The sequence below is a fragment of the Peromyscus leucopus genome, chromosome 7 (assembly GCF_004664715.2).
Source record: "Peromyscus leucopus breed LL Stock chromosome 7, UCI_PerLeu_2.1, whole genome shotgun sequence".
NCBI classification, from domain to species: domain Eukaryota; kingdom Metazoa; phylum Chordata; class Mammalia; order Rodentia; family Cricetidae; genus Peromyscus; species Peromyscus leucopus.
The window spans coordinates 50,552,719-50,694,558 of NC_051069.1; the positions used below are offsets into that span (position 1 = coordinate 50,552,719).

Sequence of the window (141,840 nt, forward strand, 5' to 3'; positions counted from 1 at the left end):
TATTTCTTGGTGGAATAGCATGGTAAAGGTATGATTCTTGGTTGCTCATTCTGTCTGTCAGTAGACCATTTATGCTAAATAATGTTTATTTTTTGTTGGTTTGTTTTTATGTCTTTTATTAATGTTTTAGGCCAACTTTGTGAGGTTCTTTGCTCATCCAATAATACTACAGTACAGTTTTATATGGGAAGATATAAACTGTGCAACTATTGTGTGAAATGTTTCAGTTACAATATTTTAAAGGGGTAAGATGGCATCTTTCTGTGTAGGAAAATTTTTATAAATAAAGTTGACTTTTCAACTAAAAAAAAAGAGTATAAAAGAAAACTAGTTTTGGTATTTTGAGACAGGATCTCATATAGCCCAGGCTGGCCTTGAACTTCCTAGCTACATAGCCGAGGATTGCATTGAATTTGCTTATTTATTTAGTTTACTACATTTATTTGTCTGTCTCTGTGTGTGCACATCCTTGCCACAGCACTTGTCGGGAGACGACTCTCAAAAGCCACTTTTCTCCTAAGGACTGAACTCAGGCCACCAGGCCTGGTGGCAGATACCTTTACCTGCTGCTCTGTGCTGAATGACATGACCCTCCTGTCTGGACCTGCAGAGTGCTGGGATTACAGGTGTACGTGGTCATGCCTGGCCCTAGCTGAATCTTCATACAACTGATGGATGTCCAAGAAAAGAAACCAGATGGAGGGTGGGGGCACAGAAAAGCTGATATATATATATATAATAGAATAGGGTGCAACCTGGTTTAGTTGGATGAGGGGAAGAGGAAAGGAGGCAAGATCAGCAGGGAGGGAATGCAGATAAGGGGTAGAGAGCACCGGCTTAGCATGCATGGGGCCCCAGAGAATAGAGAAAAGAAAGGCCCCAGAAAGGTCAGAACCTTGTGTCCACGTTTCCCTAACAGGAAATCATATCAGATTGCCACGTAAAGCTGGAGTGTGGCTTGGTTGGTACAGTGCCTACTTGGCGTGCACAAAGTCTGGATTCAATCCCTAGCACCACATAAGCCGTGTGTATCCGGCATTTGGGAGATGCAGGCAGGAGTTAAAGGCCGACCTGGACTACATATATAGCAAGTTTGAGGCCAGTGGAGGGGGGGCACCTCTCATAGTGACACATGCATTTGATTCCAGCACTCAGGAGGCAAAGGCAGGGGGATCTCTGTGAGTTTCAATACCAGCCTGGTCTACATAGGAAGTTTCACACTAGCCAGAATACATGGTGAGACCCTGTATCCAAAAAAAAAAAAAAAAAAAAAAGCAGGGCAGTGGTGGCGCATGCCTTTAATCCCAGCACTCCAGAGGCAAAGCCAGGCGGATCTTTGTGAGTTTGAGGCCAGCCTGGTCTACAAAGTGAGATCCAGGACAGGCTCCAAAGCTACACAGAGAAACCCTGTCTGGAAAAACAAACAAACAAACAAACAAACAAACAAAAAACCCAAAACAATCCAGGCGGTGGTGGCACACACCTATAATCCCAGCACCTGGGTGGCAGAGGCAGGAGGATCTCTGTTGCATTTGTTTAAAGATGTGTTGCTGTTTTACCTCGCCTGCCTAAGGTACCTGATTGGTCCAATAAAAAACTGAATGGCCAATAGCGAGGAAGGAAGTATAGGCAGGACTTCCAGGCAGGGAGAATAAGTAGGAGGAGGAGTTTAAGAGAGGGAGAAAAAAAAAGAGAGAAAAAAAAAATGACAGGGGCTGGACAGACAGATGTGGAGGGTGCAGAAAAGTAGGACATACAGAATGAAAGCAAAAAGCCCCAAGGAAAATGTAGATGAATAGAAACAGGTTAAATTAAGTTAAAAGAGCTGGTGGGACAAACCTAAGCTAAGGCCAAGCATTCATAGTTAATAAGTCTCTTTATTTGAGAGCTGGTTGGCAGCTCAAAGAAAATGCCAACTACAGATCTCTGTGAGTTCGAGGCCAGCCTGGTCTACAGAGTGAGTTCCAGGACAGCCAGGACTACACAGAGAAACACTGTCTCGAAAAAACAAACAAACACAAGAAAAACAAAACCCAACAATAAAAACAAAAACAATAATCAATCAAAATGGCTGCAACAGGGGGGCCTCTACATATCCGTGTGTACAGGCGCTTGCTGCTAAGACTGAGGACCTGAGTTTGACCCCCAGGCCCCACATGGTAGAAGGAGAAAACCAACTCCCAAAAGTTGTCCTCTGCCCCTCCAAACGAATGCTGTAACATGCTAGTATACATGCCCGTGCGTGCACACACACACACACACACACACACACACACACACACACAAAATCAATTAATCAATCAATAAATAAATATGTAAAAAGAGAGGACTTTGTTACATTTCTGCAGCAGGCTACATTCCCGGCCTTCTTCCTCATTTTATAATGGCATTAATTCAGCTGGGTGTGGTGGCTCAAGGCTGCCATTCTAGCATTCGGGAGGCTGACACAAGAGAGTTGCTGTGAGTTGAACACTAGCCTTGTGACTTTGAGGCTAGCCTGCGCTTCACAAGGAAACCCTGACTCAAACAACAACAGAAAGAGTTTTTGCCACTCTCCATCATTTTGAGTGGTGCACCCATGATACCCATCTGGATTTCCGATTGAAATATGTTGCAAGAGGCAGCCGGGGTTCAGCAGAAAGTGTGCCTCTCATCTCGAACTTTGACCTTTTCCTTGGCTGACAACATTTACCATGCATCTCTGTTGTAATACTGAGCAGGGGAAGCAAGCCTGGGCACTCAGCCACCCACAGCATGGTGAAGGAAAATAACCAAGATGCCACAGCACACCTGGCATGGAGGGAGTGGGATATGGCATCCAGAACTTTCGGGAGGGTCCTGGACAGTCAAGGCTGGCCTCCAACTCACTGTGTGCAGCTAAGGATGGCCTTGAACGTTTTTTTTTTTTTTTTTTTTTACAGACAAGGATTTAAAAATTATTTGTCTTTATTTATATATGTGAATGCCAGTCAGTATGTGTGTGTACCACGTGTGGTGTGTGCCTTTTGCTGGCAGAGGTCTTGGATTCCCTGGAGCAGAGTTACAGATGGTTGTGAGCCAAAATGTGGGTACTGGGAATTGAACCCAGGTGCTCTACAGGAGAAGCAGCTTCTCTTAACCACTGAGCCATCTCTCCAGCTTCAACTTTGAATTTCTGGTCCTCCTACCTCTACCTCCTGAGTGCTAGGATGACAAGTATTCACTGCCACACTTATTGTGTGGGGCTGGGAATGGAATCCAGGGCCTCACGCATGCGAGCTCTCCGCACCTCAGCCAGTCCCAGCCCTCCAACAGCTGGTGTTCCTGTTTGTTTACATTGTTTTTAAAAGACTTTTTAAAAGTTTTATGTATCTGTGTGTGTGTGAGAGAGAGAGAGAATGAGTGTGTGTGTGTGTGTGTGTGTGTGTGTGTGTGTGCAGGTGCCCATGAAAACCAGATGAGAATGTTGGATCTGCAGGAGCTGGAATTACAAGCAGTTGTGAGCACAGGGAACCAAACTCAGGGCCTCTGCAAGAGCTGAGAACCTCGCCAGCCTGCGGCAGCTCTTGAAAAGCTCCCACACCTCTGCAGCCCTTGGTTTCTGAGACAGGGTCTCACTACGTGAGCCTTTCTGGCCCGGCACAAGCTGTGTAGCCTAGACTGGCCTGGAACTCTCACAGTAATCCTCCTGCCTCAGGGTCCTGAGTGGTGAGATTACGTGATCACTACCGCACACACTTGGAGAGCATTCACCTGCCAAGGGTAACGGTTCCATCAAAAACACCAGGAAAGAAAGAAGGAAGAAAAGAAAAGAGAAAAGGAAAATTCATCAGGCAGCGTGAGGGCGCAAAATGACTGTCACCCTGGACTGGCTCTGTGAGGTAGGTCTCCCGGGATGGCTCTGTGAGGTGGGTCTCCTCCCAGGGACATTGTGGCATTGGCCCTCAAGTTGGTGAAGTCTCTCTGCCATTTCAAAACTTCTTCCATGACCTCCACCCAGTCCCCCCACCCTGGATGAGACACATCTGACCTTGAACTCCCTCCCAGTGAGCATTGTTGGCACCAATGACACATTAAAGAAGACATGACGGGCTGGAGATATGGCTCAGAAGTTATGAGCACCGACTGCTCCTCCAGAGGTCCTGAGTTCAATTCCCAGCACCCACATGGTGGCTCACAACCATCTGTAATGAGATCTGGCGCCCTCTTCTGTATACATAATAAATAAATCTAAAAAAAAAAAAAAAAAAAAAAGAAGAAGAAGACATGACTAGCGGAGGGAAGGGAGGTGTTCTCTCGGCCCGTCACTTCGTATCACCCTCCTCCTCACTCCCCCCATGTCTGGAGCCAGACTGTCATGCCTCTCATGTCTGCACAGCATGGGTGCCTGAGCTGAGTCCCTAGTTAAAAGGAGAGAGAAAGAAATAGAGAGAGAGAACCCCTTAATCGAACAACTCAGGAAGAACAAGGTCATCCTTGGTGACATGGGGAATTTGAAGCTAGCCTGGGCTACAGAGACCGCTGTCTCAAAAACAAACGAACAATTAAATTTGCTTCTGTCTAATGCGACTTCCTACCAAATGTAGAGGGTCCAGCGGACAAAGCTGCCCCCACCTTGTACCTGCACCGGCTGCAGCTCACTGCCTCATTGCCACAGAAAGACACGAGACTGGAGAAAGGGAATTCAGTGGCGCTCAGCTGGGTAAAGTGCTTGCTGCCAAGTCTGATAACCTGCGTTTGATCCACTAGACCCACATGGTGGAAGACTAGAACAGACCCCCAAATTGTTCTGTGACCTTCACACATGTTCCGTGTTACACACGCATGTACACACGCGCACGCACGCACTCACGCACGCGAACACACACACACACACACACACACACACACACACACACACACACACACACACGCTATAGGCCCCAGAAATGTATTATAAGAACTCAGCTGGGGGCTGGAGAGATGGCTCAGAGGTTAAGAGCACTGGCTGCTCTTCCAGAGGTCCTGAGTTCAATTCCCAGCAACCACAAGGTGGCTTACAACCATCTGTAATGAGATCCGGTGCCCGCTTCTGACATGTAGGCATACATGCAGATAGAACACTGTACTAAATAAATAAATCTTATAAAAAAAAAAAAAAAAAAAAAAAGACCTCAGCTGGTTATGGCAAAGCACTACCTGGAGGGATCAAGGAATTTCTCCAGAGGAAGCCAAATTCCAAGGAGCATTTGGTGTTATTTGGCTTGTTATATCAGCTGTCTTCTGCTATGAAAAATCGTGTGTGCCTTCATAGCTTTCCCAATTGACTTTTTCCTAGGAATTGCTAACAGTGTGGACTGATCACTACTTGGACATATATACGTTTGAGGTATTTGGAGACCAACCTCAGGAAAGACTTCCTTCCCCCAGGCCCATCCGTTTCTTCTCCTTTCAGCGCTGGAATCAGATATCTCCCTTAGCCACACTCAAGGACTAACAGGAATAACAGTGCAGACCACCACAAGCTAGTCTCCTGATTTAAGGTAAATTCCACGAGGACAGGTGGACCTTAAGGGGTTTTGTTTTGTTTTGTTTTTGTTTGTTTGTTTCTTTTTTGAGACAGGGTTTCTCTGTGTAGCTTTGGAGCCTGTCCTGGAACTCACTCTGTAGCCCAGGCTGGCCTCGAACTCACAGATGTGCCTGCCTCTGCCTCCCGAGTGCTGGGATTAGAGTCATGTGCCAGGTGGACCTTAAGTAATAGCTTCGCACAATTTAGCCTGCATCCTCCTTTCTTACAGCCTTACTAACTTTACAGACCCCTAACTTCTTACCTAACCACTCCTAGGAATGTAGATTGAGCACATAAATTTCTTTTTTGATATACTAACTGATGTCAACTCTCAGCTGACCTCCTCCCTTAATCACTCCATTTTCAGGTTGGAGAAGAAAGCCTGACAATCACCGCCTGAGGAAACTCTTACTTGCCTTAATGACCCTATAGGAATTCAGGCCTGGGGGACTGGCTGGAGGGGAGGACTGTGATTGTTTGGGTATATAACTGTAAAGCTAGAGACTGAAGGAGGAATTAAAGCAAGTGGACTAAAGAGTTCAGTGTACAAACTCAAGTCCAAGTGGATCAAAGACCTGAACATAAATCCAGTTACACTCAACTTAATAGAAAAGAAAGTAGGAAGCATTTTTTAATGCATTGGCACCAGAGACCATTTCCTAAATATAATACCAACAGCACAAACACTGAGCACAACAATTAATAAACAGGACCTCTTGAAACTGAGAAGCTTTTGCAGGGCAAAAGACACAATCAATAAGACAAAATGACAGCCAACAGAATGGGAAAAGACCTTCACCAACCCCACATCTGACAGAGGACTGATCTCCAAATTATATAAGGAACTCAAGAAACTAGACATCAAAATACTGAACAATCCAATTGAAAAATGGGCTAAAGAGCTAAACAGAGAATTCTCAAAAGAAGAATCGCAAATGGCCGAAAGACATTTAAAGAAATGTTCAACATCCTTAATCATCAGAGAAATGCAAATCAAAACGACTCTGAGATACCAGTTTACACCTGTCAGAGTGACTATGATCAAAAACACTAATGACAGTCTGTGTTGGAGAGGATGTGGAGCAAAGGGAACACTCCTCCGCTCTTGGTGGGAATGCAAGCTTGTACAACCACTGTGGAAATCAGTATGACAGTTTCTCAGAAAATTGGGACTCGATCTACCTCAAGACCCAGCCATATTGTGTAAAGGCCTTCAAATCTCATAATTACAAAGTCATCCCTCCACCAAACTGTGAGACATGTGGCTAAGGAGGGAGCCTGGGAAATACATAGGAAGCCTTAATTGCCAAGGCCACTAAATTGGTGATTAAAAGACCCTTTTGGTGTACTCTAAAAAAAAAAAAAAAAAAAAAAAGACCCAGTCATACCACTCTTGAGCATATGCCCAAGGAATGCTCAATCATACCACAAAGATACATGCTCAACTATGTTCATAGCAGCACTATTTGTAATAGCCAGAACCTAGAAACAACCTAGATGCCCATCAACTGAAGAATGGATAAAGAAAATGTGGTACATATACACAATGGAGTACTACTCAGCAGAGAAAAACAATGACAGCATGAAATTTGCAGGCAAATGGATGGAACTAGAAAATATCATCCTGAGTGAGGTAACCCAAACCCAGAAGGACAAACATGGTATGTACTCACTCATAAGTGGATACTAGATATAAAGTAAAGAACAGTCAGACTACAACCCACAGATCCATGGAGGCTACATAGCAGGGGGGACCCTAGGATGACTGTGGCTTATAATAAGTTTTGGTTTTACTCAATTACTGGGCAAACCTCAATGAAACATTTTACTATTAGGATAAGAATTTATACTGTATCAAGCTGATAATAGAAATATAAATTTTAGAAAAGAGCTCGATGTACTTAGATTCTTTTCCTGAAAATCATTCTCACTGTTCATAGTTTCTCTCCTGCGCCCCTAGGAAGTACATTTTTTTTTTTTTTTTTTTTTTTTTTTTTTTTTTTTTTTTTTTTTTTTCGTTTTCTCCTTTAGCGCCTCGCTAAAGATCATTATTTAAGCTGGTTCTTTTAATATTATACACGACGTAAGAGCACTCGATGTGCAAGTATGAAAACCTGAGTCCCTGCCAGTTGGTGGTGGCACACACCCTTGATCCCAGCACTCAGGAGGCAGGGGCAGGCTGATCTCTGTGAGTTCGAGGCCAGCCTGATCTATAGAGTGAGTTCCAGGACAGGCTCCAAAAGCTACACAGAGAAACCCTGTCTCTGAAAAACTAACAACAACAAAAAAAGAAAAAAGAAAGGGAGGGAGGGAGGGAGGGAGGGAGGGGAGGGAGGGAGGGAGGGAGAGAGAGAGAGAGAGAGAGAGAGAGAGAGAGAGAGAGAGAGAAAGAAAGAAAGAAAGAAAGAAAGAAAGAAAGAAAGAAAGAAAGAAAGAAAGAAAGAAAGAAAGAAAGAAAGAAAGAAAAGGAAAACCTGAGTCCCAAGCGCCCACATAAAAGTTGGGTGTGGCCAGTATGCCTGGAACCGCAGTGCTGTGGGGATCTCTGCGGCTTGCTGGCCACCAGATTCAGGAACAAGGCATTGAACAACAGCAGGATAGTTGACATCCTTCCCTAGGTCTGGGAGCATCTGAGGGTGTACACTCATACACAAAACATAGACTCAGTGTCAAGACCAACCAAGCAAAACATGTCACAACATGGACTAGGTCAAAACTGCTATTACTTCTCACGTTCTGTGAAAGTTACTTTCACCAAAGCAAAAAGATAAACCAAGAAACACGAGAACACCAGGCTAGCCAGGCACGACTTTAGTCTCAGCACTCGGGAGGCAGAGGCAGGAGCGTGTCTATGAGCTCCAGGACAGCCAGAGCTGCACAGTGAGAACTTGTCTCAAAATGAAAAACAGCTGGATGGTGGTGGCGCACACCTCTAGTCCCAGTACTCAAGAGGCAGACGCAAGCGGATCTCTTCAGCTCAGGGCCAGCCTGATCTACAGAGTAAGTTCCAGGACAGGCAGGGCTACACAGAAACCCTGTCTTGAAAATACAAAGCAAAACAAAAACCAGAAAAGAAACCGGAGCTGAGATGTACAGTTAGAAACGCAATCAAAGTCAAGTCCAGGCAGGAAGGGAAGGGAGGCCAGGTAGCTCCCGGTAGGGAAATGATACCTCATATTAATTACAATTCTCAATTGTATTCCGCAAAGCAATACGGAATTACGTTTTCATAAGAGCAATAAAAACAATATGAGCCACCAAGCCATCAAGTGTGGTCTTGTTTCAGATCAGTGACTCAGTGAAACCACGTGATGTCTGGAAGGCTCTCAAACCCCAACCAATCCCAACCTGAACTTCTGACCTTCCAGAGCCTGTGGCTTTTAAAAAGCTCAATGCTGCAGAGGCAATTTACTATCATTTGAGGACTCCTTAGGGGTCCCGAGGCACTCACACCGACCTTGAGAAGAGCCCGCCCCCAGCCTGCTCAGCCTGGCCAATCAGAGCAGCCTATTTTCCTTTAAGCCAGCTGATAGGTTGTTTACGTCAGGTGGCGTTCTGGTGTTGCTCTGGTGATAACTGGGTCTCTTTCCAATTGGTTGCTGAGTGAAGAGGACAATGATAGAATTTTTTTTTTTTAATTAATTTTTTTTGTTTTGTTTTGTTTTTCGAGACAGAGTTTCTCTGTGGAGCTTTGCGCTTTTTTCTGGAACTCACTCCGTAGCCCAGGCTGGCCTCGAACTCACAGAGATCCACCTGGCTCTGCCTCCCGAGTGCTGGGATTAAAGGCGTGCGCCACCAACGCCCGGCCAATGATAGGATTTTAAAATATATATTTATGTTATTTTATGTGTATGAACGTTTGTCTGCATGTATGTCTGCACCACCGGCATGCCTGGTGCCTTGGGGATCCCTGGAACTGGAGTTACAGATGGTTGTGAGTCATCATGTGGGTGCTGGAAAGTGAGACTGGGTCCTCTGGAAGAGCAGTCAATGTTCCTAAATGTTGAGCTATCGTTTCAGCCTATATATATATATTAATATATATTAATTAATATATATATATTAATTATATATATTATATTATTATATATATTATTATTATATATTATTAACATATATATATATTAATCTTTAAAAGCAAGCTCGATTTGGGGCCTGGAGAGATGACTCAGTGGTTAATAGCACTGGCTGCTCTTCCAGAGGACCCTGGTTCAATTCCCAGCACCCACATGGCAGCTTCAACTGTAACTCCAGTTTCAGGGGACCCAACACCCTCACACAGGCATAGATGTAGCCAAAACACCGATGCATGTAAAATAGAAATAAATAAATCATTTAAAAAAAAAAAAGCCAGGCAGTGGTAGCATGTCCCTTAATTCCAGCACTAGGCAGAGGCAGGTGGATCTCTGTGACTTTGAGGCCAGCCTGGTCTACAGAGTTCCAGGACTGTCAGGACTACACACAGAGAAACCCTGTCTCAAAGAAAAAAAAAAAAAAAAAAGAATCGAACAGGAGCAATGGCTACTGGATATTCTTCCAGAGAACTTGGGTTCAATTTCCAGTACCCACGTGGTGACTCACAACCACCTGTAATACCCAGGTGATCTAATGGGCTCTTCTGGCCCCTGTGGACACCAGGCATGCACTTGGTACACAAACATACAGGAAAAAAATCCATACACTTACAACAAAAAAAAAAAAAAACAAATTTTTTTCTCTCTTCTTTTTTTTTTTGGTTTTTTCGAGACAGGGTTTCTATGTAGCTTTGCGCCTCTCCCGGAACTCGCTTGGTAGCCCAGGCTGGCCTCGAACTCACAGAGATCCACCTGGCTCTGCCTCCCGAGTGCTGGGATTAAAGGAGTGGACCACCATCACCCCGGCAATTTTTTTTTTTTTTAAAGCAGCCACCTTAATTAACATCCCTTAATCCCAGCATTTGGAAGGCAGAAGCAGGTAGATTGTTGTGAGTTCAAGGCCAGCCTTGAACATAGCAAGTCCCAGGCCAGTCTGTGCTACAAAATGAGACCCTGTCTCAAAACCTCAGGGGGAAACTGAGGCTCACCCCCTGAACACACACACACACACACACACACACACACACACACACACACACACACACCAGAGAGCTGCAGTCAGGACTTGAACTCTGACCTACCTGTCTGACCGGGTCTCTCCTGTTTGAAGGTGAGGAGCAGGCCCCAGGTTCAGGGTGAAGCGGCAGAAGCTGCTGGTATTGGGGAACAAGGACTGGAGCCAGATGCCAACGGCCTGGAGGCTTGAACTCCAGTCAGAGGGCAGTAGGGAGCCACAGAGCGCTGTGAGCAGAGGGAGGGCAGGAAGAATGATGTCTGTGAGGTGTGATCAGTGACACCAACGGGCTCCGAGCACAGCAGTGCACACCCGTCGCACACCCCTCATCCCGGCTACTCTGAAGGCCGAGGAAGCAGGAGCCCCAGTGCGCCTGTGCAGCATGGCAGAGACCGTGATTCAGACGCAGGCATGACGGAGTGTGCCTGTCATCTCAGCAACTGTGCGGCAAAGCAGGAGGCTAGCCTCACGTTGGAGGCTAGCCTGGTCTACGCAGTTTCAGGCCAGCCTGCACAGCACAGTGAGTCCCCTTCTTCAGAGATACAAAAGCAAATAAGCAAGCAACAGAGGCTGGAGAGATGGCCCAGCCATCGTGAGTGCCGGGGGCACATCGAAAGGACCCGAGTTCTGATCCAGCACCCTCCTAGCTTCAAAGAGGGCAGAGACGGGAGGGTCACTGGGGTTAGCCTCACAGGCTCACACACATGTGCCCACACACAGGCACACACACATGTGCCCACACACAGGCACACACACATGTGCCCACACACAGGCACACACACACACACACAGGCACACACACATGTGCCCACACACAGGCACACACACATGTGCCCACACACAGGCACACACACATGTGCTCACACACAGGCACACACACAGGCACACACACATGTGCCCACACACAGGCACACACACATGTGCTCACACACAGGCACACACACAGGCTCACACACATGTGCTCACACACAGGCACACACACATGTGCCCACACACAGGCACACACACACACGTGCTTTCACACACAGGCACACACACACATGTGCTCACACACAGGCACACACACATGTACCCACACACAGGCACACACACACGTGCTTTCACACACAGGCACACACACATGTGCCCACACACAGGCACACACACATGTGCTCACACACAGGCACACACACATGTGCCCACACACAGGCACACACACACACATGCCCACACACAGGCTCACACACACATGTGCCCACACACAGGCACACACACACATGTGCCCACACACAGGCACACACACATGTGCCCACACACAGGCACACACACATGTGCCCACACACAGGCACACACACATGTGCTCACACACACAGGCACACACACATGTGCTCACACACACAGGCGCACACATGTGCTCATACACAGACACACACACATGTGCCCACACACAGGCACACACATGTGCTCATACATAGGCACACACACATGTGCTCACACATACAGGCACACACACATGTGCTCACACACAGACACACACATGTGCTCACACACAGGCACATACATGTGCTCATACACATGTGCTCACACACATGTGCTCAGATAGATACCAAACAACAGTTTTTTTTTTTCCTTTTAAGTAAATGAATAAACCTTTAAAACAAAACAAAAACAGCCTCAAAACAAAGTAGGGACCATTGACAGAGAGTGCTGCTAATACCAAATGAGGCAGGCACCAGCACGCCTTTTATCTCAGCCCTTTGGAGGCAGAGGTAGGAGGATCTCTGTGAGTCTGAGACTAGCCTGGGCTACGTCATGATACCCTGTCTCAACTACAAGAAAAAAATGAATGACAGTAGGAAGTGTTCAGAGCACAGTGAGACAGTATTCACACTCACTAGATGGCTCTGATAAAATAATAAAATTAGTGATTTAGGGGTGGAGAGAGGAGGCCCACACACTCCAGGGCAGCTCTGAGGATGGCCTTGAACTCCTGATCCTTCTGTCTCCACCTGCTGAGCGCTGGGTGTTGGGATGACAGAGGCACAGCGACACATTAGACCCAGAATTTTATAGTGTGTAAATTATATCATCTCAGAGCTGTTAAAGCCACGCTCTGCCAGGCGGTGGTGGCGCATGCCTTTAATCCTGTACTCGGGAAGCAAAGGCAGGCGGATCTCTGAGTTCCAGGCCGGTCTGGTCCATAGAGTGAGTTCCAAGACAGCCAGGGCTACACTGATATATAACATATATGTATACAATTTATGTGTAGATGCATGTATCTACACATTCATGTGTGTCATGGTACATCCTGGTGTGGAGGTCGAGGACAACTTGCAGGAATCCGTTCTCTCCTTCCCCCACGGGAGTCCTGGGAATCAAACTCAGGTCCGGCAGACTTGACTGCAAGCATTTTATCTCCTGAGCTATCTCTTCTAGTGCTTTAATTTTTTTTTCTTCTAGAGATTTTTTTTTTTTTTTTTTGAGATGGGTTTTCTCTGTTTTTCTTTGTTTAACTGCCCTGGCTATCCTGGAACTTGCTTTGTAGACCAGGCTGGCCTTGAACTCACAGAGATCTGCCTGCCTCTGCTTCCTTAGTGCTGGGATTAAAGGCATGCGCCACCATACCTGGCTAAAGATTTGCTTTTATTTATGTGTATTTGTGTATGTCTACAAGTCTGTGTCTGTACACGTGAGTACAGGACGTGCAGAGTCCAGAAGAGGACATCAGATCCCCTGGAGCTGGAGTTACACCGTCTGGAGCTAGTGGCTATAAGCCACCCCAACATTTGTTTTGGGAACTGAATGTGGGTCTTCTGCAGTAGAAACAAGTGCTCTTGCCTGCTGAACCATCTTTACAGCCCTCTTTATTATTTTTTATTTTAGACAAAACTCACTGTGTAGTCCTGGAACTTGCCATCTAGACCAGGCTGGACTTGAACTCTCAGAGATCCACCTGCCTTTGTCTCTTGAGTGCTGGGACTAAAGGCGTGTACTACCACACCAGGCCCCTTTATTGTTTTTTGAGACAGGGTCTCACATGTCCCGGCTGCTCTGGAGCTACCTTTGAGTTGAGACTGAGCTGGAGCTTCTAATTCTCCTGCCTCCATCTCGGAAGTGCTGGGATCACAGGTGTGTTCCACCGTGCCAGGTTCGTGTGGTGCTGGGGAGGAGCCCAGGGTTCCTCTTGCCGGCCAAGCACTCTTCACTGACTGCTGCCATAGCCCTGAAATTCCCATTTTAACCTTTGATCCCAGCCAGAAGGCTGAGGATGGAATTCTGTCTTTCTCTCTCTCTTTCTTCCCTTCTTTCCTTCCTTCCTTGCTTTCTTTATTGGTTTTTGAAGACAGGGTTTTTCTGTGTAGCCCTGGCTGTTCTGGAACTCACTTGTAGCTCAGGCTGGCCTCGAACTCACAGAGATCTGTCTGCTTCTGCCTCTCGAGTGCTGGGATTAAGGGCGTGCGCCACCACTGCCCGGTGGACATTCTACTTCCTAACAAGTCTTGGTACATAGCCCAAGCTGGCCCTAAACTCACCATCTTCTGGCTTCTACCTCCTCTCACGGACAGGATTGGGATTAAGGTCACTGTCACATAAAACCGCTCTCACGTCTCCATCTCACCGGCGAGCAAACAGGTCAGAGAGGTTGAGCAAGCAGTGCCCAGCCTCCCAGTGAGGAGGTAGTCACACTCCTGAGGTAGGCCTGGCATTCAAGGCCTGGCCAGACCAGATTCTTGTCCCACCTCCACCACCAACCCCCACCCCACCCCACCCCGTGTTCCATCCTCGCCCTAAGCCAATCTCACACCAGGCCAAACTGAATTCCATGTCTTTTATCACGGGTGCTTTCCAGTCTGCAGGCCTTTGCATGTGCTGGTCCAAGCCTGCTGCGTGACTCTCCTCTCCTCTCCCTGTCTCCCCTAGCCTGTGACATGAAGGTGACAGAGGGGATGAGAGGACTGACTCCAGGCTTCCAAACCTAGTGCTTGGGAGGAAGGGGGTCACCCGGAGGAAACAATCAGGGTCTCCTCCCCTCCCCCTCCCAAGTGCTTGCCTTTATTTTGAAACACACCGGAGCCGTACAGGAGGCCCCTGTGGGTAGGTGAGGTTAGATTTTCCTCTGCAGAGTTCTCCAAGCCTGAGGAGGAACAGGTGAGAGGAGAGAGGTGGAATCTTGCCTCAGACTCACGCCGCACCTTAGAGAAGGTGTGTCTCCCAGCCCCATACTACCTTTTCCTCACCCCCACATCTGGCCTTAGAGACCACAGGGATCCCTGCCAAGAACCACACCACAGCCGGGCTGGTGCTGGGCCTCAGTCATCAGAGCACTTGCCTGGCATGCACAAAGCCCTGGGTTCCAGCCCCAGAACTGGGAATGCTTGCCATCCCAGCGCTGGGGAGGTGGAGGCAACAGGATCTGGAATTTGAGGTCAGCCTAGTTCACAGGAGACCTTGTCTCCCAAAACAAAACTCATGGATCAGCAAGCTGGCTCAGTGGGCAAAGGAGTTTGCCACCAGAGCTGACAACCTGAGTTTTACCCCCAGAACCCACGTGGAGGCAGAACCACTCCAGAGAGCTGTCCTGTGACACCCCACAGCACACACGGGGCGCTGGTGCACATTCACCTTCCCCGGAAAAAACACAAACTAAACCAGAGAGAAGCACACAATAACCACTGCTGTTTGAGGGAAGGGCATTGAGCTGAGGAGCCATGCTCGTGAGGAGACTGAGTTAGCCCTCCAGCCTCCGTGAAACTCCCAAACCCGGAGCAGTTCATCTGGCCCTGTGAACTCGAGGCCACACTTCCACCTTGCTCACGTTGGAGCCTGCAGAGGGCAGTGGGAAGGAAGGGTGAGAACCAGCGGCCCCTCGCATCCCCCCGGCTCTGAGGCAGGTTGGTGGTGCTCTGAGGGGAGCACATTTCTGTCCCTTGGTGAGGCCAGCCCTGCCTCCCACGGAGTGGGCACAGCATGGGCGTGGCGCCCTTTGTGCCTGGGGATCTTGTGTAGAACAGGCTGGGCAGGCGAGTGGCCCAGACAACGCCTGGGGGCAGGCTGTGGCAGGAGCGCGGGCCAGGGCCGGACTCCAGCTGTGCTGTGGGTGGGAGTGGGAACTGGGGCAGAGTTGTGGGTGCCAGGGTGCGGATGTCACCCTTCCCAATCCTCTGCTGGGATACAGTGGTAACAAAAGTTGACAGAACTCCTGCTGTATGCAGAGTCAGTGTCCAACAGTGACCCTGAAATTTCAGCAGCCTCAAAGTGACTGACTCTGACCTCCTCCTCTGCGTTAAACTATAAGAGGCCTCTATGAGGAGGTGAGCAGCCGGGAAACAGTGCTGGCTGATTCTAAGGTCTGAAGTTTTGTTCTTCTTCTTCTTCTATGTGTTAGAATTCAGTGTGTGTGTGTGTGTGTGTGTGTGTGTGTGATGAATGTGTGATGAGTGTGTATGTGCATGTGTGTGTGATATGAGTGTGTGTATGTGCATGTGTGTGATGAATGTGTGATGAGTGTGTATGTGCATGTGTGTGTGTTTGATGAGTGTGTGTGATGTGTGTGTGTGTGATGAATGTGTGATGAGTGTGTATGTGCATGTGTGTGTGATATGAGTGTGTGTATGCGCATGTGTGTGATGAATGTGTGATGAGTGTGTATGTGCATGTGTGTGTTTGATGAGTGTGTGTGTGTGATGTGTGTGTGTATGCACATGTGTGTGTGATGAATGTGTGATGAGTGTGCATGTGTGTGTTTGATGAGTATATATGTGTGTGTATGTGTGTGTGCATGTATGATGAGTGTGTGTGTATGCACATGTGTGTGTGATGAATGTGTGATGAGTGTGTATGTGCATGTGTGTGTTTGATGAGCGTATGTGTGTGTGTGTTTGGTGAGTGTGTGTGTGTGTGTGTGTTTGATGAGCGTATGTGTGTGTGTGTTTGGTGAGTGTGTGTGTGTGTGTTTGATGAGCGTATGTGTGTGTGTGTGGTGATGTGTGTGTGTGTATGATGAGTGTGTGTGTATGCGCATGTGTATCCAGGGACTCCAGCCCCATAGTGCTCCTGTGGAGGTCAGAGGATAACTCTCTGGAGTTGGCTCTCCTTCCAAGGATCAGACTCAGGTCATCAGGCTTGGCAGCTGGCTGAGCCATCCGGCCGACCCACAAGCGCTTTTACCAGCTTAGCCATCTCACTGGCCCAGGCTCTCCGAAGAAGGAGGAGGCCAGTAGGGCTGTAACTGAGAGGCTTCCCTGTGTAGACGTCGGGAAGTGGGGCTGAGCCGGCTACTTAGCCTGAGAGACGTAGGGAGCCACGGCAGGCTTTGGAGCAGGGGAGAGAGCAATCCCAGCGTATAAGTGTTGGCTCCAGGTGTGAAGTGAGGGACAGAAGCACGGGTGGTCCATGGAACTCACGACATCAGTCCAGGTCGCAGTCTGTGGGAAAGGAAGCAAAGAGTCTGCAGGAGTGGAGGGCGCTGGGCCTGGGACCTACGGCCAGTGGTGGGCGGAAGAGTCTCACCATGCATGACAGAGCTCACAGGAGGTGATATTGTCGCCTGGGAGGTGAGAAGCAGCCGCCTCCCACACTGCTTCCCCTCTGATGAAAAAAAAAAAAAAAAAAAGCCATTTGTCTAGTGCCTACTAACCAGGGGAGGCCCGGGCCTCATTTCCCAAGCACCCAGAGAAATGCCTGGTCTTTGGAGTTGTGAGGACCCAGGCACCTAAGGTCCGGCCCCAACCCTCCTATTGGCTACGATGCCGGGGCGGGTGGTTTCGATTGGTTAAAACTGGGAGGAGCGGTTCTGCCCCCTGGGGACAGCTAGGCCCGGAGTTCACTAGGGGTTACATTGTGGGCAGGACTGGAGACCCCTTCAAGAGGGTTCTCTGGAGGCGTGACCTAGCCTGGGACATCTCGTGACTCCTCCCACCCCCAGCCTCCTTATGGATGCTGATATGTGCTCACCTCTCACCCCGTCCCTGACATCTGGCCAGCTGGGGTTGGAGTGACCCTGGGCAAAGGGTATGATCCGCAGGAAGGTCATTCAAACAGACCTAGAAACCCAGCTGTGGCCGCTGGCCCGAGGTTGGAAGAGCTGGGCCATGGCAGGAATCTCCAGGGAATTAAAGGGGGTTGTGTGTAGAGCCAGCTGAGGCTAGCCTGCTGGAGGAGTGGCCTGGGAGGAGTGTGGGAGAGTGACAGGGACAGGGAGAAAGACAGACAGACAGACAGAGACAGGGAGAAACATACCAAGAAGCTCTGAAAGGAACCAGAGAGACGGTTCAGTGTGTAAAGGTGCTTGCTGCCAAGCCTAAGGACCTGAGTTCAATCCTGGGGACCCAAAAGGCGAGGATGTATAGAAAACTAACTTTGACAAGTTGTCCTCTGATCTCCATACACATGACACCACACACACACACACACACACACACACACACACACACACACACATGAATACATAAATAAGCGTAATTTTAAGAAATTTTAAGAATAGACCCCAGGGAAGAGACACAGCAAGTAGACATTCATTTATTATCTTACTTATTCAGAAGTGCCGGAGACAACCTCAAACCTTGTCCCTTGCCGGGTGGTGGTGGTGGCGGCGGCGGCGGCGCACACCTTTAATCCCAGCACCTGGGAGGCAGAGGCAAGAGGATCTCTCTAAGTTCGAGGCCAGCCTGGTCTACAGAGTGAGTTCCAGGACAGCCAGGACCACACAGAGAGAAACCCTATTTGGAAAAACAAACAAAACAAAACAAAAAATCCCTGTCCCCCAAAACACAACAAATGCTATCTATACCCGTGGTTGAGATCTTAAAGGCTGGGAGAAGTGGGGGCGAGGACAGAGAAGCTGCGGGGGCGGGAGGGGTCAGCTGAGGGGCGGGAGGGGTCAGCTGAGGGGCGGGAGGGGTCAGATCCTACTTGTTTGGGGACCTGGAAGTTCCCATCGTCATCCTGCTTACACCCGCCCCTCCCGTGTGGCCCCTGAGAACGGTCGGAAAGTGGAGGAGGGGCCTGTGCTGCTGGAGCACCCCGTGAGGACTCAAGGCTTCAGCAGCCGCACCCACTTAAAGTATCTCGTAAATTGCGTTGTCCAGACACTGCGCCCTTTAGGTGTCTTTGGGATGCAGGCTCAGGGGTCCAGGCTTCAGTGGACAGACTGAACCCCTTAATTGGAGTAGGGGAGTTGTCCACCTGGAAAGATCCTCCCTTCCCCACGATTCGGGGCCCTCCCACCCCGAGTGTCCCTGGGAGGGGACCCGAGAGAGAAGCTAGGACTTGCTGGTACCAGTCGCCGCTGGGGCGCTCTCCGGTGCCTCGGCGGGTGGCACAGGCTGGCAACCAGGGCTGGGAGGAGGAGGGGGCAATTGCTGGCGATCGCCGGCACCCCGCCTCGCGGGCCCGCCCCCAGGCCTGCCACCTCCAACCCGGCCCGGCCCGCCGTGCAGCTGTGCAGTGTACCCAGGCGCACAGCCCTGGGCGCACGACCCGGGCGCAGAGGTAAGTGTCCAGCCCTGGGGACCTTGAAGAAAGTAGGACTAGGCTCCTTGGAGCGATTGCGGGGTTGGAAGGGCACAGCGCTCCTTGCTGGGGTTTCTAGATCCTTTATCCTAGACCTTCCTCCACCCCCACCCCCAGCAGAGAAAACTGAAAACCCCAGGAGTACTCGCAGGTCCCCTGCTGGGAGGCAGTGGAGACCCCAGGAATCCTCCAGCTCAGCCTGGCTGGGCTCCTGCAAACTTTTACTTTTCCCAGGCAGGTCAGGTGTTGGTACAAAAATCCTGACCGACTCTCTGCTGAGTGTATCAGAGCAGAGAAGGCTGGGTGACCGGTGCTTCTGTATTTGATGCCTCTCCGGCACCCAGAGTGGCCCAACCTGTACCTCCAAGTCTGTCTGCCATCCCAGCTGGTCCCCGGTGCGACTCTGAAGCTGCCTGGGACCTCCTTGTCCCTTTGCCTTCCTGGTATTGAAAAATCTGTCCCGCGGGCCCGGGTTTTCTATCTGCTAAGGGGGACTTCTGTGAATTATGTCACTGTTTTTGTGGGACTGTGTTTGTGAGAGAGGACACCTTTGGATTTACTTTTTTTAAAAGAATTATTTATTTATTTATTATCTGTACAGAAGAGGGTGCCAGATCTTGTTACAGATGGTTGTGAGCCACCATGTGGTTGCTGGGAATTGAACTCAGGACCTCTGGAAGAGCAGTCTTAACCTCTGAGCCTTCTCTCCAGCCCTGGATTTACTTTTGTTGTTGTTGTTGTTCTGTTTGTTTGTTTGTTGAGACAGGGTTTCTCTTTGTAGCCCTGGCTGTAACTCTCTTTGTAGCCCAGGCTGGCCTCAAACTCACAGAGATCCCCCTGCCTCTGCCTCCCGAGGCCTCTCTTCCGAGCCTCCTTCTGGGCATATGTACAATGGGACTAAGAGGCCCTAGGGTTTGCTTCATTTGTTGGAGGGATGCATGTCCAGATAAACTGGGGTGTCTGCATGTTCCTGTGACCTCCCAACTCAGAAGGTGGAGGCAGGAGGAGAGAAATTCAATGTAATTTTCAGCTGCTTGGTTTGAGGTACCTGAGCCCTTGCCCTCTACTTAAATGGAGTCCAAGGCTTCTATGCAAGGCTTTCTTTTTGTAAAATTTTACAGGACATGGTGGTGTGCGCCTTTAATCCCAGCACTTGGGAGGCAGAACCAGGTAGATCACTGTAAGTTCCAGGCTAGTCGGGGCTGCATAGCTCATTTACGTGTGTGTGTGTGTGTGTGTGTGTGTGTGTGTGTGTTGGTGGATGGTTGGGTGGGACTGTGAATGTATGCATGCCACAACACGCATGTAGAGGTCAGAGGACAGTTTGTGGGAGTTGGTTCTCTCTTTACATTGTGTGGGTTCCAGACATTAAGCTGAAGTCATCGGGCCTGGGTGCAAGCTCCTTTACCCACTGGGCCATCTTGCCAGCCTTGCAAGTTATTTCTTTAGGAACCCATTTTTGCTCCTCTGTAAACTGGGACTAAAGGAAGAATCCCTGAGAGGAGAAGGGTTGCTGGCAGGTTAGAAAAGCCATTGTGATTTAATGTCTCTCTACTGAGGGTTCCCTGCAGCTCTGACACTGGGCAATGAGCGGTCAGGATTAACTTTCTCACTGGGGCTTTGAGGGAATGACATTTCTTTCTTTCTTTTTTTTAAACATGCAAACGTTGATGTCAATCAAAGCATGCGCGGTAAGGGGCCCTGGGCCCCAGGCTGCCTGTGGGTGGAGGTTGTGAAATTGTGGCCTGTACAGGGTGTGAGCCATTCCCAGGGCTGAGCCCCTGTGGTGGCTTCTGTCATTGAATCTGTGTGTGAATGTTTCATGTAGAAATGTATTCTCATGTTTCCCTGCGGTTGGTTAAGAGGGAGTGTGCAGCTTTTTGGGAGGGAGGGAGGGAGGGAGTCAGTGCTGGGGCTGGAACTCAGGGCCTCCCGGGTGCAGGCACAAAGTCTTCCACAGAGCGACGGCCCCGGAGCTGGGCGGGTGCATCTGGGCCCTCATCTGTGTGGCGCTCTTGCCTTGTGTGTACCTGTCTCTGCAGCCGTGATTTTCTGAATTCTCATTGTTTATGAGTGAGTATGGATGTGTCTCCGCTTTTGTGTTATGGGAGTTTCTTTTTATTTTAATTTCAGCTTGACACAGGGTCTCAGAGCCCAAGCTGGCCTCAGACTCACTATGTGGCTGATGATAACCTTGAACTACTGACCCTGCCTCCACCTATCTATCAAGTGCTGGGGTGACCAAAAGGCCCCGCTTATTCCTCGACCAACTTTCCAAGATAGGCTGTCCTCCTGTCTGCTTCTGGACAGACTGCTGGATCACAGGGACGTGGCCGCCATGGCTAGTTTAAAAACAAATTATTAACTTTTCTTTATTTCGTGTTCATATGTGGAGGTCAGAGGACAACTTTTGGGGGGTGGGAGGGCACAGGGGTTACAGACCCTCTTCCAGGCCTCTTTCTCCGGGATTTCTAGATCCTGACTCTCCTTGCCTCCCGTAGACTTTCGCGTAGTGCTCGGGTGGACAGCAACCGGCGGGACACAGCAGCGACCTCTCCGCGGCGGCGGGCGGCCGGGCGGCCGGCGGCCCATGGATCCCGGGCTGCTGCGGCCGGCGCCGGTGAGCGAGGTCATCGCCCTTCACTACAACTACACCGGCAAGCTCCGCGGGGCGCGCTACCAGCCCGGCGCCGGTCTGCGCGCCGATGCCGTCGTGTGCCTGGCTGTGTGCGCCTTCATCGTACTGGAGAACCTGGCGGTGCTCTTGGTGCTGGGCCGCCACCCTCGCTTCCACGCGCCCATGTTCCTGCTCCTGGGCAGCCTCACCCTGTCGGACCTGCTGGCGGGGGCGGCCTACGCCACCAACATCCTGCTGTCGGGGCCGCTCACGCTGCGCCTGTCGCCCGCGCTCTGGTTCGCGCGCGAGGGGGGAGTCTTCGTGGCCCTCGCCGCGTCGGTGCTGAGCCTCCTGGCCATCGCGCTGGAGCGCCACCTCACCATGGCCCGTCGAGGACCCGCGCCCGCCGCCAGTCGCGCTCGTACTCTGGCGCTGGCGGTGGCCGCCTGGGGCGCGTCGTTGCTGCTCGGGCTGCTGCCGGCGATGGGCTGGAACTGTCTGGGACGCCTGGAGACCTGCTCCACCGTGCTGCCGCTCTATGCCAAGGCCTACGTGCTCTTCTGCGTGCTGGCCTTCCTGGGCATCCTGGCTGCCATCTGTGCGCTCTATGCAAGGATTTACTGCCAGGTGCGGGCCAACGCGCGTCGCCTGAGGGCACGGCCCGGGTCCCGCAGGGTCACCACGTCCTCGCGATCGCGGCACACGCCACGGTCGCTGGCCCTGCTCCGCACGCTCAGCGTGGTGCTCCTAGCCTTCGTGGTCTGCTGGGGACCTCTGTTTCTCTTGCTATTGCTGGATGTCGCGTGCCCAGCTCGCGCGTGTCCGGTGCTCCTGCAGGCCGACCCCTTCTTGGGTCTAGCCATGGCTAACTCACTGCTGAATCCCATCATCTACACATTCACCAACCGAGACCTGCGCCACGCGCTCCTACGGCTGCTCTGCTGTGGCCGCGGGCCCTGCAGCCAAGGCTCCTCCAACAGCTTGCAGCGATCCCCCAGTGCTGCTGGGCCTTCTGGGGGTGGCCTGAGACGCTGCCTGCCACCAAGCCTGGATCGCAGCTCCAGCCCATCAGAACACTCGTCTCCTCATCGGGACAGGGTGGACACTAGCTGCTCCACCGGCAGTCGGGGAGCAGCAACCGCCGACCGCACCCTGGTACCTGCTGCTACAGACTGATGCTCTAACCCTCTGTCGCCCTTCGCAAAAGCAGACTGATTGTCAGAACAAGCGCATCATCTGTAGGAAACAGCTGAAGACAGCAGGGACAGAAAAGAGGGAAAGGAAATGGCTTGACTGTCCCCTAACAGGAACAGACAAAAATGCATGCCCCTCGTGGGTTTGCCACGGACAGTAAGGAGAGGAGGAAAGTGATGGGAAGGTGTAGAGGTGGTGATGTAACCTGAGCTGGGAACCCCTGAAGCAGAGCCTTTCAGGGCGGCTGGAGCAGAAGTTGAGGAGACCCGAGATTAAAGGGCAGCTTGTGGGAAGTCTTGTTGGCCCTGAGGAAGGCCTGAGACCCGGCTGAGTCAGGTGGAAGCCATAGAGACTTCTAAACCAAGGTGGAACTTGCCAGGATTCAGACCTCCACAGGTACCCTGTAACTCCAGAGGAAGGATCTTGTAAATGGGGGCTCCCGGCATGCTCAGAAGCAGGTGAAGACTAGATAGGGTGGGCTAAGAGCTGGCGGGATGAGTGACTGGCTGTAGAGCGAGGCAGAGTTGTGGGGAAAGACAGCAAGGTAAAGCCTGGCTCCAAAAATGTGACCCTGGAGCCCAGCCAGACCTCAGCCGCCAGGCTTTCAGAGCGTGGAGTCAGGTCTTCATACAAAATACAGCTACAATAAAACACCTGAGCTGCTGGCCTCACTGTGCTCTTCCAGAATAAATGCATGCATCTATTTATTTATTATTTTATTTTCCCCAGATAGCCCTAATCATCATTTTTAAAAGTTATTTGCCAGGCAATGGCGGTACACGCCTTTAGTCTCAGTGCTTGGGAGGCAGAGGCAGGGGCATCTCTGTGATTTCGAGGCCAGCTTGGTCTACAGAGTGAGTTCCAGGACAGCCTGGTTTACAGAACTACAGAACTAGTTCTAGGATAGCCCAGGCTATCCCACAAAGAAATCATGCCTTGAAAAAAAAAAAGAGGTTTTATTTATTGGGGCTGGAGAGATGGTTCACCAGTTAAGAATACTTGTTGCTCTTGCAGGGAACCTGGGTTTCATTCCCAGAACCCAAGCGGCGGTTCATAAGCATTGGTAACGTCAGTTCCAGGGCATCCAGTGCCCTCATCTGAACTCCGGGCACCAGACATAAAATGGTGTACAGAAATGAATGTGGGCAAAACACTCATGCGCATAAACTAAATAAACCTTTTTTAAAAACCTTAAAATGTGTTTGTTTATTATTCATGTATTGGGAGACAGGCTCTCACTGTGCAGCCCTAGCTGGCCTGGAACTCGCTGTGTAGACCAGGCTGGCCTAGAACTCCTGAGTGCTAGAATTAAAGGTATTTTGTTTGGGCTGGAGTTGGTGGGGGATTACTTTACTCCCAGGCATATCAGTTCAGGCCAGCCTGGTCTACATAGTGAGACCCTGTCCTTCCCCTCCCCTGCCCAGTATTTTGAGACAGGGTTTGTCTATGTAACCCTGGCTGTCCTGGATCTCGCTCTGTAAACCAGGCTGGCCACAAACTCACAGAGATCCTCCTGTCTCCGCCTGGGAGAGACCTTGTCTTTAACAGTTTTACTTACTTATGTATACTGTGCCCATGTGTATGTGTGGGCACCCTCTGGCCACAGCAGGAGTATGGAGGTCAGAGGACAACTCTCCTCAGTGTTTTCCCTCCACCTCATGGATCCTAAGGTGCAGCAAACACCTGTGTACCTCCCAGCATCTCACACCCCCCCACAACCACCCCCACCTCACATCCATTTTATTTATTTATTTTGGTTTCTCACTTTTTTGGGGGGGGGGGGGCTGTTCCAAGACAAGGTTTTTTTTTTTTGTTTTTTTTTTTTTTGTTTTTCGAGACAGTTTCTTGTGTAGCTTTGCGCCTTCCTGGAACTTACTGGTAGCCAGTCTGGCCTCAAACTCACAGAGATCCACCTGCCTCTGCCTCCCGAGCGCTGGGATTAAAGTGGCCCACCACCCCAGCCCAAGCAGTTTTCTTGTGTTTCTTCTAACTAGCTGTCCATCTGTCACTCACGAGATCCACCTCCCTCCCCAGACTTTAAACCCACCACCTGCCCAGCTGTTTCTCACTATTTATAACAAATATTACCCTATTTCCTCTGGTGAAAAGTTCTTTTAGACTGTTCCATCAGCCTTAGCCAACCGAGAGAATCACTCATCTTACTTGCCCACCCCACAGATAGCATAGGTTTAAACTGGCCATTAGACCTGCCTGTGACCTTGTCAACTCTGGCCATATTCATCTGGATGGACACATGGTCTTAGGCACTGATGATGTGGTTGCTCACTGCGCATTTCTGCGCAGGTCCACGGACTCCTTGGTTCTGCGTGTTGAGGTCACTCACTCCAGCTCCCACTTTGAGACAATATTTCTTGTAGCCCAGGCTGGCTTCGAACATGCTATGAAACCAAAGACCTTATTAAACTTGTGAGTTCTGTTTCCTGGGTAAAGGTGTGCCCTACCACACATGGCTTGTGCTGTGCTGGGATAGAACCCGGACTTGATGCATGCTTGCAGGAGCCTCACAGAGTTACAGTCCCAGCCGTCACCCTCCATTTGGTAGATGAAAAAAAACTGTAAACACTGAGTTCCCGAGCGGGCATCCCAGTGTCTTAGCAAGGTGATCCTCGGGGGCCCCAATGCGGGAGAGGTCTGTCTACCTGGTATTTGCTGCTCTTCAAGGGGTCTGGGTAGACTTGACTAACACTCCCTCCAAGGTTCTGCATTCTTGCCTGGGGGCAGTACAGAGCTCTGACTTGTGTCCCCAAAACACTTGTTTCCCATGCCATCCCTAGCAAGTCCCCAGAAGCATTCAAGACCCCTGGCACTTGCCTGGCTGGTGGGCGGGTGCAGGGAGGGGTGTGTGGATAGGGGAAGGATATTTAAAGTGCAGGGTGCCACCTTGCAGCAGTCCTGGGAATTGCATCAGTCAGAGGGCTGGCCGCTTCTGGCCTCTGGATAAGGTGCAGCGTGCCTCCTTGAGACCATCATGGGAACTACAAGGAGCATGAAAGCGGGTGGTGATGGTGATGAGCACAGGCTGGGGCTGTAGGCCACGTGTGCAAAAAACAAAACAAAACAAAACCTGAGTCTCTTTCCTAGAAGGCAAGTTCCTGCGAAGCCTGGGGCACAGCAGGGATCCTCCCTACAGTTCTCTTACCTTTCCTGGTGTGTTCGTTTGGTGGTTTGACAGCAGCGAATTTAGATTCTGACACTAAATTTAAAAAACACCCAGTTCCCTACTTAAATATTAATTTTAAAAATGTGGAACTTTCTGGGAACTTCCAGAAGTATTCTGTGGGAAAATGACCTGAAATGCAAAATTTCCATTTTGTTTTTTGTTTTTGGAATAGGGTCTCACTATTGTAGCCCAGGCTGGCTTTGAACTCACTATGTAGCCAAGGATGTCCTTAAAATGTCCCACCCTATGGGGCTGGAGAGATGACTCAGCGGTTAAGAGCACTGACTGCTCTTCCAGAGGATCTGGGTTCAATTCCCAGCCCCTACATAGCAGCCGACAACTGTCTGTAACTTCTGTACTAGGGTTTCTGACACTCTCACACAGACAGACAGATATGCAGGCAAAACACCAATGCACATAAATTACAAATGAATTATTTTTAAAAAGTTCTGATCCTAGCCAGGCGGTGGTGGACCATGCCTTTAACCCCAGAACTTGGGAGAAAGAGGCAGGGGGATCTCTGTGAGTTCCAGGCCAGGCCAGCCTGGTCTATAGAGGGATTTCCAGTAGAGACAGGGCTGTACAGTGAAACCTTGCCTCAAAACAAAAACAAAAACAAAAACTCCACCCTCGTCCCTCAGCTCCCAAGGTGCTGGGATTACAAGTGTGCACCACACTCAGCTGTCCACATCATTCTTCTGTTTTGTTTAAATTATTTTGTTTTTGAGACAGGGTTTCCCTGTGAGGTATTGACTGTCCTGGAACTCACTCTGTAGACCAGGCTGGCCTGGAACTCACAGAGATCTGCCTGTCTCTGCTTCTTTTTTTTTTTAATTTTTTTTAAAGATTTATTTATTATGTATACAGAGGAGGGCGCCAGATCACATTAAAGGTGGTTTTGAGCCACCATGTGGTTGCTGGGAATTGAACTCAGGACCTCTGGAAGAGCAGTCGGTGCTCTTAACCTTTGAGCCATCTCTCCAGCCCCTGTCTCTGCTTCTTGAGTGGTAAAATTAAAGGTTTGTGACACCATGTCCGGTGTTTGTTTGTTTGTTTGTTTGTTTTCTTAGACAGAGCCTCACTATGCAGCCCGGGGCTGTTCTCAAACATTCAACCCTTCTGCTCCTTTGTGGTAAATCTTTTAAAACTGTTCCTTTTTTCATCATTTATTCATTTCTTTTCTGATACAAGGTCTTGCTAGGTAGCCCAGGCTTGCTTTGAACTGTAGGTAATCCTACTAAGTGCTGGGATTACAGATGTGTGTGGCCCCATCCAGGTTTATTTATGTTCTTTTATGTATATAGGTGTTTTGCTTGCAGGCATATCTGTGCACTACCTACCTGCATGGTGCTCACAGAGGTCAGAAGATGGCATTGGGTCCCCTAGAACTGGAGTTACAGATAGCTGTGAGCTATCATGTGGGTGCTGGGAATGGAACCCAGATTCCTTTCTCTATAAAAGCAACAAGTCCTCAAAACCATTGAGTCATCACTCCAACTCCTAAATCAACTTAACTGGGATTGACATATGTTAAGTATCATTTTGATAATTCTTCTTTTATCCTTAAAATGTTGAGTGCCAAGATACAAGCCTTAGAAAAACTTATTAAAACAGATCATAGAGATATTCAGACACAGAGGAATTTAAAGGAGAATGAACCTCATCATTACATTATAAAATTAGAGAGTAACAGCCCAAGGTTATCAAGCAACCTTAGTTTATCCAGTCACCTTGTGGGAACAACTTCCAAATGACAGGTATCCCAAGGCTATGCAAGAGCTGTCTGGATTCCTGTGGAAATGTTTGAGGAGATTTAAGGAAGCAATATTCTCATATTCACCTTTTGTGAAGCAGATGTTAAATTCATGGTCAACTAGTAGCAGAATTGTCCCATAAGACTGGAGAGACTTGGGTACAGCAGTATTGGAGTCTTGTCCTCAATTACAGTGGAGGACCTGGTGGAAAGATGAGGCTAAGACCACTGAACAAGGGAGTAGGGCTAGAGGTATTGAAATCTCCCCAAGACCAACTTCTTGGAGAGGGCAAATATGCTGATATACAAAAATAGTCTCTATATGATGACCACACCCTGGCTATATGCCACACAGCACCTTTGAATGCTTGGGACAGAGTTGAAGAAGTTGGAAAGAGAACTGAGCCATTTACTAAAGTTATACATAGCTCATAAGAAAACTTCAATCACTTTTTACAAAGATTGACTTCAGTTGTAAATAGAATGATACCAAATTCAGAAGCTAGACAAATAATAATTGAATCTGTGGCTTTTGAAAATGCTAATTTGCTGGGCAGTGGTGGCGCATGCCTTTAATCCCAGCACTTGGGAGGCAGAGCCAGGTGGATCTCTGTGAGTTCAAGGCCAGCCTGGGCTACCAAGTGAGTTCCAGGAAAGGCGCAAAGCTACACAGAGAAAACCCTTTCTTGGGGAAAAAAAAAAGCTAATTCACAATGCAAATGGGTAATTAGGCTGTTAAAGACAAGAAGAGCACCCTAGCCAGGCAGTGGTGGGGCACACCTTTAATCCCAGCACTCGGGAGGCAGAGCCAGGCAGATCTCTGTGAGTTTGAGGCCAGCCCTGTCTACAGAGCAAGATCCAGGACAGACTCCCAAACTACAAAGAGAAACCTTGTCTCAAAAAAAGGGGGGGGTTTGGGGATTTAGCAAGGCCCTGGGTTCAGTAATCAGCTCCAGATTAAAAAAAAAAAAAAGAAAAGAAAAAGAAAAAGAAAAAAGAGCCCCCTGAGAGGAATGGATCTGAGATACAGTCAATATTGAATCTCATAACCATGATAATGCTTGGATAGGAAAGATGGTTTCCAGAGGCTTGAAGAAAAAAATAAAAATGCCAGTTGTTTTAATTGTGGCAAACAAGGTCACCTAAAAAGGGACTGTAGACAGGGCATTCCTAGAAACAACATTTTTTTTGGAGGAATAATCCAAACAGAAGGCCCCAGCCTTCTAGAGTATGCATAAGGTGCAGCAAAGGCTGACACTGGACCAATGAATGCAGATCAACAAGGGACAGACAAGGTAACCCTTTGTCATTGGGAAATGCCTTAGGGGGCCTCTCACAGGCCCCCATGTCAAATTTGGCTCAGTCATTCCCTGTCACCATGGGGGAAACTCCTCCACAGAGCAATTAGAGGACCTAATATCTATTGTAAAAACATACTGCTCTGGATGATAGTACAGCTTTAAAAAATAAAACAAAAATTTCAGGAGAAACTATAAAGCAAATATTTTGGCAAACTTTTATAAATGATCAAAGACTAAAGCTAAAAATACAAATAAAGGACATTGTAATTGAAGGTCTTATAGACATAGGAGCAGAAGTAACAATAATTGCACCAGAATCTTGGCATCCAAATTGGCCTCTTTAGGAGGTAAATGTTCAGCTTTTAGGGATTGAAACTTTACCTCAGGTAAAGCAAAGTGTGAAATGGGTCAAATGTATAGGGCCAGAAGGACAGAGAGGAACATTAAAGCCATATGTGGCTAATATAGCAATAAATTTATGGGACATGATTTGTTACAGCAATGGAATACCCAGATTAACATTCCTCCAATCTCAGAAACAAACCATAAACTAATGTATGTTTCTGGGGAAAATATTAGAAGGTGTTATAAAGAACAGTCACCAACCATTCAGGTTGTACAAGAACAAGGCACAACAGCTGTTGATCTTTCAAAGGTACCAACAGCCTACCTTTAGTAAACTGACATACCTATCTGAGTAGAACAATGGCCTTTGACATCAGAGAAACTGAAGGCCTTAGAACAGCTGATACAGGAGCAGCTAAATGCTCAACACATTAAGGAATTGACCAGTCCTTAAAATTCTCCAGCATTTGTTATGAAAAAGAAATCTGAAAAAATAGAGAATGGTAACAGATGTAAGAGCTGTTAATAAGGTGTTTCAGCCAAATGGCTCTTTAAAACCTGGAATTTCCTTGCCTTCTCTATTACCTAAAGGATGTTCTATTATAGCCATTGATTTAAAAGTCTGTTTCTTCGCGTGGTGGTGGTGGTGGTGGTGCACACCTGTAATCCCAGCACTTGGAGCAGAGCAGGCAGATCTCTGTGAGTTCAAGGCCAGCCTGGTCTACAAAGCGAGTTCCAGGAGGGGCACAAAGCTACACAGAGAAACCCTGTCTCGAAAACCACAAAAAAAAAAAAAAAATCCCTAAAACAGACTGTTTCTTCACTATACCTTTACAAGAAAATATAGAGAAAAATTTGCTTTCACGATGCCTACTTATAATAATTCTCAGCCTGTTAAGAGATATCAATGGAAGGTTCTTCACAAGGAATGTTAAACAGCCCCACTCTGTGCCAATATTTTGTACGACAGCCATACATCAGTTTTCTCAATCTATAATTAACTGTTACAGGGACAATATCTTACTAGCTGATTCAAATGTAGATCCAGTTGAAGAGAGCAGGACAGGGAACAGAGTTACAGAGCTGATTCAAATGTAGATACTTTAGAGAAAATTTTTGAAGAAGTAAAGAAAAAAAGAAGTTTGTTTTTTGTTTTTGTCATTTTTCCTGACAAATAGGAGAGATTTTTTGTTTGTTTGTTTGTTTTTTTTTTTTTTTGTTTTTTGTTTTTTTGAGACAGGGTTTCTCTGTGTAGCTTTGTGCCTTTCCTGGAATTCACAGAGATCTACCTAGCCCTGGCTCTGCCTCCCAAGTGCTGGGATTAAAGGCATGTGCCACCATCGCCTGGCATCAATTGTGGACTCTTAATAACTTTCAAAAATTGCTGGGAGACATTAACTGGCTATGACACATAATTGAGTTAACAACTCAAGTACTGAGTAATTTGTTTCAGACCTTACAAGGTGACAACGACTTAAATAGTCCAAGAAATTTATCAGCTGAAGTTGAGAGAGAATTGGCTTTGGTAGAAAAGAAATTATCGTATGCACATGTGGGCTGTTTGGATCCAGAGTTTGACTGCATTCTGGTTATTTTACCTTTTATGCATTCCCCTACAGGAATTTTAATTCAGAGAGAAGATAATACCTTAGAGTGGATATTTTTACCAAACAGAGTAAAACATTAAAGACCTATGGAGAAAAGCTTTCTGAGTTGATCCTAAAATGACAATTGAGACGTTTTCAATTGGCAGAAATAGAACCACAGAAGATCCGGAGAGGTCGGAAGTCACTGGTGGCTGCTCCTCTGCTTCTCTGTGTTTTCAGGTTTTACCCTAATATCTGACTCCTGGCTTTACTGATAAGATTAATTAGACTTTTGATTCACTTGCCAGTTACATTGTCATGTGATAAATATCTGCACAGGAATGAGCTTTGGTAAATCTCCACAGCCAGCTCACAGGGCCTGTAGACTGGACTTAGAGAAAGAGACATTGTGGTCTTAGCCAGGGTGTCAGGACTACAGCACCACGGTAGAGAGTGATAAGATGCCACCTTGGTAGGAGCCTGGGACTGCAGCTTTATCTGCATTGGTTCCAAGTCCTGAAAATGAACATTGAAAAGGCTGAATTCACCTGGGGTTTCCAGGAATTTCCCACACGGACCAACATCTTTTCCTGGCATTCCTCTTTACTCAGTTGCTAAACACAAATACACTAACTTAAAAGTTCTATAGTCAATCATGGTGGCTGGCTACATTAAAAACCCCAGCACTTGGGAGGCAGGATAATCACTCTAAATTGAAGACCTGCCTGGACTACACAGTCTCAAACATAAATAAGTAAAGCTGGGAACTGGAGAGGTGGCTGGATGGTTAAGAGCATTGACTGCTCTTCTAGAGAACCCAGGTTCAATTCCCAGCACCCACCCACATGGCAGCTCACAAGTGTCTCTAACTCCAGTTCCAGGGGACCTGACATCCCATGGCAAAACATCAATATACATAAAATTTTTAAAAATTAATTAATTTGAAAAATAAGTAAAGCTAGGGGAGAGAATACAAATTTGTAATCTCAGCCCTGGGTAGATGGAGATTCAGGGTTCAAAGTCAGCTTTGGCTACATAACATCTTGTCTCAATCAATTAATCAAATAATAAATGTTGCTGGGTGGTGGTAGCGCACTCCTTCAATCCCAGCACTCAGGAGGCAGAAGCAGGTGGATCTCTGTGAGTTCAAGGCCAGCCTGGTCTACAGAGTGAGTTCCAGGACCGTCAGAGATCTTACACAAAGAAACCCTGTATCAAAAACCAAAATAATAGTAATATAGTAAATATTTTATAATTTTTGTTTTTCTTTATCTTATGTGTATTTTGTCTTCACAGTGGGGGGCAAAGGAGGGTGTTGGGTCCTCTGGAACTGGAGTTACAGATGTTTGTTCCTACCCTCCTACAGGTGCTGGGAATTGAACCTGAGTCCTGGGTGTTCTCGAAGAACAGTCAGTGTTCATAACCAGTGAGCCATCTCTCCAGCACCAAAAAGAAACAACTTTCTTTTTGTTTGTTTGTTTTTGTTTTTGAAGACAGGTTTCTCTGTGTAGCCCTGGCTATCCTGGAACTCGCTCTGTAGACCAGGCTGGCCTCGAACTCAGAGATCTGCCTGCCGCTGCCTCCTGAGTACTGGGATTAAAGGAGTTCGCCATCCCCACCCGGTACAACTCTATTGCTAAAATTAATTTATGTGGGTACATGAAGGTCAGAGACCAACTTGCAGGAGTTGGTTTTCTCCTACCATGTGGGTGCTGGGATGGAACTCAAGTTGCCAGGAGTGGCCTAAAGCACCTTTACCCACAGAGCCGTCTATAGTTCAGGAAATAACTTTCCATCGTAAATGCCACATGCAGCAAGTATCTCTTACCATAAAAAAATATGGAGTTTGTGAGGAACACAGAGGCAGATCTGGGCATTCCAGTGCCCTCAGATGAACACCACACCTCTCCTACTGAAAGATAACCCGAGGGAGAGAGATTGTAGAACTCAACAAGGGGCCTCCACAATGGCTCAGCAGGTAAAGGAGCTTGTTGCCAAGTCTGACAGCCTGAGTTCTAACCCCAGGCCCCACAGAGGGGAAGCTGGGGATCAGTTTCTGCAAGTTGTCCTCTGATCTCTGCACAAGCACACACAACACACAAAGTCAGGTAAACAAGCCCCGGGTGATGTCACAGTCTTTAACCCCAGCCTGCAGGAGGCAGAGGCAGGAGGGTCTCTGAGTTCAAGGCCAGCCAAGGATAGATAAGGAGGCCCTGTTTCAAAAAGAAGTTAAGGGCTGGAGGGATGGCTCAGTGGTTTAGAGTATTCGTGGCTCTTAGATGAGTCAGGTTTGATTCCCAGCTCCCGCATGCTCACAACCATCTGTATCTCCAGTGTCAGGGAATCTCAACCTCTGTGGGCACCAAGGATTCCCGTCCTGTACCTACATACATGTAGGCAAAACAGTCATACATAAAATTAACAAATGGAATTTTTTTTTTTTTTTTTTTAAGTTATAGGGCTGGAGAGATGGCTCATCATTTAAGGGTACTTGCAGCTCTCGAAGCGGACCAGAGTTCCGTTCCGCCGTCCACATGGTGGCCCACAACCACCTGTGACCTGAGAAGGCACAGCACGCACACGGTGCACAGACATGCATGCGGGCAAAGCACCCACCCACACCGACTAAAACACAAATTGAGATAGGAACGTTAAAAAGTTATTTTAAAAGAAGATGTATCTATCTCAACAGGTAGGTGGGTGCAGCTGGACCGTGTGGGGTGTGGGAGGGTCCGAGGGTGCAGGACAGCCTAACCCGGAGGCAGGCTGCTAGGGCCGCCCAGACCCACGCCCTGCTCCCTCCGCCCGGCACCTGCAGGAAGGGCTGGAACCGCCTCTGCGTGCCCGCCGCCGCTCGTTTCCGCCCTCCCGCTCCTCCCACGCGTGCCGCCCGCGACCCCGCAGCACCGCTGTCCCCGATCCAAGGCCCCCAGGGTCCCCCTCGGCTCCTCCCGGAAGCGAGGCGCGTGGCGGCCCGGCGGCGCGGATTGGACGCGTGGCACCCACAGAGACACCCGGGGGGTGGGACGGAGGTGAGCGAGCGCCCGCGGAGATGCGGTGGGGAGGCAGCTCCGAGGGCCGCCCGCGGTCGGTCGCGCGTGGGGCGGTGCACGCGGTGGCGGGGGAGCGCGCGTCCCCCGGGTGCGCACCCCGGCCGCCCGCGTAGGGTGGCGGCCGCGGCCGGCGAGTGGAGGGCAGGGGTCGCCCGCGGCCGGCGCCCCGGGACTCTTATTGTGACAGGGTGGCGCGCTGTGCTTAGTCACCGTGACCCGCGCGGCGGAGGAGGAGGCGGAGCGCGGCCATGGCGGGGTGAGTGCGCCGCACCGGGCCGGGGCCCGGGACCAGGCCCTGCGGGCTCTCCAGGCGTTGGGCTGCGCCTCCGAGCGGTGGGGAGGCCGGCCGAGCAGGCGCCGGGCACCGGGGCGCCGCTGCACGGCCCCCCGCGCAATGCCAGGCCTGAGCTCCGGCAGTGTGGTCACGCGTGACAGCCGCTCACTTTCGGGGGCCCCTGGAGCATTTCATCGCCCCCCGCGGAGCGCTAATAGACCTCACACGGCGGGGAGGGGGCTGCGACTCCAGGCTGAGCCCCGGAGCCTGGGGAGCCAGATGCAGATCCTCTCTCCAGACCCCCTATTCAAAACATAACTGGTCCCCGGCCCCAGGTCTCCAAGGGTCTCCCGAGTCCCTGCCCTGCTCATCGTGGGCGTTCCCGGGGCGCCACACTCTGCCCCAGAACCCCGGCCCCTTAGTGTTCCCTCTGCAGACCTCGTTGTGTTGCCAGGCCTTCTCTGTAACACCCTGGAGCCCAGAACGGTGCCTAGCTCATACTTGGCAGGCTCTGTGGATTTCGGTGAGGTGTTGAGGAAAGGAATTTGACTTGTTGGAGGAAGGGCAGGGAAGGGTGGCTGGCGCAGAGCGGGTGGAGAGGTTGGGGAAAGGGCCTATGTGGGACTTGGCAGGCCCTGGGCGCGGGTTTCCACTCCTGGGCTTGGTGAAAGGTGTGGGGCGATTCTGAGCAGAAAGGGACATGATGGGACGCGTTTCTTAGCCGGCCTTCGGGCTAGTGAGTTGGGGAGAAGTTAGTTTGAATGGAGCCGGGTGTGTCCAGTTTACTTGGCTTGGCAAACTGCTCTAGAAACCATTGCTTAGTTTTTCAAAAGGCAGCCTGGCTGGGCATGAGGCACACACTGTAATCCCAGCACACAGGAGGATCAGAGCCAGCCTTAGTTACATTAGTGAATCTGAGGCCAGCCTGGGCTACCTAAGACCTTGTGTCAAAAAAAAAAAAAAGAAGAAGAAGAAGAAGCGTGGCAGGGTCTGGCCTGACCCTCTGTTCCCAGCCTTGTACTCTTCCCTCCCTCCAGGCCTCCAACTGCTAGTGGTGGAACTGTACCTTGTCACCCGGAACCCCATGCAGCCAGAACCCAGGCCTAGCGGGGCTCCCCGCAGCAGCCAGTTCCTGCCCCTGTGGTCAAAGTGCCCCGAGGGGGCCGGGGACTCGGTGATGTACGCCTCCACGGAGTGCAAGGCCGAGGTGACGCCCTCGCAGGACGGCAACCGCACCTTCAGCTACACGCTGGAGGACCACACCAAGCAGGCTTTTGGCATCATGAACGAGCTTCGGCTGAGTCAGCAGCTCTGTGACGTGACCCTGCAGGTCAAATACGAGGACACCCCAGCTGCCCAGTTCATGGCTCACAAGGTGGTGCTGGCCTCCTCCAGCCCGGTCTTTAAGGCCATGTTCACCAACGGGCTTCGGGAGCAGGGCATGGAGGTGGTGTCTATCGAAGGCATCCACCCCAAGGTCATGGAGCGGCTTATTGAGTTCGCCTACACGGCCTCCATCTCCGTGGGCGAGAAGTGCGTGCTGCACGTGATGAATGGGGCAGTCATGTATCAGATCGACAGCGTGGTCCGAGCCTGCAGCGACTTCCTGGTGCAGCAGCTGGACCCCAGCAATGCCATTGGCATCGCCAACTTCGCCGAGCAGATCGGCTGCACCGAACTCCACCAGCGGGCCCGGGAGTACATCTACATGCACTTCGGGGAGGTAAGTGAGGTCACAAGGAGTGCGGCGGGCCATCCCAGCCATCTCCCTTGAGACTGGAACAGTTACTCAAGTCCTTTGGTGCTCTCTTCTTTCCTCCTTTTCCTCCATAGGGTCTCATGTAGCCCAGGCTGGCCCTAATCTGGTTATGTAGCTGAGGATGGCTTTAAACTCCTGATTCACCTCTCTCGGCCTCCTAAGTACTGGAATTACAGACATTCTCACAGTTGACTTAAGTGGGGCTGGGGATGGAACCCAGGGCTCTGTGCTTGCTAGGCGAACATGCTGCCCGTAGAGTCCGAGCCCCAGGACTTCATTTTTTTTTACAGTCTTTTTTAGGTGAACTGATTTTTTGGGGGGGGTTGGTTTGGTTGTTTTTTCGAAATGGGGTCTCTCTTTGGAGACAGGTAGACCTGGCTGTCCTCGAACTCACAGAGATCCGCCTGCCTCTGCCTCCCGAGTGCTGGGATTAAAGGTGTGCGCCACCACCGCCCGGCTCTGAAGCAGTTTTTTAACTCCTGTCCTTGCTGTCACATTCTGAGTGCTGTGATCACAGGCGGGGGCCACCATACCCCGATAAAGTAAAAATTAAAAATTCTTTGACATTTATTTGCATGTGTGCTCGTGCGTATGGACAGGCTGATCTTGTGCAGAGGTCAGAGGACAGCTGACAGGAACTGGGTCTCTCTCTCTACCTTACATATGTTTCTAGGCTTAAACTCTGGTCAGAGGGCTTGGCAGAAAGTGCCTTTGCCCACAACACCGTATTGCTGGCCCGAAAACTCAGGTTCTGAGCCCCTAATGTAAATATAGTGAGACCCTAGGAAGAGGGGAAGGTCAGTTCTCATAGTACCTCAGCAGCTGCTTTCTCTGGGGCTGGAAGTCAGGACAAGCCAGATGTGATGGCTAGCTAGTACTTTTAATCCCAGCACTCCGGAGACAGAGGCCACCCTGGGCTACACAGTGAGATCTTTCTTGAGAGAGAGAGAGAGAGAGAGAGAGAGAGGAGGTGGGGGGAGGGAGGAAATAAGTGTTTCCATATGAACAGCCGCTCAGCAAGCATCCCCAGCCTCATGCTGCAGCCCTGCGTGGGCTTTGTTGGCTCACTTTCATTTTCACTTCTTAGTACAGGAAGTCTTCAAGGTAAGGTGAGAGTCCTTGGCAAAAGTCACAGTCAGCAGCTCAGGGTGGCAGCGACCAGAAAGGCTGTGCCCCGGACATGACAGTGCACTCTGAACATCACCAGCCCTCAAAACCCCAAGTCTCAATGCCCATGTGTCACCCTCAGGTGGACAGTCCCACACCTGACCCCACAAGATGGGACAGGCACAGTGTGGCTCAGTTGACAGAGCCTTGTTCCGCTTGTGTGAGGTCCACCCCACCGCACATAAACCAGATGTGGTGCGCACTCCTTTAATCCTCGCACTGAGCAGGCAGAGGCAGGCAGATCTATGAGTTGGAGGCCAGCCTGCTCTACATAGTGAGTTCCAGGCCAGTTCCCCAACACACACACACACACACACCCTTCAAGCTGTGTAAGGTCAATATGGACCAGCATCAATGTATTTTGTTTATTTAGATTTTGGAGACAGCTGGTTTTCATAGCCCAGGCTTTTCTGGAAACCAAGATTCTCATGTGTCCTGTTTCCAAGTGGTGAGACTTGGGCCACCAAGGCCCACGTGAAGTTCTGTTTATGCCTCGTTTTCATCCTTGAGATCTCTCTTCATTTGTATAAAATATCCCTACATCTGAAAAAAGCCAATCTGAAACACTGCCTGTCAATCATTTTATATTTTATTTTATTTTGATTTTAGGAGACAGGATTTTTCTGTGTAACAGCCCTGGCTGGCCTGGAACTCAGAGATCTGCCTGCCTCTCCCTTCTAGGGATTAAAGGCCAGACAGGGTTCAATTAAAGTTAAAACCCAAATCAAACAATACAGATGCCTAAAGGGACCCCACTGTGTGCGGGTGCGGGGCCAGGAGGGCGCCCAGCGCGCAGCCTCTCACCTGCGCCCCCTGCAGGTGGCCAAGCAGGAGGAGTTCTTCAACCTGTCCCACTGCCAGCTGGCCACGCTCATCAGCCGCGATGATTTGAACGTGCGCTGCGAGTCAGAGGTGTTCCACGCGTGCATCGACTGGGTCAAGTACGACTGCCCGCAGCGGCGCTTCTACGTGCAGGCCCTGCTGCGGGCCGTGCGCTGCCACGCGCTCACGCCGCGCTTCCTGCAGACCCAGCTGCAGAAGTGCGAGATCCTGCAGGCCGACTCGCGCTGCAAGGACTACCTGGTGCAGATCTTTCAGGAGCTCACGCTGCACAAGCCCACGCAGGCCGTGCCCTGCCGCGCGCCCAAGGTGGGCCGCCTCATCTACACGGCGGGCGGCTACTTCCGGCAGTCGCTCAGCTACCTGGAGGCCTACAACCCGAGCGATGGCTCCTGGCTGCGCCTGGCCGACCTGCAGGTGCCGCGCAGCGGGCTGGCGGGCTGCGTGGTGGGCGGGCTGCTCTACGCTGTGGGCGGCCGCAACAACTCGCCCGACGGCAACACTGACTCCAGCGCCCTGGACTGCTACAACCCCATGACCAACCAGTGGTCGCCCTGTGCCTCCATGAGCGTGCCGCGCAACCGCATTGGCGTGGGGGTCATAGACGGCCACATCTACGCAGTCGGGGGTTCCCACGGCTGCATCCACCACAGCAGCGTGGAGAGGTGAGTACCTGGGCCGGGAGGGAGGGCACCTGCTCTTGTCCCCACCTCCAGAGGAGGCCGAGCCCATGGGGTGTTCATCCTCAGTGTCCAGGGCTGGGGAGTGCTGGAGGGGCTGGGCTGTCCCACACCTATAGGAACCATCAGCACGCTGGGGACAGTGGGAATCACCACAACACGCCAACTGTGTTATGCTAACTGTGTGGTCACACTGCGATGGATCCTCTGAACTGGGATGTCGTCCCTGGACTCTGGTCCCTGGCTTGAATCCAGTTCTAGGTTCTATCCCCAGTACCGCCAAAAGAGAGAGAGGAAGAAAGAAACGAGCTAGGGATGTGACTCGGTTGACCAGGCGCTTGCCTAGCACCACATCAGCCTGTAATGCCTGTCATCCCAGCGCTGGAGACGGGGAGGCAGGAGAATCAGGAATTCAAGGTTATCTTTGGCTGTATGGCAAGTTCAGGGCCAGCCTGGGATACAAGAGACCCTGTCTCCAACAGACAACTGTCCCCTGCAAATTTAGGGCTTGTGGTAAGGGTAGGAAAACGAGAAAATTTGACAAATGTGTATTTGTGGTGCTGGGAATAGAACCTAGGGACTTGTGCATGCTAGGCCAGCCCTCTACCCCTGAGCTACCCCCCCCCCAGCCTGAAAATGAAAGTTTAAGCAAATGCCCTAGGGGCCTCTAATGTGTGTGGTCTGTGAATAGGATGGTGGGATGATGTGTCACCCTGAGCGGGCCGCTTTCAAGAAGGACAGGGGCACTATTAATAACTCCAGGAACACAGGTATGGACTGGATGCTGCCGGGCCAACCGGACGTGTTCACCCCACCTCTGATCATGTTGCTTGGAGGAGGACCATCCGAGCGGTAGCCTAGTTGTTAGACTTCCTTGGGGTTCTGGAGTTGGACAACCGCTCCGATGTCACTTGGTGACCCTGGATGTCCTACCCCACACTTCTGATGCAAACCTTACTTGCGATGTGAGCTGGTGCGCTCTGAGGTGAAGCACACAGGTGATACAGCATGAGGTTTAGCATGCTGAGGTTTAGGGACCTGGCTGTCGCTTCCACAACTGTTGGCTGTGAGCCTCAGTTTCTTCCTCTGGAAATGGAGCTGCTGACCCCCTCCCTTGAGAAAAATAAAGAGATGAGGGCCAGGAGGTGCTGCACACCTGTCACCCCAGCACTGAGGAGGCTGAAGCAGGAGGAGCTGGAATTCTGGGCTAGCCTGGGCTACACAGCAAGCCCTTAGCTCTAAAATAGAGTGAATAAAAAAGTGCTAGCAGATGGTGAGGCTTCTGGAAAGGAAGGCAGCTGTGGCTCCCAGGGTGACCATGGTGTGATCATGTCCTTCGCAGGTATGAGCCAGATCGGATGAATGGCACTTAGTGGCGCCAATGTTGACGCGGAGGATTGGCGTGGGCGTGGCAGTGCTCAACCGCTTGCTGTATGCAGTGGGGGGCTTCGATGGGACTAACCGGCTTAACTCAGCAGAGTGCTACTATCCGGAGAGGAATGAGTGGCGGATGATCACCCCAATGAATACCATCCGGAGTGGGGCAGGTGAGTCGGGGGCGGGAAGACCACGCCAACCCAGCTCTGGAGAGACTTCCTTCAGCTGTCCTCCCCTCTTCCAGCTTGTTTCTGTTTGAGTCAGGATCATATGTAACAGACTGGCCTCAAAATTGTTATGTAGCTGACTTTGAACTCATGATCCTCCTTCTTCAGCCTCTCCAGTGCTGGGACGACAGGACAGGCCTGCTCTACCACACCAAAGTCCAGCTTGGTTTCTAAGGAGCTCCTCCTGGAGAGAGTGATGGAGGGAGGAAGGCAGCTGCCGAGGTCGCCCTTAAAGAGGCCTCCGAGTGACCCTCCACTGTGTGCTTCTGTCTAGGGGTCTGTGTGCTGCACAACTGTATCTATGCAGCAGGGGGCTACGACGGACAGGACCAGCTGAACAGCGTGGAACGCTACGACGTGGAGACGGAGGCCTGGACCTTTGTGGCCCCCATGAAGCACCGACGGAGCGCCCTGGGGATCACTGTGCACCAGGGCAGGATCTATGTCCTCGGTGAGGCCCAGGAGGCGGGTCAGGGTGAAGAAGACTTTTGTGTCCAATCTTTTCTTTAAGTTTTGGTGCTGCGGATAGAACCCAGGGAACACCTGAATACTTGGCGAGTGTTCCATGACTGAGTCACTTCCAGCCCTCACTGGGGGATTCTGGGCAGGGGCTCTACCACTGAGCCCCACCTCACCCACCCTTACACCCCCACGTCTCCACGCTGCTTCCCTGGGGAGTCTATGCAAGGGTTCCACCTCATCCCCATCCATTCCAAACAGGTGGCTTTTTTCCTCCTGTTTTCTGTTGTCTTGTCCTGGGCATTAGACTGAGTTCTCTTCACTCTCTCTGCAGGAGGCTATGACGGCCACACATTTCTAGACAGCGTGGAATGCTATGACCCAGACACTGACACCTGGAGTGAGGTGACCCGTATGACATCCGGCCGCAGTGGGGTGGGCGTTGCCGTCACCATGGAACCCTGTCGGAAACAGATCGATCAACAGAACTGTACCTGCTGAGGCACTGACAAGAAAACAGTCCATCCAGACCACTGCTTTCTTTGTACAACAAGAAAGGGAGGAAGAAAAAGAGAGGAAAAAACCAAACCCCAAACAGAAACCACAGGGACGGAAGAGGCTGCGGAAGAAAGCGTCCCTCTCCAGAAGGGCAGCCGGGATGCCTTGTGAATGACACTGTGGAAGACCAGAACTAAAACCCATGTGCCCATCTGTCACAGCCCCTGGAGCATCCAAGACAGCCTGCCTGGGATGTGGTATGGAAGGGGCATCCTCCCAAGTGAGAGGCCCCGATACCCTCTGGCTGGCGACGAAGCCACCAGCATCCAGACCCCCTTCCAGGGGGCACAGCCAAACCAGGGGTCACTCGTGTTTTCTTTGGTCCCTGCAACTTGGTGATCAATTTTAGGTGACAAGGGGAAGCGGAGGCCAGTGAGGCCACGGGGCTGAGGCTCCCTCAGGAGCTGTGATCCCCAGGGCCAAGCCTGGACAGAGACCACGGGGCCTCTAAGCTCTGGATGGTTATTTTGTTAAGTAGCCCTTTAACTTTCCCATGGAAATTAAAAACAGATTAAGCAGTGTCTTGCACACAGGTCCTCAGAGGGTGATTGGAATCCCTCAGGGAAAGACAGCTCTTCTATTGAAATACGCTCAGCTCTTGATCGGGCTGGTATTTGAAACCTGTCTGTTTTCTCTGCTTCCATTGTGCATTCTGCTCACATAGGACATCCTGCGCCCTCCGGGACACACAGTCTCCGTCAGTTTTAGGTGCAGTAGATGCCAATGACCTAACTTCTGTGCCACTTCCCTGGGGACTCCTGTGTTTCGCTTGATTCTGAGACAGGGTATCATGTGGCCCAGGATGGCCTTCAGTTCAGACCCTGAACTCCTGATCTTTCCTCTGCCTCAGATCCTGAGTGCTGAGATTACAATTGTATACACCACGCCTGGTTCCTGCTTGTCCTTTTTGTACCCAAGCAGCAAAATAAAGATTTCTGGGACCTTGAGTGTGGCTCAGTGGATAGAGAGCTAATCATGCATGAAGTCCCTGGGGGCATCCCTCGAATGCATAAACCCTGGTAGACCACATGTGTATTCACTGCAGCAGGAAACAGAAGCAGGAGATTGGTTCAGAGTCATGTGTGAGTACAAAGCCAGCTCAAGGCCAGCCTGACCTACACAGGACTTTGTCTCAAAAATAATAGTAATAATTATATTTTATACACACACACACACATATATGCACACACTTGGTTTTTCAAGACAGGGTTTCCCTGTGTAGCCCTGGCTGCCCTGGAACTAGCTACATCTCAAAGGTCTACCTGATTCTGCCTCCCAAGTGCTGGGATTAAAAGCATTTACCACCATCCCAGGCTCTTAGTAATATTTTTATTTTAATTTATTTTTGTTTTTTAAGACAAGGTTTCTGTCTAGCAGCCCTGGCTGTCCTGGAACTCATTCTGTAGACCAGGCTGGCCTCTAACTCAGAGATCCACCTGCCTCTGCCTTCTGAGTGCTGGGATTAGAGTCAAGCACCATGGCAACCAGCTGATAATATTTTTTTAAAAATAACTTTATTTTATGTTTTGGTATAAAGGTGTCAGATTGCCTGAAACTGGAGTTACAGACAGTTGTGAGCTGCCATGTGGATACTGGGAATTGAACCCAGGTCCTCTGGAAAAACAGCCAGTGCTCTTAACTGCTGATCCATCTCTCCAGCCCCAACCAGCTGGTAATTTTTTGTTGTTGTTGTTGTGTTTTTGTTTTTTGAGACAGGGTTTCTCTGTGTAGTTTCGGTGCCTGTCCTGGAACTAACTCTGTAGACCAGGCTGGCCTCAAACTCACAGAGATCCACCTGGCTCTGCCTCACAAGTGCTGGGATTAAAGGCGTGGGCCACCACCGCCCGGCTCTGGTAATATTTTTAAAAGCATAGAAGAAAGGAAGTTTAAGGTCATCCTCAGCTATATAGGAAGTTGAAGGCTAGCCTAGGCTACATGAGACAAGGTCAACAAATTTCCAGAGCTGGAGATAGCTCAGCAGGGGGGAGGGGCTGATCCTGCCTCAACTCAGTATGTCTGACTTGGTTGACCCCCAAGGGAGGCCTTACCAAGCCTGGATTTTTATTTTGGTGCCGGGGGTCAAATTCAGATTCCCTTGCTTGTGCAGCCAGCATTTTACTGATGGTTGTGACCGCAAGTGACTCACACTTGTTTTTGTTTTAGAACAGATCCTGGAACTCACAGAGAGCCACTTGCCTGTGAAGTCCAGACTGAACGCCTGGGCTGCTTGCCTCAGCCTCCCGAGTGCCCAGGTTACAAGGCTGGGGAGCTTCTCATTTTGAATGCTGGAAACTCAGCAGCCCTGGACACGCTCACCACTCACCTAAGTCAGTCAAAATCCAGGCCAGGGCTGGAGAGAGGGCGCAGCAGTTAAGAGCGCTTGTTGCTCTTGCAGAGGACTCAGTTCAGTTCCCAGAGCCTGCAAGGTGGCTGGCAACCATTCCTGTCTGCAGTTCTAGGGAACTCCAGCGCTCTCTTCTGGCCATCACGGGTATTGCATGCACGTGGTGCACCACCTACATTTTTAAAAACATCGGAGTGAGCTGGTTATGGTGGCTCACACCTGTAATCCCAGCCCTCGGGAGACTGAAGTAGAAGGATTTCCAGGAGTTCCAGGCTAACGAGCTTCAGAGTGAGAGTCTGTTTTTCATTTAATTTGACTTTTAACTTTTATTACATTTGAGAGAGAGGGAGAGAGGAAGAGAGAGAGAGAGAGAGAGGGAGCGAGGAAGAGAGAGAGAGAGGAGAGCACTGGGGTACAGGTGAGAAGACAATTGGAAGGAGTCATCTCTTTCTTTCTACCCTGTGGGTGCTGGCGATCAACTCAGGTCAGGCTCGGTGGGCACCAGGCTTAGTGGGCATCATCTTTACCTGCTGCCCATTTTGCCAGTCCAAGATCTTGTTTTCAAGCAAAACAGTAACACAAGGGCTGGGGTGATGGTTCAGAGGGTAAAGAACTCTCACTTCGGGTACCCTGCACCCAGGTGGTGGCCTGTAGTCAGCCCACAGGGCCGGAGGCAGGAATCCCAAGTGCAAACCACCAGCCCCGCTGGCTGCACCCCAGTGCTCTTGAGACCCTGCCTGGGGAAGTAAGGCAGAGACCAGTGGAGGAAGCTACCCTAGGATCTCAACTCAGGCCTTCCCAGAAAAGCATCCCCACACACAAACGTATGCGTGTATACCACACGTGCACACATGCAAAAATGAGAAACAAAAACTTTGTTGGTCCCAGTGCAAGGAAGGGGTGTAAGCAGGCTGGGCAGGGAGCGGAGCTCTCTGATATAACCTGGGCTGAGCGTGTGCAAAGCCCTCGTCTCTGATACAACCTGGGCTGAGCGTGTGCAAAGCCCTGGTCCCATCCCCCGGCACGGCCATAAATAAATAAACTCAGCAGCCAGCTTGGGAGGGGCAGGTGGATGGGGGTCAAACTTCAACCTGAACGTTCATGAGCCTGGTACCTCAGGTCAGCTCAGTCTGTCTGGAGACGGGAATGCATCAGGGAAAGCTAGGTGAAAGGTGTTGGTAACAATCCAGGGGGGAGGGAATGGCTAGTCAGGTTGGGCACGTGTGGGTAGGCACGTACTAAAGAAAATACAAGTAAGCTAATTGGAATGAGTGAAGTCAATGATAGATTATTAACAAGTTCTGACATCCTCTCTCTCTCTCTCTCTCTCTCTCTCTCTCTCTCTCTCACACACACACACACACACACACACACACACACACACACACACACGCTATGCTGGAGCTAAAACTCAAAAACTCAATGTCTTGTACATGCTGTTTAAGTACACTGTCCAGTCACACCCCCAGGCCTCACTCGAGGATTCTAGACAGGGGCTCTTACCACTGAGCCATGTCTCCAGCCCTCACTGGGGATTCTTTTTTATTTTTGTTTTTTCGAGACAGGGTTTCTCTGTGTAACCCTGGCTGTCCTGGAACTCACTCTAGACCAGGCTGGCCTCGAACTCACAGAGATCTGCCCGTCTCTGCCTCCCGAGTGCTGGGATTAAAGGTGTGCGCCACCACTGCCCGGCCACTGCTCGATTCTCACAAGGCAGGGGTTCTACCCCAGGTGGTTGAGAGCCTCCCAATGTGCCAATGTGGGTGCTCTCTCACCTCTAGGCCATCACTCCAACCCTTTTTTTTTTTTTTTTTTTTTTTTTTGAGACAGGGTCTCCGATGGTAGTTACTATGTAATTCTATAGTTCTGTTTGTCCTAGAACTTGCTACATAGAATCTCAAACTCAGAGATCCCCTAGCCTCTGGCTCCTGAGTGCTGGGGTTAAAGGCTCCACCCCTGGCTCTGATTCATGATTCTTAAGGACGGCAGTCTGGTGGGGTCAGCAGCAAATTCAGGTATTGGTGGTCTCTTGCCAATGCCACACTGTGAAGCAGGTTTACATTTACTTATGGGAAAAAAAACAAAAGAGTTGGGGAGACTCTGGGCAGTTAAGAGCACAGTGCTAGGGAAGGACCCCCAGGTTTGAGTCTCGGTCAAGGGCTCTAGCAGGCCCACGCATGGCAAACACAGGACTCAGCACCCATGTCCAGAAGCACAGGGGAAGCCAAAATAATCAAGGGAAAGGGAAAACCAAGCCTGTGTAGCGTGGAAAACAGCCTGGAAGAGCTTTCACCATGGGGGAGCACACACCTCTCCCCTCCCTCCTTAAGAGCAGGAAGTGGCCATGAAATCTGTGTGGTGAGCCACGGTAAGCCACCAGGCTCCTGGGCTGAAATCCTCTTCAACCCAGTGCAAAGAAACATGCACTGGAGCGAGGTCCACATTACAAACTGTTCAGCTGGCAAGGAGGGAGGCCTTGCTGGGCTTTGAAACTCCTAAGGAAGTCATTTGTTCTGGTTTATATTCTCTGTTGCTGTGAGGTTCCCTGAGACCTTGAAGACAACCAGCTGGGGGAGGAAAAGGTCTGTTTCAGCTCACACTTCCAGGTCCATCAATGAGAGAAGTCAGTGATGGCAAGAACTCAAAGCAGGAGCTTGAAGCAGAAACCAGCAGGTAAACTGCTTACTGGTTTAATCCCCAGCTTCTACTCAGCTGAGGACCGCCCCTCCCAAGGATCGTGCCGCCCACAGTGATCCTCTCACATCAGTTAGCAATCAAGAAAAATCTCCATGGGACATGGTGGTACACACCTTTAATCCCAGCACTCAGTATGCAGAGGCTGTCTGTGAGTTCGAGGTTAGCCAGGGCTACCTAGAGAGACTGTATCTCAAAAACAAACAGAAAATGCTCCACAGGCATGCCTGTGGCTAATCTGATCTGAGGCTGTTCCCTAATTGAGACTACCTCTGATAACTCTGGGCTGTCAAATTGACAGCTGAAGCTAACTAGGACATCATTTTTTTAAAAATGAGAAAATGCCGGGCAGTGGTGGCACACACCTTTGATCCCAGCACTCTGGAGGCAGAGGCAGACAGATCTCTGTGAGTTTGAGGCCAGCCTGGTCTACAGAGTGAGTTCCAGGGCAGCCAGGGATGTTACACAGAGAAACCTGTCTCAAAAAACAAACAAACAACAAATAAGTAAATAAATATTATAAATAAAGTTTTATATATGGGCTAGAGAGATGGCTCAGATTAAGAGTACTTGCTGCTCTTCCAGAGGACCTGGGTTCAATTCCCAGCACCCACATGGCAGCTCACAACCCTCTGTAACTCCAGTTCCTGGGGATGAATCAGATGTCTTATTCTGACCTTCAAGGACCTATTGTGTACAGACATATAGGCAGGCAAAGCACCCACACACATAAAGTAAATAAACATTTAAAAAATAAAATTGTTGTATATACACACACACATACATATAAGTGTACGCACACATACACACAAAGATGGAGAGTGAGTGGAGAGGCGAGGACATCTAGTGCTGACTTTCAGCACCACATATAAGGGCAACCCCACCCACTTCCACCTTTGAACACACACACATACACACACACACACACCCCAAACCAACCAATAAACCAACATGTGGGGCTGTATGGAACCGGCTAGATTTTCTAGCTGATTGTGCCGGTGTGTGGCCCTTTGGAGAACATCTTCGCATTAGGACAGGCCCTTTCTACCTCCCTCTGGTGTTACCAAGGGCCTTGGGACTTGGGGGAACAGACCCCATGTCTTCAGGGAGGCGTCTCCGCAAGTGTGTTTCCTGCTGACATGTCATAGTGCTTGAGGATCACCCCCAAATATACTGAGAATGCAGAGGCTGTGGGATGGTTAAGAGACTGGCTTCTCCCACAGACAGCTGAGGTTTGGTCTTCAGCACCCACATGGCAGCTCCCAAGTGTCTGTAACTCTAGGGAATCATCGCTGTCTTCTGACCTCCTTGGGTACTGCATCCTTGTGGCTCACACGTGCAGGTAAGACATCTACACATGTAAAATAAAAATGTAAAAACCTGGGGCTGGAGAGGTGGCTCAGTGGTTATGAGCACTTATTCTGGCTGAAGGACCTAGGTTTGATGCCTAGCATCCATATGAAGGCTCACCATCTCCGAGGGCACCAGACACACACAGAAGCAAAACACTCATACACACAAAATATAAAAAATAAACCTAATTTTTAAAATGAAAAACCTAAAAAAACCTTTTAAAATAGTATATATATACTGTTGACATTTAAGAAGCAGTAACCCAATTCTACAAGCAACGTCTCATGGTATGGGACATGCTAAGTTTCTTCCTGTGTCCCGTGTATCCCAAGCTGGCCTCCAACTCACTATGAATCCAAAAGAGGGTGACTTTGAAACCTGATCCTGCGTGCTGGTCTTTCCTCCAGCGTGCTGGGGGCGGATCAGTCCCCAGGCCTTTGTGCCTGACAGGCAAGCGCCCTACCAACTGAACGCTCTGCACGCAATTTTAAGAGGATGATCTGTCTTGGTTTTTTTTTTTCCCAATTTAGGGAGGGGAAAAAGAGCTTTGGGACCCCGGAAGTCTTTGCGTGGCTATTTTGAGGAGTGTGAGGAAGGTGATCTGGGGAAATCCTGAGAAAATGGGGACAAGGCAGGATCCCATATGTGGGGAGTAGAGGAACATTTTGAGGAGCCTTGAAGAGGCGTGAATGATTCTAGGGTCCTCTGAGGAATAATCAGGGCCCCTACGCCACAGAAGATGGTTTCCTGCAGAAAGAAGGGGCATTGTTGGGGACCAGCAACCATGACTGATCGTCAGGTTAAGGAATGGGAAGCACTGTGAGGTCGCTCAGGATAAAATCACAGTGTTAGGTGGTGGTGCACACGTCATCCCAGCAGTTAGGAGGTGGAGGCAGGAGGATTAGGGGTTTAAGACCAGGCTCCAGACATGAGAATTCGTGACCAGTCTGTGCTCCACGAAACCCTGTCTCAAAAACGAAGGAATAAACTAGGTGCTTCTCTAAAGTAAGACTGGCGTCAGGGTAGTCTCAGGGAGGGAGCTACCTATGACAGTGAAGAAGATCCTGTGTCGTGCTCAAGATCAAAGTGACCGCAAGGTCATTTGGGGGACTACAGGCGTCAGAGGCCAGCCAGCCTTCAGAGCCAGAAGTCGAGCGGCCGCAACCCTCATTGGCTATTTTCTCCGCAACCGACAGCGACTTCAGCCAATAATAGTTCGGAACAGTCCCTGTCCTGACTCCGCCTCTCAGAGGGTCTGCACCTGCGCCGCTTCCCGATGTTGGTGTAGTTCCACAGGTACTCACCAGGGGGCGCGCGAGGGCTTGCACTCCCGGTTCTGGCTCCTTGCTTGTTTGTCCCGGGACCCTTCATAATTCGGATTTGACTGTTGGTAATAATACAGACTGTGGGTAATAATGCAGTCAAACACTCTGTGCCCAGCATGGAGTCATTGCATTTGACAGCAAGGGAAATGAAGTGGATACATTAACTGGTTTAAGCTTTCTACAAGCCTGGTGTGGTGGGAGAAAACTGTATTTCTAGCATTTAGGAGGTGGAGGCAGGAGGCTTCTGAGTTCAAGGACCTATTCCGCTACATACAGAGATCCAGGACAGCCTGGACTACAAGAGACCCATTATATTATTATTATTATTATTATTATTATTATTATTATTAATTATTATTATTATTATTTTAGTTTTTTTGAGACCGGTCTGCATAGACAAGGCTGCCTTCAAACTCTCAGAGACCTGCCTGCTTCTTTCTAGTGCTGGGATTAAAGGCATGCGCCACCACATCTGGTGAGACCCTGTTTAATCAACCCCAATCAGGACACACAATATGGCTTAACAGGTAAAGGCCCTTGCCTGAAAGCTTAATAACAAGAATTTAATCTCTGGAACCGACATGGTGGAGAGAAGTGAATCCTACAGACTGTCTTCTGGCCTACACAAGCACACCTCTCCCTCAGTCTGTCTGTCCCCCTCCTCCCCCCCCCCCACCCCCACAGAGCCCAGAGAAATGGCCATGCTGTTAAGAGCACTGGCTGCTCTTTGAGAGGACCCAACACCCACTTGGTGACTTAAAAAAATCATTGTAACTCTCCTTCGTAATGCCCTCTTATGGCCTTCTTGGACACTGCACACACACACACACACAAATTAAAAATAGAAAATAACATTTTTATTAAAAAAGTAGAAGGGTGCCCAGGAAGCTGGCTCACTCGGTGGTTAAGAGCACTGGCTGCTCTTTCAGAGAACATGGGTTTGGTTCCCAGCACCCATGGGCAGCTCACATCCTTCCTTATCCAGTCCTGGGGATCTGACACTCCCCCGGCTTCTGCAGGCGCTGCACACACAGCTAGTGCACACATGGACTAGTGGATAAAAAGAAATCTGAAGAAAAATAAACATTTTTTAAAAGACAGGGCTCAATCTTGTAGCCCCAGATATCCTGGAACTTGCTATATAGACCAGGTTGGCCTCAAACTCAGAGATTAATCTGCCTCTGCCTCTCAAGTGTTGGGGTTAAAGATGTGCACCATTGAGCCTGGCGGTGGTGGCCCATGCCTTTAATCCCAGCACTCGGGAGGCAGAGGCAGTCGGATCTCTGTGAGTTCGAGGCCAGCCTGGTCTACAGAGCGAGTTCCAGGACAGGCTCCAAAGCTACACAGAGAAACCCTGTCTCAAACAAAACAAAAAACAAAATAAAAAAAAGTTAAAAAAAAAAAAAAAAGATGTGCACCACACGTGATAATTTCTTCCACAAAGTAAATTTTAAAAGTGGGCTGTGAGGTGGGTCGGGGTTAAAGGTCCTTGCCGCCCATCCTCATGCCCTGAGCTCAGTCCCTGGAAACCACACAGTAGCACACCAACCCCTGTGAGTTGTTCTCTGACCTGCACATGGGCAGTGTAGCACAAGGATATTCTCCCTCTGCCCTCCCTGTATATAAAAACCGTCTGGGTGTGGTGTGTGTGTGTGTGTGTGTGTGTAGTTTTTTTCGAGGCAGGGTTTCTCTGTGTAACAGTCCTGGCTATCCTGGCATCTGCTTCGTAGACCAGGCTGGCCTCGAACTCACAGAGATCAGCCTGCCTCTACCTCCCAAGTGCTGGGTTTAAAGGCGTGCGCCACCACTGCCTGGCCTTGTTTTTGAGACAGGGTTTCTCTGTGTAACAGCCCTGACTATTCTGGAACTCACTTGGTAGCCCAGGCTGGCCTGGAACTCACAGAGACCCGCCTGCCTCTGCCTCCAGAGTGCTGGGATGGCAGATGGTGCTCTCTCCCACCTTCATTTGTTCCAAAATGGTCTTGTGCTGCATCCCAGTGTGCTTGGTTCCTTTTGCTTGAGGAAAGATGGACACCCCCCCAGTTTTAAGGAGGCAGCTTGATGGTGATCCTCACTTGCATGCTCGGCTTGTGCCCCTATATTTGAATGTTAATATCCCACCAACCCTTTTACACTTGGGGAAACCGAGGCTGGGAGCAAACAAGTTCACATCTAGGTCTCCCCCTGCAACACTTCCCTTCAGCCCAGAATTACTTGTGGCTTCTTGACCTCTAGCTTAGTGACCTTTCCTCAACCCTGCCAGCCTTTGAAGATCTCCTGGGACAATGTCTGGGTCTTCTCTTTGCTTTCTGCATAAAGTTCAAGATCGTCCGGAAATTTCTATTTTTCCAGTTTTGCTTTTCTATCCGGGGTACAAGCCAGTCCCTAATCCTCTGAGATGACTGTTTCCTGGGAACTTTTCCAGGAACAATCAAACAGGTGATCTGTCCCCCCCAAACCTGCCCTGAATGGTTTGACTTTGATTTCAGCACCATCCAGTTGTCACTGGCCACGGGGCTCCTGACAGAAAGGAAATGGACAGAGTTGGGGGCAGGGCTGAATGCCTGTCATCTCTGCACTTAGGTGGAGGCAGGAGGATCCCGTCCAAGGTCAACCGCCATTACACATCAGATTTAAAGCCAGCCTGGCTACAAGTGAGCCTGAAACTATGAAGCCCACAGCCAATGGGGAAATCCCAGGCATGGCGGTGTGCGTCTTTAGTCCCAGCACTTGAGAGAGTAGATCTTTCTGACTTTGGGCCAACTGGTCTATGCTGAGTTTGACCTTAGCATATATGTGTGGGGGATGGGGGGTCAAAGGTTTTGTGGGGCTCTAGGGCACCCCTAAGTCTTGAGAGTGCCATTATGTGTATTTGGTGTGCTCCATCCCGGAAGTGCCTACGTTCCCACTCGGCTGTGTGCCCACCTTCCTGTTTCAGATGGCACAACTGAAGGTCAGAGAGACCACTGTTTTGAGACAGGGTCTCACTACGTAACTCTAGATGGCCTTGAACTCCTGAAGTCTTTATTGTGGTGCTGGGGTGGAACAGAAGAGGCGAGGAGAGGCTGTACCACCACCTTCACAGCCTCTCACAGGAGAATTCTAGGCAGGAGCCCTAGGAGCCACTCCGAGCCTGGCTGGAGGAGTCTCCTCGGCTGTCACTGAGCACAGTCTGACGCCATCTGTGTCTTCATTGCTTCTCTCCTTCCGTTTTTCTGAGACAAAGGTTCTCCATGCAACTGTTTTTGTTTTTTCGAGACAGGGTTTGTCTGTGTACCTTTGGCTGTCCTTGAACTGTCCTTGAACCCAGAGATCTCCCTGCCTCTGCCTCCCGGGAGCTGGGATTAAAGGCGTGTGTCGTCCGCCCGTTCATCCGTCTGTCCATCCATCGCCCACCCCCCACCCCCCCCCCCCAGATGCCTTCATGCTGTAACTAGGAGTCCGCTGTGGTTAAAGCACTGTTCAGTTTACAAGCGCAGCTCAGCGATTGAGCAGTTTCATGACCACTGTGTGTATGTCTGCACTGTGTGTGCAGTGCCTGAGTGGGACACAAGAGGGAGCCCAAGCCCCCGAAACTGGAGTTAGACACAGTTGTGAGCCACCATGTAGGTACCAGGAACCAGAGTTCTCTGCAAAAGCAACAAGTGTTCTTCACCACAGAGACATCTCTCCAGACTCAGACAACTTATACTATAAGCCTTTCTAATCCTATATCTGTGTTTGTTTTGTTTTAAACAGCGTTTCTCTATGTAGCCCTGGCTATCCTGGATCTTGCTCTGTAGACCAGGCTGGTCCTGAACTCACAGAGATCCCCCTGCCTCTGCCTCCCAAGTGCTGGGATTAAAGGTGTGTGCTGCCACTGTCCAGTTTTTAATATTGAATCTTAAAAAAAAATTCAAGCAAGGTGTGGTGGCACACAACTCTAACCCAGCACTGAGGAGCCAGGCAGAGCTCTCTCTGTGAGTTCGAGACCAGACAGAGCTACATAGTGAGACTTTGTTTATAAAAGCTCACTTGGTATGTTTGTCTGTGGCACATTCGTGCTGGAGAGCACACGTGGAGGTCAGAGGACAGCTTGTGGAGTCATCTCTGTGCACACAGGTCCCAGGGACGAAACAGGCAGCAAGCCCCACATCCACTTGGCCATCTCCAGGACCCTCCACAACGTCCCGCATCCTTACTCACCCTTGGAAATTTTGCTTTAGCATGTGAGAAGTGTGCCTGTGGGGGAGAGGTTCCCAGACAGCCCACAAATCCTAGTATCTAGGGGCCAGCAAAATGGCGTGGCTGGGCAAGGCCCCGGCTGCCAAGCCTGGTGACCTGGGTTCTATTCCAGGACTCACAGGGAGGAAGGAGAGAACCAACCCCTGAAAGTTGATCTCTAACCCCGACACATGTGGTGGCATGCACACACCCTCATCTACCTCAGACCCCCATATCAGATACATGTAATGTAAAAACATGTTAAAAAAGAACCCAAATTGCCGGTGGTGGCGGTAGCAGTAGCAGCGGCGGCAGCGCACACCTTTAATCCCAGCACTCGGGAGGCAGAGGCAGGTGGATTGCTGAGTTTGAGGCCAGCCTTGGCTACAGAGTGAGTTCCAGGACAGCCAGAGCTACACAGAGAACCTCTCCCCCAAAACAAAGAACCCAGAAGCTGGAAAGAGAGATGGCTCAGTGGTTAAGAGTATCAGTGTCTGCTCTACCGGAGGACCCAGGTTCAATTCCCAGCGCCCACATGGCAGCTCACAGCTGTCTGTAACTCCAAGATCTGACACCCTCTCACAGACATATATGCAGGCAAAAACATCAATGCACATAAAATCAAATTAAGTAAATTATTTAAAAAAAAAAATTTTTTTTTTTGAGTTTCTCTGCATACCTCTGGCTGTCCTGGAACTAGCTCTGTAGACTAGGTTAGTCTCGAACTCATGAGATCCACCTGCTTCGGCATTCAGAGCCCAACTGGGCTTTAAAAAAGTGTCTAGACCGGCGGTGGTCGAGGTCAGCCTGGTCTCCAAAGTGAGTTCTAGGAAAGGGTCCAAAGCTACAGAGAAACCCTGTCTTGAAAACAAAAACAAAAACAAAACAAAACAAAACAAAAAAGTGTCTACGAGGATTGCTTAGGGTCTATGGAAACAATATGCTGTTTAGGGCTGGGGATGTGTCTCTGTTGGCCTCATGCTTGCCCAGCATGCAGAAGTTCTGGAATCCACCCCAGCACAGGATAAACTGAGTGTGGAGACACAAGGCCTGCCATCCAGCACTGGGGGAGGTAGAGGCAGAAAGGGCTGGAGAGGTGGCTCAGAGGTTAAGAGCACCGACTGCTCTTCCAGAGGACCTGAGTTCAATTCCCAGCACCCACATGATGGCTTACAACCATCTGTAATGAGATCTGGCACCCTCTTCTGTATACATAATAAAAATCTTAAAAAAAAAAAAAAAAAAAAAAAAAAAAGATCCTCCCGTGTAAGACCATGTCTTAAAATGAATGACGAGGAACAGCCAAGCAGGATGTCACACATCGGCAATTCCAGAGTTCAAGGCCAGCCCCAGGTACAGAGCAAGCTTGAGGCCAGCATGGGCTACATGAGAGCCAGGGTTCAGAGCAAATGGACAGGTGAGGTGTTTCAGCAGGTAAAGGTCTTTCTGCCGGTGTTGACAGCCTGAGTTTGATTCACACGGAGAAGGAGAGAACTGAGTCTCAGAAGCTGCCCTCTCTTCTCTACATGCACTGTGGCATGTGTCCCCAACCCCTAAATAAAGAATCTTTAACATAAAGACACCCCCGGAAGCAAATTAAATGAAGCCATATCAGCCATTAGCTGGAAGCATCAGCGAGAGCCTCACTTTAATTAGGGACAAGATTGAAGGATGATTGTCAATCCACAGACCAATTATCAATTGTCAATGTGGACAACATGTAGGTAGCTCATGGGGTCCTGTACCCACCCTGGCAGGGAGGAGCCCTGGCTGAGTCCAAGGGTCTGTCCTCTTCCTACCCCTTCCCGGGCCCTTGGAGAAGGGAACACAGTACAAACACTGCCCAGCCCACCCTCGTCCCTCCTCCGTCACGATGACACGCTTTCCCATGATCTGGCAGCATGCCCACCCTGCATTCAGGGAATAGGGTACAGCTTGTATAATACAGCGGGAAGGGGTTACTTCTCCCTGGAGATCCCCTTCCTCACCTTCCCAATGGGGTCAGCCAGGGAAAGGCAAGTCCAGTCTCCCTTTCTGTCTCAGAATAATTTAGATGCCAACCTTATAGTATGTACAAAGAACCCACACACACGGAGGGGGGTTATTCTCATCACCAGCTAGGACAGAAACTACCTTTGCTTAATAAACAAACAAAAACTCTGGAAGCATTGTGGGTTGGGAGAGGGGTGAGGGGGTCAGACTGATGGACAGCTGGGGAGGAACTGGGGGGGGGAGGGCTACAGTACCGTGTACAGAGATGTAAGAGGGCAGGCAAGGAATGGTGCCCCCCACTGCCCTGCTGCAGATTGGCTGGGTGTGGCAGGGGAAAATGGGGTCATTCCTTTTAAAAGTCCCCTCACCCCATGGCTTGGAGAAAATGGCCTTGCTCTATCTGTATTGCTTAGGGACTGACTGCCTGTGGCTGGGCTGGCTGGGGGAAGGTCAGGTTCGGTAAGGTGAGAACAGGAGAAACAAAGGGCTTTGGTGCTGGGAGGGGCAGGGCTGCCCAGGACGGGAGGATGTGGTACACACCATTATTGCTTCCTCCTAGGGCAATCAGAGTTGGGGGGTGGGGGGTGGCTGAGTGACTCTGAAAAGGTAGTCGAGTGGATGCTGGGAACGGGGTGTCTATGTTGGAAAGGGGGACTGTGGGCCGGAGAGCTGCCCACCCAGGGAGGAGGAGGGAGCCACCGAGACTTGATCTATGGCCACAGGAATCTTTAAGGCAGAAACAAGAGGAAGAAGCAGCTGGAAGGAGGATGTTTGTGCGCATGGAACAGAGCCCCTTCCTCCAACGGAGACAATTCAAAGTGACCCAAGTGGACCAGGAAGGCCCCCGGGCCTGACGCCGGTAGAGGGGTGAAACCAAGGGTCTGGATCTCAAAGCAATAGCTCTTCTGGCCACCCCTCTCATCCGTACGGCCAGGCTTGTACAAAAAAGATAAGAAAAAAGAAGAAGAAGAGATGGAAGACGTTGTGGGTGGGAACAGCGAGCCAGGGAGGGCCCTGCTGCGGCCAGCCCCTCCTTGTATAGCTCCCTGCAGCTACTCCCAGTCGGGTTCTAGACTCCCTCGAACCCCAGGACAGCCCAGAGGACAGTGCCAAGCCTAGACTCGAGTCTCGAGGAACGAGTCTCAAGAGAGGCAGGAAGGTGGCGCCTTGGACTTGAGGTTGCCGTGACGTAAGGAGAAGGGAAATGCGGGGATCCAGGAATGGGGAGATGGGTGCATCTACAGTTGCTGTGTTTCATTCTTTTTTTTTTTTCTTTTTGTTCTTTTTCTAAAAACATTACAGTTAAAATTCAAAAAATAAAATCCCTTTTTTGGGGACTTCAGCCCCTGGCTCCCCACACCCCACCTCCACAAAAAAGCCCTGTGGGTAAGGGCAGCGGGGAAGGGTTAAAAAAAGAAAAGAGAAAAAAACCCCACTTTTCTGTTTTCTTTTTTCTCAGGAGGGCCAGGAGTCGTTGAGGTGGTCCGTGGTGAGCGGAGAGAGCAGGGAGGAGGGAGGACCCACGGGTGGGCGAGGGGAACAGGGCTCAGGCAGGGTCCCCACCTGACCCCGACCTGCCTGGAGCTGAGACGATGGCGGGATTGTCTCCTGAGGTCCCAGAGCAGGCACAAGCCCTCGTGGCAGCCAGATGGTCTCTTGGGGCCTCCACCTCTGCCGCCGTGGAGGGGAGGCCCAGGAGGCCCGGGGCCTCGGCTGAGGGGGGCAGAGTCCTCAAGTCAGGCAGAATGGGGGTTCCAGGGCTGAAAGCGCAGCCCACGGCCTCCATGGACTCCTTGGGAGCAACACATGCGGAGACAGCCCCCTGCCTCAAGCTCTCCTCTTCCTCTCTCCCTGCGGTGTTCTGTCCTTCGACCTTGACCTCTGACTGTTCTGTAGTCTGAGCTGAGACGTCATCTGGAGCTGCGAAGATTTCCTCAGCTGTGGGCAATCCCAGAACCTCTGAGGAATCCTCCTCCTCCTCTTCCTCCTCTAGTGTGAGCTCAAACTGGAACTTGTCAGGCGGGGTTGGATGGCCAAGCCCTCCGGGCTCCTCTTCCGGGGGTGGGGAAGGGCTCCGCCGTATGGCACTGTGATACCAATCCCTGTTGTCTTCCAACGTGTCCAGAATGTCTTGGGCATCGGGATGGACGAGATCTGCCCACGTCTCCCACAGCGGGTGGACAATGTAGTCGATGAAGCCCACCTAGGGACGAGGAACAGTGTCTAAACAAGAGGCTTGGTGCAGCTCATTACAGGGTCTACTCAAATAAAACAACAAACTTCCAGCCTGGCAGTGGTGCACACATCTTTAATCCTTTAATCCCAGAACTCAGGAGGCACAGGGAAGGAGATCTCTGAGGCCGAGGCCAGCCTGGTCTACAGAGAGAGCTCCCAGACAGCCAGGACTACACAGAGAAACCCTGTCTTGAACCCCCCCCCCCCAAAAAAAAAATTCACTTCTAAGGCCTGGGGATGTGGCTCAGTTGATTGGCTGGCAGAGCTTTTATCTATCATGTAGAAAGTCTTGAATCCCATCCCAGAGCTGTGTAGTTCAGGCATGCTGGTTACATGCCTGTAATCCAAGCACTTGGGATTTTGAGGCAGGAGGAAGAGATGTTCAAAGTTATCCTTGAGTTTGAGACCAACCTGGGCTACATGAGATCCTGCCACAAAAAAAAAAAAAAATACAATAACCCCCAAAACACCAGCCAGCCAAACGAACAAGATAGCTGTCCTGAAGATATTGAGGTTGAACTCTGGCCTTGGCCCATGTATACATACACACACACACACACACACACACACACACACACACACACACACACACCCACCTCCATTTTCTAACCCGGAAAATTTGCTTCTTTAACTTGCACAAGCAAGATGAGAAAAAACAGACATGAATTGAGATGTTAAAAATGACTGCTGGAGCAGAGAAACCCTGTCTTGAAAAAAACAAAAACAAAAACAAACACACAATGACCGCTGGCCCAGGCGGTGGTGGCGCACACCTTTGGTCCCAGTCCTCGGGAGGCAGACACCAGCCTGGTCTACAGAGTGAGTTCCAGGACAGCCAGGGCTACACAGAGAAACCCTGTCTCAGGAAAACAACAAACAACGGCTTGGTGTGGTGACACACTTTAATCCCAGCAGAGGTAGGCAGGTGTCTGTGAGTTCAAGACTAGCCTGGTCTACATGGTAAGTTCCACAATGGTAGAGCTATACAGTGACACCCTGTCTCAAAAAATCCAAACAACAACAAACGCTTGGGAAAGGATGAGTGTAATGACTCATGTCTGTAATTCAGGCACCGGAGAGGTAGTTCAAGGCTGTCCTTCACAGGGAGTTTGAGACCAGCTTGGACTAAAAAGAGGCCTTGTCTCAAAACAACAACAACAAAAAGAAAACAATGCTGGCTGGGTGGCCGTGGCATACAAATCCCAGAAGCAGAGCCAGGCAGATCTCTGAGTTGAAGGCTGGCCTGGTCTACAGAGCGAGATCCAGGACAGTCGGGACTACACAGAGAAACCCTGTCTCGAAAAACCAAAACAAACAAACAAACAAACCCAATACTGGACGGTACATGTCTATAACTGTAGCACTCAGGAGCTGAGACCGCAGGATTACTATAAATTCAAAGGCAGCCTAGGCTACACCCCGTCTCAAAATCCAAACAGCCAGCTAGTCAAAAAAACTCGAGAAGTTCCATATTGGTCTGGGAAAGAAGTTTAGCAGTAAGAGGACTAATCTTTTGTTGCTGTTGTTGTTTTTCAAGACAGGATTTCTCCGTGTAGCCCTTGTTATCCTGGAACTAGCTCTGTAGACCAGGCTGGCCTCTAACTTGCAGAGAGACTCCCCTGCCTCTGCCTCCTGAGTGCTGGGATTAAAGGTGTGCGCCAGCCTGGTCTACACAGTAAGTAGGCTCCAGGCTAGCCAGGGATACATAATGAGGCCTGGTCTAAAAATTTAAAAAAAAAAAAAATTCTATTAAACTTTAATTTATTTGGGGGGCACATATGTTCCTTCGCATGGTATGAAGCTCAGAGGACAATCTTGGAGTCATTTCTCTCCATTTAGTGGGTCAGGAACCTTTACCTGCTAAGCCATTTCTTTGACCCATAGACAGGATCTTGTTACCTTGTCCCAGCTTGCCCCGATTTCTGGCTAAAACACACCTCCTGCTTCAGTATGAGGAGCAGCTGGCACTCCAAGTCACTGGCCCAGTGTAAACATACTGAGCCTGAGGCTAAAGTTATGTTTCACATTTTATTCCTGTGCTTAGGAGATCTATAAAACACCAAAGCCTCTAACCTGTAATTCCCACTTGTCCACGAACAGATAGTTTCCTGGAGTGCAGGGTGTGTGTTATGTGCGCGTGCGCGAATGAATGAGTGAGTGCGTGCGTGTGTGCGGTTAATGTATGATAACAAGCCATGTGTTTTCACTTTTGTAAACAAGCTTGCTTGCTCAACTGCACAGGATGTACTTGATCACATGCAGGCGGGAGGGACATAGGAGGTAAGTCAGGATGCATGCTTGCCCCTGATTGGACAAAGGTGGGAAGTTCGTAGCCGTATGGGTTCTGCCTTTATAAGGCCCATCTAATGTAATTTACAGCCATACTCTGGGAATCCCGGTGTGGACCTGGCCAGTGTTTAATAAAGCTTGCTTCAAATTTCACTCAAAAACTGTGGGTAATGGTCTTATTCTCCTCGGTGAGATTAACAATACAACTTTTTTTTTTTTAATCCTATAAAGGGGAACTAGGATGGTAGTTCAGTAGGTAGAGCATGCTTGCTGGCCTAGCATGCAAGAAGCCTTGGGTTCATTCCCAGCATCACAAAAACCAGGTGTGCTGGTGAAGGCGTATGATCCCAGTACCAGAGAGTCAGGGTAGGAAGATCAGAGATTCAAACTTATCCCTGGCTATGCCGAGTTCAAGGCTTAGATGTAAGACAAAAAACAAAAACCGCCCCCCCCCCAAAGCACTGCTCTGAAAACTGCTTAGGGTTGCAGCAGACTTGGATATTGTGGTAGGTGCAAAGAAGTCGGACAGCTGTGAAAACCAGCCATGAAACACAAGTAAAATGCCTCAGAAGACAATGCCACAGAAGAGGAGACACAGCTTCCTTCCACAGAGACAGAAACTGAAAACAAATTCGCAGAGGTGGAACAAGCTACCCCTGGCTCTGGCGCCGAGGCCCTGGACCAGTACCTGAGACTTCTCCACAGAGGCTGTGTGCTTGTCACACATGGGGCTGATCTCCATCCCACGCTCCCGTTCCCGGTCACCCTGCTGGAAGAACTCCGCCATGATGCGATCCGTCCACTGTCGATACAGTTCCAGCGGCTTGGTGGGGTTGCTGAGGTCTGCACAGTGCACCATGTTCCTGAGGACCTGGGGAGCACAAGGAGGGACCGTCAGGGCCCAGGCCGAACCTCAGTCTGTGGAGCCTCTGTCTTCTCTCTGCTTTATAGGAGACAGGGTCTCCTGGAGCCCAGATCAGCCTTGAAATGACTATGTAGTAAGGATGACCTGGAACTCTGATCATGTCCCCATCTTCCAAGTTCTGGGATTACAGGAATGCAACACCACATTCAGATTTAGGTTTTAGTGGCTTTGTTTTTTAAGGGTCCCAGCTGGTTTCAGACTTGTGGTCATCCTCCTGTCTCTGCTTTTGGAATGCTGGGATTACAAGCACTCACCAGGGTTAAGGTTTTTAACTCTTACCTCGTGTGTGTGCGCGTGTGTGTGCGTGTGTGTGTGTGTGTGTGTGTGTGTTGGGCGCAGTGAAATGGAGGAAAAACTACAGGTGAGAAGCGTATGTGAGGGAAACGGGGAGATGAGAGAAATGTGGGGCAAGCTGGGGTAGGTCAGGGGAGCGGACTGGGGAGAGAGCGGTGGGAGGGTTAGCCAGGAGGAAGAGGTCCATAAAGAGGAAGGAGGGCATGGGTTGGAAAAGGAAAAGGGGAGAGGCAGACAGACATGGATCAGGGCTCCCGTGGGCACTCGGGAGGCAGGTCTGAGGGCGGGCCGGGGTCTGGGGCACCTGGATGCGGTCGGCGTAGTTGTCCAGCAGGAGAACTCCCGAGCTGGTCACTTTCTTTGTCTCCACCATAGTCTTCAGGTCAGCCAGGAGGGTCATGTGCTTGGACATGTCTGTGGCCAGCACCTGAGGGCAAGGTGCTGTCAAGTCAGGTGGCAAAGGCTTGCCCTCGGTGCCGCTGTCTCCCTGGCCCTGGAATTATTTTCCTCTCCGAAGGTCCCTCTGCACCGCCCCCTCCCGCCCTGCCCAGCAAGCCCCGCCCACCGCGCTGGCCCCGCCCACCATGTCGATGACCATCTTGCGCAGGCTCTGCCGCTGCCGCTTGCTGAGGTTCTGAAAGATGTCGCAGTTCTCTTCTTGCAGCAGCTTGAAGCCCACAGCCAGGTGGTGGTTCTCCAGCACTGACTCGTCGTTGTACATCAACGCCAGCTCCGAATCTGCGGCAAGACTGAGGTCAGGGGAGGCGACTTTGGGTACCACGTCCCGCCCAGTCTGCGCCTTGTCTCCAACTGGCTCCACCCTCAGCATGACCATCCCCAGCCGGTGCCCCACAGGTCCAGGAGCGCATCACCGTAAGCCCCGCCCTCAGGCTGGCCCCGCCCCGCCTAGGCTGTTCTGCGCCACCCCACCTGTCTGGTGGGCTCACTCTACCCAGCTGGCCCGTCCCATCCTCACAAGCCCCGCCCTCATCTGGCTGGCTCCGCCCCTAGCTCAGTTGGTTCAATTCCGTGCCCACAGACAGGTTGGTTCCCATCAGCGCATTAAGCCACCAAGGCTAGCCTTGCTGGTCCCTCCCCAGGGGGTCCAGTCTCTACAGCGCGGCTGGCTCCACCTTCATCGTGACCAGCAGCCCAGCCCCAGCTAGACTAGCGTCATTCTCAGCCCAGCCTGGTAGGCCAGCTCCATTTCCATTCAAACAGGTGTTGCTCCTGGGCCAGATGGCCACGCCCTGGGCCTGACCGTCTAAATCCTGAAAGGCCACTCACTGGTGTTGATAAGGAACTGGTTGGAGACGCCAGGGTGGTCCACGTCGTGGATGGCAGCAGCAAAGAGAGCGGCAAGAATCTCCAGGTCTGTGAACACAGCCTGGGGGCAAGGGGAGGCGCGTGAGAGGGGTAGACGTGAGAGGGGTAGACCGCGAGGAAGACGGAGTCCAGAGAGACGAGCAGAGGGCTGAACCAGTAAAGGGCTTGCTGGGCAAACCTCAGAACCTGAGTTTCAAACCTGGACCCCACAAAAAAAGCCAGCCCTGATGACCTGCTCCTGCAGTCCCAGCACACCGGGCAGGGAGACAGGTGGATCCCCGGGGAGCCCTGGCCGGCCAGTCTTCCCGACTGAGAGCCCAGGCCACTGAGAGATCCTGGTTCAAAATACAAACTGCTAATCTCAGTGCTCAGGAAGCAGAGGCAGGTGGATCTCTATGAGTTAGATACCAGCCTGGTCCACACAGTAAGTTCCAGCTACACGGTGAGACCATCTCAAAACAAAAAGGGGTTGATGGAGAGAGGGCTCTATGGCAAATACTTGTCCTTTCAGTATGAGGACATGAGTTTGAATCCCCAGGACCCATGAAAAAGCCATAGAATTCATCTGTAATCCCAATGCTCCTAAAGACAGTGCACACTGTGATCCCAATGCTCCTAAAGACACAGTGTACACTGTGATCTCAATGCTCCTAAAGACAGTGTACACTGTGATCTCAATGCTCGCACAATGAGACAGGAGTCAGAGCCAGGGGTCCAGCTCTTGGGCCAGCTAGCCTGGACTGTGCAGTAACAAATGAGATCCTGTCTTCAAACAAGGAAAAAGAGATAACTGATACCCAGGAGTGTCCTCTGACCTCCACACATGCACCGTGGCTCTTACACACACACACACACACATTCCCCTCTTCTACTAATAAAACAAAACAGACACCAGCAAGATGGCTCCTTGGGTAAAGGAACTTGCCACCAAGCCGGATAACTTGAGTTTGATTCCTGGCCCTACATGGTAAAAAGGCAGCAAAGACTTCCAAAAGTTGTCCTCCAACCTCCCCTCCCCAGCCTGCTCCACACCTGAGCACAAGATAAAAACAAAAACAACAAACTAGAGAAGATAAGATTAGAGAGAGAAACAGGATAGCAAGGACTGGCACAGAAGGACGGTGGGGAGGGGGGAGGGGCGGGCACTCACATCCAGCGCGGGCGTGGCCAGCAGCACGTGGGTGGACTGCAGGACATCGGCCGCATGCAGGCTGTTGTGGTAGGCCACGTCCGCATGGTAGTGGTCTTCCAGGGTCAGCATGTAAGTCATCATGGTGTCCACAGGGATTCGGAATTTCTTCAGCAGGTCTCGCTCCTGGGAGCCAACAGGGACAGGGCAGTGAGTCCCGCCGCCCCCCAGAACCCTGTCCCATCCCTTGTACCCCAGCCAGCTCCTCCTCCTTGTCCCCATCACCTGGAATATCGTGTACATGATACAGCTGAGTGAGCGGCCTCCAGCGTACTCCGACACACAGAAGATGTTCAGGCCCCATTTGCTCAAGTTCTCCAGTTCCTGGCAATGATGGGGGTGAGAGGTCAGGAGCCTGCAGGGCCTGGGGACCTGAAAGCCACTTCCTAGGACTCTGAGCCTCATTATTGCTAATAAAATGTGCCCAAATGCAGGGCCTTTTTCATTTTTAACTTTTTTCCTCCTAAAGGATGCTTGTCTACATAAGAGAGAGAGCAGACAGAAGAGGGCATGAGACCCCACTATAGATGGTTGTGAGCCACCATGTGGGTGCTGGGAATCGAACTCAGGACCTCTGGAAGAGCAGCCAGTGCTCTTAACCGCTGGGCCATCTCTCCAGCCTCCTCTCCCCACTTTTATTCTTGGAGACAGGGTTTCTCTGTGTAGCCCTTGCTGTCCTGGAACTCTGTCTGCTTTGGATCTCTGTGAGTTCCAGGCCAGCCTGGTCTACAGAGAGAGTTCCTGGACAGGTTCCAAAACTACAGAGAAACCCTGTTGAGGGGGGAAGGGGGGGATCTTTAAAAAGAAAACATTTAAAAAAATTTTTTTTTTTTTTTTGGTTTTTCGAGACAGGGTTTCTCTATGTAGCTTTATGCCTTTCCTGGAACTTGCTTTGTAGACCAGGCTGGCGTCGAACTCACAGAGATTCGCCTGCCTCTGCCTCCCGAGTGCTGGGATTAAAGGCGTGGGCCACCACCGCCCGGCTTAAAATATTTTTATGTGTATACCACTTGTATGTATGGTGCCCAGTGAGGCCAAAGAGGCGTTAAATCCCTTGGAGCTGGGATTACTGGCAGTTGTGAGTCCCTGCCTTCCCTGCCATGGGGTGCTGGGACCTGAACTAGAGACCTCATAACAGCAGCAAGCATTCAATGATTGAAGCATCTCTCTAGCTCCTAGGGTGTGTGTGTGTGTGTGTGCACGTGTGTGTGTGTACACGTGTGTGTGTGTGTGCGTGCACGTGTGTGTGCACACGTGTGTGTGTGCACGTGTGTGTGTACACGTGTGTGGAGGTCAGAGGACAGCTGGTAGAGGTTGCTTCTCCCTTTCGAGTATGTGGGTCCTGGGTATTGAACCCAGGTCACCAGGCCTGGTGGCAAGCGCTTGCTCCTTATTGGTTGAGACGGTTCATGCTGCGGGCTGCAGGAAGAGATAAGAACTCAGCTGGTTATGGCAAAGTCACTACCTGGAGGGATCAGGAAATTCCTCCAGAGGAAGCCAAATCCCAAGGAGTTTTTGGTGTTACTTGGCTTGTTATATATCAGCTGTCTTCTGTTATGAAAATCATGTGTGCCTTCACAGTTTTCCCAATTGACTTTTCCCTATGAAGGGCTAACAGTGTGAACTATACACATTCCAGGTATTTGGAGAACAGCCTCAGGAAAGGCTTTCTCTGGAATCAGATATCTCCCTTAGCCACTTTTAAGGACTACAGGAAAAACGGCCCAGGTGGGCGCCCAACTTCCGAGAACTAACAATGATAACAGCCCACCTGCAAGTCTCCTGACTTAAGGTAAATTCCACAAGGAGACACCGCCCAGGGGGGGTGCCCAACTTTCAAGGACTAACAATGATAGCAGCCCACAGGCAAGTCTCCTGACTTAAGGTAAATTCCACAGACACACTGCCTAGGTCAGGTGGACGTTAAGTAATAGCTTTACACAATTTGGCTCAGACCCTCCCTTTATATACTGGGACTTCCAGGGCCCAGGACGGAGAAAAGAAAAGAGAATGGAAGAACTATATGGGTAAGAACTTGAGAGGAGCAAACTGAGATGAGGAAGAACTAGATTGAAGGGCCAGAAGAGAGGACTAGAGGAACGAGATGGAAGATGAGGAAGAGCCAGATGAGGAAGAGCCAGATGGGGAAGAACAAGATGAGGAAGAACGAGATGGGAGAGGAGCTGATCTTGCAGACAGGTGGGCGCTTCCTCCAGCCTCCACTGCGTTGGATGTATTGACGAAGTCCCTGCCTAGGCTTGTAATGCTTTGGATATCCAGAATTAAACCTTGCTTTTGCATTCCGGCATGCTCGTCTTTGGTGGTCTCTCTGGGGGTCACGATCTGGGCACAACAATAGGGGAAAGAACTAGACAGATGAGAACCTAAAAGGGGCAGAACTAGATGAAAGAATTAAGGTAGAACCTAGAGGGAACAGTAGATAAATATAGAGAGAAATCAGGCAAGAAAGGAGCTAGGCATGAAAGCAGAATAGAAGCTGTGTAGAGAGAGAACTATCACAGAATAATAAAGTGTATGAACTAAGGAGTTTCGTGTGCATAGATTCATTTTTTTTCATCAAAGATTAACTATCAGCTGGTTGTAGATTCTTCCCGGACCCTGGGAGGGGACTATCCAGGGGCCGGACCCCCATAGTCCCCGACTGGTTCGGTGAACTGGGAGCTCACAGGTTTGGCTGCACTGGCTGCCCATCAAGCCCAGGGATCGTCCTGTCCTGTCTTCACTTTACCCACCACTGGGATGACAGGTCTACACAAGACACCTGGTTATGATGTGGGCCCTGGGGATCTGAACACAGATCGCCCTTGAAACACTCCAGCCATCCAGTCACACCCTTTTTTTTTTTTTTTTTTTTTTTGAGACAGGGTCTCCTGTAGTCCATGCTGGCCTTGAACTCACTCGGTAGTGGAGGATGACCCTGAACACCCGATCCTCCGCCTCTACCTCACAGTGTTAGGATCACAGGCACACACCAGCCCGCTTGGTTTATGTGGTGCTGGGAATGGACTCTGGGAAGTCAAGCATGCCGGACAAGCACTCTACAGCTGAGCCACGCCCAGCCCTTGGCCTATCAAGTGCTGGAGCTCAGCAGGTGGATGAAGGAAGCTCAGAATCGACTAATGGTTTCCTTCGGCTCATAAGCTGGGATGGGAACCAAGGTAGGCTCATCCCCAAGCTGAGCTCAAACTTCAAGCTAACCTGATCACGAGACCTCAACTGGGCTGGGGTGAGGGAAGGGATACTGGTTTCCTGGAAATACATTCCACAGTGGGTACTGGGTTATCATGGGTGAGTTGGGATGACGGCTGTCTAAATCCAGGCCCCAGCCGAATCAAGCTTGGAATCTTTTCCTGCCCATCCTTACTTCCTTCCCCAAACAGCTCAGGCTCTGCGTCCTGGGACGCTGGGTTGGTCCTTCGCTGATTCCTCCCCAGACAACGCTGTCCCTGATGAGCCCCACCTCCTACCTGTGCCAAGAGCTCCTCTTGATCTGTCTTGACTCCAAATCGTGGGATGCTGGTGTTCACGCTTCCGGTGTGCACCAGCTTTTTCAACCCTGTGATCTGAGACATGGGCTGAGACAGCCGCACCACTGGGGGCTGCTGCTGCTGGAAGGCTCTCTGCCGTGGTGTGGGTGATGGGATCTCCATTTCATTCTGCTTGTCTGTCAAAGATCAGGTAACCGCCCGTGAGACCCCCTTCCCAAGGAGGCTTCCCCACATCCCTGGCAATGTCCTCAGACGTCTCACTTGAATATGAGGCAATCCTCCTGGGGGTAATATTGGTCTCTTTTCTGAGGCTGGAAGCCAGGACACACATAAGAAAATTTCTGGGAGGTGGTGGGCTGGAGTGGGGATCTTAGAGATGATCCTGAGTACCTTCAGACTGGTGCTCAGTTTGGGCCACAACATGGTATGAGACATGAGGAGGTGGGAGGGGGGTCCCAGAGTGAGCTGATGCTGACCCTGGATAGCCAGGGGACCTTCTTGGCTAGGGAAGACATCCCTATGATGGTCCAGAGTGTTGGTAGGAAGGGGCATCGTGGGTAGATGGGAGGGAAGGGGGGTCTCTGGGTCCATGACCCCCTCTACCCTTGGCGCCAGACCCAGAGACTCTTCTTGAGCTTCAAAGGCTTCTGAGGGCCAGGCAGACCCACCCCATTATGACCTTGGAAGACCTAATTTGCATGGGCCCCTCCCACTGGTTGCATCCTCAGAATTCTGAGACATGCCATACCCTCACTATTGTGGGAAGGCTTAAATTCTGAACCCCCCAGTTCCGAAACATCTTTTTTGTTTTGTTTTGTTTTTTTGTTTTTTCGAGACAGGGTTTCTCTGTATAACTTTGCGCCTTTCCTGGATCTCACTCTGTAGCCCAGGCTGGCCTCGAACTCAGAGATCCGCCTGCCTCTGCCTCCCGAGTGCTGGGATTAAAGGTGTGTGCCACCACCGCCCAGCCTGAAACATTTTTGACAGAGTCATACATAGCCCAGGCTGGCCTGGAATTCTCCTGCCTCAGCCTCTTGGTCTTTTGGGATTTTACAGGTGTGCTCCACCATCCCAGCTTTCTTAAAGTTTTTTTTAAAATTAATGAATTAGTGAATTAATTAGCCGGGTGGTGGTGGCACACACCTTTAATCCCAGCACTTGGAAGGCAGAGGCAGGCGGATCTCTGTGAGTTTGAGGCCAGCCTGGTCTACAGAACGAGTTCTAGGATAGCTAGGGTTGTTACACAGAGAAATCCTGTCTCGAAAAATCAAAATTAATTAATTTAATTAGTTGATTAATTTTTTTGAGACATGGTTTCTGTGTAGCTTTGCGCCTTTTCCAGATGTTGCATGAGTCTTGTTAATAAAATCAAACCCGAGGCCAGTTATTGGGGTGAATGCTGGAAGACCAGAAAACCAGAACAAGCCACAGCTACCTCACCTTATCAGTTCCTCAGCTGATCCTGTTTCCTCAGACTGGAAGTTTCTGAGTCCACATCCAAATGTATCTCAGCTAAACTGCTGCTCAGAAGCCTAAATGCTTAACCAGCCAAATGCTTCTAGTTTCTGGTCTTCACGCCTTATATATATTTCTGCTTTCTGTCATCACTCCCTGGGATTAAAGGTGTGTGTCACCAAGTCTGGCCGTTTCCAATGTGGCCTAGAACTCACAGAGATTGGCCTGTGTCTATCTCCTGAGCTACAATTAAAGGCGTGTGCTACCACTGCCTAACCTCTATGTTTAAGGTGTGTACCACCACTGACCAGCTTAAGTTTATTATCTTTACTTAAATTCCGCCGGTGGTGGTGGTGTGGTGGTGGGGGGTTGGGGGCGCACACCTTTAATCTCAGCACTCGGGAGGCAGAGCCAGGCGGATCTCCGTGAGTTCAAGGCCAGCCTGGGCTACCAAGTGAGTTCCAGGAAAGGCGCAAAGCTACACAGGAAAACCCTGTCTCGAAACCTCCCCCCCCAAAAAAGTTTCTTTTATGTGTATATATATGCCTGTATGTATGTGCTGCAGGTACCCTGGGAGGCCAGAAGAGGGCATTAGAGTCCCCTGGAACTGGAGTTAGGTAGTTGTAAATTGCCTGATGTGGGTGCTGGGAACCCACACTGAGCCTTCTGCAAGAGCAGGTACTCACTCTCAACCACTGGGCATCTCTCCAGAGCCTCCTGCTCCCCCCCCCTTTTTTTTTTCCCAGACAGAGTTTCTCTGTGTAGCTTTGCGCCTTTCCTGGAACTCACTCTGTAGCTCAGGCTGGCCTCGAACTCACAGAGATCTACCTGCCCTGCCTCTCTAGTGCTGGGATTAAAAGTGTGTGCCACCACGCCTGATGATATTGATTTATTGTTGTTCTATTTTGCTTTGTTTTTCAAGATAGGGTATCTTTGTGGCTGGCTAGAACTCTCAGAGATCCTCGCCTTAGTCTCCTGAGTGCCATGATGAATGGCATGCGCCACCACACTGGCTCAATTTTATTAATTTTTACAAAGTATTTATTTGGCTGGGTGGTGGTGGCACATTCCTTTAACCCCAGCACTCAGGAGGCAGAGGCAAGTGGATCTCTGAGTTTGAGGCCAGCCTGGTCTACAGAGTGAATTCCAGGACAGTCAGGGCTGTTACACAGAAAGAATTTTTTTTTTTTTTTACAATTCTCAGACTTAATATCCTGAGTACTAGGATTATACGCATGAGACATCACACCCTACCCTTTGCCCTACTGTATGTGTGTGCTTGGTTTAGTTTTGAGACAGTGTCTTTTTTTTTTTTTTTAAAGCCCAGATGGCTTCCAATCAGCTACATAGCGAACTATGACCTTGAACTTCTTCCCCTACCTTCCTAGAGCGGTGGGATGACCGGCCTGTGCCACCAGGGTGGGTTTATGCTGTGCCGGGAAAGGCGCCCAGGGCTCTGTGCATGCCACGAAGGTGCTCCTTCCACTGAACCACCCTCCCGGACACTGCTTGGGGCTTTTCAGAGTTTAAGAATTCTATCTGAGCCTGGTTTACATATCCAGTTTAGGCCAGCCAAAGCTACACAGCAAAACCTGTCTCAATAAATAAATAACGAAAAATGAGCAAGAATTTTATTTGAATTTTTATGGAGATTTTGATCTTCTATTAACTGTGATCAATCTCCAGTGTTGTTACTCCAACACTGTCCACCTTGGTTTCTTTCTTTTTTTTTTTTTTTTGAGACATATGTAGCCTAGCTATCCTGAATTTGCTACATAGACCAGGCTAGCCTTGAATCCTCCTGCCTCTGCCTCCCAAGTGCTGGGATTAAAGGTGTGTGCAACCACCTCTTGCTGGCTCTGCTTTGTTTAAGGTTGTGTCTCTCACTGAACCTGGGGCTTATAGATTTGGCGACATTGCCTGGCCAATGTCTTCATCTACTCAGGACTTGGATTATATGTGCACTCCTGGCTCCTTCAACGGGTGCTAAGGATCCGAATGCAAGTCTTCACACCTGTGAGGCCAGCACTTCCATGGCAGAGCAATTTCTGAGATATTTATAAATAAGGGCTCCACAGAAATTGGGTGGTTTCACTAAGTCTGAGAGAGGACTCATGAGTGGGGGGAGCTCTTGAACACGGTGACCCTTGACCCAGCACCCCACCCCATCCCACCTGCTGCCTCTCACTCACCCAGGAATGTTGTGGAAATGTACTCTGAGACCTGGTTTCCCGACCTGCTCATTTCCGACAAGTGTGTGAGTTCACGGTTCAGCATCCTTTTGAACTGAGGAGAAGGAGCCAAGAAAGAATGGGTGATGGGGGGGGTCACTGTGGGGTGCACGTGGATATGAACATGTCAGAACCCTTCCCAGCAAATCCCCAAAGGCTCCACAATTTCTCCACTCAGAGCCCCTGTTAGGCTGCTTGATGGGGGCAGCTAGCCTTTCCTGTCCTCTTGGCTCTGGAGGGGGGACTCCCCTAGCTTGGGAGGAGGGGATTCCCAGTGGAGGAGGAGAACAGCCCCCCCCCCCACCAAAGAGGAGGGCCAGGCGCACCTGTGGAAGGGAGGGGCTCCTGCTAACCACGGAACCAATACCACACCAGGAGACTCCCGTCACCATGGTGATGGGAGTCTCCTTAGCAACTCCCCCTCCAACCAGCTGCTGAGTCCAGAAAAGGGGGGCAAGTCTGAGGCCCCTTAACCCTTTCCTTCCCGGAGCTACCTCAGGGCCTAGGTGTTGCCAGACATGACCTCAATCCAAAGGTGGAGGTTGGAGGGGAAGGATGGGGGTCTGCTATTCAGGCCCACACCGGAATTGCTGGCAGAGTTACATATCTTTCTTTAGCACCCAAGCTCTGCAGAAGAGAGGGTTTGGCCAGCCGTGGGGAATATGATGAGCCTAGGAAATTCCAGTCCCATCACCTGAGGGAGGGGGTTCCCATCTAAGCCCCCTCTCCTCCTTTGGGGGTAGAATGGAAATGTAAACAAATGGGCTGGAAGTGTGCTGTTGATGTGCCCTCGATGGTGGGGTGTTGTGTGGGTCCCCTTTGCTCTGTGTGCTCGCCTCCATGCGTCCGTTTTTCGTGAATCCATCTGAGTCCCACGGAGTCCGTTGAGAAGCTTCCATGAGTAGTATGCCTCTGAGCCTTCACCCCTATATAGCTGGAGATAACACAAAAAATCAGAGTTATAGGACAGTATTGTGCACTCCACAAAACAGCCAGACATCACACACAATACACACGCCAACGACACATATCGTGGCGAACAGCTGAACTCTCAGTACAGCATTGTGTGGCACATGCGAGTTCGGCGGTAAGTCGAACAGAGTATTATACGTAACGATCGAGCGAGTGTGGATGAAGCGCATCGCAGCAATATTTCGGACGTGGAGTCAAGTCCTAATTGACATCCTCTCCCTAAAGAATGAGATTTACCTTACGCGAGTACCAGCTGGAATGGAACCTCTCTCTAAAGACACCAACCCACTCAGATTAGTCATAACAAAAGTAAATGTAGAACCAGGTATAAGTGACCGGCATATTGTTGCGCCAAATTTATAAACTCATTCGAGTACATCAAACGATGTCGTGAGAAGATAGAAACCGAAAGACGCTGGATGATCAATTCGTCCAACACTTCCTAGGTCGCTGCAGGAAGATGACTGTAATACGCATATCGAGAGTATATATTTTGGAGAGAATAATCAACACACCACCCAAAGAAATACAAAACGCAATCAGACAGTGCTGGCAATACTCCGACAAACCAGAACAATGTTGAGATCCACACTCATTCCGTAGGGTGCACCACTGCTCACGAAGAATATCATTCCGTAGCCTGCTCATTCAGAGACATTGCATAAGTCCAGAAGGTGGTTAATTAATACGTTCACGCGCAGTCACACCCCAGCAGGAGAGGACACCGGTTTTCCCGGAGTGAAATGATCGTGCCATAACACCAACCAGCTTTTATTAACTACACAGCACTCGAGCGCAATGGCAGTGCCCACGCGCGGAACTGCCTCTGTCGAGTGCGTCACACAAACAGAGCGCAAGGGCACACACACAGACTTATAAGGAGCAGTCGTAACACAACACCAGTGCACCAACCCAAGCCCCCATGTCACACAGCTTTTGCAAAGCCAAAGTGCCCATTCCCATGCAGGCAAAAGAGGATTCCGTTGAGTAATCGCGACCAGCAAAAATGCGTCACGCAAGGCCTTTAGCACCCCAGAGAAACCCTGTCTTGAAAAAACAACCAAAAAACACCATGGACAAATTAAGGCATGCTAACCTACTATTTACGTGATAGATTAGTGCCCTTAACAGTTTCTCCCAGAGGAATGAATGCACCCGCAGCCCAAAGTGTCCGAATAGGGAAGGCTGTTTTTACGGTTCACTCGCCCAGAATAGTAAACAAGTGTAAAATAAACAGAGAATGCACAAATTAGGTTGACGTAATATATGCAATTACAGACATCGCCAATCCTTGCCCAATAGAAGCTATTGTGGTTGCGCACAAACAGGTAAGAGAATAAGGTCACATCTGGCTGTCTTCTCAACAGTCCCTGGGCCAAACCGAATGCCTGGCGGAAACCCAGTGGGCAAAGTAATGGGTATACTACTGTGGTTTTCAGTCAGTCGAGCAAGAAACTCTTTGCGAAGCCAAGATAATCGTTTGGGCTCCACTGAATATGTTTACTTCACCTTTGGAACCACTGATGCGAATACTAGAATGATCGGTGCCAGCGGAAGCCTGTGTACGGGCCCCTCGTGGTTTTCAAATTAACCGTGTGATCTATGGAAATTACCTAGCTGGTACCACTTCATCCACGCCTATCCCTCGAGCACACCAAATCTATGTTACTAATCATACAGCCCCAAGCAGCCAGTTGGTTACTTCAGTATTTCCTGTTGACTTAATTGTGATTTTGGCCGCCTATATTCCCTATTCGCAGACCTCTTTTCGCTGTGCAATATGGCAATTGACATTGGCCTCTAATACCTATGTAATTAGTATTACTAGTTAGTTAACCAGTGAAATAATTTGTAGCATATGGCTGTGTTAGGAAGAAGACCGTGCCATTGGAGGACCAGAAGAATGTGATGCATTACAATGAGGTACTACATTGTAAGTATTACCCGTGTTTACTCACCTCCTCGGTTGGGAACGGCATGTCCTCTGAGGAAATGTCCTTCTCAGACAAGCCGGGCGAGAGGATTATCGCACGTCTAATATTAGTCCCTCAATTATTCAGAAGTTAGAGTTCTATGACAACATGCTGTGATGTGTATGCTGCTCGCTGAGTGTATGGTCGAGTTACTTCTTCTTCAGTTTTTCCCCTCATTGCCCTTTAAATATGAGCCGCCTTTATTAGTCTCTTATTTATGGATTAATTGGTGGTTTTGCCTGCATTTATGAATTGTCGATATTATTGACGGTATCAAATCACTTTGAGCTAGGATTGCAGACTAAGTTGGGATGAATCTGCCGTACTCTGCACCGTGAAGTCAGTCTGGATGATATGGTGGTGAACACGCTGGAGGCGGTCCTTTCTAAAGGACAACAGCCACGCTATAGGCCCTAATTGGTTAACGCCATCTGAGATCCATTCGGTCTCTAGGTCGCGTGCGCTAGGCTTTTACCTAAAGTGTGGTGTGCTGCACCCTGCAAGTCCTGTCCTGTGGATTGTGGACAGGTCCTCATTTTGCGTCCTGGTGGGATCGCGTTCATTGTTTTTGTATGATAAGTGGGGAAAGCATTACTCTTTCTTCAGAGATGTCCTTAGGCTCTGATCTAATGTGTGTTCGATGTACCAGAGGTTATCCGGAACTGCTACTAGCCGTGTTGGCTGGGCCTAGTCACCCTTCTCTGTACGACATAATCTGGCTGGCCCACCTCTTAGCAACTCAAATATTATAAGTGCTAGAACACTAAACAAAATTTATCTTTACAGCGTATATAATGCATTTACTACGCACACCACCAGCCAGTGACAATCCACTACGAATAAGACCCCTAATGTCGGACCTACAGAAATCCTTAACAGATAAAATGATGCGCCTAAGGCGAGAGTCCTGCACATTTTTAACACAGCACCCCACCAAAAATGTCCCTCAAATGCGCCAAATGCATATTTCCCAGCACGCTATGCCCCACAAGGGATTCAAGCAATGGACTCAATGGAACAGTGTTCTCCACTCAGAGAAGCCCCATCTCAGAGGAACAAACTTTGAAAGCCAATGGCGAGAACAAACAGTACACACAACCCTATTCACCTTGCATGAAGCAGAATAGAAAATTAATAATAAGTATGTTTGCATGAGAAGACTGTGTGGTTTTACTCGTTTCCGGTCCATCAAGCATATGCGCACAAGAGCATATTAATTATAGTTATGAGAGAGTTTTTACTCCCTCAATCGTCCAGGAACACCTGTGTTCAAATTCACCCATTCTGTTCTTCACTCTATATTGGCCCTAAAACAAAGTCCGGTCATTCGAAAGAAGAGACTCAGAATGCCAATTTGGAAGTAGATAACAGAAGTCGCCACAATACTCGCGCGCATTTCAAATTATTATCGCCGGGAACAAGATGTCTACTTAAATCCGTCCTAACAGTGCTCGACAGTCCATAACTCATCATGAGTTACATTAGAATACGAAACTTTCATTCCTAACTTTAAGTGGCTCAGTTATGACCTAATTGCCACAAACTGATATGTGCTCTCTGGGGTGGGCCTCACATTTCAACAATAATTCGACCTGAATCAAAGATCTGTGACAGAGGGTAAAAGAGCCCCTATGCAGTACCCACAACGTGCATCTATACCAATCATAACACAACTGTCACTCGTAATAGAAAACTTTGTGCATCCTAATTTAAAATCACACAGTAGAGCATGGCCAGCAGAAGCATCTCCAAGAAACTCCATCGCATCTCTTCCTGTCATCCTGTCACGACCTCAGGGAATCCCTCAGCACCCAGCGTACAATGTCCCTTTCAAAGAACACCACAGCCACGTGGGCCCAGCAGAGTTTTTTAACCTACCCTCTTAATCTTCAAGCTTTGAAACAACTTGCGCGCAAACTGTATGTAACGTCAATTTGAGGAAGAGTCACACTACCTTGGCACACACCGCCTTCAGATACGAATCTCCAAACAGTTAGATTCATTTGCAAATGAATATAGTGAAGAGTATTGTGTGGTAGCACGACGAGATAAAAATAATACAACATCCTATGACTACCTCATATCAATAATTGCGGAAGTGCACATAGAGTGGTATATACACACAACCACACAACCTGCACGAGAGACAATCATCTGTAAAAACTATGTACAACTAAATCAGCTCCCCCAGCACCTGCCCCAACACCGGGCTCCTCAGCTCGAAGGAGAGCCTAAGTTACAAGCTACTTGTGTGTTTTTTCTAAAGGCACAGTCAGATGCCAGCCCCGGTGCCGTACAGCCGAGCTCAGCCCTGCTCACCACCCGAATTTGGTGGCGTTCACTCTACTTCCCTACACTGGACCTGCTAAACCTGCTTCATTCAGAGACCATGCACTAGGGTAAGCACATAGGTCCTGTCACGGAATTGGGTCCACCCATGGATTCCCATTACCCCTGCAGCCCTGCCTAGAAATTTGCCCACCCACATCAGTGGATTAACTCTGCCCACCATATCACCCATTCTGAAGGATTCAGGCCGTTCATTGGCCTAATCCACAAGCTTCACCCTGGTGACTGGCTCCACCCACCCCAAACATTCACCCTGCCCAGTGGTCCCTCCATCTCACAAGCTTCACCTGTCCACTGGTCCCGTCCACCCACCAAGATTTAGCCAGCCCATCAGCCCTCTCCATCGAGGATCCTAGCCCTGTTCACCCCAGGTTCACCCAGCCCTCCAGGCAGAATTAGCGGCTCGCCGGCCCCGCCCACCTTGTGCGAGGCCATCTCGCTGACAGAGCGGTAGGTCTGCATGGTCTCCAGCTGCTCCAGACACCAGTCTAGCTCTTCCAGGGTCTCCCGGGCCAGCTGCTGGCACGTCTCCTCTGAGAAACGGGCGTCCAGGGAAGTGACCCAGAGGGCTCCCAGGCAGTCTCCCACCCCAGTGATGAGGGTCCACCCAGGGGGAGGGGACCTTTCCCCACCCTCTAGGCTTAGCTACCTGACAGCGTGGCCTTGCAGACAGCGGGTGGGCCGCCCAGTGGGGACCGCCTGCAAAAAAATGGGACTCCAATGTCAGCCTGGGTTCTCTCAGAATCAGCTCCCTCTCCATGAGTAACACCATTTTCCCTGGTTCTGAACTCACAGACCATCAGAGCCTGAATTTGTCTTTTGTGAGACAGTCTCTGCTGAGGCTGGCCTCAGACTCATTATGTAGCCAAACACGACCTTGATCCTCATAATCCCACCTTCTCGGCGATGGGGCTGCAGACGGGTACCACTTTCCCCTGTGTATGGAGGACGGGGGATAGAAGCCAGGGCTTCATGCATGTGAGGCAAACGGAGCCCCAGCCCGTTATTTTTTGTTTATTTTTGTTTAAATTCTGGCCTCTGAACTATGCCCAGCCCAAGAGCCCACACAGAGGAAGGACATGGAGGCTCAAATGGGTGAAAGTAGATTCTTTGCAGGTGGCAGTGTCTGAAACAGGGCCTTGCTGTAGCACAGGTTGGCCTGGAACTGGGATCAGCTTGCCTCAGACTCCCCCTGAGTACTGGGACGGCAGTGAAGGCTGCCACATCTGGCTGGAACCGCATTTCAATAGTTTACACTGTTGACCTGTGGGAGGACCAGAGCCTGGGTTTTCAAGTTTCCTGTTCTCCCCAGCCTTCTCAAGCTTCTGAGGATGGGCATTGCTACCCCCAAGGATTGGTAACGCCCAGACACCCCTCTGTCCTAAGATAAGAAGAACTGTCTGTCTTCTCCTCTTTTTTTTTTAAGGCAGGGTCTGACTGTGTAGGCCTGGCTGGCCTGGAACCCACTATGTAGCTCAGGCTGGCCTTGAGAGCACACAGCTCCCCCTGCCTCTGCCTCCAGAGTGCTGGGATTAAAGGTGTGCACCACCATGCGTGGCCTGTACCAATTTCATTTTTGACTGTGTGTGCTTGTGCACTGTGAATGTAGGTGCCCTCGGAATCCAGAAGGAAGCACTGGATCCCCTAGAGCTGGCGATAAATAGGTGGTTGTGAGCTGCCCCTTGTGGGTGCTGAGACCTGGATTCAAACCCTCTGCAAGAGCAGTGCTCAGTCTCAACCGTTCAGCCATCTCTCCAGCCCTCATACCTGTGTTTTTAATTTATTTACTTTTGTTTTATTTGCCTGCATGTGTGTCTGTGTGAGGGTGTCAGATCTGGGGTTACAGACAGTTGTGAGCTGCCATATGGGTGCTGGGAATTGAACCCAGGTCCTCTGGAACAGCAGTTAGTGCTCTTAACCGCTGACCCATCTCTCCAGCCCTATCCCTATTTTTTAAGAAACTTTTTTCACATTTATCATGAGGATGGGAGGACACGAAGGCCACAGTGCACACGTGGAGTTCAGATGACAGCCTGTGGGGGTCAGTTCTCTATCCACTGTGTGGGTTCTGGGGGTTGAACTCAGGCTGTCGGGTTTGGCAGCAATCCCCTTTCATCAGTTGAGCCAGCTTGCCTGACTTGAGCCGTCCTTATTTACTGAGCATATACTAAGTACCAGGCACTGTTCTAACCCTGTCTGCATGCTGTCTTTGGTTACTCACAGACGCTTTCTAATCAAAGCCTTTCTACAGCTTTCATTTTTCAGAAGAGAAGCACAGGCAACCCCCAACTGCCGGATGTCTAGCAAGTTGGTGTCACAACCTAGAGCCCAGGGCTGGAGCTGGAACCCGGAGCCTGACCTCCGACCATTCATGAAGGCCTCTAGGCCTTTGTTCCTAGAAGAGCGGTTCTCTGGCTTAGAAGTGTTGCTTCAATAGAGGGTTCAAGTTCTGGCTAGCCTGAGGTCGCAGCGCAGAGCTGAAAGCCGAATCCAGCTGTTCTTTTTTGTTTTCCTCCACTTTGAGACAAGGTCTGGCGTAGCCCAGGCTGTCCTGAAGCTCCCTATGTAGCCAAGGATGAACTTGAACTCTTGTTCTTCTGCCTCCATTTCCTGAGTACTAGGATTATAGGTGTTTTGGGGGTGCTGGGGTGGAACCCCGGGCTTCCTGAGTACTAGGCCAGCCCTCTGCTCATTGAGTCCATCCCCATAGCTCCTCCCACATCTCATGAGCGTGGGCACTGAGGACTCAGCTCCACTTACTTGTTGCTGGGGATGGGCACATTGGTTAAGAGGGAGAAGTTGCTTCGAACGCTGCGGAGACTGGCCAGCACCTGTGGGGGGGGACAGCCGTAAGGAGAGACGTCTGCCGTCAGGGACCAGGCTAGCCCCTTGTCCCGTGAGGGGAGGAGGTCTCACCTGAGCAAACGGTGTCACAATGAGGTCTTCGGCATGCCTGAAAGTAAGAACGGGGGCAGGTGAGGGCCAGGGCTTCAGGGTGGACACTGCGGGGTCAGGACTAGCAGCGAGAAGACAGGACAAGGCACCAGCAGGAACATCCCACAGGGGCCCCAGAGTGGGAAGCGTACACACAGGAAGTGGGGTCCAGAGAGGAAAGGGGTAAATGGGGGCCCATCCTGAGAGGGGCTTATAAGCAAGCGAGGGCTAGAGGGGGTCCCAGGAGTGCTGGAGAGACAACTTCGCAGGGCTGGGCTGGGGACACAGCTCGGTGGCACAGTCATGCCCACCACATGCTACTTCCTGAACCGTTCCCAGAACCAACGACAGAGAAAAGAATGAAAACTAAAAAGAGCCAGTCTGCACCGTATGCTTGCAATCTCAGCTACTCAGAGGGCTGAGGCAGGAGGATCACAAGTCTGAGGTTAGCTTGCCCGCTCATGGAGCTGGAGCTCACTTGGTAGATGGCTTGCCTATGCATACAGGAAGTTTTGGGTTCAATCCTCAGCACCACATACATAGGGCATGGTGGTATACGTCTGCAATCCCAGCACTCAGGCAGTGGAGGCAGGAGGATCAGGAATTTGAGGATAGCTTCAGCTACATAGGAAGTCTGAAGCCAGCCTGGGCTACAGACCCGTCTAGAGTCAGAGGAGAGGGAGAGCCAGACTCGAAGGCAACCAATGATTGGGTGTGAGCAGAGCTGGTGGGCACAGCCGAACTTTATGATCTTGTAAGTTCTGTGTCGGGGGAAAGGAGCTGCTTACCCTTCAGTGGGGAGGACAGTGTGTGTGGGCTGAGCAAACAGGGGGGTGGGTGCCCCACTCTGCTGGGGAGGGCGGCTCGTGGCAGGGCCAGGCCTAGGGGATCTGGTGAGGAGGGCAGGGTGTGCTCACGCTTCGCTGGTGACCGATGAGTTCCTGGACATAGTCTTGGGTGACATGTCATAGTCACTGTCTGAGCGATAGAGAAAGGACTCTCGGCGCTGGCTGGTGGCCGCCCCAGCATGCAGCACAAGCCCCGGGCTCGCCTGCGAGTCCAGAGGGCTGCGGCCGGGGGATGGTGTCGGCCCATTTTCTGCATCCAAGCTGCAAAGGACAGAGGGAAGAGGAGTCAGGGGGGCTGAGATGGTGCTGGCGAGGTCAAGAGGTGTGAGGGAGACAGAGGAGGTTTGTGGCAGAGATACAGGGAGACGGGAAAGGGGAGACAGATCGGTTTATCAACGTTTACCTCACACTATGCAAGCGTGAGGACCTGGGTTCAGTCCTTGAAGGTAGCCCACCTTACTTTTATTTTCTACACACAGCACGCGCGCGCGCGCGCGCGCGCGCACACACACACACACACACACACGCACGCACACACACGCACGCACGCATGCACGCACGCAGCTAGTGTGCTAGCTCACACGGTAATCTCAGCAGCACTTGGGAGGCCGCAGCAGCAGAGTATTGCCGTCAATCTGGAGCAAATCTAGTATACGATCTAACCCTGTCTAAGGTCAATTAATTAAAAATCTGAAGGGCCACTGCGACCGGCTCATCCTCTGACCGCCACCCCGACACCTTGCACTTTTGCCCACACATGTCCACACAAAATGAATATAATGTATTAGTTATAAAAAACTCAGGTGGAGAATTCTGGAGTTGTCCCAATAGCTCCCAGTCCCAGTGCCCATACAGGGAATCCAAAGAAAAGCACTGTGGGCTGGCAGGACGCTATGGGCGAAATGCCAGCACTTAGGAAGGACTGTGTGAAGATAAACCTTGGCTTTGGCTCTAGCTTTAGCAAACCAAGGTGACCTTGAGTTCATTGGCAAGACCACATCTTTCAAGAAAGTCTTGGCCAGGTAGTGGCGGCTCACACCTTTAATCCTACCACTCAAGACGCAGAGGCAGGCGAATCTCTGAGTTCAATGCCAGCCTGGTCTATAGAGTGAGTTACAGGACAACCAGAGTTACACAGAGAGACCTTGTCTTCAAAAGCCAACCAACCAACCAACCAAACAAACAAGTTTTTTTTTAAAAAAAAAAATCAACCAAGGGGTTGAGCGGTGGTGGCACACACCTTTAATCCCAGCACTCGGGAGGCAGAGGCAGGCGGATCTCTGTGAGTTCGAGGCCAGCCTGGTCTACAGAGTGAGATCCAGGACAGGCAGGGCCACACAGAGAAACCCTGCCTCAAACAAAACAAAACAAAAGTCACCCCAGGGACTGGAGACATGACTCAGCAGCACAGGCCGCTCTTGCAGAGGACCTGGGTTTGATCCCCAGCACCTACAGGATCACAACTGTCTGGAACTCCAGTTCCTGGGATCCGATGCCTTGTTCTGGCCTCTGCAGGCATCAGGCACACACATGGTGCACAGACATACATGCAGGCAAAACACTCATAAGTTAAAAAATACGGTGTTTTTTTTAAAGTAAAATTTTATTGAGAGGGGCTGGAGAGAAGGCTCAGCAGTTAGGAGCACTGGCTGCTCTTCCAGAGGACCCGGGTTCAGTTCCTAGCAACCACATGGCAGCTCACAACTGTCTGTAACTCCAGTCCCAGAGGATCTGACACCTTCACATCAGTGCACATGAAATAAAGTTACTTAAAACTTTAAAAAAAAATTATTGAGGGACTTGGCTGGCTAAATACAGAAAAACCATTGAAAAGGCCATAGGCCAAAGCTGGACAAAAATGTTTATAGTAGGTGTCAGCTACCAAACACAAAATAACCAAAACAATCCAACAACTGATGAGTTGATATAATCTAGCAAATTCGAACTGTGGAATAGTATACACCATGGAAAAAAAAATGGATGATTGACATACAAAACTTGAGTGTGTCTATTTATCTGTTTGTGTTCATGGGTGCACACATGTGAGTGTGTGCTATGGCCCATGTGGTGGTCGGAGAACAACTTGAGGAATCAGCTCTTTGCTTCTACCGTGTGGATCCTGGGGATCAAACTCAGGTCCTCCCGTCTGACGGCTAGTCCCTCACCTGCTGAGCAACCTCTCAGCCTCTGGGCTCAAATGAATTGTGTTAACGTGACAAGGATGAGGTGATGGCTCAGTGCATACATCTGCTGTGCAACCAGGAGAAACTGAGTCCCAGTCTCAGCACCTACGCAAAAGCTAGGTGCAGCGGCATGCATCTGCGGGGTCTGCAACCCCAGGGCCGGGGAGCAGACACAGGCCGGGCCTGGCGGCTTAATGGGCACCCAGTGCAGCCAAACCGCACCTCCATAATACAGATCCTTGTCTCAAAAGATAACATGGAGAGTAACAGAAGACACCAGATGTTGACCTCAGACCTCTAGACACACCTGGGCACATGTGCCCACCCACCCCATATACACGAAACACACAAGTACATACACAAAAGAAAAAGATAAAACTATAACATATTCATGCCGCATTACACATGTCGTTACACAGAACTAGCCCGGCAGTGGGGCACAGCTGTCATTCCCGCACTGGGAGGCTGAGGCAGGAAGATCACAAGTATAAAGTCAGCCTGGACTGCACACCTAGTGAGACCCTACCGAGAAAATCAAAGCCCAGGGCAATGCTAAAGCACTCGCCTTGGAGGCCCTGGGTTCTATATCTGGCGTTGAAAGATGATCTCACTCAGGCCAGTGAGACAGAGGCGGCGGCAGCGGCGGTAAAGGTGTTTGCCACCAAACTAACACTGAGGTTTGATTCTTAGGACCCACACAGAGGAGAGAGAGACTCCTAACAGGTGTTCTCTGACCTCCACACACGCCTCGGTGTACGTACACACACACACACACACACACACACACACTGTGTTTAAAAATAAAAGCTGAGCATAGTAGCACACTCCTTTAATCCCAGGCAGAGGCAGGCAGATCTGAGTTCGAGGCCAGCCTGGTCTACAGAGCGCGATCCCAGACAGCCAGGGATACACAGTGAAACCTTGTTTTGAAAAAAGATCAAATAATCAATTAAAAAAAAAAACAAACCCTGAAGGCTTTTTTCAAGTTCACAGATGAACTTCAGCCTTTGAAGACGATGCTCATCGGTGAGCACCTCCCTGTCAAGTGCATGGTGCGAGCTGATGCCTCTCTCCACTGCATCCACTGCTTGTCTCCAGCCACTGTTGCTGAGTCCAGACTGATTTTTAGACTCGGCATGTTGGTCTTCAAAGATATCTTGGGCACAGAACTCCAGTCTAAATGTGGAACTGGCTTCCACTTTCTTTTTCTTTTTTTCTTCTTACTTTTGTTTTGTTTTGTTTTGGGTTTTTTGAGAGGGTTTCTCTGTGCAGCTCTGGCTGTCCTGGAACTCACTCTGTAGACCAGGCTGGCCTCAAATTCACAGAGATCCACCTGCCTCTGCCTCCCGAGTGCTGGGATTAAAAGTGTGCACCACCACCGCCTGGCCTGACTTCCATTTTCAAAAACAGTTTTTATTACTTTTTACTTGTTTCTTTATTGTGTGAGAAAGGGTGATGGTGCCGTGGCAGTTTGGAGGTCCGAGGACTTGCAAGAATCACTCTTCTACCCTGTGGGCCCTGGGGATGGAGTCAAGTCTTTACCAGTGAGCCATCTGGCCCACCGTACTTCTCCTGTCCTCGCTGTCTGCCTCCTCCTGCTAAAATGCTTTGTACACACCACTTTTTCTGCACCATTTCCTGAGGGGTCCTGGTAAAATCCCAGAGAACATGCAAACTGAGGCACAGTGTCCGTGGGTCCTTGGGGGCCTCGCTGCCTGATGACCACAGCCTGAGTTTGCTCCCACTGAGGACCCCCAACCCTTGGGCCTCTACACAGGGGCTCAGGCTGCCGTTTAGGGAGGATGAGACCCACACAGACGCCGAGAGGGCTCTCGGCTGGCATCCTGGTGGCCAGTCTGCTGCCCCTAGGGAAGCAGCCCACGTCAGTAGGAGCGCAGGGACCTTCGTGGTAAGCAGATGGTCCCCTGGGCACCGCTGTTTGCGCTTAGGCCTGAACGTCCCCTGAGCCGAGGGCAGGCACAGGGGACGGGACTGGGCTGTTGAACTGAAGCCTGGGGAGAAACAGGGAGTCAGCTAATCCTAGACTGCAACCAAGCACAGAGACCTCAGTTTGCTCCCTGGGACTTCCATCCCGGAAGAAGAGACGTGACGTCCACAGCTGTCCTCTAACCTCCACATGGCTACTGTCATACCCATGCCCACAAAATAGGAATGAAAGGAAAAAAAGACCCCTGCCTCTCCTGTCTGTCACTGGCTCCTTGGAGGTGGCCCAAAGTCAGCCAGAGAAATCTCAACAGGAGGAGAAGTCACAAACTACACTGAGGGAGGCGCGGAGGCTGGTGCCATAGCCACCGGCCCCGGCAGCATGGGTACAGTGACCTGCTCTAGACTCTCGCCTCCACCTCGGGAGGCCACATAGTCAGGCACCAGCCACAAGGAGACCTGTGTCTGGACCACCAGCAGGGGCAAGGGAGACAGGCCCTGCCCCCTGCGCGGCCCCCTGCGCCGCAGGCTAGCTCTGGGAAGAAGACAGGATGCTCGGGTCTCCCTCGCCACACAGTCTCGCCCAATCGGGGAACTTCAGGTTCAGGGACTGACCCTGTCTCAAAAAAGTAAGGTGAGAGCCGGGCCAGTGGTGGTGCACGCCTTTAACCCCAGCACTCGGAAGGCAGAGGCAGGCGGATCTCTGTGAGTTCGAGGCCAGCCTGGGCTACAGAGCGAGCTCCAGGACAGGTACCAAAACTACACGGAGAAACCCTGTCTCGGAAAACAGAAGCAACAACAACAAAAAAAGTAAGGTGAGGAGCCGGTGATACGGCTCAGCAGTAAAGGTTCAGTCCCCAGGACCCGAACAGTGGAAAGGGAGAATGGACAGACACCTGTCCCGTGACTTCTGCATGTGCCACCTCAGGAAATAAAAATAAATAGATAAATGTAATCAAACAAAAGAACCCAAACACAAACAAATGCTATTAAGTGCCCCATGCTGGGTGCTAAAATATGTCCACATATGCATCACTATCCCATTTTCTAGGCCAACCCCCCCCAAAAAAAAACTGACAATAAGGAGGTCAGAGAGGATGTGTGGGGCTGGGCTCAGTGGAAAGGGGGCTGCCTGGCATTCACAAAGCTCTGGGCTCCATCCCCAGCACCCCAAGGGGCGGAGGCAGGCGATCAGCTCTTCAAGGTCACCCTCAGCTACACGGCAAATTAGAGGCCAGTTTGGCTACTAAACAAACAAACAAAACGCCTGGATAATTCGGTCAGGGTGGCTTTGAACCTGGGGCTGCTGGGCTCTGCCCTCTGGGGGCAGAAACAGAGGACCAGCCTGCTGCTGCCTCCCAGGCTCCTTGCCTGTCTCCACCTGATTGCCTTGGAGGAAGTACCAGGAAGCCTCTGTGGAAAGGACTGGTTTACTCTGTGAAGGTCACTGGGAGGTTGAGTGTCAGCTCTGGCAATCGTCTGCGGCGGGTTCACCGTGCCAGGTGCCACTGATGTTTGTGGGACTGGATGTCAGGTCTTGGAGCATGTGATCGGTCTAGGGCAGGGGATTCCTGTGTGTCCATGCCTGTCATGCAGAAGTACGCAGGAGGGAGGAACAGGTGTCTGTCCCATGCTCCTGAGACCTCATGAGAAAGCCCCACATAGACACTGTGGCTGTCCCTGACCCAAGTGGTGTTTATGAAGTGTGTGTGTGTGTGTGTGTGTGTGTGTGTGTGTGTGTGTGTGGTCTTTCCTGCCTGCAGGAATGTGTGAAGAGGCTTGGAGGGGTTTGGGTGACCATGGCTTCCTGGGGAAAGCGAGGTGCAGACCATGCTGTGGAGGGGTGTTCGGTAGGTGTTAACATCTGTGATCGCCTGTCATGGTCATGGGTCCCTTGTGGGTTCTCCCAGAGCCTTGACTAACCCGGAGACCCCGACACGTCTAGAATAGCAAACACCTGTGACCCAGCTTAACCCAAATGTGGGTGTGGCCACGTGTGTGCTCGCTGGACAGTGTGTCTGTGTCCATCAAGGTATCTGACCAGACTGTGCAGCGAGGCAGGGAGGACTTCCCAACTTAAAGGTCACTTCCTGGCCGCAGCTTCTAACCACCCAGTTCAAAATGCCCTCTGGGTACTCAGACACTTTCCCTCACCTTCCCCCACACACCAGGGCTTGCTTGCAGTCAGCCCAAGCTGGGGGGAGCTGTGTGTGGGGAAACCATGTAAGGCCTCAGGGACCTGGCTCTGGGCCACCGGCTTGGGAATGGAGCCCAGGTGAGGTGACAGGCTGGACACCCACATTTGCTGCCAGGGCGAGTGCTAGATACTCCGGCTGAGGGGAACGGAAAGAGCCAAGGAACCCCAACCCTGAACAGACAGGTCGAGGTGGAAACTAGCACCCATTTTTGGAGCCCTACCATGAGCAGGCACCCACATTTTGAAGGGTAGGGCAGGGGGCAGGGTCCCTAGCTAGATGTGGGAAGTTACTTAGGGGACTCCCCGAAGGCTGGCTACTCTGGAAAGGGTCCTCTTTCCCCAAACAGGCAAGAGCACCTTCGGGTCACCCACCTGATACATCTGCCAGGAGGGTGTCGGAGAGTGTCCTCCTCGCTGAAGGAGAAGAGGCTCAGTGACTCTGGTCCCAGGGGCAGTGCCAGGGCCGGGGGTCGGGGCCGGGCCCGGGGTGCTGCACTGGAGCGCATGGGAGCCAAGCGCCGCCGTCGGGGCCGGCATTGGGGACCAGCTGCTGCACTGGGGGTGTGCGGCGGCGGCGTTGCAAGCCAGGCCTGAGGAGCCAGCGATCGCCGGCACCGCCTCCACACTTGTGTCCTAGCCCCTGGCACCACCCATGTGGCCCCCCGAGGGACACGATCCCGGGTGCCCGCGTCCTCCTCCTCACGGGTGTGTGTCCGCAGCGCCTCCCTCCCTCCTGCAGAAGGGCCCTGTGAAACCGAGCGCCCACTTCCCGCCGGTCCCTCCCCGGGCTTTAGGGACGCCCGGGGCTCCGGTTTCCCCGGCTCCTAGCCCGCGGCCCTCCCCTCTGCCCCGGCCCCGCCTTCCACCCCTCCCTGGCCTGACGTCGAGCTGTGCCACCTCCAGGTCTCAGATCGCCACCAAGCGCCCGCGGGGGAACCAGACACACCCCAGAGGGCGGAGTGCGAGGCTGGGTGAGCAAGACCCTAGGGAGGGACAAGGTGACAGATGCTGGGAGGTGGGGATGGGGAGTGGAAGGGTAAACAAAGGGGGCAGGCACAGAATCAAACCAGGGACCCTTAGGTCCCCGCACCTTGCCCCATCCCAAAGGCCAGGCCTCGCCTCTGCTTTCCCCGCCCACTTCTTGCCCAGTGCCCAGGGTGACTTCCAACAGTCTGTCCTAAACAAGTATGTGTAGAGAACAGGGCGCAGGGCTGGCGGGGAGGAGACCCAGCAAAAACCTGGGCCGACCTCCAGACTACCACAAAGTTCGGTCTCCAGGAGAAAGGGATGTTTGGAAGGCACACCGGATGTGGTTTCTAGGCCTGGCTCCCTCAGGCTTCCTGTCCCCACAGCCCATCACACTCTGGCCAAGCAACCATCCATCATCCCTCATGGCACAAGGTGGCATCACTACCAAAAGAGACCCAGGGGAGGGACTGCTGACATGCAGGGAGCAGAGCTGGGGAGAGGTGGGGCAGAGTCAAACCTGCCCCACAAGGCAACAGAACAATGTCATCCCACAGGCTGTTAGAGGCTAGAACGCAACACAAACGTGTTCCCAATTTGGGAGCTCAAACCTGCAACCTGAGCATCCTGGGTCAGCCTGAGCTACAGAGCAGCTCTGTATCTCAAAAGTCACGGACTATACATCTCAGCTAGTAGAGTGCCTGCCTAACGCACACACACACACACACACACACACACACACACACACACACACAGAGGGCTTGGCCTGAGCTGGGATGGTGTGCTGTGACTATAACCCTAGCACTCAGGAGCGGCAAGAGGGTCAGAAGTTCAAGACCATCCTTGGCTAGACAGTGAGCTGGAAGCTAGCCTGGGTTACATGAGACTGTGTCTCAAAACAAACTCCGAATACAGAAAACCACATCTGGAGCAATGGCTCATTTCATTGGTTGAAAGCACTGGCTGCTCCTCCAGAGGACCTGGGTTCAATTCCCAGTATCTACATGGAGGCTCATAACCATTTGGAGGGGATCCCATGTCCTCACCTGGCCTCCAAAGGCACCAGGCGCACACATGGCACACACCAGGCACACTCATATACATAAAAATGATTTAAGATTAAAAATAAAAAAGCTAATAAAAAAATCAAAATAAAAACAAGAAGGAAAGAAAGAAAAGGAAAAAGAAGAGAGGCATGGTGGCACACACCTTTAATCCCAGCCTGGTCTACATAGTGAGTTCAGGCTAGCCAGAACTGAGCAGTCAGACTGAATTTGGTTCCCAGCACCCACACTGAGTGGCTCACAACTGCCTCTAACTCCAGGTCCAGGGGACCCAGCATTCTCTTCTGGCCTCCATAGGCACCCGAGCTCATGTGCACGCACCTAAGTGCACATAACTTAAAAGATAAATCTTATATTTATGCTTAGTGTGTGTGTGTGAGTGAATGAGGCACTGAGCACAGGGCTTTGGTCCTCTGCAGCGGAGGACCGGGGTTTGTGAGCCCCAGGGTGTGATGTGGTACTGGGAACTGATCCTCAGCAAGTGCTCTCAGCCTCTGAACCATCTGTCCAGTCCCTAAAAAGGAAAAGAAAAGAACACAAGTCCCGGGGTCACAACGGATGCTGGGTTGGCCTCCAGTCCCCCAAGGGATTACCACAGCTTCAAGTAAGCACAGGAAGTGGGAGAGACCCTGCGTTTATTGAGCACCTACTGCATGCCCTATCAGATTTCTCCACAGCAACCCTGGAGGGCAAGATGATTTTTATCTCTATCTCAAACGGAAGAGGAAAAGCCAGGCTGCTGTAAGCCCCCTCTCCAAGCCCAACGGACAGCCATGCTGGCTAGCCAAGAAGAGCCTCGAACCCATGGCTGGAGAGGCGTGCACTCACCCGGCACACGCCTGGCGGCCCCAGTCTTGCACGCTGCCACGGAAGAGCCGCAGGCGTCTGTGCGGCGTGGAGGATGTGCTGCAGAAGAACGCAGAGGCCGCGGAGGGCCCGGGCAGGAACGCGTCGTCCTCGGCCGCCACCTCCAGGCAGGCGGCCGTGCGCGGCTCACGGCTGCGACCCCAGGCCCGCAGCGCCATGCGCCTCCCGCCGCTTCGGCCCTTCCGGCTGCGCTCGGGCCGCCCTCGGGGCGGAGCCCGGCCGGGGCGCCTCAGACCTCAGGAAGCCCAACCACCTTCCTCCAAGGCGCGCCGCTGGGGTGGCCACAGATCCCGAGATGTCCCCCCTTTTCCCAGCACCGTCGTTGTTCTCTGAGACATCCCACTCCCAACAGGGTAGACCAGGATTCTCAGAGTGCACCCACAAATCCGGGTGGTGTTCTGAGAGCCCAAGGGGGCCCCTCAGACACCAGCCACTGACACAGCCACTCAGGTTGACTATTCACTAATTTTTTGGGGGGTGGGAGGTGGTAAAGCCGGGTCTCACTGTGTACTTCTGGTTAGCCTGGAACATGAGACCAAGCTGGCCTCGAACTCACAGAGATCTACCTGCCTCTGCCATGCAATTCGGGGATTAAAAGTGTGTGCCACTATGGGCGGGCAGCAGCTTAGATTTTTTTTCCAGAACTCTCCTAAGGCACGCAGATCCCCAGCCCCCTTGACTCGCCTCCCACAGGCAAAGGCAACATCCGCAAGCCAATTGGATCCTCCAAATCCCAGAGTCCATCACTTACGGCAGGAAGTATCTCCACATTCCCTGCATGTCCCTCCACCCTGCGGGGGCTCCACCGCAGATCCCCCAAAGTGCTGAGACCCTAACAAGCTTAGGGCTATCTCCGGACACAAGGCGTGTGTCCGAACCACCGTGACACTACCACATGCTGAGGGATCCCAAAGGCACCGGGGTGTAAGTAGGCTAACCCATGGCTCTTGGGCCAGTCCTAGACTTTAAGTCTTGCTTTATATTATCTATTTACTGTTCACTATTTTATTAGTGTGTGTGTGTGTGTGTGTGTGCGCGCGTGCGCGCGCTCCCACTTGTGAGAGTGCACACGAGCGCACATGGCATAGTGCACATGTGGAGGTGAAAACACAATCTTCAGGAGTCAGCCTGCTTCCGCCGTGTGGGTCCCAGGGACTGGATTTGGGGAGGCAGACTTGGCAGCAACCGTCTATACCCACTGAGCCACCCCACCGGCCCCAGTCCCAGATTCTAGGGCATAATCTGACACACCCACAGTCTTGGAAACGCCTCAGAGTGCCACCAATAGTTCCCGTTCCTCTGCCTGCCTAGGCAGTCTCACGCAGCCCAAGCTGACCTTAACTTTGCTATGTGGCAGTCTGAGTTTAAACTCTGAATCCCCCTGCCTCCACCTCCTCTAGCGCTGGGATTCCAGGCATGAGACCCCACGCCCAGTATATTTGGTGCTGAGGATGGAGCCTAGGCAGGTGCGGTATCATCTGAGGCACACCCGTAGTGTTCCTTCTACCTCCTAAGAACCCCAGAAAGCCAGGCACAGTGGCTCACGCCCTTAATCTGGGCACTCTGGAGACAAAGGGGGGCAGATGTGTGTGAGTTCAAGGCCAGCCTGGTCTACACAGCAAGTTCTAGACTAGCCTGGGCAACGTAGTGAGGCCCTGTGCTGAGAGACAGGGACACAGAGACAGACAGACAGACATACACACACAGAGACAGAGAGAGCAACCCTAGAGGCCAGGACTATCCGCAGCCCCTATACACGTCTAAGGCTCCATCAAGTCCTGCTCACCCTACTTCGTGACTAGGTCCCCCACAGTTCACAAGGTAGCCCCAAGAATCCCACCTGCTCCTGGAGGCAGGCCCAGCAGAACACAGAGGATGACCATCTGGGATCCCCGATATATCTGCAGAGTCTCAGCAGTGGGACCCAGGGGGCCCAGTAAAGCCCTTTTGGTGACGATGAGGAAAACAGTGAGCAGGTGGGAGACTTGAATATAGCCAACCAGATGCTTAAACCACCTCCCTGTCCTCCAGGAGCTCAGGCTGGCTGCGAACTCCAAATGCACCTGCCTTGGCCTCTTGGTGCTGACATTACAGGCATGTACATCTCACCCGGCAAGATGCTTGCTCAGATTCTGAAAGGAGCAGGGAGTCGGGGTACAGCGCTTTCTGTCCAGAGTTATTGGCACTGGTGCCACAGGGCCCAGAGACAGACAGGCTAAACTCAAGCCTTAGTTTTACCATCACTTTATTCACTTGACTTGAAATCACTTTCACAGAGCCTCAGTTTGCCCAACTGTAAAGTAGGTGCAATAAACGTATCTGACGCTGAACTAGGGCTGGGCTCAGCTGGTGGGGGGCTTGCTTAGCACGCACAAAGCCTGGGTTACACACACACACACACACACACACACACACACGCACACACGCACACACGCACACACGCACACACGCACACACGCACAGCCCAGTGCTATTCCAGAGCTCCAGAGGTAGAGACAGAAGGATGGAAGTCTTAAACTATTAAGAGTTCAAGGCCAGCCTGGCTAACATGGTTCAAAAGACCCAGGAACATTTAGATGTGGTGCAGACTTAATCAATAGCTACAGCTGTTATTATCTGAGAAGATGTTTGCTGTTTCATAGTGTGCAAGCCGAGGGCGATTGCATAGTGACCATGATGGTCATAGCGAGCGCCTGGCCCTTCCTTCCTTCCTTCCTTGTGTGATAATTTGTGTTCTGACAAACAAAGCTTGCCTGGAGATCAGAGGGCAGAGCTAGCCACCAGTTAACTTTAGAGGCCAGGCAGTGGTGCACACCCCTTTAATCCCAGTACTTGGGAGGATCAAGCCTTTGATCCCAGCGCTCAAGAGGTGGAGAGACAGGAATATAAGGTGGGTGGAGACAGGACCTTGCTCCACTTTTTGGTCTGAGGATTCGTAAAGGTAAGAAGTCACTAGTGACTGCTGCTCTGCTTCTCTGATCTTTCAGGTTATTACCCTGATATCTGACTCGGGTTTTTTTTTTTTTTTTTTTTATTGATAAGACTAATTAGGATCACCCTCCATTTCTTTCTTTCGGTTTTTTGCTCTCTAAGATTTTAATTTTTTTTTATTTTCTATGAGTGTGTGTGCACACACACGCACAGGTACCCACGGAGGTCATAAGAGGGCATCAGATACCCTGGAGCTGGAGTTTAGGTGTCTGTACACTGCCCACAGTGGGCACTGGGATTTGAACTCAGGTCTTCTGATAGGGCAGGAAGCCTGCCTTAACCACTGAGCCATCTCTCCAGCACCTTTCTTTTGGTTTTTTGAGACAGGGTTTCTTTTTTTTTTTTTAATTAATTAATTTATTTAATGCGGAATGCTGTTTATCGAAGGAGGGAGGAGGTCTTGAATACAGGCTTACAGCACAATGGGAGGACCCCGGAGGGCAGAAGTTCCCTAATGTTTTACAATCTAGCATCTAAGCTGTCAACGTCCATTATGCAGGATACACAGACAAGGATCTGCCCTTAAGCATTCAGGAGGGTGGAACCCGGGAGGGAATTAGCATAGGGAGGATCTCAAGTCAAGGCAACAGTTACCCAAAAGGGGAGGGGAGACACACCCTGCAGGTCCCGCTTTTACTAAAAACTGAGCTTCTAACTTAGGTTGCAGTGGAACATCAGTAGGTCACCTTACTCGTCATGAGATGCCTGCCCAGGCCACACAGGCGCTCTGTCTTAGGTTGGTGAGCGCCCCCCAGGCATTAGAGACAGGGTTTCTTTATATAACAGCCCTGGCTGTCCTGGAACCCGATCTGTAAGCCAGGCTGGCCTAGAGCTCACAGAGACCCACCTGCCTCTGCTTCCTGAGTGCTGGGATTAAAGGTGTGCCCCACCAACGCCCCGCACACCTGGCCCTTTCATACTCTCTGTGTGTCCAGCACTTCCTGCTGCGATCCCAATCGTACAAGAGCCGACGAGATGGCTCACTGGGTGAAGGAGCTTGCTGCCAAGCCTGGACAAACTGGGTTCAATCTCCAGAACCCACATGACAGAAGGCGAGGACTGACTTCAGAGGATGAGCTTGGGATTTCCCCGTGAGTGCTGTCACGTGTGCGTGCCCACAGTAACCAGTGTGCACACACAGCTCTCACAAAGCCAGGCACGGTGATGCATACCTTTGACCCCAGCACTGGGGAGGCGGACAGATCTGTGAGTTTGAGGCTGGTCGGGCCTACAAAGCAAGTTCCAGGCAGGCCAGAGAAACATACCTTCAAAAAAGGGGCCGTGGGGGAGGAGCTGCTAAGGGAGACAGCCTGTTTAAGAGCATGTCAAGGTCACATGACCCGTGAGTGGCTAGGTCTGAATTTAAAGCAGTGTGGTTTTTCTTGGTCTGCTTTTGTTTATTTGAGGTCAAGTCTCACTCTATAATAGCCCCAGACAGTCTTGAACTCCTGATCCTCATCTCTCTCTCCCCAGTGCTGATGACAGGCGTTGGCACCACACCCCCCTACCCCAGAGTGCCAGCCTTTATCACGAGTCCCTTTGTAGACTTTTAAAAAACCCCAATTGTCTTCCCCATACAATGGTAATGACTGTATATATAATTATATATTATATATGTATTACCGTCAGTTGTCCCTGTAGCTGATCATTTCAAGTCCTCAGATTCGTTCAAGCACAGACCGGAACACTTTTGAGGCTGGTACACATTGTGAGCCCAGCACTGGGTAATCGGAGAAAGGACGGTCAGGATATTCAGGTCATTTTGGCTACAGTGAGTTCAAGTCCAGTGGATCTACATAAGATCTTGTCTCAAACAACCGAAAGCCAAATAATTTTTTACTCTTTCTAAAAGACTTTATTACTTTGGGGCCTAGAGAGATGGTTCAGCAGTTAAAAGCATGTACTGCTCCTTCAGAGGACCTGAGTTCGATTCCTAGTATCCACAACTGCTTGTAATTCATTCGAACTCTCGCCAGAGCCCCTGTGGGCACATACTTACAAACAATTGAAAACAGTTAGCTGGGCTTGGTGATGCACATCTTTAATCCAGCACTCCGGAGGCAGGTGGATTTCTTGAGTTCTAGGCCAGCCTGGGCTACAAAGCAGGTTCCAGCACTCCTCCACTGTTGGTGGAAGTGCAAACTTGTACAGCCACTGTGGAAATCAGTATGGCGGTTTCTCAGAAAATTGGGAATCGATCTACCTCAAGACCCAGCCATACCACTCTTGGGCATATACCAAAGGAATGCTCAATCATACCACAAAGATACATGCTCAACTATGTTCATAGCAGCACTATTTGTAATAGCCAGAGCCTGGAAACAACCTAGATGCCCGTCAATGGAAGAATGGATTAAGAATGTGGTATGTATACACAATGGAGTACTACTCAGCAGAGAAAAACAATGACATCATGAAATTTGCAGGCAAATGGATGGAACTAGAAAATATCCTGAGTGAGGTAACCCAGACCCAGAAGGACAAACATGGTATGTACTCACTCATAGGTGGATACTAGATATAAAGCAAAGGACAATCGGACTGCAACCCACAGAACCATGGAGGCTATATAGCAGGGGGGACCCTAGGATGACTGTGGCTTATAAGTTTTGGGTTTACTCAATTACTGGGCAAGCTTCAGTGAAACATTTCACTATTAGGATAAGAATTTGTACTGTATCAAGCTGATGATAAAAAAAAAAAAAAAAAAAAAAAAAAAAAAAAAAGCAGATTCCAGTACAGCCTGGGCTACACAGAGAAACCCTGTCTCACAAACCCAAAAATAAGTAAATAAAATTAAAGAAATATTATTTTTTATGTTCATGTCCTGTGTGTGGTGGTGCCAGAAGAGGCCAGAGATGGTGTTAGATTCCTGGAGCTGGAGTAACCGGCATCGGCCAGATGTGGCCGATGGGAAGAGAACTCAGGTCCTCTGCAAGAGCAGCAAGCGCCCTTACCTGCTGAGCCAGCTCTCCGGCCCTTGTTTTTATTTTTAATTGTTGAAATGTTTATTCATTGATCTAATGTCTGTGGGTGTAAGTGTGCAGGCCACAGGACAGCCTCCAGGGTCCATCCTCACCCACCGTGTGGATCCTGGGAGACACATCAGGCCATCAGCTGCCACAGCAGGTGCTCTTACCTGCTGAGCCAGCTCTACGGGCCCAAATTTGCTTTTTAAGTGCATTTGGAGCTAAGTGTGGGGGTGTGCACCTGTCTGTCACCCAAATATTTGAGAGGGTAAGAGGAGAGAATCAGGGGTTGAAAGCAAGCCTGGTCTATATATGGAGACTCCGCCTGGGGGTGTTGGGGAGTGGGGAGCCCTAGAAATATCTCAGCAGGTAGAGGCAGCTGCCAGGCCTGCAGACCTGAGGGCAACCCTTGGAGCCCACACAGTGGGAGCAGAGGACCCCCAGCTAAAGCCTACATGTGAACCATGATACACACCTCCATCCCAAAATAAGTAAATAAATGTAAATTTTTTTTTTTTTTTTTTTTTTTTTAAATTTTTGTGTTTTGTTTTGAGTCTTGGTGCAGCTGGCAAGAGATTGGTTGTAGTTGGATTAAGTGTGCGCCAGCGCAAATTAAAAGTGTGAGCTGGGGTTGGTAAGTGTGGGCATTGCCTTTAATCCCAGCAATTGGGATTAAACTCTGTGAGTTCAAGGCCAGCTTGGTCTACAGAGTGAGTTCCAGGACAGGCACCAAAGCTATACGGAGAAAGCCTGTCTTCAAAAATAACAACAACAAAAAAGAGCACTGCTGCTCTTATAAATGACCTGGGCTTGGTTCCCAGCACCCACAGAGTGGCTCACAACCATCTGCAATTCCAGGTCCAGGGGAATCTGACACCCTCTTCTGGACTCTTCCAGCATAGCAAACATATGGTGTGTAAACATATATAAGCAAAACTCCCATACACATGAAATAAAGATTTTTTTTTTTTCCAAAATGAAAGTTTTCTGGCCAAGGAGAGGATCGTGTCGAATCTGTATAGAAACCATGCCGCTCTACAGGAGCAAGGAGAACGTCACAGACTGCAGTTGTGGGAGGGGTGTCCTGGAATCCATGACACCCCAGGGATGCCACTCAGTGGCAGGGTACTGGCCTAGCACGTGTGAGGCCCTGGGTTTCATCCATGTGGCAAAACAAATAAATATAAGCTTGAAATTTTAGGCTGCATACAGAAATCCCCAGGAAGCAGCAGTCTTCACTCCAGATGTGGGGTCACATGGCTGCAAACTTGGGTTTCCCACCCCTGGCCCTACTGGCACGTGGGGGTTAAGTGACCTTTGTTGTTCTGGTGACTGTCCTGTGCAGCAACTGACCATCCCTTGCCTCAAACACTGGACGTCGGCAGCACTCTTCGCTATAACGGCTGAAATATGGACAGCCGTGGCCACTTCCTTGGAAGGCGAGAAGGCTGACATCCGGCTTGAGAATCTCTGCCTCAGTCCCTTAAGGTCCCGGCACCAAGCACCAGAGTGAGGAAAGTTCCAGTTCAAACCAGAAGCAGGCTGTTCTTGCCCACTGACCGCTCAAGTCCCTCTGCTGTCTGCTGTAGTTGTATTGTGTTGTTTAGAATGCCCTTGGTGGTGGGCTGTTTTCTTCTGTTTTTCTTCAAAACTGGGTTTCTCTGTGTAGCCCTGGCTGTCCTGGAACTCACTCTGTAGAGCAGGCTGGCCTTAAACTCAGAACCACCCCCCACCCCTGCCTCCCAAGTGCTGGGATTAAAGGCGTGCGCCACCACTGCCGGGCTAAAAAAGAGGCAGTGGTGGTTTTTTTTTTTTTTTTTTTTTTTTTTTTTTTTAAGATTTATTTATTTATGAGCGGTGGTAGCGCATTCCTTTAATCCCAGCACTCAGGAGTCAGAGACAGTCGATCTCTGTGAGTTCAAGGCCAGTCTGGTAATAAATAAATAAATAAATAAATAAATATAAGATTTATTTATGTGCATACTATATATACTCTGTGTGAAGGTATCAGATCCCCTGGAATTGGAGTTACAGTCGTGAGCTGTTGTGTGGGTGCTGGGAATTGAACCCTGGTCCTTTGGAAGAACAGCCAAGAACTAAGACCATTTCAAAGATGCAGAAACCAGAGGTCAGAAGAGGCAAGTCACTTGGATAGGGTTACCTAGCCTAGAAGAAGTAGAGCTGGATTTTTAAAAATACGTATTTTTATTTTATATCTACAGGAGGTTTGCCTGCATGTGTATGCTGACGGCCACAGAGGCCCACAGAGGCCGGAAGAGGCCCACAGAGGCCGGAAGAGGCTGCCAGACCCCTGGAACAGAGCTGCTGTGTAGGCGCTGGGAACTGAACCTGGATCCTCTGGAAGGGCGGCCAGTGCTGTAAGCTGCTGAGCCAGCTCTTCAGACCCCGAGGGCTGAATTTCTAAAAATAAAAATAAATTTAATTTCTTAGAATGTATTTTATTCTTGCTAGGTGTGGTGGTGCACACCTTTAATCTCAACAGACGCAGAGGCCAGTGGATTACTGAATTTGAGTCCAGCCTGTCTACAGAGAGAGTTCTAGGAAAGTCAGGGCTACACAAAGAAACTCTGTCTCTAAAAGCAAAGAAACAAAATTATTTTATTTTTAATGATGTACGTTGTGTGTGTGTGTGTGTCTGTGAGTGGGTATGTATACGTGAGTGCAGGGACCGCAGAGACTAGAAGATGGTGCCAGATCTGGAGCTGTAGTCACAGGCAGTTGTGAGCCTGTGCTGGGAACTGAACCTGGGGCCTTCTGTAAGAACAGTGCGATTGAGACAGGGTTTCATGTAGCCCAGGCTGGCCCGGAACTGACTGTACTGCAGGAGCTGAGACCTTGAACTTCCGATCCTCCTGCCTCCACCTCGGAAGTGGTTCCAGGTGTGACACTGTGCCTGGCTCCTGAGGGGCTGGGATGGAAGTCCGTGGATTTGGCGTTCAAGCAAGCATTGTACCAATTGACCCAGAAAGCCAATTTCTTCTGCTGCTTGTGGTGCCCACAGAGGCCAAAAACAGGTACTGGATCCCCTGCTCATCCAACGGACCCAGGTTCAACTCCCAACAAGCACATGGCAGCTCACAACCACTTGTAACTCCAGTTCTAGGGGATCCAATATCCTCTTCTGGCCTCAGCAGGGCACCAGGAATGCACACGGTGCACAGACACACATGCAGGAAAACACCCATACATACGAAATAGAAATTTAAAACTGTATCATTCCTCCAGCCTTGACCTGCAGAGTGCAGATTACAGGTGTGGCGTCACACTCAGCTTCAGTCCCTTCCTGGGACATCACTCCTGACAGGACCTCAAAGCCGCCTCTTAACCTCCCTCTCACTGTGCTCCAGGACTTCTGCACTGGCTGTTCCCTCTGCCACCGGACACACGGACACACTCATACTGCATCTTCATAGGTCTCTACTCAAATGTCACCTCTGCAGAGAGGCCTTGCCTGACCTCAGGATTCCTCTGTGCTTCCTGTCCCACACGTCATCTACCATTATCTGATGGTTTTGTTATTTCTGCCTCAACCACTGTCTGAGAACTCCAGACAGCAAGACATTTTTTTTGTTCCTTTTTCTTTTCTGAAGCAGGGTCTTATGTGCCAGGCCGGCTTGGAGCTCACTATGCGACAGTGTATTACTGTGTTCCTGATCCTCCCTCACCTACCTCCTGAGTGCTGGCTCACAGGTGTGTTTTCTGGGCTAGGGATGAAACTGGGGCTTCTCGAGTGCTGGGCAAGCACCCCATCAACTGAATCTAGACAGCAGCAGTTCTGAGCCAAAGCCCTGAGTGGTACATCTCTGCAAAAAGGGTTCCTGGCAGATGAGGAAGCAGAGGACACCGAGCAAGGGAGGGACAGGGTGCTTGTATTTGATTTGTTTCATACCAAGAGATTCAGCAGATAAAGGCGCTTGCTGCAAGCCTGAGTTCAATCCCTGGGACACACATGGAAGGGGAGAACTTGCTCCCACGCGTGTGCCCTCCAACCTCCACACGCTCGCCATGGGACCCCTGCACCCCCAACACAGACTAAATCTAAGAAACGAAGTATATATAAATCTAAGAAAAGAATGCCATAAAAGAAGTAAAAACGTCTGGGGAGATGGCCTAGCAGTTAAGAGCACTTCTGGCTCTTCCAGAGGACCCAGGTTCGATTCCCAACACCCACAGGTCACCAACTACTTAACTCCAGTTCCAGAGGATCTGACACCCTCAGACACACCCACATACACACACATAACACACACACACACACACACACACACACACACACACACACACACACAGTATACAGACAAAAGATACAAGCAGAGCAACCATATACATCAAAAATAAAAATAACTAAAATCTTTTTTAATGATTTATTTTATGTGCATTGGTGTTCTTCCAGCATGTATGTCTGTGTGAGGGTGTCAGATCTCTTGGAACTGCAGTTAGAGAGAGGAGGAGGAGGAGAAATTGTCTCAGGTCTAAGGCTGGGAATTGAACCTGGATCTTCTGGAAGAGGAGCCTGCACTTTTTCTTTTTTTTTAGTTTCTCAAGACTGGGTTTCTCTATGCACCCACGATGGCTGTCCTAGATCTCGTTCTGTAGACCAGCCTGGCCTCAAATTCACGGAGATCTGCCTGCCTCTGTCTCCCGAGTGCTGGGATTACAAGCGGCCACATCTGCCCAGCTGTTTTTTGGCTTTTTGACATAGGGTTTTTCTGTGTAACTGCCCTGGCTGTCCTGGAACTCTCTTTTAGATCACACTGGCCTTGAACTCACAGAGATCCGCCTGCCTCTGCCTCCTGAGTGCCAGGATTAAAGGCATGTGCCACCACTGCCTGGCAGGGAGCCAGTGCTCTTGGCTGCTGTGCCTTCTCTCCAGCCCCAATGAAAATCTCAAAAAAAAAAAAAAAAAAAAAAGTAGTGAGCACCTTTAATTCCATCACTCAAGAGGCAGAGCCAGGTGATCTCTGTGAGTTCGAGGCCAGCCTGGTCTACCGAATGAGTTTCAGGACAGCCAGGGCAACACAGAGAAACCCTGTCTTAAAAAGCAAAATAAAAATAAGAAATAAAAAACCACAACAAAGTAGAAACCGTGGTATCTGATGCTCTCGCCCTCGCAGCATGTAGCTGCTCCCAGGCTGTGTCCAGGGGCCTGTGTCTGGGTTGTCTCAGTCTGTGGATACGGAGTCGGCTCTGCAGTAGCAAAGGGAACTTTCTTCTGACTGATAGCATTTGAGGAAATGCTTTTCCAAAGAGTCCTGGGCTGCCCAGGCCCTGCATCATTAGACCACAGCCCCGTGGACAGGCTTTTCTTACTCATTATCGCTGTCTGATGACAGAAACAGGTTCAGTGCTGGGGCCCAGTGGGTAGCACGCTTACCTAGAATCTCTTTAGCCCTGGGTTCTGCCTCCAGCACCAAGCAAAGGAAGCACAGTGATACACGCTTGTAATCTCAGCACGCAGGAAATGAAGGCAGAATCATCTGGAGTTCAAGGCTATCCTGAGCTAGCTACACAAGACCTCATCTCAAAAAACAAAAGCAGGGAGTTAGTTCCATAGTGAGTTAGTTCCAGAACAGCCAGAGCTATGTGGAAAGACTGTCTAAAATAACCCAAAACAAACTGTGGTAAAATATTATTTTAAAGTGTATTATTTTTTTTTTGGTTTTTCGAGACAGGGTTTCTCTGTGTAGCTTTGCGCCTTTCTGGAACTACTTGTAGCCAGGCTGCTCGACTCACAGAGATCACCTGGTCTGCCTCCTGAGTGCTGGGATTAAAGGCGTGCGCCACCACCGCCCGGCGTAAAATATTATTTTAAGGTGTATTACTTTTGTTTATGTTGCGTTTGTTTAACTCTGTGAAGCTGTGTTACTGTGCCTGTCTAAAACACCTGATGGTCTAATAAAGAACTGAATGTCCAATAGCAAGGCAGGAGAAAGGATAGGCAGGGCTGGCAGGCAGAGAGAATATATAGAGGGAGAAATCTAGGAGAAAAAAAAGGAAGTAGTAGCCAGAGAAGGAAAACTCCAGGGGTCAGCCACCCAGCTAGACAGCAAGCCACAGAGTAAGATTTTTTTGTTTGTTTGTTTTTCGAGACAGCGTTTCTCTGTGTAGTTTTGGTGCCTCGCCTGGATCTTGCTCTGTAGACCAGCTGGCCTAGAACTCACAGATATCGCCTGGCTCTGGTCCCGAGTGCTGTTAATCCAGCATCGGAGCAGAGCCAGGTGGATCTCTGTGAGTCCAAGTGAGTCCCAGGAAAGGTGCAAAGCTACACAGAGAAACCCTGTCTCGAAAAAAAAAAAAAAAGAGAGAGAGAGAACAGAAAAGCCCAGAGGCAAAAGGTAGAAGGGATAAGTTAAGGAAATCTGGCTAGCAACAAGCCAAGCTAAGGCTGAATGTTTATCATTAAGAATAAGTCTCTATGTGTGATTTATTTGGGAGCTGGGTGGCGGGCCCCCCAAAAGAGTAAAAACAAACAACAATACAAACAAAACAGAACAAAAAACAAATAGACAAAAACCAACAACAGCAGGGGATGAAGAGATGGCTCCAGGAGTGAGAGCACTCTCTGTAGACATGAAGACTTGAGTTCAAATCTCTCACACTCATGCAGCAGCCAGGCCTGGCCACATGTGCCTGTAACCCAGTGTCGGGGGCTGGAGAGAGGGTCGGAAGTCATGGCTCAGTAGCACAACTTCAGGCCCCAGGATACAACCTGTCTCAAAAAACAGAGTGTCCTCCTCTGACCTCCGTAGCACAAGCACACACAGACACCGCGCACATGCTCGGAGTACAAACAGTAACAGGCCTGGGGAGACTCTGGGTCCCGAAATCTACACTAAAACAAAGAAATCGGGGTTGGAGATTTAGCTCAGTGGTAGAGTGCTTACCTAGCAAGCTCAAGGCCTTGGGTTTGGTCCTCAGCTGGGGTGTGGAGGTTTAGGGACTGGAGAGATGGCTCAGCAGTTAGAGCACTGGCTGCTCTTCTAGAGGACCCAGTGTTTGATTCCCAGCACCCACACAGGGACTTACAACCATCTGTAACTCTGGTCCCATTGGATCCAACACATCACGGGCACAACATGCATGTGCTGTGCAGACATACTTACAGGCTAAACACCCACATACATAAAATAAAGAATAATACAATTTTTTAAAGGAAGAAATCTCAGGGGCCACAGTAATCTCAGAGCCAGGAGGGGTGGAGACTGGGGAGACACCGTCTCAAAAAACCAGGTAAGCCAGCTGTGATGGCGCACATCTTTGAGGCCAGCTTGGTCTACACACAGAGACACAAACAAAAGCTGATGGCCTTTGAAGAACTCAAACCGACGTTGTCCTGTGACTTCCACTCACACAGATACAGCTGTGTGGGGAGCTGGCCAGCAGCCAAGCTAGGTTCAGTGAAGGAATCCACGCCAAAGCAAGGGGGTGGGCTAGAGACAGGGCTTAGTGGCTAAGAACGCTTGTTGGTCTTGCAGAAGACTCGGGTTTGGTTCCTAAGATCCACACGGGGCAGGTCACAGCTCCTCTTACTCCAGCTTGAGGATCTGACATCTACTTCTGATATTCGAAGGCACCTGGATGCACCTGGTACACATACGTACACTTAGGTCCATACACATAAGATAAAATTCCTTAGTGTGTGAAAAGACCTGCCACACAGACTTACGGAGCCAGCATTTCCACGGAACTCATGATGGGAGGAGGGAACCAGCTCCTAAGGTTGTTCTTCACATTTGCACTGTGCCCAAATTCACACCCGGATCACACCCAACAAAATAATAAATATATTAATAATAACTATAAATAAATAACCATAACTAATGGAGTTTTTTGAGACATAGTCTCACTATCTAGCTCTGGCTGCCCTGTAACTCACTATGTAGACCAGGCTGGCCTCTAACTCACAGAGGTCCACCTGCCTCTGCCTCCCAATTCCTGGGATTAGAGGCGTGTACTACCATGCTCAACCATATGCGTAATAAGAAATAAAATAAGGTGGAAAGCAAAAGAGGAACATGCACAACATTGTCTGTTTCCACACACACATACATACATACAACACACACACACACACACACACAAAATGGGGCCTGTAAGAAGGCTCAGTGGGTAAAGGAGCTTGCATCCAAGCCTAAAGATCTGAGTCCTGGCACTCCCGTGGTAAACTGAGAGAACCAACTATTGCAAGTAGTCCTCTGGTTGTCATCTGAATGCTCAAACATACACACACAGAGACACACACACACACACACACACACACACACATACACACACACACACACACACACACACACACACACACACACACACACACACACACACACACACAATGTAATAAAAACTTATAATGTATAAGGTGCAATACACTAAACAAGGCTCAGAGAGAAACAGTCCTTGCTCCTATATCACACAGGAAGGACACCATTCACATCTCCCTGCTGTCTGGAGTGGGGACCTGGCTCTGTCTGTAACTTCAACCTTGTTATTTTTCTGCGACCTTGGCCACCTTACTCTGGGGAAGAAGCTCTCAGAGATGGCTCAGGGATTAAGAGCTGGCACTGGTCTTGCAAAGAATGGGAGACTGAATCCCTGAACCCCCTCTGGAACTGCAGATCCAGATGATTCCCTGCCTCTGGCCTCTTCACTAACAAGCATATACCCCACCCACCCACACACATAATTTAAAAAATTCAAATACCTAGGCATGGTGCTGCACACCTGTGGCCCAGCACTCAGGAGGCAGAGGCAGGAGGATCTCCGTGAGTTCAAGGCCAGCCTAGTCTACATAGCCAGCTCCAGAACAGCCAGGACTACACAGAGAGACACTGTCTCAAAAAATAAAAAACAAAAGGCAAGTATGGTGGCACAGGCCTTCAGTCCTGGAACTTACCAGGGCAGAGGCAGGTGGGTCTTTTAGAATCAAAACAAACAAACAAACAAACAAAAGCGCTCAGTCAAGGACGTTGCAAGCTGTACCCTAGAGATTGGAGTCAGGCTCCGGACAGGGCTGGGAATCGTTCCTGGGCCAACTTTTCGTTCAAGTTCCTCCGGGAGTGTCCGCCAAGCGGCTGTTCCCGCTGCAGTGACCTAAGGCTCGCGCGGAGTTAGGGGACACAGCCCCGTCCCAGCCTGCGGTTGGCCCGCCTGGCGCCCAGCTCCCGGAGGCATTCAATAAGCATGAAATAATAATATGAGAGCCAACGCTGCACGTTTCTCGCAATCCAGCAGAGGGCGCTCCAAGAGCCCAGCTCCCAGCGCAGGGCCAGGCCTGTGGCGCGCAGCAGGGACCACAAGGGCAGAGGACCCCAGTGGAAACAGATATCACCCACGAGAGGGACACCAGCCTGCTTGTGTGCACGTCCTTCGTGGGGAGCCAGAAAGCGTTCCTCTGGAGGAGAGAGTGGGAAGGTCCAATGAGTGGTAAGAGGCCAACCCAGTGCCCCCTCTCCCCTGCCTCTGCCTCTCCTCTCCTTCCATCTGTCTTTTGACAGATCGCAGCGGGGATGTGACTCAGCCCCAGAGGCCGCGCCAGGAACGCCGTCTCTCGCACCCCCCCCCCCCCCCGCCAGATCTGAGGACCTAGTGCAGACGCCACCTCGACGAGGAAAAGTGACTCCCCGCTGGGGTTCTTACAAGCCTAGCAGGGTGGCTGCTCTCTTCTCTGCACTAGTGGCCTGGACCCCACCGCGGGGAGTGTCGGGGGTTCCCGGTGTGCGCTTGTTCTCGGTCCTCCTCTTCCTCTTCTCTCTTTCTGTGCAGGCCGCAGGCACCAATGCCATCTTTCAGTCCACAACCCACTCAGCTGTCCCAGCTGCGGCCTCCGCAGGCCACCGACTTCCCGCAGGGAAACCGAAACCTGAGCTGGCTCAGGCATGGGCTGAGATTCCTGTTTTTGATTTCTCACAACAGGACAAGCCGCTTTCACTGCGGCCTCCTCCTTTTCCCTCTAAATTCAGGGGCTTCGGGCGACAATCTCTGCAAAATCCTCCACCACGCACACCGGGAGCTCTCAAACGGACTCCTCCTGGGTAGTGCCTAACTGGAAGCCGATGTTCCGAGGGGGCTCCTGCAAAGGTGCCTGGGAGACCTGAACCAGAAACCCCCAGCTTGAGGGCGTAGAAAGGGATTTTTGACCTCTTTGACTCATAGTTTCCTCATCAGTCCAACAGGGATCCCACACAGGCTGCTGGCAAGGAGCAGGGTAAAGGGGTGTGTGTGTGTGTGTGTGTGTGTGTGTGTGTGTGTGTGTGTGTGTTTGAAGGAAAGGCCCCAGGCCTGGAGCCCAAGAGTGAGCTATTGAGGACAGGGCACATGAATTATAATTATTACCACTCAGCCACTCTTCATCAGACAACAGGGGGCCAGGAAGTCCCTAGGGCCTTAAAAGAGACTAGGGCCTGATTCCTAGTGCTCCACCCCCTGCGCCATCTCAGAGGCTCTGAGCCTCTGGCTTGGCATTTCCTGTTGATGTGAGCTTTGTGTTTTGCTTTTTTTTTTTTTTTTTAAACAGCTTCCCTCTCCTAGTTCCTCTGAGAAACCTCGGGAGTCTGACACGGGCTTCCTGGTGGGGACTCAGGGAGCTGGGGTTGGGGAGTATGAAGTGGGGGAGTCCTTGGAGAGCTGTAGGGAGGGTCCCAGAAGGCTCTAGGAAGATTGCAGGCGTCGTCTAAAGGGGCCTTGCTTGGGGACTCCAGGCATGAGAAGCCCAGATATGACATCTTACAGATGCTCCAAAGGAATAGGCAGTTGTGGTGTGGTTAGCTGTCAATCACCCAGTGGCCTGGAGGACTCACAGTCAGAGCCTGGGGCACCTTTCGCTGTGGCTTCAATCACTGAGACTACCCCAGGTCAAGAGGACACTAGTAATTAGGGTACCCAGGCAGATGTGAGAGGCTTATCAGAGTGCTGCCCACTGTTAGAACTGTCACTAGTCTCGGGTGACAGCATAACTGTGCAGGGCAGAGTGAGGCAGGACTGTCACAAGTTCAAGGCCAGCCTGGTCTCAAGTCATAGGCACACATCCCACCCCAGACCCCTGAGTCTGTGGAACACACACTGTCACCGTGGAGGCGTCCCCTGGAACATGGAAACCATCATATAGTTACTGTTCTGGAAGCACACAGTCACTATGCCACATTAACTCTATCTTTGAACACACAGTCACTCTGTCACCATACAGACACTATGCCACTCTGCTGGGTGCAAACAGCCATGTTGTTACAGCTCTGTGACAGACACAGTCACCCTGGGACAGTGACAGCAGCCCAGAAGCTCACTGCCACGGTCACTGTCCCCGAAGCAGAGTCAGGCAGAGCCCTGAGTCCAGGCAGCCCAAACCAGGCACACACCTAAGGACCCTCTCCCTGCGACCGCCACAGCAGGAATCCCAACTACACCATACCCCTTCACCCGTCACTTCGGAAAGGTGGGAACTCCTTCGATGGGACCTCAAATGCCCTTGGCCCTGATCCATGGGGCACCTTGGGGTGCCATTGAGCCCTAAATGCCTGGAAGGGGACTTGTTCCACATCTTAACACAGGTCTGGATAGTGCTCCCCAGAAGATCCCCCTGGATTCCGAACACCAGTTCCTGTAGGGCTCCCCTGATGCATTTCTCCACTCCACCTAGAGTGCTACCCTACGAGAAGTAACCAGTGTGGTTCTGCAGGCACCCTCTACGGAATGACCACTAGGATACCCCACAATGACCCCAGCCCTCAGTGAGTCTCTCCAAGTGGTACCTCCTCTCCAGCAGCTGCTCTGGACCACTGCTGGCTAAGCTTGTAGAGTCCTAAAGCTGCATGAGTCTCCCGATCCCCAACTTCAGCCGGGTACCCACAACAGTCAAAGAGCTTCTGGTGCAGTGGCTCCCCCTCACCACCCACGCGGGTCACGCTGACCCCACCCGCCCCACAGCGCCCCCTTTGGCCAGATTTGCGCGTGGTGCCCCTCGCGCGCCTGTGCGCTCTGCGCGCCGGGGGAGTCTCACCGCCTGCTGCTGCCTCCGCTGGTACCGGTGCCGTGGAAGGACGAGGGCCAGGACATGCGGGTAGTCCGCAGGCCTGGCCGGTCGCCAGTGTCCACGGCGTCGGCGCGCTCCATGGGCCGGTGCGGCGAGCGCTCCGGCTCTGAGCGCTCGGCACTGTCCGAGTAGCCGCGCTGCTGGATGCGGATCGGGGTCCTCGGCTGCCGCCACAGGTGCTGGGGGGGCGGCTTCAGGGTGGCCTGGCCCTCCCGGGGCCCAGGGAGAGAGAGAGACAGACTCCTCTCCGAGGGGGCGGCCGGAGGCTCCATGGCTCCGGCTCTGTCTCTCGGGGCGCCCGGGGGGCAAGGCGTCCCCTAACCTGTCCGAGATCAGCGGCGCCACGGCCGAGGCGCTTGGGGACCCACGGGGGCTCCTGGCCTCGGTGGGGCCATGGCGCCCAAGGGCGGAGAGCGCGGACGGCGGCGGCGCCGGAGTCCTCTCGGTGCTTGGAGCCCGCTGCGCTCTCGGAACCCGGCGCCAGCCGCGACTCCCCGCCCCGGTCCGCCCCTCCCTGCCCCCCCCGCCCGCCCGGCGACTGTCACAGCACCACCCCCTCCTCCTCCAAGAAGAGGAGGGTGGCGGCCCTCCACACCCACGCACAGCCCAATCCCGCCGGGGAGGGGGCGCCGCCGCGCGCCTCTCTCCGAGAGCCCTTTAGAACAGCAGGCACGCTCAGGGACCGAAGAGTTAAAGGGTTAATGGCATCCGGACGGAGACATCCGACTGGTTGGCGGGGTGTCACTCAGCCGCATCCATCAAGGCTGGGGCGGAGTCAGGGGCTGTCGTTCCCTCGTCTCTAGAACCCCAGGCACCCTTTCTCCCAGGCCCCCTTTTCGGGGAGTGGTCCGTAGTGCCTCCAAGGCGCCGTGTCTGCAAGCCAGTAGTGCTGCGCGCAGGACCGTGACGGCGAGTGGCTCCCCCACAGCCTGGCGGGGTGTGAGCGCACGTGGCCCCTTCCGAGGGTTGTCTGTGTTTTCGATGTCGCCTGGAAGTGTGTGCGCGCACGTGGTGGCTGCTCCCGCTGCTGCTGTCGGGGGTGTAAGGATGCGCGCGCACGTGTGCAGCCCGTCGGGAGGGTGGAGCGTCCCGTGGGGTCTGTTCCGGTGGCCCCGGGCTGCGCACACCTTCCCACGCGCGCTCGCTCCGGCGCCGTTTTGTGATTATGATGGGAGGATGCTGGTGCGAGTTGTCCACGGGATTTCTCCTCTGTCGTCTGACTGCGACTCCCGAGGGTGTGTGCTGGTGCGTGTCGGTGTGGTCGGCCTCTTGAGGTGCGTCTGTGTCGGGGGTGTGTCCTTTTAGGTTCCCCTGCGGCTGATACACAGGTATCTCTACCTCTTTTTTTAATCTTTAAAAAATTCTTTTATCACATTATTTTTGTGTGCATGTGTGTGGGCACACGTGTCCCCTACCTCACCATCCAAACGCTACATATCTCAATTCCTCCTGCAGCAAGATTTGGTCCAGCTGTGTACCCTTAGTCCTTGCGAATATCCGTTAGATGCCTCGGAGAGGGGAAGTCAGAGTCAATCTGCGGGAGTCGAGTCTCGCCTTCCACCTTGTGCGCCCTGGGAATCGAACTCAGCCAAGCTTGAAGGCAAATGCCTCTACCCACTGAGCCATCTCACCGGCCCAATTGCCACCCCCTCTTCTTTTAATTATTAAAAACTTCAAAGCGCTTCTGCGAAAGGTAAACTGAGGCAAATGAGAGGGGTAGCTGGGACAGGAGAGCCTTGGAGGGTGCACCCCACCTCTGTCGCTTTTAGGCGAGTAAACAAGCGGAGCCTCTTCCCCTCGTCCCCCGCCCTCAGAACCCCCCTTCCGGCACCTAAATCCGGAGTCGCCGTGACTCACGCTCCCGCCTCCCTCAGCGCCGTGCCGAGCGAACGAGCAAAGAGTGAGCGGGGATTCAAGCGCATCCCCATCCCTCCTCCCAGCTCTGGCTGAGCCCTGATGGCTGCTGGGTTTGGGGGGGGGGTGTTCTCGTGCTCCCCGTGCTCCCCCTCCCTCCCAGCCTGGATCCTGGCTCAGACGCAGCAGTGTCCCCTGGTCCAAGCCCTCGCCCCCGTACGTCCCCCTTCTGATCGCCTGGGAGGGGGAGGGGGGACAAGCCTTGTACTCTAGCCTCCCCAACCCCGGTTCTTATTAACATACAGGCAACAAACCTTTCCCAGTCTCCAACTTTGTCAACCACTTTTCTCTAGCTGGAGGGGACTCCGAGCAAGCGTGGGCTAACGCGCTGCCAAGGAACTGGCCCCCCACCAACAGCCCCAGGTGTTCCCCGAAGCCAGAACTGTATCTGTGTCCTCCCCCCCTTTTCTCAGGAACCTTCCCCAGGCATCTCAGCGGGATTTGCAAGTGTTGAGGGTGCCCAGATGTACCAAAGTCTTTGGGGATGGGGCTGAGAGGTGTAGCCTTGGCCCCAACTCGGGATGAGGGTCAAGGGCATGTGGTTCTCCAGTTGGGACATGGGGGAGCTGCAGCTGGAAAGCTCGAAGCCGTGGGCCAAGGCTCAAGCCCTGAGGCGAAAACAAGCTGGACTTGAACCACATACAGGCTGGCGGGTGGGAGAGGGGACTTTTCCTCTCATCTGGAGAAAGCATCGTGGCTTAAACAGAGACCCTCCAGAGGGGGGGGGGGGCTGTAACTGAGCTCCCAGCCAAGAAGTGGGAGCAGGGGCTGGGCTGCCCTGGGAGGACCCGGATGAGGAATAGCTAGACCCCACACTAGTGGGCTGGTGAGGCGGCTGGGCAGGTGGAGGGGCTTGCCGACAAGCCTGATGACCTGAGTCAGATCCCCAACACCCACACGGTGGAAGCAGAGAACCAAAGCTGTCCTTTGAACAAGACACACACACACACACACACACACACACACACACACACAAATAAATAAATAAATAGTAATAAAATTGTTAAAGAAAAACAAAGAAGTGCAGACAGGCTCAGACTTTTTCATACCCTGTTGCCCCCACCCCCCGCCCCGGTAAAAATTACAAGTCCTGGACCTACGCCAAGGTGCCACCGTCCTGGCTAAAGCTGAGGGATCTGGAATGCTGCCGGCGGGAAAACGGAGGCGGCTGCACCACACACTGGTCAAAGGCCAGCCCCTCAGCTCTGCGAATTCTGGGGGCGCCCTGAAGGCTCTGGAGGGGTGCAGACCCTTCCCCTCTATGTAGGTAGGCTCCTGCTGACCTGGCGGCGGCTTAGGAGAAAAGGCCTGCAGAAGCTGCCAGGGCGCCTCCCCGGAGAGCTGCCCCAGCCAGACCAGGCGACGTTTACAAACGCAGGCGCTGGGAAGGGGGCTCCTGCCTGGCTCAGTTCCCACTTCGATCTCCCTCCTGCCTACCTGTTGGCCGCTCTGGTGATAGTTCTGGTGATAAATATTCGAGGCGGCATCAGCCGCGGCGGTGTGGTGGGCCTCGGCATTGGAGGGACCCCAGGATCCAGGGGCTCACGCTGAGCCCAGCCCCGACCAGGAGACGGTGGCGAGGGCGGCACGGGTCCGCCCCGAGCATGTTGGCACGGAGGACTCTGTGGGCTCCCTGGGCCTCTGTGGAGGGACACGGGTGGAATCGGGATGTGTCTTGCGGGCCTAAATGCTGCCCCCAGGAACACAACTACTTAGCTACCCCAGGGAGCCCCTAATGGGCACATTCAGGCCTCTAGTTTCCGAGCCTCCCATGGTGCCCTCCCACACCTAGGTGTGAAAGAGTCTCTTTAAGCCATATAATTTGGAGTGTAGGGGGAACTTATTATGTAGCCTAGGCTGGCCTCCTCCTGCCTCAGCTTACCACATGCTGGCGTTACAGGCCTGTGCCACTTCGCCTCTATTTTCCCATCCTTTTCTGCCCTGTTTCTTTCTTTCCTTCTTTTAGAGTTTCGCTGTGTAGCACAGGCTGGCCTTGAGATCATCACCTGCCTCTCCTTCCAAGCGCTGAGACTACAGGCCTACGTCTCTGCATCCAGTACCACCCTTTGTAAGTGATCCACTCGTGTTTTCTTTTTCTTTTCTTTTTTCTTTTTTTTTTTTTCTTCGAGACAGGGTTTCTCTGTACAGCCTTGGCTGTTCTGGATCTCTGTAGACCAGGCTGGCCTCTAACTCAGAGAGATCCACCTGCCTCTGCCTCCCAAGTGCTGGGATTAAGGCGTGCACCATCTCTGCCCAGTCTTCCACTCGTGTTTTCTAAGGGGTTTCCGTCTCCTGCCTTAGTTTTCCTTACAGCTGAGACCTACAAGACCTCACCCTGAGCGACCTCTCTCCACCAGCTGGCCAAAACTGTCTCCCGACCTGAGAAGCCACAAGAAAGACTCCCTGTGATCTTTGGGCTGAGAATTTGTCAATATGGAAAGCGTGTGTGTGTTGTGTGTGTGTGTGTGCAGTCATCAAAGGGGTAAACTGAGGCGTAAGTACGCTCAAGAAACAGCTACTGTGGCTAGAGGGCTGTCTCCACCACGACTCTGTCCTGCCCCAAGCCCAGGTCCCGCCCCCGCCCCTGGGGCCTGGGTCGCGATCGCTGACTCCGGCTGACCCTGCGGCTCCTCCTCTTCCAGTTTCCCTTAGCTCCGCTGTGATCCCCGCTCTAGGGTCACCTGCCTGTGCGGAGGACGAGAGGCACCTTCCCATGGGACCCGCGGGTTGCCCCTGAAGACTGGGTCTGGAACCTTCCCTGCTCCTTCGCTTCTCACTCATTTCGCCCAAGGGTGTGTGTGACGTCGGCGGACGTCAGCAAGCAGCTGACTCGAAGTTGCGGGAGATGACGCCCTCCCGTTACCATGGCGACAGGTGACGCGCGCTCGCGCGCGCGCGCGCTCGGGAGGGTGTAGGTGCGGCGGCCGGCCGCTGGGGGCGCGGTGGTCCTTCTGCTCGCGCTTGGCGGCCCCACGCTGGGACTTCCCCGTCCGGGAATCCCACGGAGGAGCCGGCCGCGTGCTGCGCGTGGTCCGAGCCGGGGGCCGGAGGAAGCGCTCCTGCGAGCTGTTGGGCTTTCTGCTACACCCAGAACCCCCAGAATAGCTGCGGTGTGCGGGGGCCGGCGCAGAGAGAGACGGCGGCTTCTGGGCACAGATGGGGGACGCACAAGGCAGAGGCGCGGAGACAGACAGGGACTGGTGGAAATAGAAACAGACAGACAGGGACACAGGCGCAGCTTGCGGTGACAGGGAGGGAGAGGCTGGCTCACTTTGCCTTCACACGCTGACACTGAAGATGTGGGTTGTGTGGCCATGGGCCTCTGACTTAACCTCCCTGAGCCTCAGCTGCCTTTTTTCTTTCCAGGCTAGCCTCAGACTTCCACCCTATGACCTTGAACATCTCAGTCCTCCTCCTCCACTTCAGTGCCGGGATTATTGGCTTGCGACACCAAGCCCATTTAAGGGATCCAATTTAGGGCTGCACAGTGTGCAAACGCACTATCAACTGAGCCATATCCAGACTTTTTTTTTTTTTTTTTTTGGTTTTGGTTTTTTGGAGACAGGGTTTCTCTGTGTAGTCCTGGCTGTCCTGGATTTCACTCTGTAGACCAGGCTGGTCTCAAACCCACAGAGATCCGCCTGGCTCTGCTTCCCGAGTGCTGGGATTAAAGGCGTGTGCCACCGCTGCCCGGCCAGACTCTTTTTTTAGACAAGGGCTCATTCTGTAGACCAGGCTGGTCTTGAACTCAGATCCACTTGCCTCTGCCTCCTGAGTGCTGCGATTAAAGGCATTCACCAGGTAGGTTTCTGCTTCATACACCACCACCCTCCACCTAGTGCTCCTCATCTTCCAAAGCTCCCAAAGCAAACTTACAAGTCCACTTGGAACTCCTGTTCTTCTGTAGATTGCTTTAATTTTTCTGCAGTAGAGATGGCTGCCATGCTGATATGCTACTTTTTTACTACATTTATGACCTCTGTCTGCCTACATTGGAATACCAGCTGCAGCCTGGGCTGAGAGATGGAATAAGAATAGTGCTTGTATGCAAATATGAGGACCTGAATTCAGATCCCCAGAACCTATGTAAAAGCTGGGTGGGGTGAGGTACACCTGTAACTCTCCATGCTGGGATGGGAGGTGCACATGAGGATTGTGGGGCTTGATGACCAGCTAGTCTAGAGAAATTATTATCTTCAAGTTCAGTGAGAGACCTTGTCTCAAAAAATATGCCGGGCGTTGTGCAAGTCTTTAATCCCAGCACTCAGAGGTAGACACAGGTGGATCTCATCTGTGAGTTGGAGGATAGCCTGGTCTACATAGTACAACCCTGTCTCTAAAATAAAAATAAGGTGGTGCTGGATGGTGATGGTGTATACCTTTAATCTCAGCACTCAGGAGGCAGATGCAGGTGGATCTCTTTGAGTTCGAGCACAGCCTGGTCTACAGAATGAGTTCAGGATAGCCAAGGATACACAGAGAAACCCTGTCACAAAAAAATAAAGTAAGGTGGGAAACAATAGAGGGACACATCTATTGTTGACCTCTGACTGCCATATGCACCCACACATACAGGTGCAAACACATGAACACCAAAATGAAAAATGGTGGAACACATCTGTAATCGCATCACTTGGGAGGCAGAGGCAAGCTGATTGATTTCTGTGAGTGTGAGGCCAGCTTGGTCTACATAGTGAGTTCCAAGCCAGGCAGGACTCATAGATTCTCTCTCTCTCTCTCTCTCTCTCTCTCTCTCTCTCTCTCTCTCTCTCTCTTTCCAGACAGGACTCCACATAGTCCAGGCTAGCTTCAAACTTGCTATGAAGCCCAGGCTGATTTGAACTCAGATTTTCCTACCTCCAAGTTTGTTTGTTCCGGAGACAGGGTTTCTCTGTGTAATCCTGGCTGTCCTGGAACTAGATCTGTAGACCAGGCTGGCCTCGGACTCAGAGATCTGCCTGCCTCTGCCTCCTGAGTGCTGGGTGTGTGCCACCACGCCCAGTGTGCCTCCATTTTTTTATGTGCTTGATTACTAGCTACCACCCAGTTAAGTCATTTCTGGGTGCTGGAACTCATGTAGATAATTTCCAATCTATCAGAATGATTAAAGTTGTGGGGGGCAGGGCAGCGCTAAGAACTAAAGCCAGGGTTCCCTCCTGCATGACAGGCAAGCATGCTACCACAGAGCTATAAGATCCTCCCTGCTTTTGTATGTGGTGTGTGATGTGAGAGAGAAGAGAGGACTCTTGACGTGTAGCCCAGGATGGCCTCAAACTCAAAGTCTTCCTGCCTCAGCCTGCCAAGTGCTCAGATTATAGATGTGAGCCAACAAGCCCAAATCGTCCCACTTTTTGAGATTTCATCATTCTGTGTTGTTCAGTTGGCTGCCAACTCCTAGGATCAAGAAGCTTTTCTGAGGCCGGGTGATGGTGTCACACACATTTAGTTCCAGCACTCGGGAGGCAGAGGCAGGTGGATCTCTGTGAGTTTGAGGACAGCCTGGTCTACAGAGTGAGTTCCAGGACAGCCAGGGCTATTATACAGAGAAAAACTTGTCCCAAAAAGAAAACAAAACAAAAAAAGGTCCTTCTGCCTTGTTTCCCAGGTATCTAAGACCACAGTCAGGTGCCACTGTGCCCAGTCAGACATAACTGTACACTGTCGTTTTCCCTCCATTTACAGAACACCAGAGTTAATTCTTCCTAGTTTCTTTTTCTTGTCTTGTTGCGATGGCTGAGACCTTGATGCAAGAACTGTTAGAAGAGCTGAATGTGAATATCTTCTGACTGTATGGGGAAGGACACCCACTCCTTATGCTCCCACAGACTCGGAGAATGCTAAAACAAGGAAGGGAGGGGAGGAGGGATGCAGTGTAACTGCAGGAGATTCTGATAGAACAGGACTGGGTTTGGAAGGCTCTGGAAGGGAGGAAGGGAGGGAGGGAGGACCTTCAAGAGAGTCTGGTAGTATAGTTTTGTTTGGGGGGGTTGTTGAGAAAGGGTTTTGCTATATAGCCCTGGCCATCCTGGAACTCACTCTGTAGACCAGACTGGCTTTGAACTCAGAGATCCACCTGTGTCTGCTTCCCGAGTGCTGGGATTAAAGGCCTGCACCACCACATCTGGCTCTGATGTTCTGTTTTTCATTTTGGTGTTCACGTGTGTGAATCTGTGTGTGTGTGGGGGGGTGCATGTGGAAGTCAGATTTACTACTTACACTTTATGTGTATAGGTGTTTTGTCTGTGTGTAGGTCTGTGTACCATGTACATGCATCACATGCTCTAGAGTCACAGGTAGGGATATGTGAGCTGCCATGTGGGTGTTGATAATTGAACCCGGGTCCTCTGCTGAGCAGCCAGTGCTCTTAACTGCTGAGCATCTCTCCAGTCACCTAGTTTTGACTTTTAAAGGCTCTGGAAGGGGGAGAGGGAGGGAGGAGGGAGGGAGGAGGGAGGGAGGGAATTAGTGTAGCTGCAGGACAGTCTGATAAGGAGGCAGTGGAGCTACAAAGGTTCACTTTTGCAGGTTCTGGAAAGAAGGAAGAGAGGAAAGGAGAAACACACCTTTTCTTTCTATGTACACAGCTAAACATGCTCAGCCCCATAGAGAACAGAGCTGGCAGTATGAGACCCAGGGTCTATGATCATCTCCACATGGCTACGGTCAAAGCCTGCCTCTGCCGCGTCCTGCTTGTGTGACCCTGGATAAATCACCCAGCCTTTCTAGGCTTTAGTTTTCCCATCTGTAACATAAAAGTACTGTTTAGTTAGCCAGGCCGTGGTAGAAGATACCTTGAACTCCAGCACTCGGGAGGCAGAGGCAGGCGGATCTCTTAGTTTGAGGCCAGCCTGGGCTACAGAGTGAGATCCAGGACAGCCAGAGCTACACAGAGAGACTCTATCTTGAAAAAACAAAACAAAACAAAAAACGTAACAATAAAGTAGTGTTTTGCTCAGATATGCTGAGGTTGATGTGAGGATAAAAGGAGACAAGGCATGGGATGCTCTGAACACATTTTCCAGGCACTCACAGAATGCTGGCCGCCCTCCTATTTATTGTAACAGTAATTGTTAGAGCTGGGCATAGTATCGCACACCTTTAATCCCAGCACTTGGGAGGCAGAGGCAGGTGAACTTTGTGAGTTCCAGGCTAGCCTGGGCTACAGAGTGAGTTTCAGGACAGCCAGAGAAACAACAAAAACAGTAATTTTGCTTCACAGACTACAGACGTACTTGAGAGACGATAAAGCATTCAGAGTGGTTGGTCCTGTTGTCTCTTTGCTGTTCCTCACATTTAGAAAGTGTTCAGACCTCAGGGCCCTGACACATGCTTTCCTTGCCACCTAGAAAGCATCTCAGGACATTCTGTGTTCTTTCTAATCCTGGATCCCTTTATGCCGTTGGTGTTAACTTTTAATTTAAATTACCTTTTAAATTTTATTGTTGTTGTTTGTGTGCGTGTGTTTGTATATACGAGCTGTAAGAGTGTTACCGCCGAGTCAGACATCATTCACTAGCCCTGTCTGGAGCCCCTGTTCACACCACAGCCCAGAGCATCTGCTGTCACCTCAGCTCCACATCTAGAGCTGAAGCAGGCCCGTGAAGGCCTCTCAAGAACCCGGGCATGTGTACTTGTGTTTACGTTTGCGTGCAGCTTCCTGGATAGCCTGACATGTACAGTGCACTCTGGGATGGATGTTCTGTGAGTCTCAGTGTTGTCCAGTTGAGATCAGATCACAGCTTCAGGACAGCTATGCAAACTACAGAATGGACAGAAGAGCACCGGATCAGTGGCCTGGGCATACGGCTACAATGTGCTTGTTTGGGATTCATGTGTGTGGATGCAGCAGGAGGCAGTGTTTCCCAGTGGTTAGAGATGTGCGTTTGCAGTGGGCAGGAAGGCTTAGCATGTAGAGGTGTCTGATGGAGTCTTGAGCTCAGTCCTGTGACCCAACATGGTGGGCAGAGAGAACCGGCTCCCTTATGTTGTCTCGGACCCCCACACGTTTGCCGTGGCACCTGTGTGAGTGTGTAAACACACAGACATGCAACGTGAAAATACATTACAAAATCATTTAATGGGAAGTCAGAGGCCAGTGTGGTGGTGCACCCCTGTAGTCCTGGCAACAGGGAGGCAGAGGCAAGAGGATCATGAGTTCAAGGCCACCCTGGGCTACTAGGCCATCCTAGTGACCCCTTGTCTCAAGAAAGGAGGGGGGCTGCTGTGGATTCCTCCCTCCCTGAGGATCTATAGCAGCTAATGGTTGCTGGGGGAGGGAGGGATGTTTCTTCAGTGGTGTCCCTGCCAGTAAGGAGCCCAAGCTCCTTTAAGCAACTATAATGAAATTCACTGGATCACCCCCCACCCCAAAAAAAAAGCAAAAAAACAAGACATGAAAGTAGAAGGGGTCAGTGGGAGCAGGAGGTCAAGAGAGGGTGACTTTGATCGAAACGCATCAAGTGCATATGTGTAAAAAAATGCTATCATGTATAATCAGTACATGTTAATGAAGGAAATCCAATATGCATTAAAATGTAGGTTCTGGGTTGGGGCAGGGCTCAATGGCAGAGCACTTGCATCCCCAAAGCCCTGGGATTCCAGTCCCAATACTGCAAAGAGAAACAGAGTAGGTTCTGAGTTTAAATCCTTGCTAGTCTGTCAATACCCAGGACCACATTAGAATCCCAGTCTCTACTGCGTATGTGTTCAGTATCGTGATCAGCTTTGCCTGGATTAGACAGCCTGTGTGTTGGCAGAGAAATTCACCTCCTGTAGCCATTCTCCCTGGGTATCCAATCAGAAGCATCTACCTATCTGTCTCTCGTGCACCAGCTTTTGAATGTCGTCGGTTGTGTTTTGTTTGTAGACAGGCCTCGCCATGTGGTCTTCGACCGCCTCCTGTCTCCTCAGTCTTCCAGCCCTGGGCTCGACTGGATCTCTATAGGGTCCCTTCGGGAATTGTCTATAACCAACCGTTACTTTGGTGATGGTTCATTTGTTTGTTTCCGAGGCCTTCTCACCACGTGGCCCACACCGGCCTGGAACTCTAGTCCTTTCCTTACCTAGTACAGGGGTTAGGCATGCACCTTGTGCCTGGCTCCTTCCTCACTTCTTTTTTCTAATTATTTTTCTCCATTTTTTCAAGTGAACACTTGTCTGTGTGGTGGTGCACATGTTTAAACCCCAGAGGCAGAGGCAGAGGCAGGTGGATTTCTGTGAGTTCCAGGCCAGTTTAATCTATAAATCAAGTTCCAAGACAGCCAAAGCTACACAGAGAAACTCTGTCTCAAAAAAGAAAGAAAGAAAAAAGACCTTTCTTTATTATGTGGCGAAGGGAAAGATGACCATGTACAGCCATCATGCCATCAGTGTACACCTGGAGACAGGAGTTGTTCTCTCCTCCACCATGTGGGGCCTGGAGATGTAACTTAGATCTTCAGACTTGGGAACAAGCACCCTTACCCACTGAGCCAGCTTGTCGGCCCCTTCCTCATTTTCATAAGATGATGATTCAACATCCTGCCTATGTTTGAGAGCAAGGCAGGATGGCTAACACCCGTCATCCCAGCAGTTGGGGGGTAAAGGCCAGGGGTCAGGGGTCTAAGACCAGCTAGGGCTATGTGAGACCCTGTCTCAAAAAGAAAAAAGAAAAAAAAATGTGTGTGTGTGTGTGTGTGTGTGTGTGTGTGTGACTAATTGGTTCATGACAATCCTCTTTCCTGTTGCCCAATTATCTGAATCTTCGCTTAATCAGGATTTTTTTTCAGGGTCTCACTATGTGTTCCTAGCTGTCCTGGAACTCACCCTGTAGCCAAGGCTTACCTGGAATTCACAACAATCACTCTGTCTCTGCCTCTGCCTCTGCCTCCAGAGTACTGGGCTTAAAGGTGAGAGTTACCATCCCAGGACAGATTTTGTTCTCTGAGACAGGATCTCCTGAAACCTAGGCTGGCTTCAAACCCTTGTAGCCTCTGTCAGCCTGGAACTCCTGATCCTCCTTCCTGTCTCTACCTGCCAAGTGCTGGGACGGCTCCTCCATTCCTGGCAGAATTTCCATTGTGATGGTCAAGTTTATATACAAAGGCTTGTTTATATTTGGACCTTGCTCCCTGGCCCTCACAAGTATCTCCCGTTTGCTGCAACTGCCTCTGGCCTGTGGCTGGCATTTACAGTAGGTAGTTGGAGAACGGGAATGAAATAACGGGAAATGGACCAGGGAGTAAAGGCTGTTGGGCTCCTGGCCGGCTTTAGTCTCAGCCTGCAGTTACTCCTTTAAGGAGCTGAAGAAACAGAGGCTCAGAAATGCACATGAACCCTGGTGATCGCTAGTTAAGTGGTGTGGCTGCAAGGATTCCCAGCCTCAGCCCAGGCCCAAAGCAGTCTGAATTCTCCTTTACCTGCACGCTACAGAAACAAGATACACCATAGGGTTCTCCTCCGGGGGAAGGTGGGCTACCAGGGATTCGAGATAGAGAAACAGCTCACAGTAACCCGGGGCTGGGTGTCTCTCCCTGTCTCCAGAGCTGGACACAGTTGGTAACAGATTAGGAAATGCTTGGTGATGAGGAGTATTCCCGAAGCCCTGGTCCCAGCTCCCCGCCATTAGGCAGCCCCAGTGTCAAAAGCCTAGGGGGACATCCTCTCACCTACCAGAAAATTCTCAACAGCCAAGGTTTCCTACACACACACACACACACACACACACACACACACACACACACACACACAGTCAGTGGTGGGGTGGAGACCCTACAAAAACGTACCAAGGCAAGGGTGGAGGGATCACAGCTTTCATGGAGAGCTAGGGGAATCCCATGATCTTAATGTCCTTCCTCCTGGGAGTCGGGTTCCCCCCTCTTCCCAACACAGCTCCCAACCCAAAACTTACCTTGCTGGGAAAAGGGGCTGGAGATAGGAGCCCCGCCCTCTCTGGCCTGGGGTCGGGACCGCGGGAGGGGACAAGTGTCCAGACCCTTTGTTTGCTGGTGTGTGTGGGTGTGGGGGAGACCCTCTGGGTATCGGTCCGTCATGCGCGTGCCCGGGCTGGGATAGACCGCTGCTGGTGTGGTGGACTGCCAAGCTGGTGGAGGAGGGGGAGAAGGGGGGACTCCCTCGCCCCGCCCGCCCACTCTCGAGTTTGAACGAGCGAAAGGGGGAGGGCCATATCAGGAAGGAGCTTTTATGCCCACCCTCCTTCCCCCTCCATGGACCGGGGACCCCCACCCCAGTCTGCAGACGTTTATTCGCTTCAGACAACCCCTTCTCCAACAGCTCCCGAAAAGCTGGGAAGAGGAACCCTCCCCAAGCCAAATGGATGGAGCTCCTCTCCTCCTCTCTTTCCACCTGACCCCACCGCAAGTAGCACCCCTTAATCTAAAATATTAAGCCCCAGGCTGCAGCGCGAGTTTCTAGATCCTGTATCAAAGCATGGGGAGGGATGTACTACCCGGGTATCTCGAGCTTAAAAAAAAGAGAAAAAAAATATGGATTCCCTCAAGCCGCAGCCGAAATTCGGGGGCTCAGGTGAGCTGGAAGAGGCTGTGGGCAGCCTCAGAGGGTGAGGGAAGCCCCCGCTAGCGCCTTCGGATTCGCCCTGGGCGCAGGGGTGGGAAGGCTGTCTCTGGTTAGACATCAGCGACACCCAGAGGCTTGCACGCAGACACTTCAGGTGGGGGATTCTGGATGGTTCCGGAGGGCCGCAGGTGCCCACGAGTGGCGCGAGATGGTTGGAGTCCAAAGTCCCCAGACCTTGTCAATCACCATCCACTTCTGATCCCCAAAGTGATGACAATGCTGTGACATCGGCCACTTACCAACCCTCGGACTGCAAAAGTTCCCTCAAACACAGTGCAGGGTTAAGGCAGGGGGCAGATCTTCAAACCTTGGGCTCCACTCCACGGGTAAAGGCGATTGCCACCAAGCCTGAGGACGAGTTTCATCCCTAGGATCGTCATTATGAAAAAAGATAAATGACTCAGGAAAGTTGATTTCTAGCTTCAACATGCGCACTCTAACACTCGCCGCCTGCCCCATAAATAAATAAATGTAATATTGGTTTATTTTGAGATAAGTTATGTCTACATAGCCCTGGCTGTCCTGGTACTCACTAGGTAGACCAGGCTAGCCTCTAACTCACAGAGACCCACCTACTTCCGCCTCCCGAGTGCTGGAATTAAAGGCACGTTCCACCATGCCGGGCCAATAAATGTAAATTTTTTTTCTTAAGTACTGGAGCTGATGAGATGGCTCAGTGGTAAAGATGGTTGCCGCCAAAGCTGGACGACCCACAGCTAAAAAGAGAACCAGCTCCAGCAAATTACCTTATGATCTGCAGTGTGCACCTGGTACGTACACACACACACACACACACACACACACACACACACTTTTATTTATTTATTTATTTATTTAAAGGATTTATTTATTTATTATTTATTTATTTATTTATTTATTTATTTATTTATTTATTTACTTACTTACTTATTTATTTAAAGGACTGGGGCCGGGGAGACAGCTCAGTTGATAAAGGTGTTTTGCCACCGAGCCTGATGACCTCAATTTGATCCGGCAACCCATAGTGGAAAAGAACTGACTTCGGCAAGTTCTCCTGACATTCATATGCACACACACACACACAATTAACAAAATGTAATTTTATAAAACTGATGATTCATTTTAATTTTATGTATATTGGTATTTTGTCTGCATGTAGGTGTTAAATCTGGAGCTGGATTTACAGTTGTGAGCTGTCATTGGGTGCTGGGAATTGAACCTGAGTTCTTTGGAACAGCAGCCAGTGCTCTTAAGTGCTGAGCCATCTCTTCAGCCCCTAAAATGTAAATTAAAAAAAATTTTAAGGGCAGGCTCAGCGTAGGGGGCATGATTTTAATCCCAGCATTGGGAGACAGAAGCAGGCAGATCTGAGTTTGAGGCCAGTCTGGTGTACATAGTGAGTTCCAGGACAGCCAGGACTATATAGTGAGACCCTGTCTCAAAAAAAAATTTTTTTTTAAAGAATAAGATCTTTTAAAAAAAAAAAAAAAAAAAAAAAAAAAATAGAAAGTGAAGTTCCATTAGTGAAAAAAAAAAAAAGAAAAAAAAAAAAAAATTATTTATTATGTCTAGTGTTCTGCCTGCAAGTATGCCTGCCCACCACAAGAGGGCACCAGATCTTATTATTACAGATGGTTGTGAGCCACCATGTCATTGCTGGGAATTGAACTCACAGCCAGTGCTCTTAACCTCTGAGCCATTTCTCCAGCTCCAGTATTCTTTTCTAAGGACCTCCTGAAACTGAGAAGCTTCTGTAAGGCAAAGGACACAGTAAATAAGACAAAACGACAGCCTATAGAATGGGAAAAGCTCTTCACCAACCCCACATCTGACAGAGGGTTGATCTAAATATATAAAGAACTCAAGAAACTAAACAGAAAAATACTGAACAATCCAATTAAAAAATGGGCTATAGAGCTAAATAGAGAATTCTCAACAGAAGAATCTCAAATGGCCAAAAGACATTTAAAGAACTATTCAGCATCCTTAGTCACCAGGAAAATTCAAATCAAAATGACTCTGAGACACCATCTTACACCTGTCAGAATGGCTAAAACACTGACAACAGCTTATGTTGGAGAGGATGTGGTGCAAGGGGAACACTCCTCCACTGCTAGTCGGAGTGAAAACTTGTACAACCACTGTGTAAATCAGTATGGCGGTTCCTCAGAAAATTGGGAGTCAGTCTGCCTCAAGACCCAATGATACAACTCTTGGGTATACACCCAAGAAATGCTCAATCATACCATAAGGACACTTGCTCAACTATGTTCATAGCAGCACTATTCATAATAGCCAGAACATGGAAACAACCTAGATGCCCATCAACTAAAGAATGGATAAAGAAAATGTGGCACATATACACAATGGAGTACTACTCAGCAGTAAAAATGATGACATCATGAAATTTGCAGGCAAATGGATGGAACTAGAAAATATCATCCTGAGTGAGGTAACCCAGACTCAGAAAGACAAACATGATATGTACTCACTCTTAAGTGGATACTAGTTGTAAAGCAAAGGATAACCAGACTACAACCCACAGCTCCAGAGAAGCTAGGAAACAAGGAGGACACTAAGAGGGACATACAGATCACCTTGGGAAGAGGAAACAGAGAAGATCCCCATGAGTAAACTGGGGATGAGGAGGGACAACAGAGGGGAGGGGGTGGGGGATGAGAACATGAGGGAACGGGATGGTCGAGCTGGGGGAGGGATGGAGTGGGAGAGCAATGAAAGAGATATCTTTTTTTTTTTTTTTTTTTTTTTTTTCGAGACAGGGTTTCTCTGTGTAGCTTTCTTTTTTTTTTTTTTTTTTTTTTTTTTTTTTTTTTTTTAAAGTTTATTATGTATACAGTGTTCTGCCTGCATGTATGCCTGCACTCCAGAAGAGGGCATCTGATCTCATTATGGATGGTTGAAAGCCACCATGTGGTTGCTGGGAATTGAACTCAGGACCTCTGGAAGAGCAGTCGGTGCTCTTAACCTCTGAGCCTTCTCTCTAGCCCGAGATATCTTGATAGAGGGAGATATTACTGGATAAGGGAGTAACCTGGTGCTAGGGAAATTCCCAGGAATCCACAAGGATGACCCCAGCTTAGACTACTACCAATAGTGGAGAGGGGGCCTGAGCTGTCTTACCCTGGTAATCAGATTGGTGAATACCCTAACTGTCATCACAGAGTCTTTCTCCAGTAACTGATGGAAGCAGATTCAGAGATCCACAACCAAGCACCAGGCTGAGCTCCAGGAGTCCAGTCAAAGAGAGGGAAGAGGGATTATATGAGCGAGGAAGGTCAAGATCATGATGGGGAAATTTACAGAGACAACTGAACCAAGCTCATAAGAACTCATGAACTTTAGAGCAGCAGCTGTGGAAACTGCATGGGACCAGACTAGACCCTCTGCATATGGGAGACAGTTGTGTAGCTTGGTCTGTTTGAGGGGCCCCTGGCAGTGGGATCAGGATCTATCCCTGGTGCATGAGCTGGCTTTTTGGATCCCAGTACCTATGGTTTGACACCCTGCTCACCATTGAGGCACTGGCAGGGGCTGGGTTCTGCTTCAGCTGAATGTACCAGGCTTTGCTGTCCCCCCATGGGAGAACTTCCCCTTTTGGAGGGGGGGGATGAGGTATGGATGGGTGAGGGTGTTGAGGGGGAGCAGGAGGAGGAATGAGAGGGGGATCTGTGGTTGGTATGTAAAATAAATTTTAAAAATTTAAAATAAAAATGTGGTACATATACACAATGGAGTACTACTCAGCAGTAAAAACAATGACATCATGAAATTTGCAGGCAAATGGATAGAGCTAGAAAATATCATCCTGAGTGAGGTAACTCAGACTCAGAAGGACAAACATGGTGTGTACTCACTCATAAGTGGATTCTAGATATAAAGCAAATAACAATCAGACTGCAACCCACAGATCCAGGGAGGCTACATAGCAGGGGGGACCCTAGGATGACTTATAATATGTATAAGTGGCTTATAAGTTTTGGTTTTGCCCAATCACTGGGCAAGCTTCAGTGAAACATTTCACTATTAGGATAAGAATTTGTACTGTATTAAGCTGATGAAAGAATATGCTGGCCATACTTTCAGGAGGGGAGGCTAAAATCTTTTTAGATTATGGATTAGTCTATAGAAAAATGTCTGCTGTAAATCAAACAGTGAAGGGGAAGATGAATAGGAATTTCACTTACACAACTTAAGAAAACACAGCTTTCTGAGCAGATGAAGATAGGTTTCTTCTGTATCCCAGAATCTTATCAATATTTATATGTATAATTCAGCTATCATTTGGCTTTAAAAGGCTTATGGGAAATGTTTTCTACAGAGAAAATATTTTCCAGTTTCAAATAACCCTGGAGTTTTGAATTATAACTTGCTTTTATGTTCAAAATAAATAAATAAGAAGGAAAAAATAATAAAAGAAACTTTTTTTGAAAATTTATTATGTATACAGTGTTCTGCCTGCAAGTATGCCTGCCCACCACAAGAGGGCACCAGATCTTATTATTACAGATGGGTGTGAGCCACCATGTGGGTGCTGGGAATTGAACTCAAGTCTCCTGAAGAGCAGCCAGTGCTCTTAACCTCTGAGCCATCTCTCCAGCCTCAAGATCTTTTTTTGTTTGTTTTTGTTTTTTGAGACAGGGTTTCTCTGTGTAGTTTTGGTGCCTGTCCTGGATCTCGCTCTGTAGACCAGGCTGGCCTCGAACTCACAGAGATCCGCCTGCCTCTGCCTCCGGAGTGCTGGGATTAAAGGCGTGCGCCACCACTGCCCGGCTCTCACCTTACTTTTTTGAGACAGGGTCAGCCCTGAACCTGAAGTTCCCCGATTGTGCAAGGCTGTGTGGCGAGGGAACAGAATCCGGGTTCCCCGGAAGAGAGGCTCTAAACGGCTGAACCACGCCCGAAGCCTCAGTTTTGATCTTTTGAGACAAAATCTCACTGTGTAGCCCTAGCTGGCCTGGAACTATGTAGATGAGGCTGGCCTAGCGAGCCGCCTGCCTTTGCCTCCCAAATGTTCGCATTACCTTGGGCCACCAAGCCCTAAGCAACTACTGTTTTTGTCCCCAAGGGATGATCAGTTGGGTTTCGGCGGGAACTTCCACAAGGCCGCACCACGTGCGCCTGGCCCTTTAAGAATCACCTCCGGTTGTCAGTGCCGCCGACTCCGGTTGCTAAGGACGTGACGCCACGCACGGATGCTGGGGCGGGGCCGTCGTGCGCAGCGCCCTGGGGCGGAAGCGGAAGGGGCGGGGCTCCGCGAGCGGACTCTCTATCCCTTGTGGGTCCCTGTTCAGCGCCCGGCCGTGTGGAGAGCCGGGAGCCAATCTGGGCCTCCGAGGCGAAGATGGTGGACTACAGCGTTTGGGATCACATCGAGGTGTCGGACGATGAGGACGAGACGCACCCCAACATCGACACGGCCAGCCTCTTCCGCTGGCGGCACCAGGTGGGGCTGTGCGCGCGCATCCCCTTCCCCCCACTCCCGGGACCCCCCGCTCTAGAGTTCTGACCTCTTACCCTGGCCGCCCTGGCGCGGGGGGGGGGGGGGAACCTCAGTTATTGACATCTGGAGCCTTCTATTCCACAATCTGGGGTGTGTGTGTGTGTGTCTGTGTGTGTCTTTATTTGAGACAGGATCTCACTATAGGCTTGCCTGGCCTGGAACTCACTCTGTAGACCAGGCTGGCCACTAACTCACAGAGATCCGCCTGCCTTTGCGTCCCAAGTGCTGGGATTAAAGACGTGCACCATCATGTTGGGCTGGACTTTTAAATTCCATCCCAGGACTTCAGGATCACTGGGATCCCTAACTCCGCCTGCATCCCTTGGCTTTCCTCCTCTGCTCTCTCAGATTTTCTGTACATTTATTTGTTAGTTTGCTCACTGTGCTGTGTGTCTTGTGTACATGGGACACAGCATGCATGTGTAGATTAAAGGACAGTTGACTGAAGCCAGGCCTCTCCTTTCATGGAATTGGGCATGAAACTCAGGTCACCCCAATTTGCCACAAGCACCTATACATGCTGAGCCATCTTATCAGTTCTTAGTACCTTCATCAGAGTTTGGACTCTCCCAACGCCAACCCTTGTGTGTAGGGGTCCCCATCATCCTGTGTGGAACCTTTTTTTTTTTTCTCCTCAGAATTCTTTCACGGAGTCCAGACCTCAGATTCTGTTAGGGTCTCCCTCATCCTAGCCATGTGTCCACCTCTGATTTCACATCTCCCTTCTACCTCTCCTCACCCCCCAGAGTCTGGATCCACAATACGTTTGATTTGATTGTGGCATCTACTTCCCAGGATCCCATGCACGAATTTCCATTAAGGCCCAGGGACCCCCGCCCCCAACTCCCAAACTGAATGAGGGCTGTGTCCTACCCTTAATTTTTCTGTCTTAGTTTTCAGCTGGGATTCCACAACCCAGGATCCCTTTCCCTGGAGTCTAGACCCCCCTAGGGACTTCAGGCTCACCTAGGACTTAAGTGCTGGAGTCCCCTTTCTCTGCATTGGACCTCCAGCCCACTCCTACACCCATCATTCAATTCCAGTGGCCTTTCTTACTCTCCACCTATTTCCCACTATTCCAGGAAACCCCACCCACTTAACTTCCGGCCAGAACCTCTTCTCCTTTATAGTAAGTAGACCCCATCCTGCCCACCCTGGCTTCTATATGAACTTTGGCCATCATTGAAAACTCACCAAACTGGGAGCCAGGCAGTGGTAGCACACACCTTTAATCTCAGGACTCAGGAGGCAGGGGCAAGCCTGTAAGTTCAAGGCCAGCCTGGTCTAAGACAGAGTTCCAGCACAGCCAGGGCTACACAGGAAAACCCTGTCTCGAAAAACAAACAAATAAAACCAGAAAGAAAAGAACTCACCAGACCCAAGCTCAGAACCCCAAACCCATCCTGCCCTACCCACCTTTCCCCTCCAGCCTCATTGGCTTCCCTCCAGGGTTCAGATCACCCTACTTCACTGGGGACCTCCTGGATCTTATCCCAACATCACCTTCCTTGCTGAACATGGTGGCACACACCTGCAAACACAGACCTTGGAGATGGAGATGGGAGGATCAGGAATTCAGTCAATCCTTGCTAAATGGCAAATTCTAGGCTAGCCTAAACTACACGAGACACTGTCTCAAATCTAACTAGGTTGGAGCTCAGCTGTGTGTCACTGCCTTACACTCTGTCCCCAGCAGTAAAAACTAGTCACGGTGGGACAGGCCTGTAGTCCCAGCGCTGGGGAGCTAGAAGCAGGAAGGTCAGAAATTCAGAGCCTTCAGCCAGTTTGAGGCTTGGTGTGGGCGACATGGTATCCTGTCGAGAATCAAGCAAAGAAAATAAAGTCTACACATTTTTTTAAATCTACCCAGAACAGATTCCCCAGATTCAGACCTTAGAATCCCAAGTGTGTTGGAGCCATGCTCTCCCCTTCCTCCTCTGCCCAGCATCGCCCACAGGACATAGTAGACTACCAAGACCTAAGGGTGGTCTGGAGATGTGCTTCAGTGATAGAACCCTTGTCTAGTGTGCCAGAGGTCCTGGGTTTGATCCCAAGCACAGCAGTAAAGAGACAGTGGTCTATCTGCTCTCCCAAATCAAAGCATACAGCCACAGACCTGTGTGTGTTATACTCTAAGAGTTTTAGTTAGATTTTACTCATTTGTGTAAACACTCATGAATGTGTAAATGTACATGTGTATCCTATGGTACCCTTGTGGAGGTCGGAGGATAACTTGCTGGAATCTGTTTTCTCCTTCTCCCATATGGGTTCTGGGGATCAAACTCAGGTCTTCAGACTTGGTGGCAGGCCTTTACCCACTGAGCCCTCTAACTGGCCCCTGAGTGTGTTACACTCTCAAGCTGAGGGCAGGTACTTCCAGTTAGGAATTTTGCACTCTACCTTCCTGAGGGCGGGCAGCTCCTGTTCATTATCTGGAAGCTTCTAGAAGGCCCTTCCCCATCTTCCCCAAATCCAGTCCCCAAATTTGCATACATCCTCCACCCCGTGTGCACACCCATTCCTTCCACTTTCCTCGGACGACCGACCGCATGTCAGGGAATCTGCCAGTGCATGGCCTCGCGTGCCAGCCCAACATTCCATACCTCTCATAGCATGGCTTAGGAAGTACTGGAGCCCCTGGTGGCTGGAGAACTATTCTTGGGAACACCTGTTTCTGTTGCGTGATAGCTTTGCCCTCCCACTGTGTGGAGAACAGTTGGGGCCTGCTGGGTGGGAGGGAGGCCTCCGCTGTCCTAGTACAGAGCCTGCTTCATGTCTTGCTGCGGTGGCTGTGGTACTGGGGGGGTGGGGCCCCTCTGCCCCACATGTAGGAGGACGGGCAGGTTCTGGTGTGTGTCCTGACCTTGCCACTTCCTGCATCCCTCTGTGATGGGGCTGGATTCATAAGCTCTGAGCAGAGGTCTGACAAGTTCCCATGCCCAGTCTGTGACCCTGATGTGCTGTGACTTGCAGAGTTCTTTTTGACTGCCTCAGTCTTCCTGAGAATATGACAAGGAGCCGTGTGGCCCATAGGGTTGGTGTAAGTTTCCCGGTATTTAACCACTGATTCCCTTGGGGTAATAGTACTGTCATCACTGTTTGGGTGTGTCTTGTGGGGTAATGGTACTGTCAACAGTAATTATTATGGTTTCCAGACAAACTCAAAACCAGATGTGATAGTGCATGGCTGTTGTTCAAGGCTATCCTTGGCCACCTCTTAAGTGGAGGCCAGCCTGGGCTACATGAACCCTGTCTAAAAATAAACAGTACGGGCCCAGCAAGGTAGCTCAGTGGGTAGAGGCACTGGTCACCAAGCCTGATGACCCGAGTTTGACCCCTGCTGTTCACACGGTAGAAAGAGAACTAATACCTACAAGTTGTCCTCTGACCTCCCAACTCCACATACACGCTATGGCGCACATCTGTTCCTGCCACTGTGTACACAATGAACTAAAAATTGAAATAAAAAAATCCCAACTTGGCCCAGTGGTGCTGGCCTATTTTTCCAGCTGTTGGTGAAGCCGAGGCAGGAGATCACAAATTCAAGGCCATCCTCAACAATAGAGAGTGAGGTCAGGCCTACCTGGGCAATGCAGAGTGAGGTCAGGGCCAGCCTGGGCAATGCCGAGTGAGGTCAGAGCCAGCCTGGGCAATGCCGAGTGAGGTCAGGGCCAGCCTGGGCAATGCAGAGTGAGGTCAGGGCCAGCCTGGGCAATGCAGAATGAAGTCAGGGCCAGCCTAGACAATGCAGAGTGAGGTCAGGGCCAGCCTGGGCAATGCAGAGTAAGGTCAGGACCAGCCTGGGCAATGCAGAGTGAGGTCAGGGCCAGCCTGGGCAATGCAGAGTGAGGTCAGGGCCAGCCTAGGCAATGCAGAATGAAGTAAGGGCCAGCCTAGACAATGCAGAGTGAGGTCAGGGCCAGCCTAGACAATGCAGAGTGAGGTCAGGGCCAGCCTGGGCAATGCAGAGTGAGGTCAGGGCCAGCCTAGACAATGCAGAATGAAGTCAGGGCCAGCCTGGGTAATGCAGAGTGAGGTCAGGGCCAGCCTAGACAATGCAGAGTGAGGTCAGGGCCAGCCTGGGCAATGCAGAATGAAGTCAGGGCCAGCCTGGGTAATGCAGAGTGAGGTCAGGGCCAGCCTAGACAATGCAGAGTGAGGTCAGGGCCAGCCTGGGCAATGCAGAGTGAGGTCAGGCAAGCCTCAGTGACGTAAGGAGACACCGAGTCAAACTACGAAATACAAAAGCTGTATGGAGCTCAGTGGCGGGCCACTTGTGGAGCAGGTGTGGGCACTGGGTTCTATCCCTGGTAGAACCACCACCAGAACAAAAGATGTGGAGGTCAGAAAAGGAGTTAAGTGAGTTCCCAGCCCCACCTCCGAGGCCCTGTGGCCAGATATGTGCTATGTAGAGTTTCTTCTGGCTCCTTCCAATGAGCGCTATGGTGTCAGAATTCTGAGGAGCTCAGTGTCCCTTCTGAAAAGAACACCCACATCATCCTGTTACTTGTGCCTGGTCAGCCTCCTGCGGCCCCTCCCATGTGGAAGATGTCAGCCTGGTCGGGCAGGTGGCTGCTATCACAGACACACACCCCCCTTTTTTTTTTTTAGATTCAGCCTCCCTGGCAGTTATTCAGAGGACACTAGGGAAAATGGTGGCCATCCTCCAGAATGCCAACAGCCTGGCAACTTCCTGCCGCTGTCTGGGCCAGTGGGTGCTGACCTTAGAGCCCTTAGGAGGACGTGACACATGCCAGGGCTGCTGTGTAGGGACTTTGTTGTCATGTGTGTGCATGAGTGTGGGTGTCAGGTCCTGCTTCATCACTCTCTGCCTTATTCCCTTGAGACAGCGTCTCTCAGTGAACCTGGAGCTGGGCTGGGGCCAACAAGCCATCCTCCTGTCTCTGCTCCCTACAGTGCTGGGGTTACAGGCAGCACAGTTTTTTCTTGACTGCTGGGGATCTGAACTCAGGCTCATTCTTGCACAGTGCTCCAGCTATCTCCCTATGAAAGCATCTCACTGTGGTCGTCTCCTATAGAGTTCTCCAGCCTCGTGCGTGCGTGCGTGCGTGCGTGCGTGCGTGCGTGCGGTGTCTCTTCATGTACCTGTGTGTGTGTGTGTGTGTGTGTGTGTGTGTGTGGTCTCTTCATGTACCCAGGTGTCTGTGTGTCTGTGTTGTATTCTGTTCGTGCGCCCAGAGTGCATGTGTGGAGGCCCTTCATTTACTTCATTTACTTATTTATTTTGTTTTTTGAGATAGGGTCTAACTGTGTAGACCAGGATGGCCTTGAGCTCATAGAGATCCACCTACCTCCATCTGCCCATTGCTACGATTAAAGGCATTAAGTTTTATTTCAAAAATGACAGGTCTTGCTGAGTTGCTTAGGCTGGCTTGGTATGCACTCGGCCCTCTGCCTCAGCCTCCCTGAGTGCTTGGTCACAGGAATGCTCCACCACTTTGGCTTTGCTTATGGTACTGGTGCAACCCAAGCTGTCTTAAGATGGTAAGCAAGGACTAGCAAGACAGAAGGACGGCTCAGTGGGAGAGGCACCTGCCACCAAGCCTGACGACCCGGGTCAACCCTGGTGCTCACCCAGGGGAGCTCCCACATTTCCTCTTCAAGTGTTGTGTGAGCACGCACACACAAAGATAAACGAATTGACTAAACCTATATTTTCAAAATGAAAATGCTGAGCAAGGCCTCTGCTGCTCCCCTCACATGACCAGTTCCTGTTGCTCTACCTTGCACCTGCACTAGAGAGGAAGGAGGATCAGAGTTCAGGTTCATTCTCAGCTGCGCAGAGAGGTTGTTGCTAGTGAGATGAAAAACTGTAAAAATGTGGCATCGGCACCAGCAGGTGGCGCATGGGTATGTGGACTGTAGCAAGGGCTCAGGGGTTGTCCCTGACCAGGGTGTGTCTGGTTAGTCCTCTCTGGTGGGCAGGGTGGAAGTGGGGAGGCCAAGGCTTATACCTTGGTGTATACATCTCCTGGGGTCACGTCCAGTGCAGAGATTGAAACCCCAGGGCTGTGGCTGGACAGGGGCAAGGGACAAAATTGGTTTTTGTTTTTTTAAGATTTATTTATTATGTATATAGTGTTCTGTTTGCATGTATCCCTGCCAGAAGAGGGCACCAGATCTCATTACAGATGGTTGTGAGCCACCATGCGGTTGCTGGGAATTGAACTCAGGACCTCTGGAAGAGCAGCCAGTGCTCCTAACCTCTGAGCCATCTCTCCAGCCGGTTTTTTGTTTGTTTTCCTTCTCTCCCTCTCTCTCTTTCTCTCTCTCTCTATTTTGAGGCAAGTTTTCTCTGTAGTCCTGGCTGTCCTGGAACTCTTCTCTGTAGACCGGACTGGCCTCAAACTCGGGGATCCACCTGTCTCTGCCTCCTGAGTGCTGGGACTAAAGGCGAGCGCCACCATGCCCGGCTCCTAACGTTGTTCTTTGTAAGTGAGCAGCTGCTGGCTGTCCTTGCCTGCAGGCCCGAGTGGAGCGCATGGAGCAGTTTCAGAAGGAGAAGGAGGAACTGGATCGAGGCTGCCGTGAATGCAAGCGCAAGGTAGCTGAGTGCCAGCGCAAGCTGAGGGAGCTGGAAGTGGCTGAGGGCAGTGGCCAGGTGGAGCTAGAGCGGCTGCGAGCCGAGGCGCAGCAGCTGCGTAAGGAGGAGCGGAGCTGGGAGCAGAAGCTGGAGGACATGCGCAAGAAGGAGAAGAACATGCCCTGGAATGTGGACACCCTCAGCAAAGATGGCTTCAGCAAGGTGGGTCATGGGCGGGAGCACTGCACAGCATGGTCAGACTTGGGCTGGGCATGGTTTGGTGGTGGAGGCTAGACCAATGTGTGAACTGTGAAGGCCCCGGGTCCACCCCTGTCTCCCCCCATCCCTGTAAATTAGAAAGAGAATTCTGACAATGAGAGCCAAGTAGAGCCCCAGGGGGGACAGGTTGAGCTTGGGATTGGCTGCTGGAGGCCAATGAAGCCCACCCATACCCTCTGATCTGCCCGAAGGCCCGCGGCCACGCCTCTGCCACCTTGATGCACTTAGCGACGCCACCGCCTCCGATGTGGACAGGATGGGCGCGGCGGCCGCGGCCCCCGCGCCCCGGGCGCACCCCCGCCCTGCCCCAGCCCACTTGCCCTCTCGCCCTGTCACAGAGCATGGTCAATACCAAGCCTGAGAAGGCAGAGGAAGACTCGGAGGAGGCAAGAGAGCAGAAGCACAAGACCTTCGTTGAAAAGTACGAGAAACAGATCAAACATTTCGGTAAGTTCCTGCACGGGGCCTCCGGTTGGCAGCCAAGGCCAGGGAGGGACTTCCGATGGCCTCTGCAACATCCTCCCCGCAGGCATGCTCCACCGCTGGGACGACAGCCAGAAGTACCTGTCGGACAATGTCCACCTGGTGTGCGAGGAGACAGCCAACTACCTGGTTATCTGGTGCATTGACCTGGAAGTGGAGGAGGTGAGTAAAGCCTGGCCTGGCTTCAGAACGAGTCCCAGACCCTGCTGCTGGCTGACCCCACCTCTCTGTCCTGGCAGAAGTGCGCGCTGATGGAGCAGGTGGCCCACCAGACCATGGTGATGCAGTTTATTCTGGAGCTGGCCAAGAGTCTGAAGGTCGACCCCCGGGCCTGCTTCCGGCAGTTTTTCACCAAGATCAAGGTATGGGCTCCCATACCACCAGGAGGTCCACAGTGTACACACCGACTAGGGACCTGTGTTGTCAGATCCTTTATCGGGTGTGTGTGTGTGTGTGTGTGTGACTCAGGGTGATGCTGCGGTGACAGTGGCTGAATATGGCCATGTTCATTTCTTTTTTAATTTTTACAATTGTACGTACAGTATATATGTGTGGTGGTATATATGTATGTATATGCACATATGTCTGTATGGTGTGTATGTGGACAACCCTTGGCGTGGGTTCTCTCCTTCTACCCTTATGTGAGTCCAGTGGTCAGACAAGCTGTTGGGTGTGCACGATTTATTCATTTATTTCTAGTTGATGGGTGTGTGCCTGAGTGAGTTTATGTGGACCATGTGCATGCAAGTGTCTCTAGAGGTTAGAAGAAGGTGTTGGAACTCTGGAGCTGGAGTCAATGGTGTTTCCAAGCTGTCGTGTGGTGCTGGGAACGGAACATGGTCCTCTGAAAGATTGGGGATCCTGAGAGCAGGGCAGGGTAGAACAATCTGGAACTGCGGTGTCTATAAGACCTTGCTGGAGGACACGTGAGGGTGGGACCAGGCCTTGCTGTTTAGCGGGGCCAGGCAGCTGGCCATCCGTAGACGGGCCCACAAGGTAGTGGGAAGGGGCTGAGTTCAGGAGAGAAAGATCCAGCCTTGAGTGCCCATGAGGAGTTCGGGAAAGGGCCTCAGGGAGCCCCAGAAAGCTTCCAAGAGCTGCAGACAGGGGCCTCGTCCCCTAAACACCCGGGTGTCAGTGTCCAGTGAACAGCACCCACTCTGGTTCCACAGACCGCAGACCACCAGTACATGGAGGGCTTCAAGTATGAACTGGAGGCCTTTAAGGAGCGTGTTCGGGGCCGCGCCAAGCTGCGTATAGAGAAGGCCATGAAGGAGTATGAGGAGGAGGAGCGCAAGAAGCGGCTGGGCCCTGGTGGCCTGGACCCTGTGGAGGTCTACGAGTCCCTGCCAGAGGTGAGGCTCCTTGGGGCCCAGGAGGGAGGAGGTGATCTGTGAGCCTTCCGCCCCCTCCCCCACACCCACCAGCCCGAGCCCTCACCTGCCTCTCTACCCAGGAGCTGCAGAAGTGCTTTGACGTGAAGGATGTGCAGATGCTGCAGGACGCCATCAGCAAGATGGATCCCACTGTGAGTTCTCATAAACCACCCTGAGGGCGCCTGTGTTTCTAGACCTGTCCCCAAGCTTCTGCAGCAGATGGGCTGGGCTTGGGGGTGCAAGCCTGTCATCTCAAGAGGCTAAGGATCAGGGTTGTGAGTTCAAGACCAGGCTTGGACAGGATGAGTCCAAGATGAACCAGAGTAGCTTAGTGAAACCCTGTCTCAGAATGACAATAAGAGGATGGGGTGTAGCTCAGTAGATCTTGCCTGGTATGTGTGGCCTCTGCTTCCATCTCAGGAGCGCAAAAAGAAACAAAGGAAAGATAGTGTCCCTCCTGGGCTTCTCTTAAAAAAGGAGAGGCCCGGTACTCCTGAAGAGGCCCTGCGTGATGAGTACTTTGTGCATCGTCATCTCGTAGGGTGTATTGAGCCTTTCCTTTATTCTCCCTTTGAGTGACTCTGATAATGTGACCCAGTGCTTCCCACACACTCAGTCTGCTTCTGAGCCACACCCCAGCCCCTCACTGGGGATCCTAGGCAGGGGCTCTACCACTGAGCCACACCCCAGCCCCTCACTGGGGGATTCTAGGCAGGGGCTCTCACTGAGCCACACCCCAGCCCCTCACTGGGGAATTCTAGGCAGGGGCTCTACCACTGAGCCACACTCGAGCCCCTCACTGGGGATTCTAGGCAGGGGCTCCACCACTGAGCCACACTCCAGCCCCTCACTGGGGATTCTAGGCAGGGGCTCTCACTGAGCCAGCCATCCAGATCAGGTTTGAATTTTAACGACTTGGTTTGTTGCCAGTTCTGTCAGCTGGCCTCTGATTTAGCCACCTTAGTTTCCTTGTCTGTGGAAACATTCTATACACAGGACCAGTGCTAGGGATTCTAGAAGCTTCCACGGGAATGCATGTCTAGAAGAGAGTTTGCAAGCTGGAAGGCTCACCAGTTACCTCTGTAGCTCAAGTGTAACTGAAATGCTGCCCACGCTTCTTTTTGGTTTTTTGAGACAGGGTTTCTCTGTGTAGTTTTGGTGCCTGTCCTGGATCTCCCTCTGTAGCCCAGGCTGGTCTCGAACTCACAGAGATCCACCTGCCTCTGCCTCTGCCTCTGCCTCTGCTGGGATTAAAGGTATGCGCCACCACCGCCCGGCCAGCCCCATATTTCTTTTTGCATCATTTACAATTGATTTTTCTGCTGTGGCCCCAGAGTCACTATGACCAGACACTATATGTCAGAATCAAAAATATTTACTCCAACTTCAACCCACAGATCCAGGGAGGCTACATAGCAGGGGGACCCTAGGATGACTGTGGCTTATACTGAGTTTTGATTTTACTCAATCACTGGGCAAGCTCCAATGAAAAATTTCACTATTAGGATAAGAATTTGTACTGTGTCAAGCTGATAATAGAAAAAAATAAAATAATAATAATAATTTTTTAAAAAACCAAATTTTTTTTTTTGTTTTTGTTTGTTTTTTTTCCAAGACAGGGTTTCTTTGTGTAGCTTTGCGCCTTTCCTAGAACTCACTTGGTAGCCGAGGCTGGCCTCGAACTCACAGAGATCCGCCTGGCTCTGCCTCCTGAGTGCTGGGATTAAAGGCGTGGGCCGCCCCCCGCCGCCCGGCTTCCAAAAATATTTACTCTGGAGCCAGAGGTGGTGGTGCATACCTTTAATTCCAGCACTCAGGAGGCAGAGGCGGGCGGGTCTCTGAGTTCGAGGCCAGCCTGGTCTACAGAATGAGTTCCAGGATAGGCAGGACTGTACATACAGTCTTTAAAAGCAGTTCTCTGGGCAGGCCTGGGGCTGCAGTTGAGTTACAAACCATGTGTCTGACATGGAGGATGACCTGGATTCAGTCCCTAGCACCGCAGAAAGCCAGTAGTGACAAGTGCAAACTTGCAGTCCCAGCACTCCAGAGGACCAGGAACGAGATCAAGGTCACTGTCTGCTCACGTAGTGAGGCCCAGGATACATTAGGGCCAGTCTATAAGACCAGAAGGGCTATCGAGATGGCTCAGTGGTTAAGAGCACTGGCCACTCTTCCAGAAGACCCAGGTTCAATTCCCAGCACCCACATGGCAGCTCACAATAATCTATAACTCCAGTCCCAGGGCATCCTTTACCCTCTTCTGGTCTGTGTGGACACCAGGCATGCAGCTGGTGCACAGACACATGTAGGCAAAATACCGTACATATAAAAGTAAAAGCCGGGTGGTGGTGGCACACACCTTTAATCCCAGCACTTGGGAGGCAGAAGCAGGCAGATCTCTGTGGGTCTACAGAGTGAGATCCAGGACAGGCACCAAAACTACACAGAGAAACCCTGTCTCAAAAAACAAACAAACAAACAAAAACCAAAACAAAACAAAACAAAAAAATAAAATCATTTGGAAAAAAAAGTATAGTTATTAGGAAAACAGGTGTTCTGGCACACCCTCAAAGCTGCTGGAGGAGGCTTGTGAAGCTGAGACCTGTGTGGGCTTTGTTCTGAGTCCCTGCCTCAAAAAGCAAGTGAAGGCTACAAGATAGCCCAGCAGAAGAAGGTGTCTGCCCTCCGGCCTGACAGCCTGCATTCCGTCCTTGGGACCTGCATGGTGGAGGGAGAGAACTGACTCCCCAAGTTCTCTCTGACCTCCACGTGCATGCACAGGCAAATAAAAAATGTGAAAAATACTTTTTTCACAAGTTTGTGACTGTGGCTGGGTGGTAGACACAAAACTTCTGTGCAGCCCTGGGCTCTATGCCCAGCACCACAGACAGACAGACAGACCTCTGCTGAGCTTTGTTCTTGACTTGGTGCCTGCCATCTTGTCTGTTTTCACCTCTGGGTGCCTTTCTGTTTGCAGCTGCTCTTCACAGTGAACAGGTTGTAGCATTGGTCAGCTTAGGGAGTGTGTGCTTACACAGTTTGGGGGCTGTCAGTAAGATCCCAGCCCACCCTAATTTATTGGGGTTTTTTTTGGCTTGTTTGTTTGTTTGTTTTTGAGATAGAGTCTCACTATGTACACCAGGCTATCCTTGAATTCACAGATCCTCCTGCCTCTGTTTTCTGAGTGCTCGGGACACCTCACTTATTACTTTGGTGCTGGATCTGATCTCTGGTCCTTATGATTTGGAAGAAAGCACTCTTTTTATTATTATTATTTTTTTATTTTATTTTTTTTCTGAGACAGGGTTTCTCTGTGTAGCTTTGTGCTTTTCCTGGAACTCACTTGGTAGCCCAGGCTGGCCTCGAACTCACAGAGACCCGCCTGGCTCTGCCTCCCGTGTGCTGGGATTTAAAGGCGTGCGCCACCACCGCCCGGCTGGCGAAAGCACTCTTAACTGCTGAGCCATGTTTCTGTTTTCCCCTTCACTCCTTTTTGTGTCCTTGTGATATTTTTTGAGGCAGGGTCTCCTGTAGCCCAGGCTGACCTCAGATGTGCTGTAGAGCTGGATGACCTTGATCTCCTGACCCCAGTGCCTCCACTTCCTAAGTGGAGGGTCACCAGTGTGCACCTCCATATCTGGTTTTATGTGGTGCTGGAATGGAACCCAGGGCCGCAGGAACACTAGGCAAGCGCTCTGCCAGCTGAGCCACAGTGCCAGCCCTTTCCATTGCCCTTCTAGACAGTTCTGGGTAGAGAGGGTGCTGAGCAGCCTGGAGGGAGGCACGGGACAGTGGGGCCACCATGCTGCTGCCACAGCCTCACCTGCCTGTGTTCTCCATCCACAGGATGCCAAGTACCACATGCAGCGTTGCATCGATTCTGGCCTCTGGGTCCCCAACTCCAAGTCTGGTGAGGCCAAGGAGGGGGAGGAGGCGGGCCCCGGGGACCCATTGCTGGAAGCCGTCCCCAAAGCGGGCAACGAGAAAGACATCAGTGCGTGACCTGCCCCAGCCACTGCCACCGGCCTGCAGGCCTCTGTGGGCCTTCTTCTTCAGAAAAGGAAACCTAGACACCACGTTCCTAGCTCCTGACTCCTTCTGCTGCCCTTCACATCCCAGCCCACGGCTTGCCCCATGTCCCTTCTCCCCCAGCCTGTCCCCAGCACTCATCACACTTCCTGCTTCGGGTTGAGGGGCTCTACTGTCTGCAGCCCCTCCCCGCCAATCAGCGTTATGCCAAAGTCCTGGGGGTCTGGGGAGGGCAGCAGTTGCCAGGTCGGTCCACTGGGTTGGGGATACACGTGTCCCCAGATGGGCAGGGTCTGTCCCTATGGGTCTGTGGTCACTGTTTTTCTTCTGTCTAGCTTTCTGTCCTGCAACTGGCAACAATGTCTAATAAACAGTTCCAGGTGCTGGATGCCGATGGCTCAGTGCTGTGTGAGGCAGAGGGTGAACCTGGGTGGGGAGAACCAGAGTCCTGACAGCCATGCTTTGGCCTTGTCCCTCGCTGTTCAGAAGTCCTAGGCCATCAGTGTCTCTCCAACTCGTCTTTCTCAGCCTGTCCTTCCTCTTTTCCTCCCTCATCTTCCCCTCTTCGCCTAGCAAGCACTCCATGGAGGCAAAAGGATACGAATTTGAGGGCAGCCTGGGTTACATTAGAAATAGGTAGCCTTTCACATGGGCCTTTGCCTCTGCTAGGGTAGCATCTTATTCTGAAGTTTGTGTGTGTCTGTGTGTGCGCGCGCGCGCATGTGTCTTTTTGAGACAGGTTTTCTATGTATCCTTGGCTGTTCTTGAACACACTGTGTAGACCAGGCTGGCCTCAAACTCAGAGAGATCTGCTTGTCTCTGCTTCCCAAGTGGTGAGATCAAAAGCACAAGCCACACTAGGCTTCAATTTTAACTTTTGCTTTAAATGTGTGAGGTGTGTGTGTGTGCGTGTGCATGTAGTCTCCTGCAACTGCAGTTATAGGTGCTTCCTGCAATGGAACCAGCATCCTCTGCTGCGACCCTGAACCTTCTCCCTGTCCACTGGAGAAGATCGTCAAGGATTTGGGGAGTCTTTCTACTGTTGGAAAGAGCACAATGGGTCTCAGGCTGGAGTTCTATGGCAGAGCTTGGTTTAACGCTTCCATTCCCACACTGTAAAAAAAAAAACAAAAACCCAAAAAACAATGCACACCTGTCGTCCGGCAGGTGGAAGAGTGAAGCAGAAGGGTCATGGTTCAAGGCCAGGCTGGGCTGACCACCGAGAGCCGGTTTCAGGGAAATGAATTAGTGACTTGAGACTGCTCTAGTTGGTAGAGTGCTTTGTGCAGCATTCAGGGAACTCTGACCTCCAGTCCCACCCTGTATATAGTGGGTGTGGTAACACTCAACTGCAATCCCAGGACCCGAGGTAGAGGATCAGGAGTTCAAGGCTGTGGACTGGGAAGATGGCTCTTGGTAAAATCTCTTGCTACCGAGGCCTAAGAGGACCTGAGTCCAAATACTAGCACTCATGGTAAATGCTGGGCATGACTTGGGCGCTTATGTAGCCTCAGTGCTGTTGAGGATTGAGACAGGGCTTGTTTAAGTGAGAGACCCTGTCTAAGGGAATAAAATGATGATTGAGCAGGCCATTCAGCATCCTCTGGACTCTGCAAATACACACACAGGCACATGAGAGAGTGATCAGTCAGTTAATGCGAGCTGGTAAGACGGCCCAACCACTAAAGGCACTTGCCGCAAGCTTAGCAGAGTTTCGCCTCCCGGGACTCACATGGTGGCAGGAGAGAACTCTCTAAAGTTGTCCTGAGCTCCACAGGTGCAGATACCACAGAATATGGATGTAACCTAAAATTAAAGTTGAACAAATGAATAAGCATGAAAACAATGGTACAGTGAGCTGCTTCAGCTGCCCTCAGCCAGAGGCATAAGTGTCCAAATGCCTGGCCCTTTGACCCTCCTTTCCAGGGCGCATTGCACTCTGGGAGCTGCTTGACTCTCAGAACCCAGCTCGGCACCAGGCAGTGGCACACACCTTAATCCCCAGCACTTGGGAATCAGCAGCTGGCTGCTCTCTTGAGTTTGAGGCAAGCCTAGTCTACATGGTGAGTTCCAGGCCAGCCAGGGCTGTACAGAAGAAAAAAAAAGAAGAAAATCCAGAACATTTTAACCGGTTCCGGCTTGGTGCCACCACCTTGCAGAAATATTCCTGGGATCTCACTGAGCCTGTCAACACCTAGCCAGCCAGACTGCCTCACCAACCTGGATATTGTCACGTCCCATGGACTATAGGTAACTTCAGCACTTAAACAGTTGTTCTTTCTCTCCTCCTCCCCTGTGATGCCCACAGCACTGGTCCTGGAACACAGTAGGCCAGCGGGAAAGATCGGCCAGGCAGTGAAGGAGGGATAAATTGGCCAGAATGCTGTTGTATCCAAGTGAATATCCACCAGGGGGTAGCAGTGAGCCACAAAGCTCTGCAGCCTTGGTGTTTTCAAACTTCAGTTGCAGGGATCCACACACATGTCGAGACAACACACCCATATATTTAAAGTTAAACGTAGGAAAAGATTATAAGCCATCATGTGGATGCTGGGAGTTGAACCAGGTTAAGGGCAGTCAGTGTATTAGCCACTGAGGAGTTCCTCCAGCTCTCATGGTTTTTGAGACTAACTCACTGGAGCACAGGCTAGTCTCAGACTTGTGACAGGCATCCTGCCTTGCTCTCCCAAGTGCTGTGACAAACTTAAGTTATTAATTACTTTGACTAGCTTGGGGGGCATCTTTATTTCGTTAACCTCCCAGGAGTTTGAGCTGTCACATAGTAACTGGGTAAGGGGTTCATGCCTATAATCCCAGCACTTGGGAGGCTGAGGCAAGAGTATGGAGGTAGTTCAAGGCCAGCCTGGGCTAGGTGTCTTGTCTCAACCTACGTCTTTTTATAACAGTAGTTCCACAAATAGGTCTAAACATTTTACTGACATTTATTTTGCGTGCCTGTGAGCATGCATGCCACAGTGTCTCTGCTTCGCCATGTGGGACC

General features: G+C 51.0%; 4 protein-coding genes across 7 annotated transcripts; 3 read left to right on the forward strand and 1 right to left on the reverse strand.

Annotated features, from left to right (window-relative positions):
* Nucleotides 1-21,007: 21,007 nt before the first annotated feature.
* On the forward strand, nucleotides 21,008-23,687 carry S1pr5 (sphingosine-1-phosphate receptor 5). Its single transcript, XM_037207720.1, has 2 exons — nucleotides 21,008-21,178; nucleotides 21,607-23,687. Exons 1-2 carry the CDS (start codon nucleotides 21,175-21,177, stop codon nucleotides 22,896-22,898), a joined length of 1,296 nt encoding a protein of 431 aa, XP_037063615.1. The 5' UTR covers nucleotides 21,008-21,174; the 3' UTR covers nucleotides 22,899-23,687.
* Nucleotides 23,688-33,912: 10,225 nt separating this feature from the next.
* Nucleotides 33,913-42,423, forward strand: Keap1 (kelch like ECH associated protein 1). Its single transcript, XM_028872445.2, is given in 7 exon segments — nucleotides 33,913-34,114; nucleotides 35,447-36,132; nucleotides 38,155-38,840; nucleotides 40,198-40,208; nucleotides 40,211-40,402; nucleotides 40,734-40,910; nucleotides 41,253-42,423. Coding segments are annotated over 6 exon segments (1,872 nt in total). The 5' UTR covers nucleotides 33,913-34,114; nucleotides 35,447-35,493; the 3' UTR covers nucleotides 41,420-42,423.
* A 12,590-nt stretch (nucleotides 42,424-55,013) lies between these two features.
* On the reverse strand, nucleotides 55,014-111,831 carry Pde4a (phosphodiesterase 4A). Of its 4 annotated transcripts, XM_037207721.1 has the most exons (16): nucleotides 111,740-111,831; nucleotides 110,492-110,695; nucleotides 79,986-80,177; nucleotides 79,051-79,087; nucleotides 78,895-78,965; nucleotides 76,784-76,833; nucleotides 76,555-76,667; nucleotides 70,802-70,895; nucleotides 67,134-67,330; nucleotides 63,871-63,969; nucleotides 63,607-63,771; nucleotides 62,418-62,517; nucleotides 61,714-61,868; nucleotides 61,435-61,557; nucleotides 60,600-60,782; nucleotides 56,934-57,590 (listed from the first exon to the last, which is right to left on the reverse strand). In XM_037207721.1, exons 2-16 carry the CDS (start codon nucleotides 110,569-110,571, stop codon nucleotides 56,934-56,936), a joined length of 2,316 nt encoding a protein of 771 aa, XP_037063616.1. In that variant the 5' UTR covers nucleotides 110,572-110,695; nucleotides 111,740-111,831. The 4 variants fall into 4 exon arrangements, with proteins under 4 accessions (XP_028728275.1, XP_037063616.1, XP_028728276.1 ...); XM_028872442.1 differs by lacking the exons at nucleotides 110,492-110,695; nucleotides 111,740-111,831 and adding an exon at nucleotides 107,108-107,412 and having other exon boundaries at nucleotides 55,014-57,590; XM_028872443.1 differs by lacking the exons at nucleotides 110,492-110,695; nucleotides 111,740-111,831 and adding an exon at nucleotides 89,099-89,310.
* A 14,020-nt stretch (nucleotides 111,832-125,851) lies between these two features.
* Cdc37 (cell division cycle 37, HSP90 cochaperone) lies at nucleotides 125,852-139,227 on the forward strand. The gene is made up of 8 exons (XM_028872441.2): nucleotides 125,852-126,071; nucleotides 132,616-132,894; nucleotides 133,290-133,398; nucleotides 133,481-133,596; nucleotides 133,674-133,796; nucleotides 134,607-134,789; nucleotides 134,891-134,962; nucleotides 138,657-139,227. The coding sequence occupies exons 1-8, from the start codon at nucleotides 125,970-125,972 to the stop codon at nucleotides 138,810-138,812; spliced, it is 1,140 nt and encodes a 379-aa protein (XP_028728274.1). The 5' UTR covers nucleotides 125,852-125,969; the 3' UTR covers nucleotides 138,813-139,227.
* The last annotated feature ends 2,613 nt before the right edge of the window (nucleotides 139,228-141,840 follow it).

What these genes read in the sequence shown, in the direction of transcription:
- Pde4a (XM_028872442.1), bottom strand. Translation starts at nt 107,412, where the DNA reads ATGGAGCCTCCGGCCGCCCCCTCGGAGAGGAGTCTGTCTCTCTCTCTC. An exon ending in TTGTGACACCGTTTGCTCAG is followed by an intron (nt 78,966 to 79,050) that starts GTGAGACCTCCT and finishes CCCCCCCCACAG; the next exon opens with GTGCTGGCCAGTCTCCGCAG. An exon ending in AAGAGGAGCTCTTGGCACAG is followed by an intron (nt 63,970 to 67,133) that starts GTAGGAGGTGGG and finishes CATCATTGCCAG; the next exon opens with GAACTGGAGAACTTGAGCAA.
- Cdc37 (XM_028872441.2), top strand. Translation starts at nt 125,970, where the DNA reads ATGGTGGACTACAGCGTTTGGGATCACATCGAGGTGTCGGACGATGAG. An exon ending in GCAAAGATGGCTTCAGCAAG is followed by an intron (nt 132,895 to 133,289) that starts GTGGGTCATGGG and finishes GCCCTGTCACAG; the next exon opens with AGCATGGTCAATACCAAGCC. An exon ending in GAAACAGATCAAACATTTCG is followed by an intron (nt 133,399 to 133,480) that starts GTAAGTTCCTGC and finishes TCCTCCCCGCAG; the next exon opens with GCATGCTCCACCGCTGGGAC.